At 41.7% G+C, this 144,179-nt stretch overlaps 2 protein-coding genes across 2 annotated transcripts in view; both read left to right on the forward strand.

Annotated features, from left to right (window-relative positions):
• Nucleotides 1-13,801: 13,801 nt before the first annotated feature.
• Nucleotides 13,802-94,468, forward strand: LOC309544428 (uncharacterized protein; the record flags this gene model as incomplete). The annotated part of the gene is made up of 6 exons (XM_082243341.1): nucleotides 13,802-13,865; nucleotides 36,043-36,195; nucleotides 62,696-63,013; nucleotides 76,949-77,066; nucleotides 93,666-93,773; nucleotides 94,354-94,468. 6 exons carry the CDS (start codon nucleotides 13,802-13,804, stop codon nucleotides 94,466-94,468), a joined length of 876 nt encoding a protein of 291 aa, XP_082099467.1.
• Nucleotides 94,469-142,357: 47,889 nt separating this feature from the next.
• Nucleotides 142,358-144,179, forward strand: part of TYRP1 (tyrosinase related protein 1) — a 14,555-nt gene continuing 12,733 nt past the window's right edge. Inside the window, exon 1 of the mRNA XM_082243340.1 lies at nucleotides 142,358-142,797. Coding sequence (XP_082099466.1) covers nucleotides 142,407-142,797 — 391 coding nt within the window. The 5' untranslated portion in view covers nucleotides 142,358-142,406. The remainder of the gene's footprint in view (nucleotides 142,798-144,179) is intronic.

The raw sequence follows: 144,179 nt of genomic DNA on the forward strand, positions 1-144,179 counted from the left end.
CTATGTAGTTTGCCTGCACTGTCTTTTTGCACATAGCACCTTTATTCACAGCAGATTTTATTCTAAGGATTATCTACTCCTTTGTACATATACTTTCTATTATTGCACATTTTGTGGTACTATTAGCACCTTGGACTTTTGCACCTTTACTTTTTATATCTTGTTTATGAAGCACAGAATCTATTTACCCACTTCTGATCACATTTTATTTATTGTTATTTTATGTCAGGATAAGCGCAGCTTTAACATTTTACTCACCATGCTTACAAACGTGTTGATGAATTATGCCACAGGTTGAATTAATTGTTTGGTAAAATATATTCCAAAAATAAGTCTCCAGTTTTTTAAAAATAATTCTCAGTTTTTCTTTTAAACCCTAACCCCAACGGTGCATGATCCTAATCAGTCTGAAAGCAGATATCCTCTGCATAAAACCGATGTGCACAAAATCATGTCGATCTATGTGATTATGCTCAGCCGAGCCGCCCTGCTGCAGTATATTTGCGTGGGGTGGTCGGCAACCGGTTAAAAAAATGACAGCATTCAAAACAGCCAAACTTGGTGTTTTGAATGCTTTTAAGTGCAAAGGAGGGATTTAGGGTCTTATAGACCCTATATCCCTCCACATAGAGTACCTGTCATTGCCTATTACTGCCACAAGGGATGTTTACACTCCTTCTGACAGCAATAAAAGTGATCACAAATGTTTTTTTCTCAAAGAGACAGTGTAAAAATTAAAAAAAGGAAATTTTAAAAAAATAAAATAAAACTTTAAAGCGCTCCATCCCTCCGTGCTCACATGCAGAAGTGAACGCATACATAAGTCACGATTGCAAATGTAAACAGTGCTCAAACCATAATGTGAGGTATTGCCTCGATTGATAGAGTGAGAGCAATAATTCTAGCTCAAGAACTCCTCTGTAACTCTGAACTGGTAACATGAAGACATTTTTAAAGCGTCGCCTATGGAGAATTTTAAGTACCGTAGTTTGTCGCCATTCCACGAGTGTGCGCAATTTTAAGGCATGACATGTTAGGTATCTATTTACTCGGAGTAACATCATCTTTCACATTATACAAAAAAATTGGACTAACTTACTGTTTTGTTTTTTTTTAATTCATGAAAGTGTACTTTCTCCAAAAAAATGCGTTTGAAAGAACGCTGCGCAAAAACTGTGTGACATAAAATATTGCAATGATCATCATTTTATTCTCTAGTGTTTCTGCTAATATATATATATATATATATATATATATATATATATATATATACATATACTATATATATATATTTATATATATATATATATATATATATATATATAGTAATATAATAAATATTTATATATATAATGTTTGGGGGAAAGTAATTTTCTAGCAAAAAATACAGATTTCAACTTGCAGGCAACAAATGTCAGAAAAAGGCTTAGGCATGAAGGGGGTTAAATCATCTCTGTGCTTTCTGTCAGCATGTTCATAGTGTAAGGATGACAACAATCAGTTTCTCTGTATTAGCTATGCAGTGCAGACAGCTTCAGGAGGCTAATATCAAGACAGATTTGGATACTTATAATTCTTTTATGTAAAAATACATTTTTAATATTATATAACAGGATTAAGTTCTGACTTTTATATCTGCTTGTAGTTCAGTTGTAAGTGTTGAAATGATAAATGTTATAAATCCAAAAATACTCTAAAATTCCTAAAGTGCAAAATGCAATACAGTAGTATACAATGCAGTTTTGTATTATTTGGTGTTCAGTAGTCTTAAATATTTAATCATACATCATTTTTCAAGAGGAATGGAGCACATAGGAATTTATCCTAAAATTTTAAACTTCGGTCATTTCCCTCTTCCCTATTTTTTTTTTTCTTCACATGAAAAGCTGTCACATGTTTTTTGCATGAATTACCATTCACACGGCAATGTCAAGGACTATTAATCTTTTCAAAATGGAGCTTATGTACTGAAGTTAGCTACAAATTATATGTTAATTATAGCATAAAATATGTTTACAGTGAAATTATAATGTCTAGCCTTTTAACATGGAAGATAATACACAGTAGTAAATAAGATTAACAAAGCATTTGATAATTATACCAGATTCAACACAGTAGTTTAGTATTGTATTTTGTAAAAAAAAAAATGATACACCTTTTGTTTTTACAATTTAAACCAAAAATTAGACCTTGATTTCTAAGTGTATTAAAACTTCAGTTAATCCAATTTTATAGTTGGACAAAATATAATTATAATTAGCTTTAGGTAAAGAATATTTACAGTAATGCATATTTTTATTTCATGTTTTATGGTTTTAATTGCTGTCTATGAACCCACTAGAGAGATTTACCCTCTTTTCTTGTCCTGTGAACCGAACCATTGTCCCATGAAGGAAAATATAAGATCTTGATTTGTCAAATGGAAATAGAGGGGACATTTTTTAATGGGAACATTTGTCCAGTATCAACTAAGTGGAAGTTTTTTCCTTATATAGCCCCCTCTGCTAAATTAGTGCAGGCAAATTTATATTTGACTCATGGTTAGCTTGTGAGTCTGAAATTGGGTCAGTGTTAACTTCAGGTCAGGCTAGATGATTTACAGAGGCAAGTCTCTGGTACCCCCCCCCCATGGGTCTGGAAGTTTAAAGAAACTTCTAGAAGTTAGTGGGCGGAAGCAAGGAGGGCAGATCAGCATACTTGAGGGAACTTAGCCAATCCCCAGGTAGAATTCCTGGCAGGGTGGCTGAGTCAGCCCTTAAATATGGTTGAGCCATGCCAGCAGGGAAGTGGGAGTAAGATGGAGTGCTGAGGAGACTGTCAGTGGCCTAGGAGGTATCCCCTGGGTCTAAGGGGAAAGCCTTTGTCTCCAGGCTGGGCTCGGGCTGGCTTGGGAAGATCCATTCAGCATCACGGTTTGAACAGGATTCTTATCTGAGAGAAGCTGGAGCAACGAGTAAGTACATCAACACGCCCAGGGATTCACAAGGGGAGAGACTGCCATATGTAGCAAGCCTTCAAAATATAGTGCTGTGCTTAACCCTTTATACCTTTTCCCGGGATATCTTTGGAGCAGCAAGGCTGGCTGGTAGTCATGTAGCCAGGAGGGCTGGTAGTTTATGCAGGCAGTGGAACTGGGAGCAGCTCAACAAGAGCAGAGGAGATACTCCTGCATGCAGCTTTTCAACATTTTGTGCTACTTTCCCAAGGGGCTGAGATTTTCTTTTGCACTGATCCAATAGACTGGGTGCTTTTAGCAAGGAGAGCAGTCAAAGATCTTTTCATAGGAAGGACGTTGTCCCCATCTGTTGTTCTTTAGGTCAAGTTGGGCACCCCATAATCCCTATTCCCTATCCAAGTTCTTTCTCCTAATAAAACAAGAAAAACTAGCCCATGAACTGATTTCTTGTGATTTGATGCAAGTTGGGAATGCGTGTTGCCTGGCTGTGCAGGAATAAGGCAACCAGCTGCCAACAGCCTCTACAGGAGTCGTTTTTAAATAGATTGTGCTTAACTTTAATATCTTTAATTATAACTGTAGAATCCTTTTTTAGCCAAATCATTAACAAGACAGTAGCAGCTGAGGTGGCTCTTAAAGTTATTTTTGTTTCAGTCCAGCACTAAGCACTAAGCTCAGGGGCTTAACTGATCAATTACTATGCTTCACAATGTGTTAATATGAAAAATCCTACAACATGATCTTTGAAGTTATTGAGATTATTTTCCATGAACTTAATAGGCATTCTTGCAGTAGGGAAAAGCTGATCTAGATATTGGCTGCCCTGTAGCAAGAGTTATCAATTGCTTGATGTCAGCTAATAACAAGGAGCAGTATCCTACTATTGTAGGCAGTGTGTTGCTGCAGAGGTGCATGGTGCAGTCAGATTACATTGTAGAATTTACATTTTTTAAAACTTAAAAAGTAGGAAGGTAGGAAGTAAGAAGAAAAAAATATTCCTTCCTTTTTAAATCATGGGTCATGGCAGAAAAATGAATGTGGCCTTCCCTATGGGAATGTGATCTATAATACTTTACCACTTAAGGACCACATCTTTTCCCCCTTACATGAGTGAAATATTTTGCTTCCAATAGGAATTTGTGGGGTTATTCGGGTGACTTTATAAAACAATACTTTGTTCAAATCTGTGCTTCTTTGTGCATATAAATAGTTTACACCGCCGAAAACAAAAACAAATTTGAGAAATCTGAGGAATAAAAAAGGCAATGCAGGTAAGAACTAAGTACCATTTCAGCTTAAATTAGCTTTTAGAATCGGTGTGTTTAAAGACATTTAAGATGCAATACTGGTCATTTTTCCAATTCTTCAGACATAAAATCTTCCCAGCATCCCATATGCACTTATGTGAACTATTTTATTTTGATGTTGAAGAGAAGATATTATATATGCAAGATATGTGAAAACTATATCTTTGCATATTATTACAAAGGTATTCAGAGGCTATCATGCAAGTTACATCCCTAAAGTTGTACTGTAAAAAATCTGTTATATTCCCCCTTTAAGTTTGGGGTACCTCTACACTCCACCTAAGCACTTTTTTGTGTCCCATCTTTCTGGATCCTTCCAATCCCTATACACTATTCAAGGGCCTATTTTTGGACTCATCAGAGGCTTAGGTTAAAGCATATATCCCCAACACAAATAGAATTCTAAAGTTTATTGAAGCTATCACATCACAGCATAAGATTGCAATGTATCGGGGCTACACAGGACCCCTTCTTCAGACATATGATGTGCCCCATGCCTAAAAAAAGGGGTACTGCATGGCTCCAAAATGTTGCAATCTTACAGCTATGCTGTTTTTTGATCACTTCAATAAAGTTTTGGATGTTATTTCAAATATCCTTTGTGTGCTGGTGATATATGCTTTAACCTTGTGTCGATACTGGTTCCCAGCCAGTGCCCCCTATTACAAAGCCTTTTCCAGGAATGTGTGTGATGGGAATTTTACAATGGCCTCAAAGCCCAACAGTATAGCTTCCAGTTACAGTATCTCACAAATTTGAGTACACCCCTCACATTTTTGTAACTATTTTATTATATCTTTTCATGTGACAACACTGCTTTGCTACAATGTAAAGTAATGAGTGTACAGCCCGTATAACAGTGTAAATTTGCTGTCCCCTCAAAATAACTCAACACACAGCCATTAATGTCTAAACCGCTGGCAACAAAAGTGAGTACACCCCTAAGTGAAAATGTCCAAATTGGGCCTAATTAGCCATTTTCCCTCTCCGGTGTCATGTGAACAAGGTGTGAAAATTGGTGTTATTGCTCTCACTCTCTCATACTAGTCACTAGACGTTCAACATGGCAGCTCATGGCAAAGAACTCTCGGAGGATCTGAAAAAAAGAATTGTTGCTCTACATAAAGATAGCCTAGGCTATAAGAAGATTCCAAAGACCCCGAAACTGAGCTGCAGCATGGTGGCCAAGACCATACAGCAGTTAACAGGACATGTTCCACTCAGAACAGGCCTAGCCATGGTCTGAGTACACATACTCAGCATCATATCTAGAGGTTCACACAATGTTAACAGGCGCTTGATCACATATCAAACCAAAAGTCCATAGAGTTAAAAGTCATTAATGGCACAGGGGGAGAAAAAGTCCACCGTGTAGGGCAGCCATCCAGAAACCAAAAGCCAGGGGTTCCACAGGGCTAAAACAAAGACAAACAGAGGCGCCTCTAAGTGTAGACTTTATGCAACAGGTTTAATGAATAAAATTATGCACTCACGTTAGTAAGCATATATTCATGCCCATAAAACAAGGTTCCAGTGTGGAGAAGTGTACATCATCCGGTCATGGACATCCGTCCTGCTGGAGCTGAAAAACCTTTCGCCGTGGCCGGCTTGTACGGCAAGGTTAGAACCAGGAAGTAGGCTCGGTGTATGTCGCATGCAGATGACATCATCCAGGTTCGACTATCCACCAAGCCTCGCTGTCAAGCAAATACACCAAGCCTACTTCCTGGTTCTAACCTTGCCGTACAAGCCGGCCACGGCAAAAGGTTTTTCGGCTCCAACAGGATGGGTGTCCATGACCGGATGATGTACACTTCTCCACACTGGAACCTTGTTTTTTTGGGCATGAATATATGCTTACTAACGTGAGTGCATAATTTTATTAATTAAACCTGTTGCATAAAGTCTACACTTAGAGGCGCCTCTGTTTGTCTTTGTCATATCTAGAGGTTGTCTTTTGGAAATAGACATATTAGTGCTGCCAGCATTGCTTCAGAGGTTGAATGGGTAGGGAGTCAGCCTGTCAGTGCTTAGACCATACGCCGCACACTGCATCAAATTGGCCTGCATGGCTGTCATCTCAGAAGGAAGTGTCTTTAAATATGATGCACAAGAAAGCCTGCAATCAGTTTGCTGAAGACAAGCAGACTAAGGACATCGATTACTGGAACCATGTCCTGTGGTCTGATGAGACCAAGATAAATTTATTTGGTTCAGATTGTGTCAAGCGTGTGTGGTGGCAACCAGGTGAGGAGTACAAAGACAAGTGTGTCTTGCCTACACAGTCAAGCATGGTGGTGGGAGTGTCATTGTCTGGGGTTGCATGAGAGCTGCCAGCGCTGGAGAACCATGAATGCCAACTTGTACTGTGATATACTGAAGCAGAGCATGATCCCCTGTTATTCCAAAATGATAACAACCCCAAACACACCTACAAGACAACCACTGCCTTGCTAAAGAAGCTGAGGGAAAAAGTGATGGACTGGCCAAGCATGTCTTCAGACCTAAACCCTATTGAGCATCTGTGGGGCATCCTCAAACAGAAGGTGGAGGAGCGCAAGGTCTCTAACATCCACCAGCACTGATGTCATCATGGAGGAGTGGAAGAGGACTCCAGGTGCAACCTGTGAAGCTCTGGTGAACTCCTTGCCCAAGAGGGTTAAGGCAGTGCTGGAAAATAATGGTGGCCACACAAAACATTGACACTTTGGGCCCAATTTGGTCATTTTCACTTAGGGGTGTAATCACTTTTATTGCCAGCGGTTTAGACATTAATGGCACTGTGTGTTGAGTTATTTTGAGGGGACAGCAACTTTAAATTGTTATACAAGCTGTACACTCACTACTTTACATTGTAGCAAAGTATCATTTCTTCAGTGTTGGCATATAAAAAGATATAATAAAAATGTGAGGGGTGTACTCACTTTTGAGAGATACTGTATATAACTACTACATTCTATATGATTTCTTGGGACCAAGATAATGGGACAACTTTATCTCCACAAGAATGGAAGTAGATGTTCTATAATATCAGAAAACATTCCTGCTACCTGACTCATAAGGATTCATAAAATAAATCTAGAGATAATAAAGGGCTTACTAGGGCCAATTTAAACAGGAGCCAGTTAATCCACTAGTTTGTTTTTGGAGAATTTTGTGGAGTACTAAGAAAACATGATTGTCTTATATTATATTATGCATCGTTAGGAAGGCCAATGAACAGAGGAAGCCTTGGCAAGAATTGTTAATTAGAACTTGGGGGTTCAAGAAAAGTTGTTGGCAGCTTGCAATCGAGCAGGCACCTTGGCTCCTAAAACATCACAGCGTCTCAGTAGAGTTCACTTCTGCTTTATTGAATAACACTCTTCAGGTATGGGGTTTCCTAAACAAGGGTGGGGGTCCGGCACCCCCTCACCTCTATTGCCATTAGAGGGTTCCCTCCAGGCAAACCTGTCTGTAATTTATCCACTGCTGTATGAGGTGGTTGACATTTTTTTGTATAGCTTGTTCGCTGATTTGGCGTGGAGACACATTGGATGCCTTCAGCTGCCATTGTGCTGTTGCTGGGCATCCAATGTGTCGCTGTGCATTTAAGGAGGACTGGGCTCCCTCCAGGCAAACCTGCCCTAAATCTATCAATTGCTATATATGTTTCAACTTGGAGACTGTCAAAAATATAGAATTAGGAGCGCAGTATACAGAGAAGCCTTGGCGTGAGTACTGCGGCTTTCACATATATTTGTAAATATGTGCAATGAAGTCCTCTGTTTTTAACGTCAATTGTTAGATGGGATAAATTTGGTTTGTTCTCAGACTAGTTGGTAAGTGTGCTGGGAAATTTTTGCTTGTTTGTTTGTGGTTCCCGTTGTTTGTCCCGGGTGAACAGTTAGAATTTTCTATTAAATATGGCCATACACCAGTATATACTTGGAAGCATGTCCAGCTCTCCGACTTTAATTCTGGGAGGCAAGCTTAGATGAGGTGGCTCTCTTACCCCATTTGAAACTCTGTGTACTCAAGACAAGGAAATTAAACCACTCTCCTATTGTCATAGATTGCTCTTAGCAAGAGCAAAGGCTATTCCTTATTATATTAGGGAATAAGAGAAGGAGCTGGGGCGGGTCTATTATTGTGTTTCTAATTTGCAAAATCCCTACATTGATGCACACCTCTTGGATAAAGTTAAAAATGCAAGAAACTTGGTAAAAATTTATATTGGGTTGGTTCAGAGTGCCAGCAAAGCTATCTATCATATACACAGGGGTATCTACTGACTGTTAGTGAGGATGTGGCTGAAATGGCACTTTTATACACTTTTTGGTGAGAATGACTCATCATCAAACCCTTCTAGGTAGATGTATGGAACCAGGTACAAAGGATAAGACAGCTAACAGTCACATACATTCCCCTAATAGTCCTGTTTCATGCTACCTTTATTTCTGTGGGTATATACAAAAGTCCCTCTTGCCCCACTTGTTGAAGGCCAGAAATGATCTGATTCCCTTGATGTGGAAGATGCCTAGGGTTCAGATGATTAAGGAGGCAGAAGAATAGAGATATAAGTGCATTGATAAATATGAAATACTTTATGAAACATGGGCAGTGTGGATACTCTTTACTACTACTGACACTTACAAACAATTATTTGAACAGAAATTACAGTGGACAAGTATGACACTTTAAGTTTGATTTACTAAAGGCAAATACATTGTGCACTGCAAACACACTTTAAGTGCACTTGCTCTAGATCAAAGGGGAATCTCTGCTGGTTTCTGTCATCCAATCATGTACAAGCAAAAATGCTGTTTTTTATTTTCCTTGCATGTGAATAAGTATTCTTAGCAAAGTGAAGCTTTACTGCATTTACAAAGCTCTGGAGCAAGTGCGCTTGCAGTGCACAGTATTTATTCCTTTAGTAAATCAACCGCTTTGCATTTTTATTAAGCTCAGTATAATATGAATGAGAGGCAGGTGGATCAGGGGTGATGGAGATTTGAAAGGTACGATTGTTCCTGTGACATCTCTCTAAATAGGATTTTCCTCTAATTTGAAGAGATTTACTAAAATGGACAGGAGTGTCTACAACTTTTGGGGGAAAAGTTCAATATATATGTAGCACTCTCCTAGGTAGGTGCTAGGAAAAGCATTATTGTGGCCCTGTCTGCTTATCAGGGGGGCCTGGTCTGTTAGCTAATCTGTCACATGCTTCCAGGTGTGACCTGTTGAGTCTGGGGAGTCTCCCCACTGTATCTAATGAGGGATATTGTTGGGCAGTGGAGGAAACCTAGCCAATAGCACACCAGGGTTTATGACTGTCCCAGTGGATGGGGTTTGCTGCAGTGCACCCTGGGATTGGAAATAAATATGTGGGGAACATGTGACAAAGCATATTTTGGCGGGAGCATCAGTCCCATGAGGAGGTGACGCCTGTCTCTCCTCCTGTAAAAGTGTGAAGGTGGTCCAGGCAGTTGGCCTAGGGACCGGAGGTTGACCTGAGCTGCAAGCAATCCAGAGATGCTGACCAAGTGGAGCTGCTGGGCAGAAATCGTCAGGAAAAACAGTATCATGAGTACTCAAGATCTGCCCAGGGGTCTGCCTAGGAGATGGGACCACTCCAGAGAGGTCAAAGGGGATCCATAAGCCAGCTAACCAGGAGTGCACAGTAAAGGGGTGCCAAGTAGTTAAACCCTGAAGTTGGGAAGTAAAAGGGGGCACCAGGAAGGGCCCTGAAGTTTTCAGCAATACAGTTTGCTTCAAAGTCAGCTACCTCAGGAAGGAGTATCTTGGGGAGCATAAAGGGACATTTTCTACGGTCAGAGGGGAAGTTCTAGTAACTGGCCTTGCTGAAGCCAGCATCAGCCAGCGTTAACCAGCATCAGTCAGCTTTAACCAGCATCAGTCAGCGTTAACCAGCATCAGTGAGTGTTAACCAGCGTCAGAGAAGCGCTGAGTAGCATCATTCAGTGTCCCTGCCTAATTGTGCATAGTTCAGTTGTTGGAGTATCCCACTTCTCTCTTCTCCCATCCAAGTTCTCAAATAAACCCTAAAAAACAAAGAAACTGGACTGGTTCTTGTCTGAGGTGCTAACACTTGAAAACATGTCTGAAAGTACTGTTGTTGCTAGCGGTAACCCAGGGGGGACCCACACTCACCGGTTCCCTCAGGAGTAGGGCTACATATACTTTTTAAGATTTTACCATTCCCCAAAAGAAAGCTAAAAAAAATGAATAGTGTTGCTCTTTATAAATATGCAACATAATGTTTGAAATTCTAATCAAAAAGATTATAAAGGTGGCTAAAAAAAAATCTGGATCATGTTACAGACAAAACTGAGTTTGTTCATTATATATAGTTATTGCACAAGATATAGTTTACCAAGTTAGGAGATATAAGACAAACATGTATGATTTACTGTCTAAGTGACAGTAAGAAAAAAACGGCAGATTTATTTGCCAAGTTTCACTGTATAGACTCATACAGCTTTATCTTTTTCAAAGACACAGAATGGATAAGTAAATAAATATAGCTGCCTACACACAGCATAGACTTTCTAGGGATTTATTCTTTGTAGATTGAGATGACCTAAGCTGCAAAAATGTTTTGTGATCCAAAGTTATATCCAAATAGGGAAAATAAGAGTGGTCCAGTCGGGTGTCTCCTGTGTATATTGTTTGGGTGGCATGAAGAATACTGGGATCCTACTGGAACCTCATGCATGCCCTCATTTAGCTTTTAAACTATGTTTTTCATCCAGACCATTATATATTCAGAATGAATAATATTTGTCTTTCCCTTACATACAGCATAGTGATCATTGCAAGAGAAAATCTATAATTATCTTTATATTTATATTATACTTATCCCAAATTCAAAGCCTCAAACACTACTCAATATTTAAATATTAATTCCCATTATCATTTTTAGCTCTAACATTTTGCCACCTTGCAATGTGTGCCTATTCATTGTGAAGTATACTGTATTCATTGAACTGAGCAAATGCAGGGTGACTGATTCACACATTTGGACCAGTTTGTATTGGATATTACTATTATTATTCATATTTTGATTATTTTACCTCTTAAACCTACCTAAAAAAAATAAAAAATAAAATAAATAAATGTCAACACATATATGTGCAGTTAGAACAGATTTTAAAAGTTTGCATAAAATAGCTTCAAAACATGTTCATTAGACATAATATTTGACCACAGTGAAAAAAATTTAATTTTTTTCCCAGACTTTACAGCTAGTCATTATCCACATTTCTGGGGTCTGCATTTGAAACCCTAACTTCCATAAGTGTTAGATATTCCCTCATAGGATCAGAAGTCAGACATTTTGTGGTGGGAGTGTGAGGTGCAAATGGATTCCCTCAATTTAAACCATAGTGCTGGGGACATTAAGGATAGAGTGCAGTCTATAGAAAATGCCTTTAAGGCCATTGCCCATGATTGCAGTATTTTCTTTTTTTTTTCTCGGAAAACACTGTATATACACTTTCTAAAAAAAAAATTAAAGGAACACTTTTTAATCAGAGTGTAGCATCAAGTCAATTAAACTCCTGGGATATTGATATGGTCAGTTAAGTAGCAGAGGGGGTTGTTAATCAGTTTGAGCTGCTTTGGTGTGAGATTAACAACAGGGGCACTAGATGGGCAACAATGAGAAGACCAAAAACAGAGTGGTTTTACAAGTGGAGGCCTGACATTTTTTCCCCATCTCATCTTTTCTGACTGTTTTTCACCTGGACCCTATACCTGGATACCTGGACCCTATAGAGGTTGCACAGGCAGTCCGAATCCTTCAGGTTGGCACATTTATACGTGCCATTGCCAGAAGGTTTGCTGTGTCTCCCACCACAGTCGCAGGAGCATGGAGGAGATTCCAGGAGACAGGCAGTTATTCTAGGAGAGCTGGACAGGGCCAAAGAAGGTCCTTAACCCATCAGCAGGACTAGGATCTGCTCCTTTGTGCAAGAAGGAACAGGATGAGCATTGCCAGAGCCCTACAAAATGACCTCTAGCAGGCCACTGGTGTGAATGTCTCTGACCAAACAATCAGAAACAGACTTCATAAAGGTGGCCTGAGGGCCCAGCATCCTCTAGTGGGCCCTGTGCTCACTGCCCGTCACCATGTCGCTCAATTGGCATTTGCCATTGAACACCAGAATTGGCAGGTCCACCAGTGGTGCCCTGTGCTTTTCACAGATGAGAGCAGGTTCACCCTGAGCACATGTGACAGACGTGAAAGGGTCTGAAGAAGCTGTGGAGAATGTTATGCTGCCTGTAACATGGTGGTGGTTTGGTGGTGGGTCAGTGAAGATCTGGGAAGGCATATCCACGGGGGGACACATAGACCTCTGCAGGCTAGACAAAGGCACCCTGACTGCCATTAGGTACTGTGATGAAATCTTTGGACCCATTGTCAGACCCTAAGCTGGAGCAGTGGGTTCTGGGTTCCTCCTGGTGCACGACAATGCCCGGCCTCATGTGGGGAGAGTATGCAGTCAGTTCCTGGAGGATTGAGGAATTGATACCATTGACTGGCCCCCATGCTCGCCTGACCTAAATCCAATAGACCACCTCTGGAACACTATATTTTGGTCCATGTGACGCCACCAAGTTGCACCTTAGTCTGTTCAGGAGCTCAGTGATGCCTTGGTCCAGATCTGGGAAGAAATACCCCAGGACACCATCTGTCGTCTCAAAAGGAGCATGCCCCGACAGTGTCAGGCATGCATACAAGCATGTGGGGTCCATACAAACTACTGAGTACCATTTTGAGTTGCTGCAATGAAATTTCAGCAAAATGGACTAGCCTGCTGCATCATTTTACTTTGATTATCAGGATGTCTTTTAATTCTGCCCTATGTAGGTTGATCATCTTCATTTCCATCAATCAATGTGGCATCCTTTCATTCCTAACACATTACCCAGTCCATATCAGTATAGATATCCATCATGAGATTTTTCCCCATTGAGATCTGATGCATTTTCAAAGTTTTCATTACATTTTTTTGAGCAGTGTATCTGAAGCATATTAGGTATTGCATGTTTTTGTATGAATAGCATAAATTTCATAAATATTTTTTACTTTCACTGATGATATAGTATACTTTTAAACCTACGATACAGCAATGTTCCTATAGGCAGCTAATCTAACTCATCGGCATCCATTTTTATTAAAGTAACATACATACTCAGTTTGCATTCTTTAAATGTTATCACACTAGGTTAAATTAAATAGCAATTACCATGAATAGAATTTAAGGGTGTTTGCTAGATGCCATCATTCTTTTTGGTGATGTAAAATACTGTGGATGTTGGTATTTGGAAGCAACCTGTGACTTTCTGTGGAGGACACTAATGGGTCTTCCTACAGGATCCTACATGAAGCAGAGTCAAATTTCATAGCACTCTTCCAGCTAAATACCAACCACAGAATTGTTTCCTTTAATTTCAACTGTATTATCTTTAACTTCTAAGTGCTATTGACTACCTTCTATACAAGACAAGGAAGCATACATCCAATCAAATAATGAAATCTCCGGGATTTGAATACATTATTACTTTGATCCTATGTATTGTCTGTAAAACAAAAGGTAGGTGCATTTTCCTTTCCAAATGCATGGAACATTATACCATTTTAGCTGTTGTTAATCCCAAATATGTTATTTTTTTGTGGAATATTATGTGTTCATTCTACACTTTTGGCAAGCTTCACTTGGCTTAGAACTATATTTCAAATTTATGGAATAACATTTAATTAAATAATCAATTTTTATTCTTGCAAGAGGAGTACTGAAATTTGAGTGCATGTAAAATGTCTGTGATTTAATAGTAAAAGTGTATTTTTGTTTAACAGGCCAATTTGATAGCACAGTTGGGAAGTTCTGTAGAGTATAAAAAAAAAAAATAATGTACCTATTCTATGTTCATGGCAGTCATAGCCAAGAATTTATTTTTTTCATTATCTGATATACAGTATATTAACTAACTAGTCACTTGTTAGTGTGTCATGTTACTGCATGACAGAAGATTGTGGTCTTAAGTTATTAAATGCTCCAACCACAAAGCAATCATCCTCCATACCTCTAAGATACGTATAATCTACAGTGTCTCATATCATTTACAGAGAGGCAATTATGGGCATAACTTACTTTCAGGGAGGTGATGAAAATATGTTCTAATTTGGGTGTGTTGGGTTTATGAGCGGCATCTGTTAAAAGCCAGAGATATCAGACAGTGCATCTAATAATATATTAAGGGCCCATTTACACTTTCTTTTCCTGTGGTTTGCGTAATGGCACACGTATTAATATGCAATGTGTCACACATTAATATGTACACTATATTGTCAAAAGTATTGGAACACCTGCCTTTACACTCACATGAACTTTAATGGCATCCCAGTCTTAGTCCATAGGGTTTAATATTGAGTTGGCCCACCCCTTGCACCTAAAACAGATTCAACTCTTCTGGGAAGGCTGTCCACAAGGTTTAGGAGTGTCTATGGGAAGGTTTGACCATTCTTCCAGAAACGCATTTGTGAGGTCAGGTACTGATGTTGGGCGAGAAGGCCTGGCTCGCAGTATCCGCTCAATTTCATCCCAAAGGCATTCTATCGGGTTGAGGTCAGGACTCTGTGCAAGCCAGTCAAGGTCCTCAGTCCCAAACTCGCTCATCCATGTCTTTATGTGCCTTGCTCTGTGTACAGGTGCGCAGTCATTTTGGTACAGGAAGGGGCCATCCCCAAACTGTTCCCACAAAGCTGGGAGCATGGAATTGTCCAAAATGTCTTGGTATGCTGACGCCTTAAGAGTTCCCTTCACTTCAACTTAGGAGTCAAGACCAACCCCTGTTAAACAACCCCACACCATAATCCCCCCTCCACCAAATTATTTAAACCAGTGCACAAATCCAGGTCCATTAAGACATCAATGAGCAAGTTTGGGGTGGAGGAACTTGACTGGCATGCACAGAGTCCTGACCTCAACCCGAAAGAACATCTTTGGGATGAATTACAGCGGAGACTGCGAGCCAGGCCTTCTTGTCCAACAACAGTGCCCACCTCACAAATGTGCTTCTGGAAGAATGGTCAAACATTCTCATAGAACCACTCCTAAACCTTGTGGACAGCCTTACCATACGAGTTAAAGCTGTGATAGCTTCAAAGGGTGGGCCAATTCAATATTAAACCCAACAGACTAAGATGGGGATGCCAAAAAATTTATTGTGCATGTAAAGGCAGGTGTCCCAATACTTTTGACAATATAGTGTATTTCCTTTCCCATTCTGAATGGGATGTCAAACACACAGTAATTGGATCAAAAAAACAGACATGCACAGTTTTTTAACGTAGTGCACCACAATGTACGGTAATGCACTACCATGCATTAAGGTGTGCAGCAGGTTATGTATGTCAGAACTGCATTGCAGGAAATAGGATGACATTCAAAATGAATAGCACCGCAACGGACTAATGCACAGAACGTGCCTTGACACACATATTACCACAGGCGCATGCGATTGGAAAAGTTTGTTTCATCCTTCCAGTAAACTTTGTACTAAGAGTATGTTGAGCAATAAGTTGCCTATTGAGGTATATAACACTGTTAAATGTAAGGACACTAGGCTCAATTCACTGAGCTATACTGACTATTTATTTTCATATGAACAATTGTTGTCTAATGTCTTACTAACATACAAGCATTGTGTACAAGTTGGTTACAGGCATACTGTTGCAATAAAATATAATCTAAAGCCAAAGCTTTAGCCAGCAGGGAGGAGGTACAAATGGGTGGCTGAGCTACATTTTCACTGTTCCAGCGGCCATCTATACAAATCGCCCTAATACACCCGGACAGGGCTTTACAGATGCATTTTTTTACTCAGGGTGCAGAGTTTGAAAGAAGGTACTACCTGTCAAACTAGCCCATTGAGTTTAATGTGGCTGGGCTACAACCTCATGCAGTGCATGCAATTGCGGCTTGTTAGAGTGGCCTTATAGAGGTAATTCAGGTGGTGAGGAGGCACCTTCTCACTACCTATAAAATGTCCTCTGAAAAGTAATCCTAACATGGATCACACTTCAGAGGTCACCACAAGTCTGAAATAGCCCTTAGCGAGATTCACCCTCTCTCTTTGTCCTGGTGACTGTTGTGCTCATGACTGAATAAAATAGAAATTCCCAAACTTGAAATTAGAGTAGCAATGGAGGGGACATTTTTAAATGGGTATACTTGTTTTGGTGGCAAATATTGAAGAGGGAAGTTTCATTATTTTGTAGATGTTTCTTCTCACTTCCTGCTAAATCTACAGGACAGGAAAAAAAAGAGAAATCTTCCAATTGGCACAGATAACAAAAACACACCTAAGGCCCCTTTCACACGGGCTGTCTGATCAGGTCTGTCTGTCAGTTTTTCAGGTGGACCTGATCGAACCTTGCAGTCTCCCCTAGGGAGTGGTGGATGTCAGTGGACACTTGTCTGCTGATATCTGCCACTATCTGATCCAATCCTGTCTGCAAAATTTAGATGAATGGTGGTCCTATTTTCCATCTATCTGGCGGATCGGATAAGATTGGATGAAAATGGACAGGTCGTCTGTTTCCATCCAATTTCCCCATAGAGGACAGCGGGACTGGGTCCGTCTCCACTCTACATAGCGAAGCGGAGTGGACAGGACTTGTCATCGGCCTGCTCAGCGGGAATAAGCGGAGTGATCACCCGCTGAGCAAGCAGAATCCGTTCCACGGAGGCGCCGTATGAAAGGGGTCTAACAGAGGTTTTAAATATTCCCCTTTTAATACAGAATGAAAAAGGTCTTGGTTTTTTTAAATACTTTAGGTTATCTGGCACAAGAATTACTCAAATGTAAAAAAAAGACATTTACTAAACATTCCACATTTATGAATTGATATCTATTGCAATATTTTATATAGTAAAACCAATTTTTTAAAACTGTTATGTTGGAATTCCCTGCTTCGTGCAAAGAAAGGTTACATAGTTAGTCAGGTTGAAAAAAGACAAAAGTCCATCGGGCTCAACCAATAACAAAAACAAAAAACAGTAAAGAAAATATAACCATACAATCCCATATGCACAATCCTATACCCGCTGTTGATCCAGAGGAAGGCAAAAAAAAACCCAGCAAAGCATGATCCAATTTGCTACAGCAGGGGAAAAAAAATTCCTTCCTGATCCCCCGAGAGGCAATCCGATATTCCCTGGATCAACTTTACCTATAAATATTAGCACCCAGTTATATTATGTACACCTAGGAAAGAATTCAGGCCTTCGCCTGCTCTCGGGAGTCTAGGGGGCGAGCGCGTGCCACCCGCTCATCAGCAGGGAAGCCCATGCAGCGGGCAGGCGGCTCCGATTGCCGCCTGACACCCGCGATCGTTCCCCACTGAGAGAGAAGTACAATCAGCTGTTGTAAACACAGCTGACCATTCTTCTACCTGGAATGATCATAGAATGATCATCATAATAATGTTAATCCCTTCCCTGCCAGTGTTATTATTACAGTAACAGTGCAAATTTTCAGCATTGATTACTGTATTAATGTCCCTGGTCCCCCCAAAAGTGTCAAAAATGTCAGTCAGGGGCCCGAACTGTCCGCCGCAATGTAGCAGTCCAACTAAAAATCACAGATTGCCACCATTACTAGTAAAAAAAAAACAATAAAAATTATATAAATCTTTCCCGTAGTTAGTAGATGCAATAACTTTTGCACAAACCAATCAAAAAAAGCTTATTGCGATTTTTTTTAACCAGAAATATGTAACAGAAAACAAATTGGCCTAAAATGTTAAAAAATGTTGAAATTGTTTAATTTTCTTTTTTTTGAGAATTGCGCAATTTTTTTGTTTATAGCACAAAAAATAAAAATCGCACAGGTGATCAAATACCACCAAAAGGAAGCTCTATTTGTGGGAAAAAAGGGACATACATTTTGTTTGGGTACAGCCTCACATGACCGCGCAATTGTCCGTTAAACTAACGCAGTAGGGCCTGGTCAGGAAGGGGTAGAACCTTCCGGGGCTGAAGTGGTTAAAGCAATCTAGTGAGCTAGCCAGAACCAGCTCTGGAGGGAGTCTATTCCACATTTTCACAGCTAAGATCAATGGGAACTTTTCATTCTTCTGAACATGTTTTTCAGATGTATACATTATAGCCATATAATTCATTCACAGTTCTCATGCATTTTTCAACCACTGACGTAAACTGCCCAGACGGTCATGCACATTAGATAATCAAATATTAAAAAAGCAGCGAGAGGAAGACAAAGAGATCAGACACACAGCTGGACATATTTTCCCATACATTTCCTTTTTTATAAATAAGCAAAATGCTAAAATCTGGCATGTTGGCACTTCGGGGACTCGCCTTAAACCGAGCACCTCATTTTAAAGTTGCGTTTTAACAGGCTAACGGCATTGGTAAGTTATATTAATAAATCCCCTGCTTGTAAAATCCATTGTCCCTAGCAAGTGTTCTCAAATGAGATCTACAACCCCCCTTAACTATAGCGCTAAAGAAAGTCAAATCTTTATAAACAAACTGTCATAGTTAAATAATAACAATAACACAGCACGCACAGACACTCTCCAAGCTATTAACATGATAAATATTATACATTGTTATTGCTTTTTCACATTAATTGAAAATCGGTTTAATTATATTTTGTTATTAAAAAAGATTAATGCTGGTTTAAGTCACCACTAAACTGCTTACTATCTGTAAAGTGCGTTGGGTGCATATTAATGATCGAGAGGCATATTAATCATTGTTAGGCAAACTCTGGCTAATCAATTTTACCAACATTTACCAGAGTCTGTTCAATATCTGATGTGCTTTTTATCCCATACTTATGAAGTTGCAAATAGTTCCGAACAATAGAAAAGAACTGTGTTCAGTTCAAATTAAAAATGTGAGCATGGAAAGCATGTATTTGCAAAACTCCTTTTGCTAATTCGACATCAAACTACCTAAGGGCTTGTTTACATTTGTGTTAGCAAATTTATTAGTAGATCACTTTTCAGAGGGTGATTGACAGGCAGTGTGGAGGCATTGGGGTTGATTTTCTAAAGGCCAATAGACTGTGCATTTTGCTTAATTGCATGCAGTTGCGGCATGGTGGTGTGGGTTTATAGGGGTTAAAACAAGTGGCGAGGAGGTGACATTATGGGATTGATTTACTAAAGGCAAATACACTGTGCACTTTGTAAAGCGCAGTTGCACTTTACAAGTGCAGTTGCTCCTGAGCTTAGTAAATGAGGTAAAGCTTCACTTTGCAAAAAGTACCCAATCACGTGCAAGGAAAATAAAAAAAACTGCATTTTTGCTTTCACATGATTGGATGATGGAAGTCAGCAGAGCTTCTGCTCATTTACTAAGCCCTGCTCTTCCAGAGTGCAACTGCACTTTACAAAGTGCACAGTGCATTTGCCTTTAGTAAATCAATCCCATTATGTCACCTCCTTGCCACTTGTTTTAACCCCTATAAACCTCACACCACCAAGGCACAGCTGCATTCTATTGAGCAATTGCTGCACGGCTCCATTCAGTTGAAAGGGTCATGTTTGGCTGTCGGTACTGCCTGCCAAACAGGACAGGGGGATCATTTTTGCCACACGGTTTGATTTACTAAAACTGGAGAGTGCAAAATCTGATGCAATTCTGCATAGAAACCCATCAGGTTTAACTTACATTAAAACTAAGTTCTTCCAGCGCTGAGATGTCAGAGCTGCAGGCGCTCCCATCTTCCCCCGTCTTGCATCCAGGTTCGCGGACTGTGACTGGCTGGAGCCGCAATCATGTCACTCCCACGCACGGGAGCCGCCATTTATGACACAAGGCTCTAAAGGAACAGCAAGGGTGGCCGTTCTTTCAGAGCTCATGCGCCAGTGATGTCATTGGCTGCATGTACAGTAAATTTCTCCTAAATGGTGCAAGTATAGGAGATATTTACACTACCTATAGGTAGTGTTGAGCGAACACGGACTGTATTATTCGTGTTCGTACCGAATAATTGGATTTTTTGTACCCGAACACGGACACGGACACTTTACTGTATGTTCGGGTAAAAATCCGTGTTCGGTCGTTTTATTTCCGGGTTTTGCATGCTTTGGCGCTCTTTTCATGGCGGGCTTTCAACAGCCAATCAACAATCGTTTAACTGGTGTGCCTTAAGCCATCCCAGCCATGCCTGCAAATGTCTCAGTAGCTGTGATTGGCCGTCTGAAGCATGTGACCAAGTCTTTATAAGTTCGAGGCAGCCGCAGCGGCGTCATTATGCTGCTTAGATTCAGGGACAGAGCACACATCAACGTGCTGGCTGCTGATTAGGGAAAGATAGGCAGGAAAAAACCATTTGTGTCCGGATAGAATTGAGGGACAGGTCGGAGTGTTTAGGCAGGGCGAGTTGTAGGCATTTTAGGGATAGAGTCTGCTGAATTATAGGGTCAGTGTCTTCTACAAACTACAATCGATATTGCTGTGTGGGGGGTGGGGTCTGCACTCAATCCTGATCTACGATCTCTTCTCAATCCTGTTAGGGACAGAGTCTGCTGAATTTTAGGGAAACTGTGTTCTACAAACTACAATCGATATTGCTGTGTGGTGTGGGATTGGAGATAGGCAGGTGTCAGTGATCCACATCCATTTTTCTGTGTGTGAGCTGCAGTGAACACAATCTTTTTGGGCTGCAGTGAACACAATCTTTTTGGGCTGCAGTGAACACAATCTTTTTGGGCTGCAGTGAACACAATCTTTTTGGGCTGCAGTGAACACAATCTTTTTGGGCTGCAGTGAACACAATCTTTTTGGGGTGCAGTGAACAAAATCTTTTTGGGGTGCAGTGAACACAATCCTTTTTGGTGTGCAGTGAACACAATCTTTGTGGGGTGCAGTGAACAAAATCCTTTGTGGGGTGCAGTGAACACAATCTTTTTGGGGTGCAGTGAACAAAATCCTTTTTGGGGTGCAGTGAACAACATCCTTTTTGGGGTGCAGTGAACACAATCTTTTTGGGGTGCAGTGAACAAAATCCTTTGTGGGGTGCAGTGAACACAATCTTTTTGGGGTGCAGTGAACACAATCTTTTTGGGGTGGAGTGAACAACATCCTTTTTGGGGTGCAGTGAACAAAATCCTTTTTGGGGTGCAGTGAACAAAATCATTTTTGGGGTGCAGTGAACACAATCTTTTTGGGGTGCAGTGAACACAATCTTTGTGGGGTGCAGTGAACACAATCTTTTTGGGGTGGAGTGAACAACATCCTTTTTGGGGTGCAGTGAACAACATCCTTTTTGGGGTGCAGTGAACACAATCTTTTTGGGGTGCAGTGAACACAATCTTTGTGGGGTACAGTGAACAGAATCTTTGTGGGGTGCAGTGAACACAATCTTTGGGGGGTACAGTGAACACAATCTTTGTGAGGTGCAGTGAACACAATCTTTGTGGGGTGCAGTGAACACAATCATTGTGGGGTGCAGTGAACTCAATCTTTGTGGGGTACAGTGAACACAATCTCATACTTCTGAAGGTTTGAGGGTGCTGCCTGTTCCATACTCCCCCTACTCCTCATCTAGCCTTTTAGGGGTACAAACAATAGTAATTGGGGCCTAGTGTGGTTGTGTACGTGTGATATACATACACTTTTTTGGGATCATATTTTCTATTCCGCTATTTAATCAAAAACCTTTGGGGATCAGTTAAATTGGGGGATAGTCTGTGTTGGTACGTGTGAGAGAGATCCACCTTTCCAAGTTGTTGGGGTTCATCTCATACTTCTGAAGGTTTGAGGGTGCTGCCTGTTCCATACTCCCCCTACTCCTAGCCTTTTAGGGGTACAAACAATAGTAATTGGGGCCTAGTGTGGTTGTGTACGTGTGATATACATACACTTTTTTGGGATCATATTTTCTATTCCGCTATTTAATCAAAAACCTTTGGGGATCAGTTAAATTGGGGGATAGTCTGTGTTGGTACGTGTGAGAGAGATCCACCTTTCCAAGTTGTTGGGGTTCATCTCATACTTCTGAAGGTTTGAGGGTGCTGCCTGTTCCATACTCCCCCTACTCCTAGCCTTTTAGGGGTACAAACAATAGTAATTGGGGCCTAGTGTGGTTGTGTACGTGTGATATACATACACTTTTTTGGGATCATATTTTCTATTCCGCTATTTAATCAAAAACCTTTGGGGATCAGTTAAATTGGGGGATAGTCTGTGTTGGTACGTGTGAGAGAGATCCACCTTTCCAAGTTGTTGGGGTTCATCTCATACTTCTGAAGGTTTGAGGGTGCTGCCTGTTCCATACTCCCCCTACTCCTAGCCTTTTAGGGGTACAAACAATAGTAATTGGGGCCTAGTGTGGTTGTGTACGTGTGATATACATACACTTTTTTGGGATCATATTTTCTATTCCGCTATTTAATCAAAAACCTTTGGGGATCAGTTAAATTGGGGGATAGTCTGTGTTGGTACGTGTGAGAGAGATCCACCTTTCCAAGTTGTTGGGGTTCATCTCATACTTCTGAAGGTTTGAGGGTGCTGCCTGTTCCATACTCCCCCTACTCCTAGCCTTTTAGGGGTACAAACAATAGTAATTGGGGCCTAGTGTGGTTGTGTACGTGTGATATACATACACTTTTTTGGGATCATATTTTCTATTCCGCTATTTAATCAAAAACCTTTGGGGATCAGTTAAATTGGGGGATAGTCTGTGTTGGTACGTGTGAGAGAGATCCACCTTTCCAAGTTGTTGGGGTTCATCTCATACTTCTGAAGGTTTGAGGGTGCTGCCTGTTCCATACTCCCCCTACTCCTAGCCTTTTAGGGGTACAAACAATAGTAATTGGGGCCTAGTGTGGTTGTGTACGTGTGATATACATACACTTTTTTGGGATCATATTTTCTATTCCGCTATTTAATCAAAAACCTTTGGGGATCAGTTAAATTGGGGGATAGTCTGTGTTGGTACGTGTGAGAGAGATCCACCTTTCCAAGTTGTTGGGGTTCATCTCATACTTCTGAAGGTTTGAGGGTGCTGCCTGTTCCATACTCCCCCTACTCCTAGCCTTTTAGGGGTACAAACAATAGTAATTGGGGCCTAGTGTGGTTGTGTACGTGTGATATACATACACTTTTTTGGGATCATATTTTCTATTCCGCTATTTAATCAAAAACCTTTGGGGATCAGTTAAATTGGGGGATAGTCTGTGTTGGTACGTGTGAGAGAGATCCACCTTTCCAAGTTGTTGGGGTTCATCTCATACTTCTGAAGGTTTGAGGGTGCTGCCTGTTCCATACTCCCCCTACTCCTAGCCTTTTAGGGGTACAAACAATAGTAATTGGGGCCTAGTGTGGTTGTGTACGTGTGATATACATACACTTTTTTGGGATCATATTTTCTATTCCGCTATTTAATCAAAAACCTTTGGGGATCAGTTAAATTGGGGGATAGTCTGTGTTGGTACGTGTGAGAGAGATCCACCTTTCCAAGTTGTTGGGGTTCATCTCATACTTCTGAAGGTTTGAGGGTGCTGCCTGTTCCATACTCCCCCTACTCCTAGCCTTTTAGGGGTACAAACAATAGTAATTGGGGCCTAGTGTGGTTGTGTACGTGTGATATACATACACTTTTTTTGGATCATATTTTCTATTCCGCTATTCAATAAAAACCTTTGAGGATCAATTGAATTGCGGGATAGTCTGTGTCGGTACGTGTGAGAGAGATCCACCTTTCCAAGTTGTTGGGGTTCATCTCATACTTCTGAAGGTTTGAGGGTGCTGCCTGTTCCATACTCCCCCTACTCCTCATCTAGCCTTTTAGGGGTACAAACAATAGTAATTGGGGCCTAGTGTGGTTGTGTACGTGTGATATACATACACTTTTTTTGGATCATATTTTCTATTCCGCTATTCAATAAAAACCTTTCTAGGGCAAGATCTTAAATTACAGAAATATGAGGAGACCGTCAAATAAGGGCCGTGGCCTGGGTCGTGGTGCTGCTGGTAGAGCTCCTGTTGCAAGGAGAGGACATGGTCGATCTGTGCCAGCTACACGCACAAGTGAAACACCTTCCTCAAGTGTGAGTAGGCGACAGAACCTGCATCAGTATTTGGTAGGGCATCAAACGCCCCTAGAAGTGATGAGGCCAGAACAAGTTGAGGCGATAGTAGATTGGTTTGCTGCTGACAGTGCCTCCAGTTCCTTCACATTGTCTCCCACCCAGTCTACTGCAGAAAGGTCAGAGTTGGCACCTGCAGCCAATGTCCAACCGTCTTTCACCTCACCCCCTTGCAAATCAGGCCAGCAGTCTGAGCCCCAAGCCATACAGCAGTCTCTTATTCTTTTTGAGGACTCTGTCAGCAGGGTTTCCCAGGGCCATCCACCTAGCCCTGCCCCAGAAGTGGAAGAGATTGAGTGCAGCGATGCCCAACCACTTATTTCTCAAGATGAGTACATGCAAGGATCATCGCAGCACGTCTCCGATGATGACGAAACGCAGGTGCCAACTGCTGCGGCGTTCAGCATTGTGGAGACCGACAAGGAGGGCAGGGGTGAAGACTGGGTGGAAGATGATGTGGAGGACGATGAGGTCCTCGACCCCACATGGAATGAACGTCATGCAGGTGACCTGAGTAGTTTGGAGGAAGAGGCGGTGGTCGCACAGAGCCACCAGCACAGCAGAAGAGGGAGCAGGGTGCAGAAGCGGAGCGGCCGTGCCCTAGACACTACGCCCGCTACTGCCCAACGCAGCAAGGGAACGAGCGCACCAAAGTCAGCTCAAAGGAGTTCTCTAGCGTGGAAGTTCTTTAGAAAATGTGCTGATGACAGGACACGAGTGGTTTGCACCCTGTGCAATCAGAGCTTGAAGCGAGGCATGAACCTTCTCAACCTGAGCACAACCTGCATGATCAGGCATCTAAGTGCAAAGCACGAGCTGCAGTGGAGTACACACCTTCAAAACCAAGAAACGTCTCTGGCTCATCCTGCTTCCTCTTCTGCTGCAGTCTCGGCCGCTCCAGCCACATCTGTAGTGATACCGGCACCTGCCACCCCGCAAACAGACGATCTGTCAGCAACACCACCACCTGGGTCACCAACAACCATCTCCACAATGTCCCGTGGAAGCGTTCAGCTTTCCATCTCCCAAACACTTGAGAGGAAGAGGAAGTACCCCCCTACCCACCCGCGATCCCTGGCCCTGAATGCCAGCATTTCAAAATTATTGGCCTTTGAAATGCTGTCATTCCGTCTGGTGGAGACGCACAGTTTTAAAAACCTTATGTCGGTGGCTGTCCCACAGTACGTCGTGCCCAGCCGCCACTACTTTTCCAGGCAAGCCATCCCTTCCCTGCACAACCAAGTGGGGGAAAATATCAGGTGTGCACTGCGCAACGCCATCTGTGCCAAGGTCCACCTAACTACGGATACGTGGACCAGTAAGCACGGTCAGGGGCGTTATATCTCCCTAACGGCACACTGGGTAAATGCAGTGGCGGATGGGCCTGAGGCGGATAGCAATTTGGCGCATGTCCTTCCACCACCGAGGATTGCAGGGCGCTTCAGTTTGCCTCCTGTTCGTAACTCCTCCTACTCCGCTTCCTCATCCTCTACCGCCTCCTCATCCGGACAGCGTAACACCTTCACCACCAACTTCAGCACGGCCAGGGGTAAACGACAGCAGGCAGTTTTACAACTTGCCTGTTTGGGGGACAAACCACACACCGCGCAGGAGTTGTGGAGGAGCATGGAACAGCAGACAAATGAGTGGTTGCTGCCAGCGAGCCTCAAGCCCGGCCTGGTGGTGTGTGATAACGGGCGAAATCTCATAGCAGCTCTGGGCCTAGCCGGTTTGACGCACATCCCTTGCCTGGCGCATGTGCTGAATTTGGTGGTGCAGAGGTTCCTTAAAAACTACCCCGATATGTCAGAGCTGCTGCAGAAAGTGCGGGCCGTTTGTGCGCACTTTCGGCGTTCTCACCCTGCTGCTGCTCGCCTGGCAGCGCTGCAGCGTAACTTCGGCCTTCCCGCTCACCGCCTCATATGTGACGTGCCCACAAGGTGGAACTCCACCTTGCACATGCTGGAAAGACTGTGCGAGCAGCAGCAGGCCATAGTGGAGTTTCAGCTGCAGCACGCACGCGTGAGTCGCTCTGCGGAACAGCACCACTTCACCACCAATAACTGGGCCTCCATGCGAGACCTGTGTGCCTTGTTGCGCTGTATTGAGTACTCCACCAACATGGCCAGTGGCAATGACGCCGTTCTCAGCTTAACTATCCCACTTCTATGCCTCCTTGAAAAAACAATTCGGGCGATGATGGAAGAGGATGTGGCACAGGATGAGGAGGAGGAGGAGGATGAAGAGGTAACATTTCCAAGGCTTTCAGGGCAGTCATTCGCAAGGGGCTCCGAGGGTGGGTTCCTGCACACGCAAACGCCAGGGACGCAATTGTCCAGCAGGGGCACAGTTCTGGAGGATGAGGAGGATGAGGAGGAGGAGGAGCTGGAGGAGGAGATGGAACCATGTTCACAGCAGGGTGGCACCCAGGCCAGCTCATGGCCATCACTGGTGCGTGGCTGGGGGGATACAGAGGACACGGACGATACACCTCCCACAGAGGACAGCCTTTCGTCGCCTCTGGGCAGCCTGGCACACATGAGCGATTACATGCTGCAGTGTCTCCACAACGACCGCCGAGTTGCCCACATTCTAACTTGTGCTGATTACTGGGTGGCCACGCTGCTGGATCCCCGTTACAAGGACAACGTACCGTCCTTAATTCACTCACTGGAGCGCGATCGCAAGATGCGCGAGTACAAGCGCACGCTGGTAGACGCCATGCTGCTGGCATTCCCATCTGACAGCGGGGCCACAGTGGAAGCACAAGGCAGAGGAGGAGGAGGAGGAGGTCGCCAACGCAACCAGGGCACCGCCAGCACCTCAGAAGGCAGGGTTAGCATGGCCGAAATGTGGAAAAGCTTTGTCAGCACGCCACAACAAACAGCAGCACCAGCAGCTCAGATGGAACGTCTTAGCAGGAGGCAGCATTTTACCAACATGGTGGAGCAGTATGTGTGCACACGCCTACATGTAGTGAATGACGGGTCTGCCCCCTTCAACTTCTGGGTCTCCAAATTGGGCACATGGCCTGAGCTTGCCCTTTACGCCTTGGAGGTGCTGGCGTGCCCTGCAGCCAGTGTATTATCTGAACGGGTATTTAGCACGGCTGGGGGCGTTATAACAGACAAGCGCAGCCGCCTGTCCAGAGACAATGTGGACAAGCTCACGTTCATTAAAATGAACCAGGCATGGATCCCACGGGACTTTTCCGTACCTTATGCAGAATAGCAATGGATACCGACCTTACCCACCCATTGTTCCATTTTTGCTCTTTCTCACTCTTTTGGGGTGTACCCTCATTTAAAATTTTTGAAAAGAAGCAGTGTTGGCTACCTCGTCCTCCTCCTCAGGGCCAGATTAATGTAGGGGCTATTGGAGCTGCAGCTCCAGGCCCCTACCTTTTATATAGGCCCCGGGTTGGCCATATTCACTGTTACCGCTCTTCTGTCACTTGTAAACACAGAAGTCTGGCTTCTATGCTCGCTTCCCCAGGCAGCACCCTCAGAACCTCCCCACACAGCGTGAAGGCCGGACAAGGAGGGACAGTTGGCGATGCATGGATGTGTTTATGGGCTTCAGAGACAGCATCCCATGTTGAATTAGGCATGCATGGCTGCACCCTTCCTCCTCTGGGTGCATGGCAAGGCACGGCCCTTAAGGCCCTTCAAAATCCTCAGCACCAAGCCCATGATGCTGTTAATCCGGCCCTGGTCCTCCTCCACCGCCGCTTCCACCTACACCGCCCATAGGTGTGCGCAGCCTATTGCATTAAGGTGTGCACCCCAAAGTTGAAATACACATGCATGTGTTTGCCAGCAGGGAGAGTAATGTATCGGGGCCATGTACCTGTAGGCAAGGAGAAATAGAGCAGAGCAGGTCCCAGGGAGATCTTTCCCATCTCCTCACTGGCAATGCTATGTGCCCTAGGTGATTAGGGTGTGCCCAGGCACACCCAGCACACCCTGTGCGCACGCCTATGTCACCGCCACATCCACCACCACCTCAACCTCCCTCCTACTCCATATGGGCCTCGTCCTTCAGAGATGAAGAAGAACATTGTTTTATTTTTCTGTTTTTTTTTTGTTGTTTTAAGTTATTTCCCTATCCACATTTGTTTGCAGAGCACTTGCCATGCTCTTAATTACGTTTTGCTGCCATTTGCAGCACTCTAGCCCTTTCCTTTGGTGTTTTAGAGCCATTTTAGTGCCTTAAAGTTCGGGTCCCCATTGACTTCAATGGGGTTCGGTGTCCGGGAAAAGTTCGGTAAAAGTCCGGGACACGGACCCGGACTTTTTTTTAAAGTTCGGCCGAACCCGTCGAACACGGACATCTAGGTGTTCGCTCAACCCTACCTATAGGCAAGCCTTATTATAGGCTTATCTATAGGTACAAGTTAGTGATGGAAGTTTACTTTCACTTAAATTGAACAAACTGATTTTAGAAGTTGATTGGCTACTCTGCACAGCTGCACAAGTTTTTACACTCTAGTTTTAGCACATCAACCCCACTGTGTGTACATCCAAAGCAGCCCTTGTCCTTTCAGCTTATAGGGGAGCAAAAGGGGGTGGTAAAAAATTTGCTCAACCACGTGTTTTTACATCTTTCTCAACCTCAAATTTAAACGAGGACTGAAAGATGTAGTTTCTGCCAGAAGCATAGGAAAAAACAGTTTCATCTTTAGTACTGACATTAATTACAGATGTAAAGCTATTAAAAAAAAAACAGAAAGCCCTGGCTGCAAGGAAAACATGAAAAAAATGAACACTTACCTGTTCCACTACCGAAGAAGAGCAAAGCTTCCTGAATTATTTATGTCATCCAAAACACATTTCCAGTTGTGCTGGATGCCTGATTCCCAGTTGCCTGCCATAGTCCTTAACACCAGCCCTTGTGTTACTGCTTTACCCTGTACTGATTAAGGAACTAGTTTTATATAAGTTTGATGGTGAAGGATATACAGTGTATCCAGAAAGTATTCACAGTGCTTCACTTTTTCCACACACCTGTCTATATAAAGGTCCCACAGTTAACAATGCATGTCAGAGCATAAATCAAGCCATGAATTCCAAGGAATTGTCTGTAGACCTCTGAGACAGGATTGTATTGAGGCACAGATCTGGAGAAGGGTAGAGAAACATTTTTGCAGCATTGAAGATCCCAATGAGCACAGTGGCCTCCATCATCCCTAAATGGAAGAAATTTGGAACCAGCAAGACTCGTCCTAGATCGGGATACCCGGCCAAGCTGGGCGATGGGAGGAGAAGGGCCTTAGTCAGGGAGGTGTCCAAGAACCCGATGGTCACTCTGACAGAGCTCAAGCATTTCTCTGTGGAGAGAGGAGGACCTTCCAGAAAAACAACCATCTCTCTAGCACTCCATCAGTCAGGCCTGTATGGTAGAGAGGCCAGGCAAAAGCTCCTCAGTAAAAGGCACATGACAGCCAACCTGGAGTTTGCCAAAAAACACCTGAATGACTCTCAGACCATGAGAAATGAAAAATTCTCTGGTCTGATGAAACAAAGATAGAACTCTTTGGCCTGAATGACAAGCGTCATGTCTGGAGAAAGCAAGGCACCATGGTATGGTTTTGGCAGCATCATGCTGTGGGGATGTTTTTCAGCAGTAGGAACTGGGAAACTAGTCAGGATTGAGGGAAAGATGAATGCAGCAATATATAGAGACATCCTTAATGAAAGCCTGCTCCAGAGCGCTCAATGACCCTAAGCGCACAGCCAAGATAGCAAAGGAGTGGCTACAAGACAACTCTGTAAATATCCTTGAGTGGCCCAGCCAGAGCCCAGACTTGAACCCAAATGAAGATCTGAAAATGGCTGTGCACTCGTAATAAATATATGAAAAGATAAAGTTGTATTAGGAAAAAATATGTAAAAAAGTATTTTTGTAATTTTTCACTATTTCTTTCTTTTTAAAGCCTAGGGTCTAAATATGTGTATCCAATTCTGCAAACAAATTAAAGCCCTATCTGTTCTGAAGGAAAAATTAGGTTTAATACCCTAGGGGGGTCAAACTCAATTTCATTGCGGGCCGCATGAGCATTATGGTTGCTCTCAAAGGGCCAGTTGAATCTGTAAGACTAGATGTCCAGAGCACCCCATTACCCCTTACATCAGATGTAAAGAGCCCCCCACCCCACCCTCTATCAGAAGTCAAAAGTCCCCCACCCTCCCTAACATCACAGCGCACATTTACCTTGTGCTGCTGCTTGGAAGAAGCTGGGGATGGAGCCGGGAAGCAGAAAGTACAGGGTCTAAAGGAGGACCAGCACAGGGCTGGAGTTTGCTGAATGCTGAGACCAGGGGAGCCAGAGACGAGGGGGTGCTGCTGGACAGAGAGTCACAGAATCTGTATGAGGAGCTCTGTCCTTCTCTCTGCTGCTGACTGCTGAGACAAGGTGGGGAACAGAGATGAGGGGATTGTCGCAGCTGCAGGAGAGGTGTGGGGGCCACATGAATAGGCCTGGAGGGCTGCCTTTGGCCCACGGGCCTTGTGTTTGACACTTGTGTCTTAGAGTAACCGACAAAGGCTCCATGCCCACTGGCTTAAAAATCGCTGCTTCTAGAGGTGTTTTGTGTTTTGCGTGTAGAAGCAGCTCAATGTTATACTATGTGTCCATGCACATTAGGATGATTACAGGTATATTTTAAGTTCAACAGGGAAAAAAAACCCTTCTGGTTTGGGTTTCTGATTTGAGTTTACTGGCAGAAAAAACACAAAACTCTCCTAAACTCGTCTAAACTGTGTACAAAAACTGCTCTATATGAGTATTTTTTTTTCAAGGAGGTTAAAGTTTAGGGACTCAAGGGGTAAAAAAAAAAAACTATCCTGATGCTGGTACAGGATAAAAGACATCACAGCTATCTGTACAGCTCAGTTTTACACCTTAAGCAACTAGGGGCATGGCCGGTTGCCGAGGAAGATGTCTACGTAAGAGGAGACCTCTGTGCCATTTAGCTTTCCCGACTCATCAGCAGCGACACAGGACAGCATAACCAACCCCGTTCGGGTCCTCAAGTCACCCGCTAACTCTCCAGCCATCATGGGTAAGCAAAAAACCAACAGTGGCCCCGCAAGCTGACAGATTTCTTCCTATCGGCTAGCACACCAAGCTTCCAAAATGGCGCCGGGGCCTCCACGCAGCAGCGCGGCTCTCAGGGAAGTACTCCGGACGAGGGACGAAGCAGACATAAACCCAGCTCCCTCTTTCCCAGCAATAGCAGCCGATCCTTCCTAGGCAATACTCAATGTACAGCCTGTAGAAGATGGCGCCGAGGCATTCCTCTATACAGGGATCCTCAAACTACGGCCCTCCAGCTGTTGCGGAACTACACATCCCACGAGGCATTGTAAAACTCTGACATTCACAGAAATGACTAGGCATGATGGGAATTGTGGTTCCTAAACAGCTGGAAGGCCATAGTTTGAAGACCCCTGATCTACACATACATATGCAGGTGAGAGGACAGACACAAGACAGTACTACAGAATTCTTTGAGCAGATCCATGATTTTCCCACTATTGGGCAACTCAACCAGCGATATTACAATGAAAGAGATGCTAGTGTCTTTGCAGCGCTCTTTGCATAAAGATCTTAAGCAACTAATGTATATCATTATTTAGGCTCTAATTGTATAAAATTCATACACATTTGTTTCCGGTAATTCCTATTACTTTCATGGATAAAAATGTGTCATATTGGTATGTATCATTTCCATGACCCATCTGCTGTACTGTACCATACTATTTATATTTGTTTTCAATAAAATTCTCCCTGAATAAAAAAAATAAAAATAAAGCTTTCCACATTTTCGAAAAATGTTTTAGCAAGTGCATCTCCAACAGAGGTTAATAGTACCACACGTAAAACACATAATAAAACGAACCTCAACAAATTAAAATAAGAGGTGTAAATGGGCCGATAGGCATCATCTTTTATTGCTGTTTTACAAATCCAGGCCTGGTGCACTCCCTCCTCATTGTCCTCCACCTACTCACTGCTTGCCTTTACATGTCAGATAGTGCATTTTCCTATTACAAAGAGTCTTATGATACCATGGGCCAGAGCATATAAAGAAGCAACAAAACCTGCACTAGGAATTCATACCACATGACGTGTTGATCATCAGATCACTGAACAGCAGGGATGGAGCTGAGTCAGATTATCACCTCTGACTCACCTCACATGCTTCTCATACATTTTCACTAGGAGTCATTTACTAAAAGTTAAAAATAATTTAACCTACACAGGGTTTGATTGCTAGATTTGTTTGCTTTTTTTAACCACTTCTGGACCAGAAGGATTTACCCCCTTAATGACCAGCCCATTTTTTGCGATTCAGCACTGCGCTAATTTAACAGACAATTGCGTGGTCGTGCGATGATGTACCTAAATAAAATTGATGTCCTTTATTTCCCACAAATAGAGCTTTCTTTTGGTGGTATTTGATCACTTCTGCGATTTTTTTTTTTTTTTTTTTTGCGCCATAAACAAAAAAAGAGCAACAATTTAAAAAAAATATATATATATATATATTTTTCACATTCTGCTATATAACATTGCCCAAAAAAAAAAAAAAATTAAAAATTTAAAATATTTAATCCTTGTAGGCCAATTTGTATTCTGCTACATATTTTTGGTAACAAATAAATCGCAATAAGCGTATTTTGATTGGTTTGTGCAAAAGTTATCTCATCTACAAACTAGGGAAAAGATTTGTGTCATTTTTATTTCTTTTTTTCTTTACTAGTAATGGTGGCAATCTGCGATTTTCAGTTGGACTACGACATTGCGGCGGACAGATTGGACCCCTAACTGACATTTTTTACACTTTTGGGGGGACCAGTGACATTACTACAGTAATCAGTGCTAAAAATATGCACTGTTACTGTAATAATGACACTGGCAGGGAAGGGGTTAACCTAGGGGTGATCAAAGGGTTAAATGTGAGCCTAGGGGAGTGTTTACTAACTGTATGGGGGATGGGCTTGTGAAATTACCACAGAGACCTGTCATCCTATATAGAAGGATCACAGGGGTTCTGGGATCATTTCAGAGAGAACAACGGTCAGCTGTGTTTACAACAGCTGACTGTCCTTCTCTCTCAGTGGGGAGGGATCGCGGGTGCCTGGCGGCAATTGGAGCCACCTGCCCCATGCATCTGCATTCCCGCTGTGCCCCAGCACCACGCGCACGACTGACGTAGAGCTATGTTGGTCCGCACAGCCGAGCCAGCCTGCCGCAGTAAAACTGTGGCAGGCGGTTGCCAAGTGGTTAATAGTATGATTTTTATCCACATTTGATTTTTGTAATAACAAACAAGTATTTCTGTAAATAAAATATAATTGTATACGCAACTGTTTTTTACAGTGCCATCTTAAGAGCATTAAAGGGCCCCGGGCAATGCAGTGCACTGGGGCCCCGCCTACACAATCACCCACGAAAATAAAAATGCAAATTATTGATAATGCAATATTTATTGGTACAGCAGTGCCAGGCTAATGACAGCTTCCAAGTTTGACGACTGGGTCCGGTGAACACACACACGAACAAGAGTCAGACTCGACTATCCTGCGTGTTCCTGTTCCCTTGGAGGCGGACAGGCATTCCTGCAGTTGTGGGCACCCCCTCCACGGCCCAAATGGCCTGACAGCAGCGCAGGGCCAACAGGCACTTGCCACCTGCTAAGTTCGGCGGGGGGATGCACACGGGAATTGGAACTAATGCTTGGCTGGGGCTGGGTCGCAAGGCAAGTGGGTCCCCCTGGGCAAGTGGGGCCCCCGGGCAACTGCCCAGCGTGCCCGTTCGGTAAAATGGCCCTGTTTTTTTAGGGGTATTATCCACTTGCTGACTGCCTGCCGCAGATATACTGGGGGAGAGCGTGCGCCGCCGGAGGCACTAGGCAGTGGGGATTGCCGCCGAGCACCCGCGATCGCTCCCCGCTGAGAGAGAACGATGGTCAGCTATTGTAAACACAGCTGACCGTTGTTTTCTCTGAAATGGTCATAGAGCGCCTGTAATCCTATTATTTAGGATCACAGGTTAAGTGACGCTTTTGACACTTTTATGGGGACCAGAGACACCAATACAGTGATCAGTGCTAAAAAATATGCGCTGTCACTGTACTGATGATACTGACAGGGAAGGGATTAACATCAGGGGTGATCAAAGGGGTAAATGTGTTCTTAGGGAGTGCTTGCTAACTGCGTGGAGGGTGATTTAACTGTGGGAAGACAGGGATCTTTGTTCCTGCTTAACAGAAACTCTGGATCTCTATCTTTCCTACTAACAGAACAGCGATCTGCCTCTTTCGGGAATGATTAGCGGGTCCCAACGGACCCGCTGATTGGCTCCTACTGTGATTGGACAGACCCAGAAGTGCATAATCACGTACCTGTAGGAACCACCGCCCCACAGTAAATGTACGTGGGGCGATCGGCAGGGGTTAATCTAGTGGCCAACATGCATACTACTTAGTTACATAGTTTGTGAGATTGAAAAAATACATCAGTCCATCCAGTTCAACCTATAATGTGTGTGTGTGTTTGCTGTTAACCGTACATTGAATACCCCTGTATGTTTTGGTCTTTAAGGTGCTCATCTAATAGTTTTTTGAAACTATCGATGCTCCCCGCTGATACGACTGCTTGTGGAAGAGAATTCCACATCCTGACTGCTCTGACAATGAAGAACCCCCTACGTATTTTAAGGTAGTTCAATGTCATCCGACTACAGTGCACACACTAAAAACCTTCAAAAACTTGTGAGGGGGCCCCAAGTTTTTCGACTGCCTTGGGACCTCCACAGAGTTTATTCCCAGCATGACCTACACACACTTCATATATTTATTGTAACTCCCATAACTTTTGTATGTTATGGATGATCTGTATCACTGATCTCTTCTGAGTCACCAGATTTAATTCAGAGAGGGCACACTTGTGCTTCTTAAAACAAATGAAATATAACTTGCTTGTCTAGTTTATCATTTACGTGAACAAAGGTACAGGTTTCAAACTATACCTTCAATTACACACTTTTATGGATTGGGCTGTTTCAGCCATGTTTTGTACCTTTTGCCATTTTTTTTACTAATGTGATTTCTTGATGTTAAAAAATGCTATTATCTCTGTACCATCCATTGAAATGTTCTAAAAAAAAGTTTGTACTTTTAGGCTGGGTTCACACTTGTGTGATGCTGGAACCAGCGCGATTCCAGGGTGGGTTCCCGTATCGCATGTCACTCGCAGACAGTTCTCACTGGCCTCTGTGAACCGCTGCGGATGTCAATGTAAAGGTAATGTCACCCTTAGATCGGTTCACAGATCACAGTGCGAACTGTGAAATGGTACAGGAATCGGATCGCATAGGTGTGAACACCCATGGGATCCGATTCCAGTGCGGACCAAAAATAGGGTCCTGTACCATTTTGGTCTGGATGCGATGCAAATTCAGCCATACAAACTGTATAGCTGAATTTGCATCGCATGTGATTTCCACAGCAATTCGGTGCGAATCACAAGCGATGTCTGATTCTCACCAGTGTGAACCCAAGCTTAAAAAACACTTTCTAAATACAATAGAGTACAGTGCACTGGTGAAAATGCATTTAATCTATTCACAGGAGATGTGTCCTTTCAGACTCTTGTCCTATCAACATCACCGTCTGCCTCTTTCCCTGTCCTGAAAACCACCTCTGCTTTGGCAGAAAGAGAAGAGACCACTGAAACAAATCCCCACACGGTGCAGTCCGAAGTGCAGACAACACAGCATTCAGGTACAGTGATTATGAAAACTTTTTATCTACAAAAGCTCCAAGAAAATATGTCAATGCTAATTCACAGTAGTATTTGTCTGGAGTGCAGTGATTCAGGTTTACGTTGCTGACATGGTACTCAAAGTTTTCACTGACCCTGCTCACTTTACAGAATAGAGCCTGCTTGCTTTAAAAATGAGGGTCGGTAACAATTTTACCCCATGAAAGGTACATGCCAATCAAAATTGAAAATGAAACCCCAAGATGCATACATGTACTGTACCAGTCAAGTATACTCCCTTTTGCTTGTAATCTGGTGGTCCTGGCTGAAATGCATCTACTAGTGCTGGCGGAACATTCTCCATGACAACTCATAAAGATATATCTTATAAAAACAGTACTAAAACTTTTACCATGGTCACCAATCAGATTCAACCTGCTTGAATGTAATTGGTGTTGCATTAGGCAGAGAGACAGAGAAATTTACAAAGAAAGTATAATTCCACTGCCCAACTACTGACCCTGCATAGATGTATGGGTGTTTTTTCTGCTGTATATTAGACAGAACAACATGTTAGAGAAATGGAATGATATTCCCACAACTGCAGCATTAGTAGGTATCACGTATCTAGTGAAGACTGGAATGTTGTGGAGGCCTCTTGCACCTCCTGCCCAACACTCCTGGAGATGGAGACAGAGAGTGTGAGGGCAAGGAGTGGCACAAGAGCTGGCAGATGATGTCTACTCTTCAAGTGAGTAGAGCTGGTAATTACAGTCCTCAGAACTGAATGCAGAAGCAGCTTGGCACCAGGAGACAGGAGGCAGGAGACAGAAGCATGTGCGCAATGAAATGGACCAGCACATCTAACCTTGCTCATTTGCTTAGAAATGGGAGCATGGGTGCAATGCGCATTAGCATGAGCATAGATTCGCACTGGTTTTCTGGTGCTGGAGATCAGATTTACCTAACAGTAGGTCACTGAATGCTTTTGTTTCATTTTTCAAATTGCTCTTTAATGCTCTGGAATTGCTCTGTAGGGTGTAGAGTTAGTCTAGCGCAGAGGTCTCCAAATTTTCTAAGCAAACGACTGGTTTACTGTCCTACAACTTTTAGGGGGGCTGGACTGTGGTCAGTGGGAGTAGAAAATGTCCTGGTGTCAGTGGGAGTAAACAGCATCCACTCTTTGGTATTAGGGGGAAGGAATAGTGTCCCATCAATAGCATCAGTGGGAGGAATAGTGCCCCGTCATGGATGTCAGTGGGAGGAATAGTGCCCCATCGCTGGTGTCAGTGGGAGAAATAGTGTCCCATCATTAGCATCAGTGGGAGGACCTATGCCCCACTATTGCTGACAATGACAAGAGAATAAGGTCCCAAGGGCTGGATAAAAGCAAGCAAAGGGCCACATTCAGCCCCCGGGCCACAGTTTGTGACAGCTGGTTTAGAGAAGAAGCTAGTATTATCGTACTCTACACAAGTATGGATGAGAATGCAAAGTACATGTACAGGACCAACAGTAAACATTTTCACCAGCAGCTGTGTGGCACCAACAAGGTTGCAAAGACCCACCCCTGTCCTTATCCTTCACCTTTGTATTTTAGCTTTTTTTGTATTTTATATTAAACAATGAAATGAACCCTGCTTACACCTGGGTAAAATAAATCTTACAGTGCAATTTGCATCCTTACCCTATCCTAATAGTTGAGGTACAAACAGGAGAAAAGGATGGGCAAAACTCATTCTGCTAATTAAATATCACTCTAAACTGGTAAATTAAAATGACAATAGCATTTACAGTTTTTTTGTTGTAGAAGAGAAATGTCACTGAGGCTCTCTACACTCGTATGGTACACTCGTATCTTCACTCGTATGGTACTTATAATGTGCAAAGAAATGGGTGATGGAATCATTGGTGCGTGGGGGTTGGGGAGGTTGCTATATTATTAGGACTACATATGGTGATGGTTAGGAAACAGAGCAGCTAGAGTGGAGGTAATGTTGCTGAATGATGGCCACAAATATCAGGAGTTACTGATGCAGTTTTTTAGTAGGAAATGACAATAATGACAATGGTGATGATGGTGGTATATTAAATCTGCATTACTAGAAAAGAGCAGAAGATAGACCCTTAGTACTTTTTTTTAATCCAAAAAGGTTTTTAGTACTTTCTGGTGCTTGTGGGCAGCAGTCTTGTAAGTTAAATTGCAACATTGACAACTCATCTAGTCTGCAGACCCAGTTACTCATGGGACCATCAGATATGTTTTCAGGGACCACATATGTGGTGACAATCCTGGCTAGCCAGCATAAAAAAAAACTGACATCTCCAAGGAAGTTCATAAAATGGAACATGCCAAATTATAAGTGGAAGATCAGGGCTCTAACTTGAAAAGAAAAGAAATAACACGTTTTCAATAGAATTCACAAAGTACCATTTTGAAAACTCTTCTAGAAAGGCGTCAGTTCTTTTTATTTAGGATTCCAATTTGCAAAGAAAAGAACTGGCAGAAAGTTAGTGTCTTAATAGTTTTCACATTCTAAGGTCGGTCCAGGAAGTAATGAAGAAGTTTTTTAATACAACAAGCACTGACACTGAGATTAAAGACAGCTGGCCTGAGGCTCCCAAAGAGATCTGGAGTGTTGGCTGAGACATCTTTGGTGGAACATAAGATCCTGCTCCCACACAGTGCCCTTATACAGCTGATCCTGGGTGATTGAAAGTAATCCTACATCCCATGCTGTTCATGATCACTTATACTGTAATTTAGAGATCATAGAGTTTTGGTCAGAGGTGAATTTTTCTATTTTTGAGCACTGGTAGAACATAGAAGCACTTTGTTTGATCCAAATATCAAGAAACACTGGGAACAGAGCACCTTGATTCACTTTGTTTGAAAAATAATTTGGACACTTTATACCATTTTTTAGTGAATCTTTGAATACAGTAACATTTTTTGCATAATTTATTTTGACACTCTAACACATTGTTTTACATATAATTAACAGAAGCCCCTTTTAACATTTATGCGGGTGCTGGATGTTCATTGCACTTAATTTCACATTTTTTATGTTAATTTGTATTTTATATATCTTTTGTCTATTTTCCAGTATTCAGGGAATTTTTAAGTGAAGCAGTTGGTTTTAAAAATCCGTCTTAGCACAAGCTTGATCCTTTATATACATTTATTTTTTTTTTTTTTGTAGAAAGTTAGAAAACCCACTATTACAGAAAATAATATACCACCAAAAAAATGATTACTGCATTTGATTATGTACCATAACAGGAAAAGGCACAACTGTCCAAAAAGAACAGAACCCAGTTTTAAATAGATTAACAATCAAAATGTATGAGCACCCATGATGTATACATTTACAGTATATTAGGAGTGGGCTTAGTTCCAGGTTGGGCAAATCAAGGCCTAAACTGTCTACCCAAGTCTGTGTACCCAAGTATTGGGACTGACCTTAGGATGGAGGATTCAAATGGTACTATTTAACCATAAAATGACTTAACCATAAAATCAGTTTTTCCACTAATAATAATTCTGACAAAATTACTCTATGATAGTTCTTGCATTCTGTCATTGCTAGTAGCCATCTCCAAATAATACAAGAACCTTTATAATTAAGGGACATTATGTGCCTTTTCATTTTACATTTTAAAATTGATTAATATTTTGCCAGACAAGTATATCTAAAAATAGTATTTTTACTTTAATTGTTTTGGAAAACAGTTACTAGCAACATTTTCACCAACAGAATTTAAAACAAGAAAGATGGGTTGCTGGGGTATTTTTTTCTTTAATTTCTCTATCATGTTAAATAAAGCCTTTTCATTATTAGCTCCAATTCATTTGTGCAATGTAATTAAAGTACTGCATCTTTCTACAAATTCAAGCCCTAAATGTGAAACTAAATAGTTTGATTTGTATTATTTTAATTTGTTACAAGGTTTTACGCATTTTAAGCGCTGCATGGGTTTGTCTGTTATAAAAAGGCATAGCGTTACACAGACTGCAGTGACTTAATTGCTCTATTTTCCTCTTGGAGTACTATTAATTACACAGTTTCTTTATGCTTGACTTACTGGGGAAATGTTAGCTGTGGAGTTTACATGCTTTAAATCTAGTGACTAATTGTGCATTAGGACATAAGTTAGCTTTTGTGGTTTATGTTCAATTCAAAACTATTAGTTCAAATATTCATAGTACATGTTACAAAGGGATTAGGTGGGTAATGATCATGGTAGTTGGTGCTTTTGAAACCACTCAGAAGGTGTAAAATGTTAAACCGTAATAGTTAAAATGAATGTATAGTATGTCTATGTAGGTTTTCCTTATTGAGTTCATGAATAAAATAGAACATTTAGAAATAACAGTATATGTATATATATATATATATATATATATATATATATATATATATATATATATATATATATATATATAATTTAAATATTAGGTAAATATGAAATGCTGTATGTGGATATTACTGTACATATCAACCCGTTTCAAGCCAATAGTCAGCTTGTGTGCCCTTTTTACTTTTATAAGTCTAATGCTAACTGATTTTGCTGGCAAAAAGCTTGTTGATTAGACACACACTGTTGTGTGCCCACCTCCTTTGCTCTTTGTGCCCAAATACAGATTTAAAATGTTTTACTTTGCCTATTTCTTTGGTGAATAAGTACTATGTACCCCATACTCATTCACTTGGGGGGATCTTGTTAAAGGGTGCTTCCAGATTCTGATAAATCACCCCCTGCACCCCCAATACCACCTAACCAGGGTTGTTGGGAAGAGCCCCTTGTCCTCATCATATGAGGACAAGTTGCTTTTTTATGCCAGCTCTTCTTTTGTTTACATTCTGCTGTTAGCAGAGAAACAGCAGATAAGAGATGAGTCATAGTTGTTGAGGATGTGGTGGGTGTCAGCTCCCTGCTATTCCCTGGTTGTTCCCCGGGGGCTACCAGAGTTAAAATACTGCAAGTTTTCACTACTAAAAAAACTGTATTTCACTAAATAGTGCATGCGGTATTTTAGTAGAGTTTAGTAAAGAAATGCAAAAAAAGTTGGAAAAACGCTAAAAGCTATTTTATCGCTGATCTTAAAGCGGTAGATATAGTTTTGTGAAAGGAGCCCAATGTATGCATCGGTATATATAGTATGTCTAATAGCTGTGAACTAATATAGATTTAATTTAGGAGACACACTTATCAGACATGCCGAAACGCGAATTCACACTTGCACTGTGCAAAATCCCAGAGCAGCTGGGGCAATTCGGTACTCCAGCTGTTCTGCTCCGCCAGCTGCTATAGGGCAGTGTGATGCATGATTCAGCACATCACACTGCTCATTTTTTTTTGTTTTAATTCACCACAAAGTTGGGTGGCACACTTCACTGCCTGACTTTGTCCTGTGATTCATCCCGTTGCGCTCCAATAAAATGCAGCATGTCTGCATTATATCGCAGCATGCTGCATCACAGCTCAAGGCTGTGTTGCACTGTGAATGGGACACATAAGAAACAATTGTTTCCTGTGCCCCTCTGGGGTGACAAATGTTTTACCATACGGTAAAACATATGTCACAGCACATAGTGTGAATTGGCCCTTAAAGTGGCAGCATAGTTTCACATGTAAAGTATTTGCAAATGTATGCAATCAGAACGTTAACCAAAAATTAACCTGAGATGTTAGAATAGTTGAGCTGACTAGGTGAAAAGTGTGGTGTGTGTGTTTGCAAAAATATCTAAAAGGGGGAGAATGCTTTCTCAAATAAAAAAAAAAATTGTATCAAGTTATAATATGTAGTAACAATAAACTGGATAGCCTTAGACTTAAAGTGGATCTTAACTGCATCTGAGCATCACAAACCAAAAACACTATTTAATTCATTTTTATTATTTAAATCAAATTCCTCCATCCATCCATATCTCCATGCATCATTTTGTTGCGAAATTACTTTGAAAAACACCCCCTAGCATTTCTGGCCGTGCCCATCTTGGGTAAGGGCAAATGATTCATGTAGAATTTACTTCCTGGAATCCATGCATGCAGTAGGTTGTATCCTTAAAATACGTAAATAGGGATGTAATACTGTTGGCGCCAACAGTATTACATCCCTATTTACATATTTAAAGGATACATCATTTTACATATGGAAAAACAAAAGTAGTGATTCAGCGCTAATGATCCAATATATCAGCGACTAGCAAAAAAAAAAAGCGTAAATATACATACACTGAAATAAACTAAAAAAATAAAAAATAAAGGGGGGTGGGGTTCTTGCTGCACTCTAAAAAATTATTAGACTTAATGTAATAAAACAAACATTATCCCTGTGAGGGGAATATAGTAAATAATATCATAAAAGTTCATTCATATGATGTGATGAAGTTTATGGATAAATCCCAGTACAGATGATCAGAAAAGAGTTCATAAACGTTGATGTATCCACCACCAATGAATGAAACACACACTCACCAGAGCCAGGTGCTGTCTAAATTATAGGACAGCATTAGGGTATGATTCAACAAATCTCATGGTTTTTGGACATCCAGATATTCCGCAACATCCGGTCTTAGGAACGAACTCCAAAAAGATTATCCACTCAACACGTCATATGAGATTTGAATATAAAAGGAAAAGGCTCATGGTGTTCAAGAGCCACCACTACAAGATGGAGTGATGGCTGGACCTTAGGCATTTGAGATAATAGCTCCACTAGCTATTATCCCTAATAGTAGGGATATCCCATTGTCAGATTCTATATTTAGGCCACGGAACCGCAACCAGAAGGTGGAGAAGAGAAGTCCTCCTCCTCTGCTATAAAGCAGTGGCGGAATGGCACTGATAGCGGTCCTCAGCGTCCTTTCTAGAAGGCGAATGCGCAACGTTCAACGTCATACGTCATGGCTAATGGAGATGATGATTTCTCATCACCCCCGCCCTCCACATTCCGGCACCGAAGGCGCCTGCATGATGATGACAAAACATCCAACAGAGATCGCAAACGCGATCCCTAGAAGGTACCTCACCTATGGAGGAGGGAGAGAGGACTAATGGCCGCCGACACATAAGGCACAAAGATCCCAGGTACGGAGGACTCCCCCCTGGGATCCCACTGTACAAAGGCCCAAAAAGGCCTACTTGTGCCGGACGAGAGCAAAAGGAAAATCAAGGAAGAATAGGGGATGGCAGTCCAAAACCCCGGACATAGTGAATGCATTGACATCCCCAAAGGATCAAAACATATACAATACAAAGTACAGGTGGTATCGCAAATACACAGTTACACAGAGTTATAATAACAACCAAACCCCACAGGTATATAGCAACATTCAATGCATCAAGAACAAGAAAAAAAAAAGGATAAAATACACTAAATTGGGGAAATACACCATGGAATAGTGGGAAAGAGGGAGGGATATACTCAAGAGACAGGAAAGATGTTAAATCTGATATTGTACAAACATATGTTCCAATACATATATCCGATGATCAAAGGGACAGAGATGCACCGAGGTAACACAAGTGCACATCAACAGGCATCTGCAACTAGGAAATTAGATGAATCATTTGAGAACTGCCCTTCCCATGTCTTCTGGCCCCGGCAGCTAAGGCCATCAAGAAGAAAAAAAAAAAAAGAATGACCTGCTGTCAAGCCAGGAGCAAGGGGAAAGACCAATTCCCCATATGCAATAATAATAAAAATAAATATAAAGACAAAATGAGGTAAAAACGGCCCCTCAATGTTTGACAAGGTATCCAAGTATATTAGTCCGTTTTCCCTGAGCTAAAGTCCTGCAAAAAGGCCTGAAACTCTCCATCTAATTGAGCCCTGGAAAAGATGTTGCATTGAGGCATCTGATCCAACGAGCCTCCAGTTGGAGCAAAACTTTGTTCCAGTCACCCCCTCTTAATGGAATGTGAATGCGGTCCAACACAGTGAAGTTGACCTTTGGCATAACATATCCATGGGTTCTGGCAACATGTCTGCCAAGAGGCAGGTAGAGGTTGCCAATCCTCATACTGGACAAATGCTTGCTAACTCGTGAGTGGAGTTCTTGTTTGGTCTTCCCCACGTAGAAGGAACCACATTCACATTACATCAAATAGACCACCCCCCTGGTCTTACAGTTGGCAAAATGCCTCAACCGAAAACCCTGGCCATTCGGGAGGGTAAATTTGGTTATTTTTTGTATGAAAGCAAAAGGAGCATGTTGCACAGGGAAAGGTTCCCCGGGTTATTATTCTTTTATTCTTTGAAGCATAGCGCCACTTCATATGTGTAAACAATGGTACCTTCTAAAACTAGCTTTGAATTTTCCTCAAGTTAGTTTGAGGTCCTGTCCTCGTGTTCTTGATTTTAGTTTCATATTGAAAAAACTTCCCTCCTGAACCTTGTTCACCCCATTGATATAATTTAAGGTTTTAATCATGTCTCCCCTTTCCCTTCTTTCCACAAGACTGTACATATTAAGTTCCTGAAGTCAATCTCGATATGTTTTATCCCCCACACCTTTCACCATTTTTGTTACCTGTTTGTGGACTCCTTCTATCTTATCAATATATTTTTGTAAGTGAGGTCTCCAGAACTGGAAACAGTATTCTAAATGAGGTCTCACTAAAGATCTATATAGGGGATTTAGAACCTCCAACCTCCTGCTGGTGATCCCTCTAGTGATGGTTTCTAGAACACTATTCACATTTGCCACTGCCTGGTCACACTGTTTGCTCATTTTGCAATCCTCTGAAATAAGTACCACCAAATATTTTTGTAGTGCTGGCTAACACTGTACCCCCAATGTTGTACTTTTTCAAGGAATTTTTTTCCCTAAATGCCTTATTTTACATTTAGGACCATTGAACTGCAGTTTCCACTGCTTTGAACAATCATTCGGCAATGCCAAATTATGTTCCAGGTTACAGACACACTACACACTTTTGTATTATCAGCAAAAAGACATAACTTGCTCAACAAACCTTTAGTTATATCAATTACATACACATTAAATAGAACAGGACCTAGTACAGAGCCTTGTGGTACACCACTAGTGACTGCTCTCTGTTCTGAGTGAACCCCATTTACAACTACACTCTGGTATCTATCCTTTAGCCAAATTGGGTCCAGAAAATTGTGTGTGTTTTAAGTGATCAATGATCCTTATTTTCAAGAGTGATTTCATTGACTTAACTACAACCAATGTTAAACTCATCCATGAATGGTCCACCAACTGTACCTTAAAGTCCTCTTAGAACTCTGGGATGAATACCATCAGGGCCCATTGCTTTATTAAGCTTTAACTGAGCCAGTTCCTCTGCTGCCTCTGGCTCCAGAAATCCTAAAAATGAAATGTCATTACTAGAACCAATAAGCTTCCCAACTTGGTATTGTTAGTGCAATTTATAACTTAGAAGACTGAATAGAAGGAATTGTTTAAATGGTTTGCTACATCCAGGTCTCCCTTAACATAAGTGTTGTGCCCAGTTTTCATTTTAGTGATCCCATTGTATTTTTTCCTTCTATTTTCTCTTTCTGTGCTTTGGCAGCACTGATAATGTGTTTAGCTCCATTTTGTTTATTTTTATACTCTTCTCTGTGAGCTACATCTCATGTTTCCTTGAATTTTCTATATGCTGATTGTTTTCCTTTACTATCCTACATACCTTTATAGAGAATCATATTTTTTTTTCCGTTTGTTTATTCTTACTAATTTGCCTGACATATAATCTATTTGCCTCCAAGATGGAAGACTTTAACCTTTTCAATACAGGGCACTTCCTGCCCAGGGAAACCCTTCCTGCCCAGAAAAATGTTCAGCTTTCATTGCTCTCACATTTGGAATGACAATTACTTAGTCATGCTACTGTCACCAAACAAAATTTTTATATTTGTTTTCACACAAATAGGGCTTTCTTTTGGTGGTATTTAATCAGCACTGGGTTTTTATTTTTTGCGATATACGTGAAACTAAGTTAAAATTTTGAAAACAAAACCCTTTTTTTATTTTCTATTATACCATTTTGCAAATGAGTAACTTTTCTTCATATATTTGGGCCAAAATTTATACTGCTACATATCCTTGGTAAAAATAACCCAAATTAGTGTATTTTTTTTAGTCTGTGTGAAAGTTATAGAGTCTTCAAGCTATGTTATGTATCATTGAAAATCGGTCAATCCTGATGTGCTGGTCTGTCTATCTCAATTCTTGAGGTCCTGAAGTGTCAGGACAGTACAAATACCCCTTTTTGGAAAGTAGCCAATCCAAGGTATTTAATAAGAGGCATGGTGTGTTTTTTGAAGTTGTAATCTTTTTCCACAATTCTTGGCAAAATGAAGAATTTTATATTTTTTATTAACAAGTTTTTTCCTGCACACGGCATATGCATACTTTCAATTACACCCCAAAACACATTTTGCTTCTCATCCTGAGTATGGCGATACCACATGTGTGAGACATTTTCATACCTTGGCCACATACAGAGGCCCAACATCCAAGTAGCACCTTCAGGCGTTCTAGGAGCATAAATCACACATCTAATTTCCTGACTACCTATCACACTTCAGAAGGCACTGGAGTACCAGGACAATGGGAATGCCCACAAAATGACTCTATTTAGGAAACAAACACCCCAATGTATATTCTATAAGGCATTATGCATCTTTTGAACATTTGGAAAATGTGGAAAGAAAATGAAAACACATTTTTTTTTTTTTTTACACAAAGTTGTTAATTTACAAGACAGTTCTAAAACACAGCATGGACATAGCATAAATTTAATATAAAGCTAAGTTGCGCTAAATTGTGATATAGTGACAGAGAATGTCAAAAAACACAATGACTGATGTTGTAACCACAAATGAATGTCCTCATAAATATCAAGGGTAGTGTCCAAATATCAGACGTAGTCCAAAATCTGGAATCCCAAAGTCAAAGATAGAATAAGCCACCAATCATGTAGTCTCCTTACCAGATAAAGAGAAAGAATCCGCGCAAAAAATCCCAGAAGTGTATTGAATCCAACAGCCTCAGATCAGCGAGCTCATGGTTGTCTCAATGTTGGGTGGCAATTACATGTAGAAAGAAATTAAGGCTTCCATAGCATAATACTGTTTGGCATTGATACAAATCACCCTAAGGAGTGCACACCATCACCAAAGCCAACCAGACACAAGATTGAAAGTGAAGGCACCGACACCCTTAAATCCCAAATGCTTACCAGATGTCAGGTATGAAGGGCAAAGGAGAGAATGACACACAGAAGCCAACAGAAATCAGAAGAATCACTCCCAACACCACTGCCTTTCCCAAATACTAATAGAGTGTGAGCCAAAAATCCCATGGATGATCCTCAAGACGGACAGCTGGCATAAACGGTCACTCCAAGTCCCAACAGAGTGGTATGGAAAGACAAAAGCGTTTGATAGTGTAAAACCAACAGACTTTATTCATAAAAAAGGGGAAAGCAACTTACAAGCATGAAAGGATTCAAAGAGTGGATTGAGATAAGCCGCCGGCCGGTCGGCTTCTCCGCCCGTCCTCAACACAAGCAGGTGACGTCAGCACGCCGCGTCCGACACACGTTTCGTCAGATATGACGTTTTCAAGACCTTGACCTTGAAAACGTCATATCTGACGAAACGTGCGTCGGTCACGGCGTGCTGACGTTACCTGCTTGTGTTGAGGACGGGCGGAGAAGCCGACCGGCCGGCGGCTTATCTCAATCCACTCTTTGAATCCTTTCATGCTTGTAAGTTGCTTTCCCCTTTTTTATGAATAAAGTCTGTTGGTTTTACACTATCAAGCACTTTTTTCTTTCCATACCACTCTGTTGGGACTTGGAGTGACCGTTTATGCCAGCTGTCCGTCTTGAGGATCATCCATGGGATTTTTGGCTCACACTCTATTAGTATTTGGTAAGAGGCAGTGGTGTTGGGAGTGATTCTTCTGATTTCTGTTGGCTTCCGTGTGTCATTCTCTCCTTTGCCCTTCATACCTGACATCTGGTAAGCATTTGGGATTTAAGGGTGTCAGTGCCTTCACTTTCAATCTTGTGTCTGGTTGGCTTTGGTGATGGTGTGCACTCCATAGGGTGATTTGTATCAATGCCAAACAGTATTATGCTATGGAAGCCTTAATTTCTTTCTACATGTAATTGCCACCAAACATTGAGACAACCATGAGCTCGCTGATCTGAGGCTGTTGGATTCAATACACTTCTGGGATTTTTTGGGCGGATTCTTTCTCTTTATCTGGTAAGGAGACTACATAATTGGTGGCTTATTCTATCTTTGACTTTGGGATTCCGGATTTTGGACTACGTCTGATATTTGGACACTACCCTTGATATTTATGAGGACATTTGTGGTTACAACATCAGTCATTGTGTTTTATGACATTCTCTGTCACTATATCACAATTTAGCGCAACTTAGCTTTATATTACGTTTTTTGTTGTTTGTCACAATTTAAGTTGCTGCTGGATCTCATTAGTTAGCGCAGTTATATTTTCCTGTATACATAGCATTAATTACACCCCAAACTACATTTTGCTACGTGTCCTGAGTATGGCGATACCACATGAGTGAGACTTTTTCACAGCCTAGTCACATAGAAAGACCCAACATCCAAGGAGCACCATCAGGTGTTCCAGGGATATAATTTACACATATATTTACCTGACAACCTATTGCATTTGTGAAAACCCTTTATATTTCTAACAATTAGCATGCACATACCAATTACACCCCAAGATACATTCTGCTGAGAAAAAAAGTGTACAAAAGATTACCTCTGGTTTTAGTAGTGCATCAGTCCAGGCAGCAGGCAGGGACATGGTCAGGAATAATCCAGGCAGCAGGCAGGAATACTGTCCATATTGGTCAAGGTAGCAGGTAGGTAGGTAGTCAGCAGCAGCAAAGGCAGAAGCAGTCCAGGTAGCAGGGAGGAACATGGTCCGTAAAGTCCTGGGTCATTACAGGCAGAGATAAGGTCAGCACAGCCAAAGTATTGGTCCAGGCAACAGGCAGGAACAGCAAGCTTAGGGTCACCTTGGTCTGGAAAAAATGGGGAAAGGGGTAGAGGCTTCTGCCACTCAAATCTCTTTGAAGCCTCCAGTCTCCAGACCCTGTTCTAAGTATTACAGAACCCAGAGAAAAAAATGGTTTTCTCTACTCAGAACACTATTCTGAAGCCCCTCCCATATGTGAGACCCCTGTGTACTACAGTAGCAGGGCAAATAATGAGCACAAACGGCAGGCAAAAAACATGGTTGATTAACAGGCTGAGGTCAGTGCACAAGAAACAATCCAGAAGACATGCAGGGGCATTGTTGGTAAACAGGCCAGGGTCAGTTAACATGGAAGGTAGAAACATGGTTTAGAAAAAATCAAAACGGTAGGCAGAGGCATCATCAGTAAACAGGCCAGGGTCAGTTAATGTGGAAGGTAGAAACATGGTAGCAAGCAAATAATCTGCACAGGTATTTGAAACTGAGAAATGGTAGTCTGTTAAAGTGGTTGTAAACAATCACCTTGTAAAACAACCCATTCAGTTTAAAATACAAATGAAAGGCAAAACATTTTTGTATAGTTTTAAAAAAAAAAACATTATAAATACCTTGTTTCCCTTTTTTATAAATGACCACATTGCCCCTGTTCTCAGCAGCATAAGAGCTGGGGGGGGGGGGGGGGAAGCAGAGAAGCAGCAGCACACTGAGCTTGTCAGTGAATGGCTGTGCAGCGGGGGGGGGGGGGTGTCAGGACAAGTCTGATAATTGGAGGAGAGCAGGCTGAGTTCCAACACAGCTAGAGAACTGACCACGGTGGGATCTCCTGCCTAGAAGGGACACCAGGGTTTTCACACAAAGAAAGCAATGCAAAGAGAACAGGATACTTTCTCGTGTAAGTACATGATACAGCAGGCATATGCAGTATCAGGGCTATGAAGTGTTGGGGTAACAAACACTTTAAAAATAAGGGGAATTAATATCTTGGGGATTTGTGATAATGTCTGAAGTATTCTCCAATGCATAGGCCAGGTTAGGAGGGACATTGGGGACAATGTTAACTGGTTTCTCTTCTAAATCCTCCTCTGCTGTATCCACGCATTTCTTTTGTTATCTTCTTCCTGATTCTGTGGGGGCAATGTTTTCTGGAAAATGTTGCTCATGAAGTCGACTGAATCAGAGTGAATGCTTATTGGGGGGATCCTTACTGGTGAATCAGTGACAATTTCTTCAATAAATTTGAGGAAGGTGCTGGGTATGTCTCTTGACTTTTGATAGGTGACGTGCGCATTATGCATGGCCATGTGAAAAAAGAGCGACTTTATATCACTATACTACTTTTTAATGGGACCATGTCTGCCGGGAATCTCCACCAAGGTGTCATTGTGGATATTGGACAGGACATAGACATCTCTCTTGTCCCTCCACTTCATGGCCAACACTTCCTCATTGCTCATACTTGCTGATTCCCCCTTTGTAGCCTTGTTGCCACTAAGTTTTGCGGGAAGCTCTTTATGTTTTTTCTGGTGGTACCGCAGGCTAAGGTTTTTTCACAATATAGATGATGGAGGAGGGGCAGACTAGTATAATAATTGTCCACATGTATATGATAGCCTTTTTTGAGCAGGGGGTATGCCAGGTCCCAGACAATTTTTCAGCTATTTCTGATGTACGTTGGGCACTAAGGGGGCTGGAGCTGGGAGTATTTGCCGTACATACAAAAGGCATGCAGATATCCTGTGGCTCTTTCACATAATTTAATGATTTTAATTTGTACCTGGCCCACTTACTGGGAATATGTAATCTGAATTGCAGCCAGCCAGTGAAGTGGACAAGGGATTTGTCTACACAAATGTTTTGGTCTGGAACATAAATTTCTGCAAATCACTTGAAAAAAGAATTTATTAGTGGGCATATTTTATATAATTTCTTATGGCTGGGATGATCTCAGGGATGGCACTGCGTGTTGTCATTGATATACAGAAAGCGCATGATCATGTCATAGCATGTACTGGACATGACAGCAGAATAAATTGGCATGTGGTGGGTTGGGTGGGACAGTAGGCATGCTCTTTGTTTTTCTTTATAAGCCGCAACTTAAATGTAAGGCCTAAAAACAATTTTAGCTCATTTACTGTGGGACATCACCAATGAAACATACAGGCATATGAAGAATTGGGGTTGGTGGCAATAAATTGCTCTGCAAAAAGATTTGTTTGGTCCATGATGTACTGCAGCAAATCCTGAGGGAAAACAAATAAAAAAATCAATTTCTGAAACATTTTCAGTGTTGGGCTGCACGCCTGATGTGCAGTAAAAGGGGGAATTGTAGTGGACCTGGAGCTGGGAGGCAGCCATAATGGGTTTGCCAGGGCATCATGAAGGTAGGTTTGGGCCTGGATTCCTTGGGTTTGGTGCGTCATTCCAGTACAGGTATTAGGCCTTTCTTCCTGGGATTTAGTGCCATTGGTGTTAGTGCTATGGGGGTGTATGGTGCTGCTGGTGATAGGCATGTCTTCTGATCTTGTTATTATTCTTATTCTTTTGGGAGGGACTGTTTCCTCCTCCGATTCGGTCCCCGATCCACTACTTTCTATTGGCTCGTATTCCGAATCAGAATCGGATGGTGAGAACTCCCCACTGCTTTAATCAACCAACATAGTAAGATTTGTATATGCCTCCTCAGGTGTAAAATATCTTTTGGACATGGCGGCTGTTGTGAAGCTGCCATGAGTACCCTGCTGATGGGTGGCAGTGATGTTGGCTCTGTGATGGGTGGCCCTGATTAGGCTGCACTTATGGGCTGTGCTGACAGTTCCACTGATGCCGGCAATAATGGACTGCGCTGACAAATCCACTGATGGGCTGTGTGACAAATCCACTGATGGGCTGTTCTGACAGATCCACTAATGGTGGCACTAAGGGGTTGTCCTGACAGATCCACTGATGGGCTGTGTGACAGATTCACTGATGGTAGCACTAAGAGGTTGTCCTGATAGATCCACTGATGGACTGTGTGACAGATCTGCTTATGGTGGCACTAAGGGGTTGTCCTGACAGATCCATTAATGGACTGTGTGACGGATCCACTAATGGATCCGATGCCACTGATGGACTGTGTGACAGGTCCACTGATGGGCTGTGGGACAGACACGCTGATGGCGGCACTGATGGGCTGTGTGACAGGTCTGCTTATAGCGGCACTGATGGGCTGTGTGACAGATCTGCTGATGGCGGAACTGATGGGCTGTGTGATAGATATGATGATGATGGCACTAATGGACTGTATGACACATCTGCTAATGGGTTGTGTAGCAAAACCACTGATGGGCTGTGTGACAGATCCGCTGATGGCAGAACTGATGGGCTGTGTGACAGATTTGCTGATGGTGGCACTGATGGGTTGTGTGGCAGATCCACTAATTGTGGCACTGATGGGCTTTGTGACAGATCCGCCGATGGTGGCACTGATTGGCTGTGTGACAGATCCACTAGTGGCGACACTGATGGGCTTTGTGACAGATCTGCTGATGGTGGCACTGATGGGCTGTGTGACAGATCCACTAATGGCGGCACTGATGGGCTTTGTGACAGATCCGCTGATGCCGGCACTGATGGGCTGTGTGGCAGATCAGCTGATGACAGCACTGATGGGCTGGGTAACAGATCCGCTGATGGTGGCACTGATGAGCTGAGTGACAGATCCATTGATGGGCTGTGTAACAGATCCACGGATGGGCTTTGTGACAGATCACTGATGGACTGTATGACAGATCACTGAAGGGCTGATCTGACCGGTTCTGCTTAGTGGGGGATTATGTGGTGCACAGTAATGTGTGTAGAAAGCTCACAAAAGCAATCACTCACAGATCCTCGGTCCTCCTCCTCACACGATTGGTGTGTGAGGAGAAGAAAGCCGGGGACAGCGAGTAACCGCTGTATGTATACACATGTGACAACCTGTGATTGGACAATCATGTGGTAAACTGCCTATTTTATTGTCTGTTTACTCTGATCAGGGATGGGATGTGTCCTGGGGATGCAGCTCATCACCGATCAGCACACATTAGCAGCGCATTCAGATGGACGTCATGTGACGCCCAGTCAGGATGGCAGAGACCCCACCCGGCCATCAATCTGCTATATGCCAGGCGGGATCTGGTTAACAGTTGAAATATAAAATTTTTGTTTTTGTATATGACTTTTCAGTTCTTGTTTTAATATCAAACCAAAGACATTGGTGATCACTATAATCAAAATTTTCTCCCAACTCAACAGACAGTTGTTCTCCATTTGTCAGTATTAGGTCTAGAATATGATCACCTTGGGTTGGGCTTTTTACTAACTGTTTTAGAAAAAGACTATTCAGTGCTTCCATTACATCCCTCTCCTGCTTGTAGCAGCAGTTTGAGAATTCCAGTTAATGCCAGGCATGTTGAAGTCACCTATGGTCAAAACCTCTTCCTTCATTGCTATTTGAGTTGTATCATCATTTACCAAGTTATCATAATCGTCTGTCTGTCCTGGGGGTCTGTATACTACACCAATTCTAAAGGAAGATCCTTCTCTGCTTGGAAGGCAGATCCAGAGGGTTTCGAGTATTTCATCCGTTTTTTTAATTAATGTTAGCGTTATGCTATTTTTGACATATATGGCAACTCCACATCCCCTCTTCCCTACTCTGTTGTTCCTGTATAGTGTATACCTTGATATCGTTATTTCACAGTCATTTGAATCCTTGAACCATGTCTCTGTAATTGCAACAAGGTCTAAGTTGTCCCTAGACATAAAAGCTGTCAGCTCACAGGCATCCATGCACATGACATGACAAACACTGCTATCTGCTGCTTTAATTTTACCACCAGAAACTTTAACTACTTGCCGACCGCTCACTGAGCTGGCTCGTTATCGTCCAGCGACGTAGACCTACATCGCTGGATCCCGCCCCTCTCGGCGGCACGCGTGCTCCGCCGGAGGCTCGCTCCCGCTGTATTCAGACACAGCGGGAGTCGGGCCAGGGGAGGAGAGGCGGTGATCACTGCCGCTCTTCCCCGATCGTCGGGGTTTGAGTGAGGAAATCCACCCACTTGTGTAAACAAAGCGGGCGGATCTCCTATGTGACAGACAGTGACAGATTACAGGATTCAGCATAGCTGAACCTGTGATCTGTGTCTGTGTCACACACCCACACACGTCAGTAAGCATGAGGCATACATTTAACCCCTTGATCACCAATAAAGTTAACCCCTTCCCTGCCAGTGTCATTATTACAGTAACAGTGCATATTTATAGCACTGATTACTGTAGTAATGACACTGGTACCCCCAAAAGTGTCAAACATGTCAGTTAGGGGTCCGATCTGTCTGCTGCAATGTCGCAGTCCCGAAAAAAAATCGCAGATCGCCGCCATTAATAGTAAACAAAATAAACAATAAAAATTACAAATCTTTCCGTAGTTAGTAAACGCGATAACTTTTGCGCAAACCAATCAAAATGGGCTTATTGTGATTTTTTTTTTACCAAAACTATGTAGCAGAAAACAAATTGGCCTAAAATGTTAAAAAATTTTGATTTTTACATTTTTTTTTTTTTTGGGAATGTTATATACAGTGCCTTGCGAAAGTATTCGGCCCCCTTGAACTTTGCGACCTTTTGCCACATTTCAGGCTTCGAACATAAAGATATAAAACTGTAATTTCTTGTGAAGAATCAACAAGTGGGACACAATCATGAAGTGGAACGAAATGTATTGGATATTTCAAACTTTGTTAACAAATAAAAAACTGAAAAATTGGGCGTGCAAAATTATTCAGCCCCTTTACTTTCAGTGCAGCAAACTCTCTCCAGAAGTTCAGTGAGGATCTCTGAATGATCCAATGTTGACCTAAATGACTAATGATGATAAATAGAATCCACCTGTGTGTAATTAAGTCTCCGTATAAATGCACCTGCACTGTGATAGTCTCAGAGGTCCGTTTAAAGCGCAGAGAGCATCATGAAGAACAAGGAACACACCAGGCAGGTCCGAGATACTGTTGTAGAGAAGTTTAAAGCCGGATTTGGATACAAAAAGATTTCCCAAGCTTTAAACATCCCAAGGAGCACTGTGCAAGCGATAATATTGAAATGGAAGGAGTATCAGACCACTGCAAATCTACGAAGACCTGGCCGTCCCTCTAAACTTTCAGCTCATACAAGAAGAAGACTGATCAGAGATGCAGCAAAGAGGCCCATGATCACTCTGGATGAACTGCAGAGATCTACAGCTGAGGTGGGAGACTCTGTCCATAGGATAACAATCAGTCGTATACTGTACAAATCTGGCCTTTATGGAAGAGTGGCAAGAAAAAAGCCATTTCTTAAAGATATCCATAAAAAGTGTTGTTTAAAGTTTGCCACAAGCCACCTGGGAGACACGCCAAACATGTGGAAGAAGGTGCTCTGGTCAGATGAAACCAAAATCGAACTTTTTGGCAACAATGCAAAACGTTATGTTTGGCGTATAATCAACACAGCTCATCATCCTGAACACACCATCCCCACTGTCAAACATGGTGGTGGCAGCATCATGGTTTGGGCCTGCTTTTCTTCAGCAGGGACAGGGAAGATGGTTAAAATTGATGGGAAGATGGATAGAGCCAAATACAGGACCATTCTGGAAGAAAACCTGATGGAGTCTGCAAAAGACCTGAGACTGGGATGGAGATTTGTCTTCCAACAAGACAATGATCCAAAACATAAAGCAAAATCTACAATGGAATGGTTCACAAATAAACATATCCAGGTGTTAGAAAGGCCAAGTCAAAGTCCAGACCTGAATCCAATCGAGAATCTGTGGAAAGAACTTAAAATTGCTGTTCACAAACGCTCTCCATCCAACCTCACTGAGCTCGAGCTGTTTTGCAAGGAGGAATGGGCAAAAATTTCAGTCTCTCAATGTGCAAAACTGATAGAAACATACCCCAAGCAACTTACAGCTGTAATCGCAGAAAAAGGTGGCGATACAAAGTATTTACTTAAGGGGGCTGAATAATTTTGCACGCCCAATTTTTCATTTTTTTTATTTTTTTATTTTTTTTAGTTTTTTATTTGTTAAAAAAGTTTGAAATATCCAATAAATTTCGTTCCACTTCATGATTGTGTCCCACTTGTTGTTGTTTCTTCACAAAAAAAATTACAGTTTTATATCTTTATGTTTGAAGCCTGAAATGTGGCAAAAGGTCGCAAAGTTCAAGGGGCCGAATACTTTCGCAAGGCACTGTATCGGAATGTAAAAAATATTGTCTTTTTCTTCAAAATTGTCACTCTTTTCTTCAAAAATTAAAAATTGCACAGGTGATCAAATACCACCAAAAGAAAGCTCTATTTATGGGGGGGAAAAAAAGGACATAAATTTGGGTACAGCGTGGCACGACCGCGCAATTGTCCGTTAACCTCCCTGGCGGTATGATTATGTCAGGAATTACATACCAAAAGCGGTACAATTCTTTTCATGGAAATTTGGCGTTATGTATTATAGGCCTACAATTCTTAGTAATTACTGACTTAAACCTGACCAAAATAAGACTCTAGTAGACATCCCAGATGTGATAAATTTGAAACACAAACGCATGAATTATAATCGAATCAATAATATTATTTTATTATTTAATATATAATATATATAATAAAATTATATTGATTAGATTATAATTCATGCATTATATATTATATATAGATATATGTGTGTGTGCATATATATATATATATATATATATACACATATATATATATATATATATATGCATATATACATACAGTGGGTACGGAAAGTATTCAGACCCCCTTAAATTTTTCACTCTTTGTTATATTGCAGCCATTTGCTAAAATCATTTAAGTTCATTCTTCTTCCTCATGAATGTACACATAGCACCCCATACTGACAGAAAAACACAGAATTGTTGACATTGTTGCAGATTTATTAAAAAAGAAAAACTGAAATATCACATGGTCCTAAGTATTCAGACCCTTTGCTCAGTATTTAGTAGAAGCCCCCTTTTGATCTAATACAGCCAGGAGTCTTTTTGGGAAAGATGCAACAAGTCTTTCACACCTGGATTTGGGGATCCTCTGCCATTCCTCCTTGCAGATCCTCTCCAGTGCTGTCAGGTTGGATGGTAAACGTTGGTGGACAGCCATTTTTAGGTCTCTCCAGAGATGCTCAATTGGGTTTAAGTCAGGGCTCTGGCTGGGCCATTCAAGAACAGTCATGGAGTTGTTGTGAAGCCACTCCTTCATTATTTTAGCTGTGTGCTTAGGGTCATTGTCTTGTTGGAAGGTAAACCTTTGGCCCAGTCTGAGGTCCAGAGCACTCTGGAGAAGGTTTTTGTCCAGGATATCCCTGTACTTGGCCGCATTCATCTTTCCCTCGATTGCAACCAGTCATCCTGTCCCTGCAGCTGAAAAACACCCCCACAGCATGATGCTGCCACCACCATGCTTCACTGTTGGGACTGTATTGGACAGGTGATGAGCAGTGCCTGGTTTTCTCCACACATACCACTTAGAATTAAGGCCAAAAAGTTCTATTTTGGTCTCATCAGACCAGAGAATCTTATTTCTCACCATCTTTGAATCCTTTAGGTGTTTTTTAGCAAACTCCATGCGGGCTTTCATGTGTCTTACACTGAGGAGAGGCTTCCGTCTGGCCACTCTGCCATAAAGCCCCGACTGGTGGAGGGCTGCAGTGATGGTTGACTTTCTACAACTTTCTCCCATCTCCTGACTGCATCTCTGGAGCTCAGCCACAGTGATCTTTGGGTTCTTCTTTACCTCTCTCACCAAGGCTCTTCTCCCCCGATAGCTCAGTTTGGCCGGACGGCCAGCTCTAGGAAGGGTTCTGGTCGTCCCAAACGTCTTCCATTTGAGGATTATGGAGGCCACTGTGCTCTTAGGAACCTTAAGTGCAGCAGAAATCTTTTTGTAACCTTGGCCAGATCTGTGCCTTGCCACAGTTCTGTCTCTGAGCTCTTCAGGCAGTTCCTTTTGACCTCATGATTCTCATTTGCTCTGACATGCATTGTGATCTGGAAGGTCTTATATAGACAGGTGTGTGGCTTTCCTAATCAAGTCCAATCAGTATAATCAAACACAGCTGGACTCAAATGAAGGTGTAGAACCATCTCAAGGATGATCAGAAGAAATGGAAAGCACCTGAGTTAAATATATGAGTGTCACAGCAAAGGGTCTGAATACTTAGGACCATGTGATATTTCAGTTTTTCTTTTTTAATAAATCTGCAACAATGTCAACAATTCTGTGTTTTTCTGTCAGTATGGGGTGCTATTTGTACATTCATGAGGAAGAAGAATGAACCTAAATGATTTTAGCAAATGGCTGCAATATAACAAAGAGTGAAAAATTTAAGGGGGTCTGAATACTTTCCGTACCCACTGTATATATGCATATATATATATATATATATACCGGTATATATATATATATATATCTATATATATATATATATATATCTATATATATATATATATATATATATATATATGCATATATATATATATATATATATATATATATATATATATACACAATATAAAATGTGTTTTGTGCAACGTTTTTTTTTTTTATTTCCCTCCCTAGTTCCGCTCCCATGCAGCATTGCTGCTGCAGGGAACGGAACTAGGAAGTGATCAGACCGACGGAGGGACGGAGGAGCGGCGGGACTCTCGGCTGGCGATCTCAGCAATGAGAGATCATCGCTGGATCGCCAGGATAAGGTAAGAGAACACCGCTGCGCTCTCTGCAATCCACCCCGAGCGTGACTCGGGGTTACCGATCCTGATATGAAAAATCAACCCCGAGTCACGCTCGGGATTACCGCCAAGGAGGTTAAAGTAACACAGTGCCGAATCACAAAATATAGCCTGGTCAGGAATGGGATAAAATCTTCTGGTCTTAAAGCGGTTAAAAATACGCTCATTGAGAATTTTTTTGTCAAAGACATGTAGCTAAATACATTTTGGCCTAAATATATGACAAAAATGTAATATATTGGATATTTTTTAACTGTCAAAGTAGAAAATTTCAATTTTTTCGCAAAATTTTCGCTCTTTTTTTTTATTAATATCGCAAAAAATGAAAAGCGCAGAGGTGATCTGTTTGTGGGGAAAAAAAGGATGTAAATTTCGTTTGGGTATGGTGTTGCATGACCGCACAATTGTCAGTTAAATTCACGCAGTGCCAAGTTGCAAAAAGTGACCTGGACGTAAAGCAGGAAAATCCTCCGGTGGTAAAGTGGTTAACTGAAGTGATTACCCCATCAGCCTAGTCCTTGGCAACACAAACCTTTACATTTGTTTCAACCTGCTGGGGGTGGAAGTGCTCCTCATCAGTTACATATCTGCCCTTATTTCTTAGTTTGAATGCGTGTCCAAAAACTCCTAAATTCCACACCTAAAAGCTCAGTGCCCAAGTGCTCAGTGCCCTTGTGTTAGGGTTGCAGACCATCTCTCTTGTACAGCTCAATGTCAGACCATGTGATAGCATCATCACTTATATAACCAAAACCTTCAGCAATGCATCCACTTCCTTATCCAAACATTGAACTCTGCTATACAAAGTACTTTCTCTTGTTGTCCATTATGCACAGGTGAGGCCCCTGAAAATGTAACAGTAAACCCTAACTGTTGAAGATCCTGGCCCAAATTCTAAAAATCCTTCTGTACATCATTCTAGAGGAAAACCTTTGTGCCAAGGTGCACAACAACATTAACATTGATTTATAATTTGGTTTAGGCCCCGTTCACACTGGGGCGATCCGACTTCCCGAGGCGACCTCACAGGTAGCGGGGCGCTGCTCGCACCGCGACCTCGGAGCGACCGGCACGGACTTCATAACATTGAAGTCAATGCAGGTCGCTCCAGGTCGCCCCAAAGAAGCTCCGGACCCTTTTTCTAAGTCGGAGTGACTTGTGTCGCTCCTATTAGAACGGGTCCACAGCTTCTCTATGCCAGGCGACCTGTCAGGCGACCAGTGTGAACGGGGGCTTACACGAAAGTGGACTCATTGTTTGTTTATAGTAGCTGAGGCCAAATATCTAACAGAGGCTTACATACTGCTGTTAGCAACTCTGGCTAATGGTATACAGTATGGTTTCAGTGCCGGTTCACATTTATGCGATGCGGGAACGCAGCGAATATACAGCGTGTTCCCGCATCGCATCCGCACCCCTGGCAGTTCACACTGCCATATGCGATACGCAGGGGGTGTCAATTAAAAGTTAACGACACCCCCAGATCAGATCGTATATCGCAGTGCGATCTGCAAGTTCGCACAGAATCAGATCGCACTAGTGTGAACCACCATGCGATCCAATTCTGCTGCGGGTAAAAAAGAGTCATATGCGTGTTTAGTGCGATTGCGGTGCAAATTCAGCCATACAAGCTGAAATTTGCACCGCACAGAGATCGCATGTAATTTAGGAGCAGTGTGCTCTGAATTACAAGCGATCTCTGTGATCGCACAAATGTGAACCGGCTCTTAAACAGCTTGAGAACACCTATCATAGTAATCTGAAAATAGCAGATTGAGAAAGGTGAGGGGGGGGGGAGTTCTTTTCAGATAACATGTGGGTAAGTATAGCAAACTAAGGGCAGGTTGGTTTCTACACACACACACACACACATTAGCTAGCCAGCTATTTGCTGTGTTTTAAACAGAGCGCTCTATTTTCTGGTGTCCCATCTTTTAGCACCTGGATATTTAGAGCATCTGGTCAACTCTTGACAAAATAGAGCTGGAATGCTCTTACCTGGAATTACCTGCTTGGTAAAGTCAGTGCCAGTTTCATGCATTTCAAATATGCAAATACAATTGTCATCAAGTATTTGCTAATTTTCAATTTATTCACCATTTTTCATTTTTTTTTTTATATTTGACCTGTGATTATCTGTTTTCCTCCTATTCATTGTTTATCTACTATTTTGAACTTTAAATATAAAATCTTCAACATTTATAATCTTAGTAAAGGTGAACTTTTTCATACAGATTTACCTAAGGCATTCTCATATACTGTATACGTACTGTACCTGTCTCCATGTGGATATCTAATGCACAACTTGGAGTCATTAGATATTTTAAGTTAATTTTAATTAAAATATTTTTTTCAAAAAATATTACATTAACAGAACATTTTGCTGTAAAAACTCTATTGTATAATTTTTGTTTATTTGTTTGTTTGTTTGTTTTGTTTCTCTCTCTCTTTTTTTTTTTTGCATGTCATTTTATAATTTACATTTTTTTAATATTTTAACTATTATTAAGGCTTCTTTCACACGGAGCGGACCGTATTGCGATCCGCTCCGGCACTTTTTTTTTTTTTTTCACGGACACGGATGACACAAGTGTCATCCGTGTCCGTGAAAAAAAAAGTGCCGGAGCGGATCGCAATACGGTCCGCTCCGTGTGAAAGAAGCCTTAATAACAGTTAAAATATTTAAAAAATTTCAATTATAAAATGACATTTTTATGCCGTATGTCCGCATATCATCCCATCCGTTTGCGGATGATATACGGACATAATGTATGTCTATGGGGATTGCGGATGTCAGCGGATAGCACCGCTGACATCCGATTTTGCATCCTTTCCATTTTTTAAACGGAAGAAAAATAGGGTTCTGTTCTGTTCCAAAAAATGGAACAGAACTGAAAGGATGCAAATCGGATGTCAGTGGATGGTCATCCGCTGACATCCGCAATCCCATTGACATGCATTATGTCCGTATATATCACCCGCAAACGGGTGGGGTTATATACGGACATACGGAGCGCCCGTGTGAAAGGGGCCTTACTGTGTACTAATTAACTATTGTGTCTTTTTATTTTTCCATTTTTTTTTTTTCACTAAACTGCCTCTACACATCCTATCATTGCATTTGTAGTTTTATATGGAAAGGACCAAGAATTTAGCTATTCACCACATTTTCATCAGAATTCTAATAATTTCCTTTGTATTCATTAGCTTTCTTTGTAAGAAGATAATCAGCCTTATTCAATAAAGAATTGCACCGATGGTAATTTTCACTTTACAGGAGTCAGACTAACAAAAGTCAAATTCTAACTGGTTGTTATGAATTACTGAATTTAAGAATTAGAATAAAGTATTAGCAGTTTATAATAAATAAGGTCAATTATACTGAAAATATTTCAAAATAATGATCATGTTTGATTATTTTTCCTTTGTTCACCAATAATTGCTTTAGTCGGCCTGGTAATGGCTAACAATGTACGATATACAGTACAATATACAAGATATAACTGTTAAAGCATTTATTGGTAGCACTAATCACTAATAGGTTGTTTAGTGGTCCTTTTTAACATTTTATAAAGCAACACAAAGCATGCCTCCACTTGTAGACTGACACTGATTTGAGAAAAAACATTTATCTTTAGAAAATGTTAAGCACTTAAGTGCTAAAATGTGTTAATTAACCAGGATGTGTGACTTTCTCTTAGGCCTCAGCCCAGAGCTACAAAGTAATTTGTCTCCTGTCTCACATCATCTTGAGACTTCAACAGTGCCTCAGCTGCCTGAAAGTTCTCATTCAGAAATTTCTGATGCCAGTAAAGAATCTAATAGCATTGATGACATTTTTACTGATGATGACCAACTTTCCAATCTAAGTGAAGGAACTATAGCACCAGAAGTGGAAACTAGCGTTCCGGATCTCTCAACAACCACGCCAGAACCATCTGTAACTGAGTCACAAGTCACACCTTATGAGGAGATTGAGGCTGATGTATTATTAGAGGAAACATCAGAAGAACTTGGAGGTAAGGCAGACATGTCCCTGTAAAATAATGTAAGCAAGGACCTTTATGTCATACCCATTACAAACAATAAGCATACAGGATTAATAAAAACGTAGCTATTCCATTTCATTAACGCTTTCTACTTGTATATTAAACAATTATAAAGCATCAAAGATCTTAGTGACTTAATCTAGTGCAACTGAAAGGATGAGCCTGTGAACTAAGAAATTAAGTTAATAATTAGGTGGAGAAAACATGAGTTGGTAGCATCACAGATTTAACTAGCTTAAATAATTCTACTGTGATGATGCTCTACAAACAAGAGATACCATCTGAGAAGTCCTTTATAATTGGCCTCAATTAGAGAGGTATTAATGTATGTTTTAAATGCGTACTGTGCCAACTTATTCCAGTCCTCCACCTTCAACAAGTCATCTAGGTCTTGTTCCCATTTTCTATATAGAATACTTTAGCTGAGCTCGAAGTCAGTATAGAATAGAGTTTAGATATGTGACCCCTGTGTTTGTCAAAGTTCCTACATAGATACTCCATAGAGGTGGATGAAGTCAAATCAGAAGTGTGCTTTAATGTGTTAAGAAAATGCATGATCTGGGAATCTTTAAGAATTTTGATTTCTTCATGGCTGTCTCCTAAAAGCCGACCTAATTGTCATTTAAACTACAATCTTTCTGTAGCCCTCTTTCGGGAGGGAGGGCTATGACAAATGGCCCACATCAAACAGGATATTGCACTAACCCTGTAACAGAACCAGAACCTTCGCTAAGTGGAAGAAAGGATTTAAAAATAAAGCTGGTCGTGCTGCCACCAAGAGCAGGGCCTCTGTAAAGAAAGGGGATTTCCTTCCTGGGAAATTAATCATTGTAGCACTACTCCCATAGGAGTCGATGGGTAGAATGGGTCCTCTGTTCTTTCCCTCGACCTTCTCAAGAACCTCAGCCCCCTGATACACCAGGGTGAGTGTACAAACATACAATATCACAGGAAATCACTGAAAGTAATACTTGGTGCCCAGTAGTAGTGCTATACATTGAAAACAGGAAACAAATCAGGTAGTAAAGGCAATATGGTTGGTAATTAGGCAAGCAAAAAAATGGATTAACAATGGTAATAACACAATTTAGCATACCACTTGAGTAACATTAGGGACAAGGCATAAGATTGCATTTGGAGTCCAGATTAGCATAAACAAGAGCAAAGCCACCTCAAGTACAGCTGTAAGCAGTAATAACGTTTAATCGATTGAGTGCTGGAACTATACTGGCAGAGAACTTTCCTAGGCAGTGTAAAAAAAAATAATCTCTCCTATTGCACAGCGCATATTGGGATTTGTATTGTAAAAATTATTGGAACTAAGAGGCCAAAACCCCCCGAAAAACAATATATATTAGATGTACATTCATCATTCCCCAGTTAGGACCAGTTAGGGCCATGTCACATGACCGATTTTGTCATTTCTACAGCTGCTGTGGTGATGTTGTAGCAGCTAATCGATGTTATCAATGAAATATCTGTGTTACATTATCATTAACAAGTTGGAGCCCATTCACAAAGTGACTAACAGTTTTCATTGTTTAAACTCGCTAATAACCCATCAGAGACAGTAGCTAATCAAATTATCCAATACAGCTGCTGATGATCATGATCCGCCAGAAGTTTGTATCTGCATCTCCAAACACTGGAGTAGATTTACTAAAGGTAAATAGACTGTGCACATTGCAAGTGCAGTTGCACTCTTCAAGTGCAGTTTCTCATTTAGTAAATGAGGGGGAGCTCTGGTGACCTCCATCATCCAATCATTTGCAAGAAACATTTTTTTTATCCCTGTATGCGAATGGATATTCATTGCAAAGTGAAGCTACATCTCATTTACTAAGCTCTGAAGTGAAAAGTGCACTGTCTATTTGCCTTTAGTATGTTGCTAGCTAAAGAACAATAGATAAATAAACCACAATTCTTTGCTAGAAAGTTACTAGTGTTACATTGCCCTTGGGTCTCAAATTTACACATGGAAGACATTGTTGCTATCATGTTAAAAGAAGCAAAATCAAGAACTGGAAAGAAACAGGTATTTGAAGTTGACAGTTTAGGCACAATTCTAGGAAACCATAGAATTATCCCATGAAGTGAAACTGTGCCTGGACTGCAGGGGTTCATTGCTCATAGGTCTTGGGAACACAGAAAAGCAGTTTTACTTCTCTGATCATCTGCTTCTCCCCAATGCTAGACCAGTCCCTACAGCATTTTCTACTCTACCTTCCACCTGGTCTAGAGTTCAGACGTTATCATGACCATTCCTGGGTCCATAGTCCTGATCTGGACGTGAGGACCACAAGGGACACTCCACTGCCAGAGCGTTAGGGAGCACCATCTGATGAAGGAGTGCATATCAACATAAATAAAACCACAAAGGAAATTACTTCAAGCATACCCTAACCCAATCAAACTGAATCAAAATAAAATCTTTCCATCTGCTTTAGATGTGATTCACATCCATCCATTGTTTTATATGTTTATTTATATTAACAGCACCATTGAAATTCAAAATATGACATCTTTAATAAATATTCATTACAATTATTTACAATGCAGATTTCAAGGGCTCCCACTTATGGGTGTTAATCACTCTTACTTGAATTCATATATAGCAAGTGGTAAGCAAAATCAGCAAATCCAGGGTAATTAGGCAGATTGTGTTGCTTTTATTTATACCTTGGATAAGAAGCAACAGAGTCTACAAAGGCAAAATGGGGATAGTAAAGGTGTCTGCTTTTAAGCAATCATTGTTAAAGCTTAGATGGAGCATACATATCCACATACTTACTTCTTCAGTTACAGGATATAAAGGCATAAACATAATTCATACAGGCAAGGTAAGAGCTGACAGCAGACAGATCATAAGGCAGAAAATTATCTGGGCTAGAACTGGGGGCAACCAGGATAAAGGAACTTTGAACTTCATTACAGCATAACTAAACCCATTAAATAAACTGTTGTCTAAAACAAACATCCAGCAAGAGAGAATGGAGCTGCACACATGTCAGCCTAGGAATGCTGGATATCAAAGATCAGTTTCAGTTAGTCTCCTATAAGCCATGGCTCTCTGATACCTTTCACCGTCCCATGAGCCTAAATGTAGGCTCACAACTTGGAGTTACCAGGTAGTGTGTTCGCACTAGCTTGGATAGGTGCTTTCCTTATTGTGTTTCCAAAAACAGTTGCATTCAAAGTGTCAAGCCAGCAAATGGATATTGTCATAACTGGTCACATTTGCAGCACCATGGCAACTTCAGGTCAAGCAGAGGCTTATATGGCAGCTTCCTTAGCTGACTGTAAAGGAGAGGTGTAGACAAATGCAGGAACCAGGCAGCCTAAATACATATTCATTTTTTGCTTTGCAGTTTTATTTAGGCTTATGAGTGCATTTAGGCTTCAGTAAAACAGGACAGAATAGAGCAATTTTGAACTTCAAAACACATCTATTAAACTGCTTCCCAAAACAGTTACAATCAAGGTATACCATAAATGATAGCTTTCACTTAGGGACAAAAAGTCTATGCTTGGAACATTGGAACAGGTTGTACTTCAAACAGTGTGGCATTTCTCCATTGTGACCTTTTACATGGACAAGTGTGCAATAAGGTAGCGAGATGCCAGATACAAAGCAGAACCCCTCAGTTTCATAGAAGAGCATAAACAAAAGAACAAAATATGTCACTACATAAATGGTACATTTTGTCATTAGATACAGTAGCTTCCTATCAGTCACATTAGTGATGATCTTATTGTGTCACTTACAGTTGACGTCAAAAAATATGAAAAATTAAGCATAAATACATTAGTCAGTTTCAGTTAAACAAAGATTAAAAAAAAAATAAAATCCAAGTGTCCTTACGTGAGTGCCACTCAGTCTTGGATGAATGCTTGCCCCCCGCTGCTGCAAGAGGACTACAGGAAGAAGGTATGTCAATTTTTTTTATTTTTTTGTTTTGTTTATAATAAAAAATATCCAGGGGGCTTCATTGGTTGAGGGGGAGTTGGTTTGAGGTTTTCAATGGATGAGGATTTAAATGCTAAAATTCAGCTTTTAAGATTTTCTAGTTTCACTTACATATGTGAGTATTTGTACCAAACTATATTACACTGCTCAAAAAAATTAAAGGAACACGTTGTAAACACATCAGATCTCAATGGGGAAAAATATGGTTGATAATTTTAATTTTCATCAAACGATGTGGCATTCTTTCATTCCTAACACATTACCCAGTCCATATCAGTATAAATATCCAGCATTATATTTTTCACCATTGAGATCTGATGTGTTTTCAAAGTGTTCCCTTAATCTTATTGAGCAGTGTACTTATTAAATCATTGAGCAAGTATGCTTTATGGCACTAGAGACATTTTTCAGAAAACAGTGCTTATTCCTAAGTGCTATTTTTAAATTGCAGTAACACTTGCTATCTTGTACTGTTCTAACATTAGAAAAGCAGGATTATTATTGATTGTATATGTAGCCGGGAGCGGACTACCATTATCTGACACTGCAGATTTATTCACTGCTCCCTCAGACTATCTCTATGCTCCCCTAGTTTTGGTCTTGTGTTTCATGCATCATACTCCTGAGACTGGAAGAAAAGCATTGTGGGAACTGTAGACTTCTAAAAAGATATTACTGCACTGCTGAACTGTTTATGAACTACACCTCCCAGCAGGCCATTCACTCCAGGGGAGAATAGTGTGAGAGACTATAAAAGGATCTGCTGAACAGGCCCACTTTCTCTTGCTTCCCGGGATCCTTTGTGTGTGCATCGGTCTGCCGCAGAGAGAGAGGAATGCGGCCTACTGCACCCTGCCCAGATGTCTGCAGACTCTGCCCAGGCGGGACGGATTACAATCACTACATCGTGGACATCCCTGTAGCACTGCTAATCAAGTTGGAGTTGGCGGGACTCACTGAAGCAGCAGAGCACAGCCATCTTAGTGTCTCACAGCGTGGAGAATTGCCGTTGCCTGTTCTTCCGGAACTCATAAGAGGAACATCAGGATTGGTGAGAGAGCACCTGCTTAGAGTGCAGTTACCAGTTGCTACAGTTTCTGTTAAACACTGAACACAGGCATTCTACCCTTGGATCATTTAGTGGATCATCCTTAATTAGAACCAGCTATCTTGCATTGGCTGTTTCACACTGTTCTATACTGGGGAATCATTTGTTCTTTGAGCTCCAACTGCCGGTGAGGATAATAGCAAGGCCTTGCATACTGAACATTGCTATATCATTGCTCTTAAAGAAGACACATTACTGATATCTAGATTACCTCTGCTCTCATTAGGATACAAGTACTATAGGCCCCCTGGGGTTTCCCTTTAGTAAGAGTGTTCTTCATAGCAATTTATAGCTTTCTGAGAGATTCATTCACTTACTGTAAAATACTGTGTATATTTGATGTGCTTACTTGTTACTATAACCAGTTATTCATTGTTCTTTGGTGTTATTTCAACTGAGCCCTGGTTTTTTATCCAGGGCCTAGTTGATTAATACTCTTTTCAAGCCTTCTTCTTGGGTAAAGCAAAGCTAAAGAGTTAAAGCCTATCTGTATTGAGTCAGTGTGTCATTTAAAGGTATACAAAACATGTCTGAATTTAGAGTGTCAGGAGGGCTGGACGGTTCACAGGGTCAAAGCGGCACAGAAGAACATACAATTACAAGCAACCCCCAAGGGGGCAGTGCTACATTTGTGGGCTCATCCGGGATGTTCTTCACTGCTGCAGGCCCTAGTGATCCCAGTCATGAGCCAATGAGTGAGAAAGAGATGGACTCAGTTGCCGCAGCCACCTGGGGAAGGGATCAAGGAGCTTGGATGGAGTGAAGCACTGTCCTGGAGATCTCAGGAAGTGAGTGTACAGAGAAGGAGATCATACAGTGGGTGAGGGCCTTAGTGCCAGAGCAGAGGGCCTACATCTTGGATGTGAAGACGGAGTTTACTCTGGACTATGTGTGGGTGTTGATGGAGTGGCAGGAAGAGATGCATGCCTGTTTCCCGGAAGATGAGGTAACTTTGACAGAAGGAGTAATTGGTCTAACTGCAAAAGAGGGAAGAGACCACAGAGGGGCTAACAGCACCGTAAGTCAGTGTGGGGATAAAGGGGGTCAGTTGGTGCAGACTCCTGTGGGACCTGTGCCCCCCATTTAATTCTTTACGAACATGAACCGGCTAGTCGAGAGCTTGGTGAAGAATGGTTCCAGTAATGCGGGTCAAGGATATAGGAAGCTCCGGTTCTTCTCAGGGCAATTGCTGATTTTGGCTGGAGAAGAGGAATTTGAGACCTGGATGAGTCAGGCCACTCAGGCTGGAGAAGAGTGGTGTGTGCCAGAGGCTGTGAAGAGACAATGGCTTAGTGAGAGCCTCAGGGGCCCAGTGACCCAGATGATCCATAATCATGAATAATGGGAAAGAAGGACTGTGTAGCTATGGTATGCTGTTTTTGGAATGGTAGAGAAGACCCCGGATCTGTTGTACAAGTTTAATCACAAGTTTAATCACACTCACCAACAAAGAGGGGAGAGACTTTTTGAATACATCTCTCGAGTGAATAGGATGTTTCACCAGACAAGAGGGGCATATACTCTGACCAAGCTCAACTGGATCGGGTCCTACAAGGGGCCCATCCAAATCATCCCATTGTGTTGAAATTACTGCTGAAAGGAGAATTGACAGTCCCTACTTACCTGGAACTAATGAGAGAAGTAAGGGAGGAGGAAGCTTTGTTGGAAGAAAAAAAAAAAGTCAAGGGGCGAGAGAGCTAATGGCAGGAGGTGGGAAGAAGGAGAAAGCTTCTGCCCATGTTATTCATGCAGCACTTAGTTTCTCAGATGAGGACAGTGAAACCAAAGCAGATCCAGAAGGGCATGAGAGCCCAGACAGAAAAAAATCGATTGACACTCCGAAATCTGCAGAGTTGATGACTCAAGTTGATCAAGTTCAAGCTCAGATATATAAGGCGCTGATGTGAGTGATGGAGATTTAAGGGAAAATTAAGGAACAAAGATTTAACCCTGGAGGATCAGGGCTATTCCCCACCAGAGAAAGGAGATGTTTTGAATGTGGAGAAGTTGGACATTTCAGGGCTAAGTGCCCCACGAAGGGAGTTAGTCCCAAGTTTCTGGCGGAAGTGTTGAAAGCCTTACAGAAGATACTCTTCCCAAAGAAGGAGGGAAACTTCTGGGGATCTAAGTGAAGGAACCAATTGAGCATCCCAAGACCAGAGCTCCAGGGTTAGAAAGGTATCAAAGAAAAAGCAAAGGGCAATGTTCTCTGTCCTCTGTCCTCCTACCTCTTCACCTGTATCTAAAAACTAGTTGCCTGGGTTGGGGAGAAAGACGCAAGAGATCTATGCACAAAGAAAAAAAGGACATTATCACCAGGGATGAAGTTAGTTAGGGCTCAGACTATGGAGACACAAGTGAGAAATGTGCCAAGACAAGTGGTGGAAAAAACTCCACTGCCACAAAGGGAATTAGTCAGGACCCAGTCTATGGGTGCACAAGCCAGAAAGGTGCCAAAGAACTTGGTAGGACCCTCTCCTATAGTCTCGCTACAAGTGGAAGGAATCTACACTAAAGCTTCCCCTGATACTGGAGCCAAAGTGACACTATTGTACAGGGATTTTTATGAAGCATATGCCTCTATGCAAGCTGGAAAAGTTGGAGATCTGGGGCATTGGCACCCAAAAGTTTTTGTACGATGGATTCATACCTATCAAGATAACCTTTGACCCTTCATTGGTGGGGAAGCCAGAGACCTTCAATACACTAGCAGTTGTTTGTCCTTGGCCTCCAGGAGCAGGACCGTATTCCTTGTTGATAGGAACCAACACTGACTTCGTGCGAAGACTACTGATCCCGTTAGCCACAAAGGGCAGAGGAGATACACCCACAGTTGAGACAACCTTTTCAGCGTGTGGTTCAGAAACAAGGGGAACAGCTGAAGGAGTGGGAAATCTGTGGCGATTGGACACTCAAGAGAAGGTGTTGCAGCCCGGAGAAGGGGTATGCATGAAAGCCACTGTCAAGTTGTCTTGGGATCAGCCAGGTCCATTCGTGGCATTGGAAGCTGATCCATTGGGAAAAGAGACAGGGATAGAATTGGTACCATAATTGTGCCCATGAAGATGTTGTTGAGCCCCGGACAGTATCCACAATGTTACAGGTCAGCCTGAAGCCACAGATGGTGCTAGGACATTGGATGACTTGGTTCAGAGGGCCACCATAAAGGGCGGGGAAGGAGAATTTCAGGTTCAGTGTCCTGATATGCCTCTCAAGTGGTGGGAGCTAGCAAGATGGGAGGAGATGTTGTCCAAGGATGACTTTGATGTGGGTTGTGCCAAGAATGCCGAACACCAAATTCGGCTGAGTGAAGACAAACCTTTCTGGGAGAGAGCTCAGCAGATCCCTCTGAGTTACCTTGAAGATCTTTGGGAGCAATTAGCTGAGCTGAAGAAGTCTGGGGTCATTAGGGAATCCAGAAGCCCTTACACGTTCCCCAGTCTGCTACATGCCTCAGGAAGGATACCTTGTGTATACCGTACTGCTGCTAATCTGTTGATTCCTGCATCTTTAAACATCCACTGTGGGGTCTTCCCCTAGTACAGTGGGTCCAGCATTGCAGGACCTTGTCTGCCAGGCCTCAGTGGTTCTGATTGTCCAGGCTTGGTACAGTATCCTCACCATTATTTTCAATAATGATCTGCAGTTTCAACAACACATATCATCTGTATGGTTGGACAGAATAGGCAGATTTATTTGAGACCATGTTTTTATTGATACACGGAATGCCCATTTCTTGCACCATTTGTCCGGTAGAGGACATCAGTTTCAAGTATCTTTATATATTGGTGTAATTCCAGTTGTGTATTTCATGTATATTTTGTTAAAAAATGCTTTTATTGATGAAATATAAATAAAACTGATTTTAAAAAATAAATGAAAGACTAAAGTGCCTAAAAGTCCCATGGTAGGGGAATTTTCGATTCTTTGTCCCATTGTGGTGGTCCACAAGAAAAATTTAACCATTCGGATGTGTATTGATTATCGAACCGTAAACCAAGAACCATACCTGATCAGTACACCACCCCTGGCATAGAAGATGCTTTGCAATATCTATCTGGAGCAAAGTGGTTTAGTGTGTTAGCTCTGAAGAGTGGGTATTACCAAATACCAATGCACCCTGATGACCAAGAAAAAACGGCTTTCATCAGCTCATTGGGATTCTTCAAGTTTGATCGTATGCCACAGGGATTGGCAGAAGCCCCAGCCACTTTTTAGAGGTTGATGGAGAACACAGTGGGAGATATTAATCTGATAGAGGTACTTGTGTATCTGGATGATATCATTATGTTCGGCAAGACCCTAGAGTAACACGAAGCAGGACTCGAAAAGTTTTTCCAGAGGCTTCATGCAGAGGGGCTGAAGTTTTTGTTGGAAAAATGCCAATTCTACTAGACGTCAGTTTCTTGGGGCATGTGGTCTCGGCAAATGGAGTAGCCACTGTCCCACGGAAGCTGGAAGCTGTTACCACTTGGTCCCGACCAAGGGCAGTTACAGAACTGAGGTCCTTTCTGGGATTTTGCTCTTATTTTAGAAGGTTTGTGAAGAACTTTGCACAGATTGCGAGACCCCTGAACGAGTTGTTACAGACAGAAGCGAATGAAGAGTTGTGGAAGTTGAGTCCAGGGGAGCAACGGCCGTTGGGGCCTAGAAGACCGTGTGAGTCTGTTCTGGATCAATGGACTCCAAAGTGTGAACAGGCTTTTATAGGTTTGAAGGAGAGCCTTAAAGAAGCTCCAGTCCTGGCCTACGCTGACCTTTCCAAGCCTTATAAGTTGCATGTGGACGCTAGCCGAGATGGGCTTGGAGGAGTGTTGTTTAAAGAGACTGCAGGGAAGCTTCGTAAAGTAGCTTATGTGAGTCGAAGTCTTACTCCCTCTGAGAAGAACTACCCCGTACACAAAATAGTGTTTCTGGCCTTTAAGTGGGCAGTAGTAGACAAGCTGCGAGACTACTTGTATGGAGCTTTGTTTGTGGTAAAAATGGATAACAATTCCTTGACCTATCTGTTGTCTACTGCTAAGTTGGATGCCACTGGACATTGGTGGTTGGCTGCACTGTCCGAATTTCAATTCAGCTTTAAGTATCAGCCAGGGAAAGGAAATTGGGATGCAGATGCTTTATCCTGAAGACCATATGTTTCAGATGATGGTGCTCAGAATTGGATACATCTGACCCCCCAAAGGAGTTCATGCAGTGTGTCAAGGGGTAGAGCATCATCATAAGGAAGCCACGGGAGCTGAGGCCGTGGGGGTCACCCCTGCTGGAGTACCTTGCTACTACTGTGATCTGACTCAAGTGTGCAGTCAAGAGTTGCCTCACCTGACAAAAGAAGGATCTGAGAAGGCACCAGCGGGAGGATCCACTATGTGACGTGGTCAGGAAAGCATTGGTGGTGGTTCGAGACTCTCAGATGCTGTTGAAAAGTTCAGTTGATGGCGCTAAAGTAGTTTACAAAGAATGGGAAAGAATGCAATTGGAAAATGAGATTGTATATCAGAAGTGCCCATCTGAAGAACCAGAAGGTGTTCAACAATTGTTTCTTCCTGAAAGGCACTGATTAACAGTGTTGACAGCTCTTCCATGGACCATGGACATCTGGGATCAGATAGAACCCTTAAGCTAGTTAGGGATAGTTTCTATTGGCCATTGATGAGGACAGAAGTTGAAATTTATTGTCGTTCTAGCATTCTGTGCATTCAGAGAAAGAATTTGCTCAGCAGAGCTGCCCCAATGGGCAATCTATGAAGTCAAGGGCCAATGGAACTGGTGTGCACTGATTTCTTGTGTCTAGAACCTGACCTGAGTAGGGGAAGTAATGTCCTGGTTGTGACAGATCATTTCACCCCTTATGCTCAAGCTTTCCCGACCAAGGATCAACAAGCCAGTACAGTTGCCAAGACGGAGAAGTTATTCGTTCTTTACGGCCTAACCCAATGTCTTCACTTGGATCAAGGCCAGAAATTTGAGAGTAAGTTAATAAAATGGCTCTGTGAACTGTTAAATATTCAAAAGTCTAGAACCAGCCTTATCATCTTCCAGGGGATCCACAACCTGAATGTTTCAAATCGCACTTTGTTGAAAATGCTGGGAACTTTGCCATTAGAGAAGAAGCAACACTGGGGTGATCATATTGCCGCTGCTTACAATAGCACTGGGTACTCCCCCTACCTGCTGATGTTCGGGAGGGAGGCCCGTCTGCCAGTGGATATAGCTTTCAGAACATCTCCAGATCACACCTCTCAGACTTCTTATCAAGGCTATGTCTATAGACTTAGAAGGAATTCGAACCTTGCCTATGAGAAAGCCTTGGAGGTATCCACTGCAAGGGTGCAACAGAACCAAATACATTTTTATCTTAGATTGAGATAACAGGACTTGCAACCAGAAGATCAAGTGTTATTATGAAATCTGGGAGTGCCTGGCAAACAAAAACTAGCCAATCGCTGGCGTTACCAACCTTACATCGTCTGCTGACGGTTATCTGGACTTCCTGTGTACCAGACCAGCCCAGAGGGAAACACCGGCCTGCTTAAAACCTGGCATCAAAACCATATTTTGCCCATATCATAGGCCATTCGTGTGTCTTCAGCCCCTTGTTCTAATACACCTTGCTCCTCTAATTTGAGGTCTAGAACCCGTCGGACACCCAAACCTATACTCCAAGAGGATGAGGGAGAGGAGGGTGATGAAGAAGAACTGACTCTTGACTGATTGTGGGTTCTTCCATTCGAAGACACCACCAGATTTTCTCTGCCTTCAATGGAAGATGTACGTGTAGTGTCTCCACCTGCAAGAGTAGAACATCAGCCTGTTGAGACAGAGAGACCTGCACCATCTCCTGAAAGAGGGACTGGAGGGGTTAAGCTAGAACCAGCTGGCATCCCTGAAATGCCAAATGTTGGAGAAAATCCCATTCCCTCCACTCAACATGAAGCAGAAGAAACTGCTCTTATTAGTTTAGAAGAACTCAAGCCTGGTTGTAGCTTTTGGGGCCTGGGATGTGAGCCTGAAACCATGGAAAACATGTATTCCAGGCTTAGGCAGGAAATCCACCCATACAAGAGACTAACATATGACACCCTTGGAGAAAGTTCTGGTTAAATTATTTCTACAGCTCAGTGTTCTAGTCAAGTGCCAGCTTCTTCTACCAAACCTTTGGTGGAGGATGACCCTGTTCCACCCTCTGACACTCCTCGGTGGGTTACTAACCTATTATTGGCCTGTTATCAAAATGATTTACCTTTGTCTGATGACTTGTATAGTTTACTGTTAGAAAACCCCGCTATTAGTCAGCTATATGCTACTGTAGTTTCTGGTAAGCAGAATTGTCATTTGCAATTCTTTTTGAGATATTACTCAGTTGTTCCTTTGATGAAGTTATATTCTGTCTTCGGGGACAAAAGACTTTCAAGTGAGGGGAGGATGTAGTTGGGAGCGGACTACCATTATCTGACACGGCAGACTTATTCTCTGCTCCCTCAGACTTTCTCTATGCTCCCCTAGTGTTGGTCTCGGGTTTCATGCATCATACTCCTGAGACTGGAAGAAAAGCATTGTGGGAACTGTAGTCTTCTAAAAGGATATTACTGCACTGCTGAACTGTATGAACTACACCTCCCAGCAGGCCATTCACTCAGGAGAGAATTGTGGGCGAGACTATAAAAGGTTTTGCTGAACAAGCCCACGCTCTCTTGCTTCCCAAGATCCATTGTGTATGCATCAGTCTGCCGCAGAGAAAGAGGAATGCGGCCTACTGCACACTACCCAGATGTCTGCAGACATAGCCCAGGAGGGATGGATGACAATCACTACATTGCGGACAATTACTGGTATCTAGATTACCTCATCTCTCATTAGGATACAGGTACTACAGGCCGGCCCGGGGTTTCCCTTTAGTAAGAGTGTTCCTCATAGCAATTTATAGCTTTCTGAGAGATTCATTCACTTACTGTAAGATAGTGTGTCTATTTGATGTATTTACTTGTTACTTTAAGTATTTAATAACGCTTTGGTAAAGTTGGTGATGATGTGCAGGGTATCAGATTTCATACTTGAACTCATAACATGAGCTGCATCACTAGTTCATACAGTACTTTGGTGTGTATAAGCAAGTATAAACACTTAGTAGTATGTGCATTCATAACACAGACTGGATGCAGTTCCATTATACTACCCGGTGGTCAGATTATTCAAATGTTATCTCTGATTAGATTTAACAAGTAGATTACCATCATTATTGTTCTTTGAATTATTGTTCTTTGAATTATTTTTCTTTGAATTATTGTTCTTTGAATTTTAAGGCCTCATGCACACTGGACATTACAAAAACATCAGTAGAAAGATGTAGCTGTAGAAGAGTTTTTCAGCTTTTTTGCAGTAGCGCTTTTTAGTGTTGTTTCGCTTTTTTCAGTTGTAGCTCTTTTGAACTTTTTAAGCAAAACTATTCTCTCACAAAAGCTTATGGCTCAAAAACTTGAATAAACGCAGAATAGCCGCGTTTTTCAGCATTTTTAAGCTTTTATCAGAGTTAGAGCGCTTTTACAGCTGAAAAACGCTTTTTAAAACCCACTAGTGGGTTTTTCTTTCCAGCCAGAAAACGCCCCTGCCAAAAACTGCTGATAACAGCCTATGTGTGCATGGACACATAGGATAACATGCTGGGGAGTTTACTGGCTGCAGAAAAAAAAAACGTCTGATGCCAAAAACAGCAGCTTTAAAAACGTCCAGTGTGCATGAGGCCTTACAGATGTACTTGCTTGTACATGTTACGACAGATTATTTTGATAAAATCTCAATTTTAACTGGATTTTCCTATGTTTATATTTAGGAAAACAAGGAAGATTGGGACTAGAACCATGGAAAATTGGTGTTATCTCTGTTGGTGTTTTCCTGGCCATAGAGGCTATAGTGCTTGCTGTCTATTGCTTGCTATGCAAACAACGAAGGTATTATTCATATACTGTAACAGATAGTATACATTAGCACATCCCTTATGCAGCATACCTATAGTTCTTCAACATAAATAAGGCACTTTAATAAATATATATTTAAGTATAATATATTTAAGTCCCGGTTCACACTAGGGCGACCTGTGAGGCGACCTGGTCGCCTCACAGGTCGCCGCAGGTCGCCTCCCATAGGAAAGCTGCGGACCCGTTCTAATAGGAGCGACACAAGTCGCTCCGACCTAGAAAAAGGGTCCGGAGCTTCTTTGGGGCGACCAGGAGGCGACCGCCATAGACTTCAATGTTATGAAGTCCTTGGCGGCCGCTCCGAGGTCGCGGCGCGCTGCTCGCACCGCGACCTCGGCGGTCGCGGTGCGAAGTAGCGTCGCCCCTATGTGAACGGGGCCTTAATGTAATTTTCTTAAGCTACGTTCACATGTTAGCGTAACAGACCGCGGGCAGAATCCCCGCGGTTCTGCCCGTGATCCGGAAATCATTGCAAATCGCGGGACGCCTGTGCGTTGCCGTTAATTTTCAATGGCACCCCAAACGCTGTGCAATTTTGCCACGATTTCCGCCTGCTGAATCGCGGTAACATTGCGCAAACAAAATTGCGGGTTGCATGAACCGCGGTGATTCTACCTGCGGTCCGCTACGCTAACATGTGAACGTAGCCTTGTGTTTATATTGTTCAGCCCCCCCATGGAACAAAGTACATATAGTACTTTGTCCCAGGTTGGTAGATGCTTCCTAAATCTAGTTATGATGTTGATTTGTCCCCCCCCCCCCCTCCCTGCATGGCAAATCTGACAATAGCTTGGAAGGAGATGGATCCATCATAACTGCAACTTGTCTTGGTTCAGAGCACTTTCCCCAGGCAAGCTGTGGCAGGAGTAATGCAGAGAAACTAGAGAGGCTGACAACCACCCACCCCCACCCCTGCATTCCTTTTGTGTAAGGGAAACTGTTCTGAAACTTAGACAAGCTGCAGTTATGATGGATCTGTCTCCTTTCAAGCTGTTGTCAGATTTGCTGTGCAGGAAGGGGAGGCGGACAGGTCAGACTTCCTACCCATAGGAAGCACCTAGCTGCATGGAACAAAGTACTACCTATACATTATGTTGGGTAGATTTGAAAAAAATAAAAGATAGATAGATAGATAGATAGATAGATAGATAGATAGATAGATAGATAGATAGATAGATAGATAGATAGATAGATAGATAGATAGATAGATAGATAGATAGATAGATAGATAGATAGATAGATAGATAGATAGATAGATAGATAGATAGATAGATAGATAGATAGATAGATAGATAGTAATTATAGTTCTTTGAGTATTGCTTCACAAATATAACAGCAAGGGAAAGGAATGGAAATAATAATATAAATACATAATAAATAAAAAATATACATTAACACTTCGACAAACACAAACTGACACACAGCAGATGTAGATAATAAGTTCCAAACATATTTGCTAACGGTGCAAAGAGAACTGAGGCAGAGGTCCTGACACATTAACCACTTCTAGACCGGAAGATTATCCCCCTTAATGACCGGGCTATTTTTTGTGATTCGGCACTGCGTTACTTTAACGACAATTGCGCGGTCGTGTGACGCTGTACCCAAATAAGATTGGTGTCCTTTTTTTTCCCACAACCCAGTAAGAATTGAAGTAAGAATAAGGATGACAATCTTCAGAAATCATATCAAGGCAACTCCCATTTTTCTCTTCTAACACATTCTTTATTAGCCTAAAGTTTTTGTAAACCCTAACTGAATAACAATTAGTTTGCTAAAGCATTGTGTATCATAAATAATGGCGTTGTTTTTTTTTTATTATTAATAAAATGCTGTTTCCACATTTTTTTACATCCTGTGTTGCATATCATCATTGCTAATATCCTGTAGCCTTTTGAAGCCATTTTGGGGTTGAGTTACTAAAATCTGGTGCAGCTCTGCACAGAAGCCAATCAGCTTCCAGGTTTTTTTTTTGTGTGTCAAAGCCTAATTGAACAAGTTGAAGTTAGAAGCTGGTTGGCTACCATGCAAAGCTGCATCAGATTTTACACTGTCCAGTTTTAGTAAATCAACCCCTTTCTGTCTGCCTACATGCACTCCAGCATCTACTCTACATTAATTCTCAGGGCTGATTTTCTGGTAGTTACAACAGTGGGCCCACCCTGTGTTCTTACAGCTGCTTGCAGTCTCCATTGGTAGAGACAGACTGACAACACAGGAGCACAATCCCAATACCTAGTTCTGTCACTGTATAAAAGGAAGTGTCTGCACAAGGACCTTCATGGAAGAATAACGTAATGTTATTTCACTGAACTGCAGATTTAAAAATATAAAAGTGTGCTTTTGAAATTAATTTAACATGGTAAAGCTTATATGTGATTGTAGTGTGTGAGCTTATATTAACTTTATTTTTTTTTTTTTAAATATACCTCTAATGAAAAACACAAAACTATTTTGAAATAAAATATAGCAGTTTTGTATTGTTATTAGTCTCTAAAACAATGGAATTGTATACATTGTGTATTTGCTAACAGTGCATAGAGAACTGAGGCAGGGGTAACCACTCTTGGACCGGAAGATTTTCCCTCTTAATGACTAGGCCATTTTTTGCGATTCGGCACTGCGTTACTTTAACGGACAATTGCACTGTCCTTTTTTTCCCACAAATAGAGCTTTCTTTTGGTGGTATTTGAAAACCTGTGCGATTTTTATTTTTTGCGCTATAAACAAAAAAAGAGCGACAATTCTGAAAAAAATATATATATATTTTTGACTTTCTGCTATATAACATTCCTCCAAAAAAATAAAAAAATCAAATTTTTTCATCATTTTAGGCCAATTTGTATTCTGCTACATACTATTGGTAAAAAAAAATCCCAATAAGCGTATTTTGATTGGTTTGCGCAAAAGTTATCGCGTCTACAAACTAGGGGAAAGATTTATGTCATTTTTATTTTTTATTTTTTTTGTTTACTAGTAATGGCGGTGATCTACGGTTTTTAGTGGGACTGTGTGATTGCGGCAGACAGATCAGACCCCTAACTGACATTTTTGACACTTTTAGGATGACCAGTGACATTACTACAGTAATCTGTGCTAAAAATATGCACCGTTGCTGTACTAATGACACTGGCAGGGAGGGGGTTAACCCAGGGGCGATCAAAGGGTTAAATGTGAGCCTAGGGGGTGTTTTCTAACTGTGAGGGGGGTGGGCTTGTGAAATCATCACAGAGACCCGTGATCCTAAATAGGAGGAACACAGGAGCTCTGTGTTGATAGCTGAGAGAACAACGGTCTCTCTTCACGGGGAGCGATCGCAGGTGGCGGACGGCAATCGCGGCCACTGGCCCCGTGGATCGGCTTCCCCACTGGCGTGCCCCCAGGATCGCTCCCGCAAACCGCTGTATAGATAGTCCATCTTGGTGTATAAAGTAGAACATACATGAAACAATGTCCTTAGGGTGGTCCTTGATGCTTATGCAATCAGTGCAATAGCAAATGACCCATAAAAACGGGTGCATAATAATATTCATGAAGAGAAGAGACAGAAGATAATTAGACATAGAAAAATGTAGGAACAGAAGAGAAAAGGCAGGAGAAAGAGATAGTATAAGAAATAGTAGTGAGTTCTCTTGATATTAAAAAAAAAAAAAACACATGAAAAATTAAACTTATAGTTTAAGCCTGTTACTCAGCTTCTCCAAAGAGGAATAGGGGCACCCAGATGTACCAAAGGGTGGTACATTTTTACCATTTTTCAAGCAAAATTAAATAGAATTTAAATAGAATTTTCAGTTTGTGGTGCCCAGATACAGTTAAGTTCTGCTTTAAACATTTTTAAAAATATGTCAAGAGTTAAACATTTAGGCCTCATCCACAAAGACATCAGGTATTTGCTTAACCTTGAAACTTATCCAATGCCAGTCCCCACTCTCTAAGGCTTAATGCACACAGACAATAAGATGCTGAAAACATGCTGTGCTTAAAATAGTGGACATTTTCCCACACCTAGGAAGCCACAGGTGGTGCTAAGAGCCTGTCATACAAGTGAATGGCTGTACCATATTCTGTCCATCAGCATTTACCCTCGCATGCACACATTTTGGAAACACATCAAATGTATGTGTGTGGGTAAAAGCTGTTGCACAGAGGTATTCATGTGTATGGCAGACTGTATGCGCACCTGTGACTGTCTGGTCATGGGAAAACAAATCAAATCTTATGGGCAGAATATTTTCAGCCTCTTGTTCTTGGAAATCCTTAGTATACAAATAAAACATAACGTTCAGAATGTGTTTGTGTTGCTTTGATGCACTTCATGTTGGTTTTTATTTTGCCAATAGCATCTGGCAGGTGTAAGCAACTTGCACAGCTAAGAAACTCGTAATTTGTTCAAAAATGTTTTTGTTTGCAATTAATTTTTTTTCAAAAAAGCTTTTTAACAAAGCTATAATTGACACTTTACAATTGCTCCTAAGCACATTGTTTTTTTTTTTTTTTTTTTGCCATCTGTGTCTCATTGGGGAGATTTCCCTTCATTTTCTGTCCCATGGCCAAAAAGGAAATTAAAGGAAATCACTGCAAATGAAGGGAATCCCTTGGGGACCCCCAGGTCACCAGAACTACTGCTCCAATTGGGAGACTTCCCCTCTATTACTGTTTTAGGCTCGGGTCACACTATTGCGATGCGGGAAGGCTGCGAATTCGCAGCCTTTTCCCGCATCGCACACGCACCCCCGGCAGTTCACACTGCCATATGCGATACGCTGGGGGTGTCAATGTAATCTTAACGACACCCCCAGTTTGATCGCATATCGCAGTGCGATCGTGCAGTTCGCACAGGATGGGATCGCACAAGTGTGAACCGCTGTGCGATCCGATCCTGATGCGGCTGCAAAAATGCCTCCTGTGCGTGTTTGCACCGGGTGCGATGCGAATTTAGCCATACAAACTGTATGGCTAAACTCGCACCGCACAGCTGATCGCATGTAATGTCGGAGCAGTGCGCTCCGACATTACATGCGAACCCGGCACTCGCATGAGTGTGAACCGGGTCTTAGGGACAACCCAAAATATGGGATTTTCTTCTACTTTCACTTTTGATGATAAAGGTAAACAGGACAGATAGAGAGGGTGAATGTCCCTATACGAGTGGCAGAGATAACAATAAAAACCTAACAGTTGTTTAAATCCCTCTCCACTCTGTCCAAATCTAGAAAAAAAAAAGTGTTGCCTTTAGTTACAGTATACTTTAACCTTGGTTGTATACATTAGTCCGTGGGCATGTTCCCAATTCAAGGAAAAGTGATTTTAGCAGAAAGCAGAGCAGCTTTTGTTAATGGCCTCTTTGAGGAATGAGGAGGAGCATGGCTAGGAACAGTTGTAAGAAAACAGAGAATTCTGGGAAAGGTCTGACATTAGTGAGATCTAATACAATTTGGGGGATTATCTTTGATATGTTGAAGGATGTCTTAAAGGAAACGTGATGAGAAAAATGCAGTCGATGATTTTCTTTTTTTTCAAATGCTGTTTGCCCGATTGCCTGCTGCCTCAGGCTGCTTTTCTGACCAGGTATTGGAGCTAAAGCCAGTAAAACCAGGCATGTAGAATTTTCAGAAATGGCAACTGGCATTTGTTCCTCACCACAAGTTTCCTTTAGCCAAGAGGGCAACAGTGGAGTAGGTATAGCATAGGAGAGGGGGTTGCAGGCATGTTGGTTAGAGTAAGTACCGGGTCACACTTGTGCGATGCGGGAAGGCTGCGAATTCGCAGCCTGTTCCCGCATCGCAAACACACATCTGGCAGTTCACACTGCCATATGCGATATGGCAGTGTGAATGGGGTGTCAATGAAATGTTAACGACACCCCCAGTTTGATCGCATATCGCAGTGTCAATGAAATGTTAACGACACCCCCAGTTTGATGGCATATCGCAGTGCGATCTTTACAGTTCGCACAGGATCGGATCGCACAAGTGTGAACCACTGTGCGATCCGATCCTGATGCGGCTGAAAAAATGCCTCATGTGCAACTTTTGTGCGGGTGCAGTGCGAATTTAGCCATACAAAGTGTATGGCTGAATTCGCACTGCACATCCGATCGCATGTAATGAAGGAGCAGTGCGCTCCGATATTACATGCGATCGCCGCACACGCGGAAGTGGGAACCGGCACTCAGGGAGGATGAGCTTTAGCGGTACTGGGTCTGGGTGGCACTTCCTACCTATGGCCATGAGGTATGGAATGATGGAATGACAGCAAGAGGGGTGGCATGCAGGCATGAAGTGGGGGGGGGGGGGGATGTGCCCAGGCTTAGAGAGAGAGGTTGTTCAGGTATGATTGGTAAAGAGGGAGGAAGCAGCCATGAATGTAAGGAGAGGGATGGGGGTGTGCAGGTGCAGTGTTAAGAGGAGCGTGTTTTTTGCAAGTATTATGTGAGAGATTGACATTGCTGAGAGGAGGGGTAAAGATGCAGTGGTTATAGATGGGTGGTGAGGGGAAGGATGATTGATGGGGGGCATGAAGGTGTAGGTGGCGGAGCTGTTACTTCTGCAGGCATGGAGTGATAAGCAATATGCTTTCCTCTACTTCCCTATCTCTCAGTGCTACGGCCTTCTTCTCAATCTTCTATCCCTTCCTCTTTCTCTCTACTCCCACTCCCATCTCTTCCCACTACTTCTTTCACTCTACTCCTTTCTCCTCTTTCTCTTCTGCTGCCTTCCTCTAGCTGCCGTCTTCTATCTGTACTCTCTTCTCTCTCTATACTCCTCTTTTCTCCACTTTCTTGTAACTGCCTCTATTACTGGACTTTTTACTGTCTCCTTAGCTCCACTCCTACTTCCATCTCTCACTCGTTCTGTTTCCACATATGCGGCAAATAGTAAGCATTGGGAGCGTGAGATGGAGTTTTACTTCCATGCTCTTGAAAGGCTGCCAGCAATATGGCAGTGAAAATCTTACCCAAGTGTGGTAGTGGCTACCCAACACTCTCATGCTGTGCATGCACAGGAATTTCTCACCATATTGCTGGCGACCCCATGTGTGGGCACAAAGGGATTTCTGCTACACAGGCACAAACATTTGATATCTCTTACCAACAACCTTTCTGCTTAATCTTTATTTTTATTATGTACATGCATTCTAAATTTTCAACCCGAAACTAAATGGGGAGTTCCTGTATCCTTCTCATAATATAACTATAGGATAATATTTTTTCCCCCAAAAATTCCAGGTGTTAAATGTGCAATAAACTTTTTTTCCATTGATGAATGAACTGATAACTTTAAATTGAAACCTACTGCATAAGGTAAGTGATAATGCAGCTCTATGTACTAGGGTCATAGTAACATATTGATATGGTAAAGGTAAAGAGAGCTTCAAAACCCTGGGACTCAAATCTCTAACTCAAAACTTAACTGAGGAAGCTGAAGATAGAAGCTAATTGTTTACCATACACAGCTGTTTCAGATTCACTTTGCTCCAGTTTAATAAATGTACCCAATAGATTTACCAGTTTCTTAAAATGTATCTAAATCCAAGAATAAAATATAGATGGCTGTGTTAGTTTTCTATTTCAGGCTTTTTTTTTTTTCACCTCGTGATCCTGCCAGGAACACACATCTTGTCAGAAGGTCACAACGCTCACTCACTGTAATCTATCTATTAAGTAATGTTGTTACCCTAGGGCAGGAAGTATGTCAGGATTATCTTTCACTCTGCGTCTCTATAACATAGGGAAACATTAAAAAAGAAAAAAAAAAACTAGTTGCATAGTTACCTGACTAAGAGAGAGCAAAAAAGAGAGCTTATTGTAGGGTTTACATACATTTTATACCATATACCTATATCATTATTAAAGAATTCTATGTATTATTAACAAGTATTTAGCTATTTAGGTTTTCTTTATTCAGTGCATGTAACCTTACTCTAAAGCTTTTAACCTTATTAGATATGATGGATTACATTTGTTCTTTAATGAGCAGTGGTGTCTGTGGGTACTCCCACTAAGGATTATTTGACAGATGTGCTTACATCTGTTATGGTTTATAAGGTAATTAAGAAGCTGAAAGTGTTCATTTACATTGCGTAACTCATTGGGGAACATTGCTGTATTACACTTCAGGTTGTGTATGGGTATATACTTCTATGACAAAGCCAGAAGGGCAATTTGTTTACAAAGCGTGGTGGAATTTTTAAATTAAAATCATTAGAAAACATTGGTTTATATATTTTGTATAATGTACAATGCTCAAAGCGTGGTCAACTGAGATAAAAAATGTACAAGTCTATAAAGATGTTACTAATAACCTTTGCATTATTAAAGAAAGAATATACTACTAATTCATATACACTTAGATTTTTGTGTCATGTGACTTATATTAATATATACTGTATAGAGTACCAATGTGTTCCATTGCTCTTTACAGAGTAAACTGTGCTTAATTAACTATTCTTAATCTTACTCCTTTTAAGTTTATTTTCTAAGATCTGTACAAAAAAAACATATAATAACTCATATTCTGCAGTCAGTCTAAGCATGAGCCAATTATTCTACTAGCAATGCTTACCACACACAGTAGATATGAGTATGTAAAAATCGACAAAGTTAGGCTACTCTGTAGTGTAAAGGTCTATATAAACATTCCCCTCAGCTTATTCCCAACCAGGTAGCCCTTCAAACTACATAGTTGTTAACTACTCAGTTGTTGTTAAATATTTGTGCAAATGACAAATTGAAAACTGTGTGTGTTCAGTCTAAAGAGGACCTGGACCATGGAAGCTGAGCCTAATGAATGAAGGTAAAGAAGTGTTTAGGACATAGGAGTTGAGGTGCTACTGGCACTGGTGGCTAAGAAACATTAAGCAGCTTAGATAAAAGTAGGATACTAGCTGGACCAAAGCTTGCCAGATGTGTCCACTATAGGAATGAGCTCCCTGTTTGGACCAAACTTTGCTTGTTCAGGCATTTGTCCGGACTTATGACTTTCAGCCTATTTGGCAGGATTTGAACATCATACTGTGTATAAAAAGTGGGTTTTCTCCTGCTACTATGCAGTATTTGGTAGCTTCTTTCTTTTTCTGTCATTGACTGTTAAGGAAGCAACACCCCGCACCATGTTAAGGGCATGTGGCCTGGTAAAGTTAAGCAAAAGCAAAGCATACTTGCCTTTGCACAATTTTATTCCCTTGATTTTTGCATGTGGTTCCCCTTTAAACACTGTCTAAATCTAGACTAGAGCTGAAGGACCGGGTATGAATTATGGCGGAATCCCTATGCCATTTTCTGTGTGGGGGTCGCCCATTAACATCTATATCAGATCTTCATCTAGGATAAGGGTCTGGTATATATAAATGGAATCCCAGATCGTTCAATTTACAAACATAATGAAGCAACTAGGAGCTGTCATTTTTGCAGGTAATTTAAACACATTTTTTTCTTTGTAAATGTCAGTTTTACCATGGTAGGTTGTACACACAGATGTGCCACTTCCCAGGCCTCACCCAGGTGTGTTCTTTAACCACTTGTGGACCAGCTGCCGTAGTTTTATGACGGCAGGTCGGCCCTGTCCCCCAAAACAACGTACCAGTACGTCACTTTGCAGGACCGCTTATTCACCACAGGGAAGCCATACAGCGGGTCCAGTGGCCGCGATTGCTGCTGGGCACCCGTGATTGCTCCCCATGGAGACAGAACGGTGGCCTGTGGTTGTAAACACAGCAGACCTCTGTTCTGTCAGTTATGAACATAGGGGTCCTGTGTTCCCCTTATTTAGAAACACAGGTCTCTGTGTTCATTCAGCAAGCCCATCCCCCCCCACAGTTAGAAAGCACCTCCTAGGGATACATTTAACCCTTTGATCACCTCTAGTGGGAACCCCTTCCCTGCCAGTGTCATTAGTACAGTAACAGTGCATATTTTTAGCACTGGTAGTCACTGGTCCCCCCAAAAGTGTCAAAAATGTAAGTTAGATGTCCGATCTGTCCACCGCAATGTTGCAGTCCAGCTAAAAATCAATGATTGCCACCGTTATTAGTAAAAAATAATAATAATAATAATAAATAAAAATTACATAAATCTTTCCCCTAGTTTGTAGACGCAATAACTTTTGCGCAAACCAGTCATGATACACTTATTGGGATTTTGTTTTACTAAAAATATGTAGCAGAATAAAAATTGATCAAAATGATGAAAAAATGTGTTTTTAAATTTTTTTTATATTGGGAATGTTTTATAGTAGAAAGTAACTAGTTTTTTATTTATAGGGTAAAAAATAAAAATCGCACAGAATACCACCAAAAGAAAGCTCTATTTGTGGGAAAAAAGGACATCTATTCTATTAGGGAACAGCATCGCACAACCGCGCAATTGTCAGTTAAAGTAACGCAGTGCCGCATCGCAGAAAAATGGCCTAGTCATTACGGGAGTAAATCCTTCCGGTCCAGAGGTGGCTACCCACCAAACAAATATTTTAACATTTTTTTGCCTTCTCCAGGGCAGTGCCCACACCCCAACCAATGTATTTGTATTTGTTAAAAATAAGTATATATGTATATTACTTATGTTTAACATTTGGATCTATTTAACTTTAAACGGGTTCGTTGGCATCCAAACTTTAATAATATTCACTGAACCTGCCTTCAACTGAACCCAGGTACATTCAGCTAATCACTAGTCCCCATATTTGAATAGATGATGGTCCACTCACAGAGTTGCCAGGTCACTTCATTATTCAGAATCAAGCCAGCAGCTCACTAATTTATTGGCAATCAGTAAAATCAAGCAAATAACTCACTAAATGACTGTCAGCCAAAGCTTTGACACATTTTACACCTTTAAGTGTTTAATCATAAATATCAGTGACCTGACAACTCTTTGGGTGGTCCATCTATAGAAATAGAACACAAAAATAAGTTTAACTCTGAATCTGTGCGACTAATACTGTAGATCCAGTTGCACATTTAGCCATTATGGTATTAGAAATTATTTCTGTAGCTCTGTATTTTGTTAAATGAATAGCAGTGGTAGAATGTGTATTTATATGGCACTCAGGACACCCTTCTTCTCTATACAACCTAATTTTCAGTAAAAATAATGAAATTTAATTATTAATAATTACATTTAACAATAATAACATTTGCCTTTATCTAGATGAGAAATGCTCCTTACATTGATGCTAACTGTAGTGTCTTACTACACCTTTGCTCAGGATATTGTCCGCCTTACTTTGGAGATTAGTGAAAGAAGTATCACCTTACACTTGTGGTAGTGACTGATATAATGGTGCCTAGCAAGAATAAAAAATGTTCTCTTACATTGGTGGTTAGCAGAAGGAAATACAGTGCCTTGCGAAAGCATTCACCCCCTTGAACTTTGCGACCTTTTGCCACATTTCAGGCTTCAAACATAAAGATATAAAACTGAATTTTTTTGTGAAGAATCAACAAGTGGGACATAATCATGAAGTGGAAGGAAATTTATTGGATATTTCAAACTTTTTTAACAAATAAAAAAATGAAAAATTGGGAGTGCAAAATTATTCAGCCCCCTTAAGTTAATACTTTGTAGCGCCACCTTTTGCTGTGATTACAGCTGTATGTCGCTTGGGGTATGTCTCTATCAGTTTTGCACATCGAGAGACTGACATTTTTGCCCATTCCTCCTTGCAAAACAGCTCGAGCTCAGTGAGGTTAAATGGAGAGCGTTTGTGAACAGCAGTTTTCAATTCTTTCCACAGATTCTCAATTGGATTCAGGTCTGGACTTTGACTTGGCCATTCTAACACCTGGATATGTTTATTTGTGAACCATTCCATTGTAGATTTTGCTTTATGTTTTGGATCATTGTCTTGTTGGAAGACAAATCTCCGTCCCAGTCTCAGGTCTTTTGCAGACTTCATCATGTTTTCTTCCAGAATGGTCCTGTATTTGGCTCCATCCATCTCCCCCATCAATTTAAAGCATCTTCCCTGCCCCTGCTGAAGAAAAGCAGGCCCAAACCATGATGCTGCCACCACCATGTTTCACAGTGGGGATGGTGTGTTCAGGGTGATGAGCTGTGTTGCTTTTACGCCAAACATAACGTTTTGCATTTTTGCCAAAAATTTCGATTTTGGTTTCATCTGACCAGAGCACCTTCTTCCACATGTTTGGTGTGTCTCCCAGGTGGCTTGTGGCAAACTTTAAAAGACACTTTTTATGGATATCTTTAAGAAATGGCTTTCTTCTTGCCACTCTTCCATAAAGGCCAGATTTGTGCAGTATACGAGTGATTGTTGTCCTATGGAAAGAGTCTCCCACCTCAGCTGTAGATCTCTGCAGTTCATCCAGAGTGATCATGGGCCTCTTGGCTGCATCTCTGATCAGTCTTCTCCTTGTATGAGCTGAAAGTTTAGAGGGACGGCCAGGTCTTCATAGATTTGCAGTGGTCTGATTCTTCTTCAATTTCAATATTATCGCTTGCACGGTGCTCCTTGGGATGTTTAAAGCTTGGGAAATCTTTTTGTATCCAAATCCGGCTTTAAACTTCTCCACAACAGTATCTTGGACCTGCCTGTTGTGTTCCTTGTTCTTCATGATGCTCTCTGCACTTTAAACAGACCTCTGAGACTATCACAGTGCAGGTGCATTTATACAGAGACTTGATTACACACTGTGGATTCTATTTATCATCATTAGTCATTGGATCATTCAGAGATCCTCACTGAACTTCTGAAGAGAGTTTGCTGCACTGAAAGTAAAGGGGCTGAATCATTTTGCACGCCCAATTTTTCAGTTTTTTATTTGTTAACAAAGTTTGAAATATCCAATAAATTTCGTTCGACTTCATGATTGTGTCCCACTTGTTGTTGATTCTTCACAAAAAATTTCAGTTTTATATCTTTATGTTTGAAGCCTGAAATGTGGCAAAAGGTCGCAAAGTTCAAGGGGGCCGAATACTTTCGCAAGGCACTGTATGTCTTATTGTATTGGTGGTTAGCGGGAGTAGAAATTCCCTCCTACATTGATGGTCATAGCAAGAAAGAATAATCGTCTTACATTGGTGGTCAGTGGAGGAATGCCTTCTTACATCAGTAGTCACTAGAAAGAATACCTAATTTCTTTGATGGTCAGTGGGATTAGTGTATATTACATTGGGAATAGGAAGAAGAATGGCCTCGTGCATTGGTGGATATTGGAAAGACCATTAAAGATCTGGAGAATGGGAGGAAATTTTTCCACTAGCCCCATTCTGTTGGCTCCTTCTATCAACACCAGTGCCAGACCTAGTCAGACACCATTAGTCAGGAGATCAATCACCATCTCATTGCCTGAGTAGCAGAAATAGGAAACTCATTGGTAATGAAAGAGGTATGATAAAAAACAAACATAAAAAATTGATATTCATGTTCAAAATTAACATTGCATATTTTGTAAACAGTAGCTAATGTGTAACATTTAACCAGTTGCGGACCGACCACTGTAGATATACTGCACCTAGTACGTGATCTGACACTTCTGGGTCTGGGGCACACATGGGTGCTGCTGCCGGCCAATTTCCACTGTGATTATAAACAGCAGAAGCTGATGGGCTGATGAAGAGGACCCAATCTCCACCGGCACCTGCCGATGCTTCAGTACAGAGTGAGAATGGAGATCAGAATGCTACAGAAGGCATGGATCCTGTGTTTCTGCAAAGCAGGGGCATCGATACAGGCCTTCCCCTAGTACAAGCACCTCCCCCATAGCAAGAAAACACCAGCTAGGCACACAGTTAACTCTGATGTTAATCCCTTCCCTGCCAGTGTCATTAGTACAGTGACAGTGCATTTTTTTAGTACTGATCATTGTATTAGTGTTACTGGTCCAAAAAAGTGTCAAAAGTGTCAGTTAGTGGGGGGGGGGGGAGGGGGCATGTCCGGATGTGAGCTGAGGCAGACGTATTTGCAAGGAGCTCTGATCATCCTGACTCAATCCTCTGCCATTCTTCCTAGAATCAGCCTGGTGAGCCTGCATATCCACCCTACAAGTTCCCTACTTCAGCCCCCATCAATATTTCTGCGCCTGGACAGCTTAAGGCTGCTGGTCCCAATCCTCTGTCATCCTTGGTGGAATCAGCCTGCTGAGTCTGCATACCTACCCTACCTGCAAGGCCAGACTGGGGAAAAAAAACAGCTCTGGAAATAATTTCATACCAACCCCATAGCATTATTATACCAGCCCAACAGCATAACTTCATTATTTTCTTGTTCATAAAAGGGAAAACCATGCATTTTAAAGCACATTTGAAGTATGTATTATACATATATAGATACAACAGATATAAAAGCATATACAGTAGGGCTTTATAAGCGCAAATTCTGGTTAAAAGTGGTAAAAGTGCGAACATGGTACAGGGGATGGTCAGAGGCTGTGCAGACATGGTACAGGAGGAAATGTCAGAGGCTGCAGACATGGTACAGGAGGACATGTCAGAGGCTACAGACATGGTACAGGAGAACATGTCAGAGGCTGCGGACATGGTACAGGAGGACATGTCAGAGGCTGTGCGGACATGGTACAGGAGATGTCAGAGGCTGCGGACATGGTACAGGAGGACATGTCAGAGGCTGTGGACATGGTACAGGAGGACATGTCAGAGGCTTCTGACATGGTACAAGAGGACATGTCAGAGGCTGCTGACATGGAACAAGAGGACATGTCAAATACTGCAGACACAGTACAGGAGGAGATGGTCAAAGACTGCGGACACGGTAAAGGAGAAAATGGTCAGAGGCTGCGGACACGGTACAGAAGGAGATGGAGAAGGTCAGAGGCTGTGGACATGGTACATGAGGACATGTCCGAGGCTGTGGACATGGTAAGGAAGAGATGTCAAATGCTGCAGACATGGTACAGGTGATGCAGAGGCTACGAACATGGTACAGGAGATGCAGAGACTGCAGACAAGGTACAGGAGGAGGCAGCGGGCATGCTACAGGAGATGCATGGGCTGTGGGCATGGTACAGGAGTTGCAGGGGATGTGGACATGGTACAGGAGGAGGCAGCGACCTTTGGTACAGGAGATGCAGATGCTGCAGACAAGGTACAGGAGGAGGCAGCAGGCATGTTACAGGAGATGCAGGGGCTGCGGGCATGGTATAGGAGATGCAGGGGATGTGGACATGGTACAGGAGATGCAGAGGCTGTGGGCATGGATCAAGGAAGAGCAGGGGCTGCAGACATGGTACAGGAGGAGGCAGCAGACATGGTACAGGAGATGCAAGGGCTGCAGGCATGGTACAGGAGATGCAGAGGCTGCGGGCATGTTACAGGAGATGCAACGGCTGCTGGTATGGTACAGGAGATGCAGAGGCTGCGGGCATGGTACAGGAGATGCAAAGGCAGTGGGCACGGTACAGGAGGAAGCAGAGGCTGTGGACAAGGTATAGGAGGAGGCGGCGGGCATGGTACAGAAGATGCAGGGGCTGCGGACATGGTAGAGGAGATGCAGGGGCTGCAGGCATGGTGCAGGAGATGCAGGGGCTGTGGGCATGGTACAGGAGATGCAGGGGCTGTGGACATGGTACAGGAGATGGCAGGGGCTGTGGACATGGTACAGGAGGAGGCAGCGGGCTTGGTACAGGAGGAGGCAGCGGGCATTGTATAGGAGATGCAGGGGCAGTGGGCATGGTACAGGAGATGCAGGGGCTGCAGACATGGCACGGGAGGAGGCAGCGGGCATTGTACAGGAGATGCAGGGGCTGCGGAATGGTACAGGAGATGCAGAGGGGTCTTACCGGGCTGTGATGAGGCCCGGCACCATTATGTCACTGCACATGCGCCCACCTGCCTGAGAATGGCTGAGCTTGTACGGGCTTTCCCCAGCTGCAGTGGCGCATGTGCAGTTGATATGTCAGCCTGGGCCCGGCTGCAGCCATATTTTTTATAGGCACTGCTGCCCTCAAAGCAGCCCCTGGGCAATCAACTGTGCGGGCCTACCAGGAGATTTCCAGGTATCCCGGTAAGCCAGTCTGGCCCTACCTACCTGTTCCCTCACATCCCCTGCTTCAACCCACTGTCAAAATTTCTGCCCTCGGCCGGCCGGTTCAGCTGCAGTAATCCAGCTGCCATTTTGAGGCCTACTCTATTCTCTGCACCACATCAACTCTGCTTTGGTTCTATCCCATGCTACCAGAATTTCATTCCTTACCAGACCCTGGTCTTTGTGCTACTAAAGAAATCAGATAGAAACCACAAACACTTATCGTTTTTTTACTAAATATATGTAGCGGAATACATATTGCCCTAAATTGATAAAGAAATTAATTTTTTTTTATTGGATGTGTTTTTATACAGTAGCAGAAAGTAAAAAAGTTTTTTTAATTGTAAGTCTTTTTTATGTTTATCACACAAAAAAATAAAAACTGCAGAGGTGATCAAATACCAACAAAACAAATCTCTATTTTTGGGAAAATAAGGACATAACTTTTATTTGGGTACAACGTCGCAGTTAAAGTAACGCAGTGCCGGAACGCAAAAAATGGCCTGGTCATGAAGGCGGTAAATCTTCCGGAGGGCAAGTGGTTAACTGATAAACCTTAATTTCATTATAGGAGAGTTGTAATAGTCAAGAGTTGTGAGCAAGACAGTGAAGCTGGTGAAACAATTAATGTGGAATCCAATGACAATACAGTAACAGGAGTAGAAGGAACAATTAGTGGGTAAGTAGTTAAAAACACACCACATTATTGTTGTTTACATTTAATACTCATAAACTAAATGCAATTTCACCCAAAAGCACTTCACACATTCTCTACCTCTGTTTCCTTCTCTCTTTTCACTCTCCTATTTTAACTCTTGCTTTTTTGTTTCTTAAAAACTCTAGATAACAATGAAAAGGTAGAAAAATGTTTAGCACAATATAGCTATCCATTTTCTCTACTGGTGAATGTCAAGTATGTGCTTCTTACTGCTACAATGCTTGTGATTTAGCCCCTTTGACCCCTGTAATTTGTGGTCGATTTAGTTCTAATGTTTTTCTCCACTTTTTCCATGGAAAAAACGTAATAACCTAAAAAAGCCAGCTTCAATCTGCTGTGGGCTAAAATTATACCTCTCCATGTGGCCTTACTAAAAATATGTCCACCAGAATCATGGTTTAAAGGATACATATACATCAAATTCATTTTATTTTATGAAAATATTACTTTTGCCTTAATCTGTGTAAAACCTAAAATGATATTGTGCATTTTATTATTTACAGTAAATAAATTAACAGTAAATAAATGTTTTTTGTTGTAGATCGCCTAGTCAAATTGCAGGGGACTGCAGCAGACCCAGCGAGCATCAGGAAGCTCATCAACAAAGAGGGGACATGCCAGGCAGGATGTCAGACAATAAATCTACAACCGTTTAACAAAAAATATAGCAGTATATGATTAACCATACAAAACACAATACATTCTGTTGCACTTCTTTTTTTTTTTTTTTTATTTGATTGTTAATTTATGTTCACTTGCAGTCATTTAGAATTGTTATTTTCCCTGTGTCTATATGATAGAGTTAACCACTTAAGCCCCGGAAGATTTTACCCCCTTCCTGACCAGGCCCTATTTTGCGATTCGGCACTGTGTGACTTTAACGGACAATTGCGCGGTCCTGCGACGCTGTATGTAAACAAATTTGACGTCCTTTTTTTCCCACAAACAGAGCTTTCTTTTGGTAGTATTTGATCACCTGTGCGATTTTTTGATCATGCGCTATAAACAAAAAAATTTTGCAAAAATAACAATATTTTTCACATTTTTTTATATGAAATTCCCCCAATTAGGCCAATTTGTTTTCTGCTACATATGTTTGGTAAAAAAAATTGCAATAAGCGTATTTTGATTGGTTTGCGCAAAAGTTATTGCGTTTACTAACTAAGGGAAAGATTTATGTCATTTTTATTGTTTTTTTTAACGAGTAATGGCGGCGATCTGCGATTTTTTTTGTGGGACTGCGACATTGCGGCAGACAGATCGGACCCTTGACTGACATTTTTGACACTTTTGGGGGTACCAGTGACATTACTACAGTAATCAGTGCTATACATATGCACTGTTACTGTAAAAATGACACTGGCAGGGAAGGGTTTAACTTTATTGGAGAAGGAGGAGTTAAATGTGTCCCTAGGGGCGTGTTTCTAACTGTAAAGGGATGTGGCTGTTTGTGTAACTACAGAGATATACGATCCTACATAGCAGGATCGTATGATCTCTGCACTTACACAAGGGAGAATGACAGGCGGCTTTGTTTACATTAGCCGCCTGCCTTTCTCCCTCTGTACTGGACGATCGCGAGTGGCCGGCGGACATCGAGTCCGCCGGTCACACGCGCGGGGATCACAGTGAACGAGCGGGAGCGCGCCTCCGGCGGTGCGCGCTCACCCCCTATTGACTCGCAGGCGAGTGACGTACCCATACGTCACTTTGCCTGCACGGGGCTGACCGCCGCAGTATATGTACTTGCGGCAGTCGGCAAGTGGTTAAACTGAATGTATAACAATTTTTTTTTTTGTTTTGGATAGAGTAGGAAAGGGTTAAAACACCTGTCAGTCTATTTTCCTTTTGGGGAGTTTTTTCTTCACTTTCTGTTTCTTTCTAGAAACATAACAGGTTGTGAGAAGAGGATTCCCCCCAAGACAGCTGTGACCTATTGGATGATTTTAAATTAGCTGAAACCTGTAATATTTTGGATTTGTTATCATAATTTGTCCCAGTGACAATAGATAAATAGAGAGAGTAAATCTACCTAATGGGGACACAGACAGCAATCAAAACTTACAAGAGGGAAAGTATTGTGGTCCATCATAAATTGCCCCCTTTAATGCATCTAAAAAAAAAAAAAAAAAGAAATATTCAATCAGGAAAACAGGGAAGGGAAAGGTGAGACACACTGACTTCAAAATAGAAATATAATAAGGTTTTTGAATGAATGCAAATAATGTTGGATGGTGTTCCCAAACAATTCACTAAAGGAATAAACCCACCTATGTCATAGTCCACAGGGAAAACTTGCATCTCAATTAACCTGGATTATGTGTTCTTCAGATATGTTCACACTTATTCATGCGGACTATTGAGCTGGATTATTTAGCCAGCATAGAGATATACACTACTGTGCAAACATTTTAGGCAGGTGTGAAAAAATGCTGTAAATGAAGAATGCTTTCAGAAATACAAGTGTTAGTAGTTTATTTTTAATCAATTGAAAAAATGGAAAGTAAATGAACAGAAGAGAAATCCAAATCAAATCAATATTTGGTGTGATCACCCTTTGCCTTCAAAACAGCATCAATCAATCATCGGAGAACTAATCATAGATCATCTGTGGATGTCGGTTGCCTCAAATCCTTCTGTCGCTTCATGTAATTCCAGACAGACTCAATGTTGAGATCAGGGCTCTTCTTTATGCTGAAGATAGTTCCTAATGAGATTAGCTGTTATGTTATTGGTTGTTGTCCTGCTGCAGATTACATTTGGGGCCAATCACACGCCTCCCTGATTGTACAGCATGATGGATAAGTATCTGTCTGTATTTCTCAGCATTGAGGACACTATTGATCCTGACCAAATCTCCAACTCTTTTTGCAGAAATGCAGCTCCACACTTGCAAAGAACCTCTACAATGCTTCACTGTTGTCTGCAGACATTCCTTATTGTACCACTCTCCAGCCCTTTGTGGACAAACTGCCTCCTGCTATAGCCAAATATTTCAAATTTTAACTCATTAGTCCAGAGCACCTGCTGCCATTTTTCTACACTTCAGTCCCTCTGTTTTTTTTCATAATTGAGTCACCAAGATTTGCTTCCACGTCAGACATATGGCTTTTTGGCCGCAATTGTTCCATGAAGACAACTTCTGGCCAGGCTTCTCCAAACAGCAGATGGGTTTACCTGGGTCCTACTGGTTTCTTCCAGTTCTGTGCTGATGACACTGTTGGACATCTTCTGACATCAATGGGAAGTCAGCATGATGTGTCTTTCATCTGCTGCATTAGGTTTCCTTGGCCAACTACTGTGTCTATGGTCCTCAACATTGCCCATTTCTTTGTAATTCTTCAAAAGAGCTTGAACAACACATCTTGAAACCCTGGTCTGCTTTGAAATCTTTACCTGAGTGAGACCTTGCTGATGCAGTATAATTACCTTGTGTCCTGTCTTGCTGTACTCAGTCTTGTCATGGTATATCACCTATGTCATTAAACTGTCATCCACAACTCCACCTTAGTAGCAGAGTTTGGCTATTTCTAACCCAGTTTTAAGCCTCCTACTCAGCTGTTTCTGATACAGTTAAAGACTGTGTTTAACCTACATATGAAATTGATGATCATTAGCACCTGCTTGGTATAATTGGTTGATCATACACCTGACTCTAATAATATAATAATAATAATAATAATAATACATTTTATTTATGGGTGCCTTTCCGAACACCCAAGGCCAAAAAACAAAGCAACAGAAAAGTAAATAAATAAAATAAAATACATTACATAACCATGAAATTACAAAAAAACAATCAATGAAGTTAGACAGAGTATGCTAGTTTAAAAAGATGAGTTTTAAGATGTGATTTGAAGATGGGTAGGAAATCGTTGTTGCGAATGTCAGGTGACAGGGTGTTCCAAAATCAACTCTAATCCTACAAAATCTCTAACTATGTGCAAGTGCACAAAGTTTGAAAGTGTAAGAATTGATGCTGGTTTAAAGCCAAAGGGTAGTCCCACCAAATATTTATTTGATTTGGATTTTTCTTCTGTGTTGTTTACTTTGCATTTTGTAAATTGATATAAAAACAAATAAAATATATATTTTTGAAAGCATTCTTAGCCACTTGCTGCCAAATCACGTGCCGTATATGCCGGCTTATAAGATGACTTGGCGTATAAGACGACCCCCTAATTTTCCAGTTAAAACATAGGTTTTGGGCTATACTCGCCATATAAGACTACCCTCCTACCCCATGATGGGGTCTTGTCTAGCAGCTGTTTACACCCACTAATCAGGCAGGAGTATAAAATGTGAACCTTAAGAGGACTCCAGATTTAGGACTACAAAGCTTCATATTTCATATCTGAGGTTATGTCTTATGTCTTTAAGGTTATTTAATACACTTTAACTGCTCAGATTGCAATTGGAACATTTAATATGTTTGACTGATAACATTTAGTATCTTGTAAATTTATATCTAAGAGCAAGAGAAAAGGCCAGACATCTCAGCAAACAGTCCAAGTAAAGGATATCAGTTGGTTTCTTACTCATGTTTTATGCTTTTCCATTAAGGATATACCCAATTCACCTTGGTTAAGCTACTTCAAGTAGGAAGGCTATACTGTAGCTTCGGCTACATACAGTATACCGCCTTGAGCCAAACACGGCGAGCAATGTATTCTAATAATAAATACAAAGCCAGCTCGGATTGGCTGAGTCAGAGGTTGTAACATTATCAGCCTGCCTCTCTGACTCCGCCAATGTGAGCTGGCTTTGTATTCATTAATAGAATACATCACTCGCCGTGATTGGCTCAGTGCAGTATACTGTATGTAGCTGAAGCTACAGTATATACAGTATTACCGCACAGTAAGCGGGCTGACAGATTAGGAACGTTCATTTCGGGCCAGCTTGGTAGTCCTAAACCCGGAGTTCTCTAAGGTTCACATTTTATACTCAGCGTATAAGACGACCCCCAACTTTTGGGGGATATTTTTAAGGTTAAAAAGTAGTCTTATACGCCAGCATATACGATACATGTACATGATTGACTTCAAGTGGTCATACCGGGATGATGCATGCAGCTACAGGCATCACCCAGTATTATTTTATTCAGGAGGCGATTGGCTTTTATGTAAAAGCCATCCTAGTGGCTAATTAGCTGCTGGATGCCTTTTACAGGCAGTGGGGGGGATCTTCCCCCCTCCTTCCACTGCCTGCAGATGCCTCTCATAATTTAAAGTGCCCCCATCCCCCGCAAAGGCGAATGTAAGTGTTGGTCCCGCAGACATATGTAAACTGCGATTGCACCACACATATGAGGTATTGCTGTAAATGTCAGAGTAAGAGCAATAAATCCAGCACCAGACCTCCTCTGTAACTCTAAACTGGTAACCTGTATAGGCTTTTAAAGCGTCGCCTATGGAGATTTTTAAATACTGTAGTTTGTCTTCATTACATGAGCTTGCACAATTTTAAAGCATGTCATGTTAGGTATCTGTTTACTCGGCATAACAAGATCTTTATATTTTACCAAAAATTGGGTACTATATTGTGTCTGTGTGCATTAAAATTAATTGAGGTGCACAAATACTGTGTGACATAAAAAATTGCAAAACCCACCATTTTATTCTCTAGGTCCTCTGCTAAAAAATATATAATGTTTGGGGGTTCTAAGTAATTTTCTAGCAAGAAAAAAAATATTTTTATTTGTAAACAAAAAGTGTCAGAAAAGGACTGGTCTTAACGTAGTTCATTTACAGTTTTTCTTCATACCTGCCTAAAACGTTTGCACAGTACTGTAGCTAAATATAATATTACCCTACAGAGTAGTGATAGAGTGTACACTATATAATATAAATATAAATTTTTGGTAGTAATTGGTAGGGAGTCTTATTCAGAGGTATTTAATCGATAAGAGGCACTAAAAGCTTCAAAGATATAAGCATTAGTAAGTTGGAAACATACTAAAAACTTAGAGAAACCTGGTCCAAAGTCCATACAGTACAAGACAGAGAAATAAACTAATATTTCTTTGACTGGAGACCATCTTCTGTAATGTACCATAAGAATTGTTTCCAATTGTTGCTTTTGTTTGAAGTGGCACCCCTCCACAGCAATGGAAAGTTCAAACTTTTTAGATGAAGATGTTATATCATTACTTGCAAAAAGCAATATAGATGTAGGTCTCCACATAAATTCAAACAAGTTGATGCAAAAATATATTTCACCCATCTGCCAAAAATAAATCCATCAGGGACTCCAAATCTAAGTTGTATGCAGGAGTCCATAAAGCAAAAGGCATACCAAGCACAGGGCAAGGAGAGAAGAGGACTTATTCCAGCCATGGAATCCAGTTGTGACTGTGATGCATTTCCTTGCAGCAAAAGGAGACTTCCTCAAGCAGAAGACAGGGGTTCTAGTCCTTCCCTACTATATCCAAAATTTAAAATGAGGGTTTGGATATAGATCTACATTACCGGATTCATTTGCAAGTAAACTTACAAAACAGTGTCATCGATGTCATAAACACAGATTTTTGAAAATTGTGTTGTTCTGAAGATAAACAAAGAGGATTTCTGGTCAGCAGCTGTAGATTTTAAGAAAGCTAAATCGAACACTAATGTATTCAATTGCAGAATGATAAAGCTAAAATAGAGTGTCACGATAAGTAAAACTTGCCAGTAAACTTACATATCTTCAGCCTATATCCATAAAGCCTAACTCCAGCTAACTAAAAATGGTTTTAAATAGAAGCCAACCATTGTAAGCATCCCTCTGAATGTTAAATAATTTGTCTTAAAGCAGAACTATACTGCACCTGAGAACCACAAACCAAAAATGCTATTTATTTAAATTTTTAATATTCATAGCAAACTCACACATCCATCCTTGTTTCAATGCTTTTATATTTAGTATGCCATCATTTGCCAAAAAACTAGAAATTACCGAATTTTCTGGCATATAAGACGACTGAGCGTATAAGACGACCCTACTACTTTTCAAGTTAAAAAATAGGTTTTGGGCTATACTCGCCATATAAGACTACCCCCCTTCCGAAGCAAAGCAAAGCAACACCATATACCATAGACGCCGAGTATAAAAATCCCAAAGGTAAAAAAGTAAGTGTAATCTATGAAAGCGCTGGCTGTCTCTGCCCTATTCATCTGCAAAGTACCGTAAATGTATTCTCTTATAAATCTCCAAGGTATTGTAAGTATAAAAATACCAAAGGTAATTAAGTAAGTGTACCATAATCTATGAAAGCCCTGGCTGTCTGTGTCCTATTCATCTGTAAGGTACCGTAAATGTATTCTCTTATAAATTTCCAAGGTATAGTAAGTAAGTATTACTGGTAGATGTATCATCTCTCAAGGCGCTGGCTGTGTGGGAATCCTGTACCGGTATACCGTATGTGCCGTAGCTTCGGCTACATTATTATTATTATTATTATATAGTATATATATAGTCCCGGAGTGGGACTCATTTTCAGCCCTGGAGTTTCATGCCTTAGACCGGCCCACTTTAGTTCACGACCCCAGAATTAAAACCCCAGAATATAACTTTGCAATGGCTGTGGACATGGAGAATGCAGGGCTACGGGCATGGTACAGTAGAATGCAGGGCTACGGGCATGGTACAGGAGAATGCAGAGCTGCGGGCATGGTACAGGAGAATGCAGGGCTGCGGGCATGGTACAGGAGTATGCAGGGCTGCGGGCATGGTACAGGAGAATGCAGGGCTGTGGGCATGGTACAGGAGAATGCAGGGCTACGGGCATTGTACAGGAGAATGCAGGGCTGTGGGCATGGTACAGGAGAATGCAGGGCTGTGGGCATGGTACAGGAGAATGCGGGGCTGTGGGCATGGTACAGGAGTATGCAGGGCTGCGGGCATGGTACAGGAGAATGCAGGGCTACGGGCATGGTACAGTAGAATGCAGGGCTACGGGCATGGTACAGGAGAATGCAGAGCTGCGGGCATGGTACAGGAGAATGCAGGGCTGCGGGCATGGTACAGGAGTATGCAGGGCTGCGGGCATGGTACAGGAGAATGCAGGGCTGTGGGCATGGTACAGGAGAATGCAGGGCTACGGGCATTGTACAGGAGAATGCAGGGCTGTGGGCATGGTACAGGAGAATGCAGGGCTGTGGGCATGGTACAGGAGAATGCAGGGCTACGGGCATGGTACAGGAGAATGCAGGGCTACGGGCATGGTACAGGAGAATGCAGGGCTACGGACATGGTACAGGAGAATGCAGGGCTACGGACATGGTACAGGAGAATGCAGGGCTGTGGGCATGGTACAGGAGAATGCAGGGCTGTGGGCATGGTACAGGAGAATGCAGGGCTACAGGCATGGTACAGGAGAATGCAGGGCTACGGACATGGTACAGGAGAATGCAGGGCTACGGGCATTGTACAGGAGAATGCAGGGATGCGGGCATTGTACAGGAGAATGAAGGGCTGTGGGCATTGTACAGGAGAATGTGGGGTTGTGGGCATTGTACAGGAGATGCATGGCTGCGGGCATGGTACAGGAGAATTCGGGGCTGCGGGCATGGTACAGGAGAACGCGGGGCTGCGGGCATGGTACAGGAGAATGTGGGGCTGCGGGCATGGTAAAGGAGAATGCAGGACTGCGGGCATGGTACAGGAGAATGCAGGGCTGCGTACATGGTACAGGAGAATGCAGGGATGGTACAGGAGAATGCGGGGCTGCGTACATGGTAAAGGAGAATGCGGGACTGCGGGCATGGTACAGGAGAATGCAGGGCTGCGTACATGGTACAGGAGAATGCAGGGCTGCGTACAGGAGAATGCAGGGCTGCGGGCATGGTACAGGAGTATGCAGGGCTGCGGGCATGGTACAGGAGAATGCAGGGCTGTGGGCATGGTACAGGAGAATGCAGGGCTACGGGCATTGTACAGGAGAATGCAGGGCTGTGGGCATGGTACAGGAGAATGCAGGGCTGTGGGCATGGTACAGGAGAATGCAGGGCTACGGGCATGGTACAGGAGAATGCAGGGCTACGGGCATGGTACAGGAGAATGCAGGGCTACGGACATGGTACAGGAGAATGCAGGGCTACGGACATGGTACAGGAGAATGCAGGGCTGTGGGCATGGTACAGGAGAATGCAGGGCTGTGGGCATGGTACAGGAGAATGCAGGGCTACAGGCATGGTACAGGAGAATGCAGGGCTACGGACATGGTACAGGAGAATGCAGGGCTACGGGCATTGTACAGGAGAATGCAGGGATGCGGGCATTGTACAGGAGAATGAAGGGCTGTGGGCATTGTACAGGAGAATGTGGGGTTGTGGGCATTGTACAGGAGATGCATGGCTGCGGGCATGGTACAGGAGAATTCGGGGCTGCGGGCATGGTACAGGAGAACGCGGGGCTGCGGGCATGGTACAGGAGAATGTGGGGCTGCGGGCATGGTAAAGGAGAATGCAGGACTGCGGGCATGGTACAGGAGAATGCAGGGCTGCGTACATGGTACAGGAGAATGCAGGGATGGTACAGGAGAATGCGGGGCTGCGTACATGGTAAAGGAGAATGCGGGACTGCGGGCATGGTACAGGAGAATGCAGGGCTGCGTACATGGTACAGGAGAATGCAGGGCTGCGTACAGGAGAATGCAGGGCTGTGGGCATGGTACAGGAGAATGCAGGGCTGCGGGCATTGGAAAGGAGAATGCAGGGCTGCGGGCATTGTACAGGAGATGCATGGCTGCGTACATGGTACAGGAGAATGCAGGGATGGTACAGGAGAATGCGGGGCTGCGTACATGGTAAAGGAGAATGCGGGACTGCGGGCATGGTACAGGAGAATGCAGGGCTGCGTACATGGTACAGGAGAATGCAGGGCTGCGGGCATTGGAAAGGAGAATGCAGGGCTGCGGGCATTGGAAAGGAGAATGCAGGGCTGCGGGCATTGGAAAGGAGAATGCAGGGCTGCGGGCATTGTACAGGAGATGCATGGCTGCGGGCATGGTACAGGAGAATGCAGGGCTGCGTACATGGTACAGGAGAATGCAGGGATGGTACAGGAGAATGCGGGGCTGCGTACATGGTAAAGGAGAATGCGGGACTGCGGGCATGGTACAGGAGAATGCAGGGCTATGTACATGGTACAGGAGAATGCAGGGCTGCGTACAGGAGAATGCAGGGCTGCGTACATGGTACAGGAGAATGCAGGGCTGCGGGCATTGGAAAGGAGAATGCAGGGCTGCGGGCATTGGAAAGGAGAATGCAGGGCTGCGGGCATTGGAAAGGAGAATGCAGGGCTGCGGGCATTGTACAGGAGATGCATGGCTGCGGGCATGGTACAGGAGAATGCAGGGCTGCATACATGGTACAGGAGAATGCAGGGATGGTACAGGAGAATGCGGGGCTGCGTACATGGTAAAGGAGAATGCGGGACTGCGGGCATGGTACAGGAGAATGCAGGGCTGTGTACATGGTACAGGAGAATGCAGGGCTGCGTACAGGAGAATGCAGGGCTGCGTACATGGTACAGGAGAATGCAGGGCTGCGGGCATTGGAAAGGAGAATGCAGGGCTGCGGGCATTGGAAAGGAGAATGCAGGGCTGCGGGCATTGGAAAGGAGAATGCAGGGCTGCGGGCATTGTACAGGAGATGCATGGCAGCGGGCATGGTACAGGAGAATGACAATGTGGGCTGACATGCTGACAGAATTTTACAGCATTGTTCAGCTGTAAAATTCTGTCAGCTTGGCAAGTCAAGCACTGTCCCCCCACATTGACAATTGTTGGATGTGCTTGAGGATGGTATGATGCATTACAAATGGCTGGGCTGGGCATTGACTCACCTCCCAGGCAGAGTGCCACCTCTAAGCCGATGCCAGCCTGCGGCTGCTCCTGGTGTCCTGCTGCTGCAGTGCTGATGGCTGCTGGCCTGGCTGGCTCCTCAGTCACTTCTCCTGTGTGCTCCACTGCTCCTCAGTCTGAAAGAATCCTCCACTCCTTCTCTGCAGTGCTTGGCCTTGGCTTGCTGAGACTCACTGCTGCTTTGCTGGTCTTAGGCCTATACTTGTTGGCTGCCAGTCCACTCCACTCAGACTCCAGAGAGAGGCCTGGCGCCAGTGTCTCTTGCCTTCGGCCGCCTCACGGCCTCACCGTCTGGTCAGTGGTCCCGAGCCGACTCCCGACCGTCCCCATCCCGGACAGTGACTCCCGGTCCCCGACAGGACAGACACACTGTGGACTGTGGTCACACGCACTGGACAGCCCTTGCCTGCCGCCAGTCACGCCACTCCCGCGCGCGCTTTCGGCCAGGCTGGGGCGGGCTGGTGCGCATCTCTCCCTGACGTCATGCCACTCCGCTGTGCACCGCCCCCTCCGCTCGCTCGTCGGGGCGCCGCCGGTCCGCCCAGCCCGCTCGCCGTCCTGCTGTGTGTTAGAGGCGCTGAGCGGTGGCGGCGGGACAATTTTGTGACAGTGAAGCTTACACACAATTAGTAAGAGGAATCAGAATGGCCCTCGCACCGACCGGCCCACCGGGAGAAGTCCCGGTGCTCCCGATTAGCCAATCCGGGCCTGGCCGACAGTTTACGCAGCACTTTACAACTTGAGGGTAGACAGTACAAATACAATACACTTTAATACAGTAGGAATCAGATACAGTATACCGCACTGAACCAATTACTGTGAGCGATGTATTCTATTATTGAATGCAAAGCCTGCTCGGATTAGCAGAGTCAGAGAGAGTAACATAATCCCGCCTCTCTGACCCCACCAATCCGAGCAGGCTTTGCATTCAATAATAGAATACATCGCTCACCGTGATTGGCTCAGCGCAGTATACTACGTAGCCGAAGCTATGATACAGTATACCAGTACAGGACTCCCGCACAGCCAGCGCCTTGAGAAGATTATACATCTACTGGTAATACTTTTACTTACAATACCTTGGAGAGTTATAAGAGAATACATTTATGGTACTTACGGTACCTAGATTACACTTACTTACCTACTACTTTCTTACTCGGTGTATAAGAGGATTCCCCCCATTTTTGGGGGATTTTTTTGAGGTTCAAAAGTCATCTTATACGCCGGAAAATATGGTAACTGAATATTTGTAAAAAAAAAAAACATTTTAAAATAAGTAAATATGAAAACTTTCCTATCTATTTACTACTGCTAGCAGCATAATGATTAAAATGATCAATGATGGGTGAGAGGTGAAGTTTGGCTTCTAACTGTCATCTTTTCTAAGCAGCTGTTAAAGGAAGTTGAAATGTAATAGACTTACTAGCAGGATCACCAGGTAAAAAGTAAAGAAAAAAAAATCCAAAAAAGTATTGCAGCCACTACATTTAAAGATTGATAAGCTGCAATATACAACATTTTTACTTTTGTGTTAGGAAATGCTTTAACAAGTATTTCCCATCAGATAATGTTAGATTGGCTACTGCTGAATTAATCTGTTAAATGGATGGTTTCCTGTACACACTAAGGCAAACAGAAAAGCCCTTGATAAAGGCTTTATCTTCAGTCCCAAAGCATTATAAAACAATACGCATTCTTCCAAGCAGTATATTAAAATCCAGGTACATGGTCATTCACATTGCCAAAGTTTATGGTTCACCTGATGTTCTCTTTTTAAGAACTCATGAAGCTTTGCATTCATTTTTTATTAGTAATGTGACTGTTACCTAAACTTCAACAAAAAATATACTTAGCAAGTATGAAAGAGTTAGTGTTGAGACTAAGCAGCTTTTCCACTGCAGCATGCAAGACAGACATACAATTGTTTATGATGTTGTATTATGCAGCTTGAAGGCAAAATGTACTGCTACTTTAAAGAATATTTACTGACAATAGGCTTTCTAGTTTGTAGAACTGTTGGAAAGCCATTGTAGAAAAAGATGAAAATGAAAGACAAGTATACTGCATATTTAGCAACTTTGATAACAAAAAGCTAAATTTCTGTAGGATGTGTATATTTTAAGATACCAAGTAGAATATAATAGTGACAATTTAATAAAACAGACATAAATCATATATTGTATAATAGTTATCACTAAAGAGCAAATGCCAACATTTCAGGGCCACTATGGACCTTTTCCTTTTACCAAATTGTCACCATTGGCCCAGAGTCATCATAATTTACTCTAAATGGTGACCAATAAATAAATTGTGTGCTGATGACTCTTTTCAATTTCTGGACTCAATGGCGATGCCACCTATCACATTTACTATATCACCCAGATTTATTCTGATTCAGCGCCGTAACGAGTGCACTGGATTTTGGGGACTTTGGATATTTACAAATGGCACAAAGGCAACAAAAAAATATCATAGACATTTTAATGAAGGGAAATATCTACAATGATAGAGATTGCAAAAAATACCTAAACTGAGATTTAAAGCTTTTTACAATCTATCCAAAACATTTTTGGACCGTAAACAAGCAGTGCATTAAACGAGCAGTACAAGTTTGGGAGCACTAAAAGGGATGTCTTTTTTTTTTTTTTAATTCAGGATTGTTGGCTATTACGGCTAATATGAAACGGTCCTATGTGAAATGTATAACCTTTTTAGTCTACCTTACCTCTAATAAGTGCTTTTTACCCTATGTTTTAGAACTGGTAACTTTATATTGCATTCTCCCTTCCAATTTCTGTTACAACATCATAATGACACGGTTCACACGTCTAGTCTCCTAAAACAGTCTACAAAGCTTAAAAAACTGTTAATAATAACAGCAATTTTGTTTTAAAAGCAACAATAAGTATTACCTTTTCAGCATCAAAGCATTATATTGTTTTAAGACACTGAAATTATGAAATCAAAGCAATCAATATGCTTTCATACCAGATAAATAGAAGATGCTTTAAAGACAATTTTTTAAAAATTAATAATTTAAGATGTATTCAGACATGCATATTATTAATTTTAAGCAAATATACATACAACACTTCAAAATTAGTTGTAAAAAAAAAAAAAAAAACCCACAACAACGACTTACAAGCTACCACACAGTATCAATCATTTCATGCTGGTTACTTGCTAAAGCTGTAGTTTATTCTGCTTCTATTTTATTTGTTTTTTCTGGTTCCTCTCTACACGTCATGAAAATGTTAAGAAAGTTTACCTAAAACCTTCCCACTTTATTTACATATTTTTTTTAAATCTGGTGACATCATCACTAGGTCTATGTGCACAGATCTGCAATGAAGGCAGATTGAGGCTGGTGGTAGGGCTTGACAGAGTGATATACATGGCTTCCTGAAAACTTCACAGCACCCTGCCCCAATACACCTCTTAAGAGCCCTCAGTCCTTATGCAAGCAGTGGTATGGGTCTTAGGAGGGAGTTTCTGGGCTTGCTGCATTTTATTGCAGACCATGATTAAAAGAATTAAAATCAAATGAATAAAAGGGGTGGGCCATGTGCAGTATTGGTGAGAAGGAAAGCATTAGATGATGCTGGACATCCTCCAGCCAGGAAATAAGGAGGCTGTATGTGACTTGCTGCAGCTTCCAATGCATACTGTCAGAAGCTCAAAGTCTGCAACTATGCAAGACTGAAGGTAAGCCTGGAGGTCAGCTTTTTAATTATATTATATTATGGTTTTATTCAGTACAGCTGGGAAAGAGTAATATATGAATGATGAGAAACAAAAGTAAAGTACTTAGTAGTAGTATGTTTTTCATATTTTAAAAAATATGAGCATTTTCCGAAAAGTTTGATGTGGAATTCTAGGAAAAAGCTAACCAATCTTTAAAATGCTCCCACCTCCTAAAACCTGTTCTTTTTAAAGCGGAAGTCCGGCCTAATACCCCAAATTCTCCCATGCAATCATTAATGTGAGCGGAATTCACAAGTGTCAAAATGAAAAAATCCCAGTTTTTCTACCTTTATTTTGCAGTTTTTAGTGCTGTCACATGACTTCAATTCCTCTTCCTGCTGAGTCCAAGAGCAGCAAGTAAAAAGATGGGAAAGCGCCTCTTGAGTGTGGTAAAAGTGATTTTTATTACAGCAATAATGTAGTAACTTACATATGAGTAAGGACTTTTGCGAGTCTGACATAGCGTCCCAAGAGCGGCTGGTGGTGTTCAGCAGATTCCAAGCATTCAGGCAATCCCTGGGTTCCGGAGGGCTGGGGAGACCTGCTCTTGTCCTCCGGATCTCCACGAGCAGCGATGAAGAGGCTGGGGCTGTGGCCGGCGGCTTGCGGCGGCGTCTGACTCACAGGAGTCGGTGAAGAACAGAAAGAAGCTGTTTGTCTATTTTAGATAAGACTTTCTAAGCTGCACAAGCAGCTTGCCAGAAAATGAATAATGTCAAAGATATTAACGTACTTTTAATAGGAAAAATTTTATTTTTGACTGGAGTTAACATTTAACCTGTATAAGAAAGATCTGTTTTTTTCAGGCCACTCTGGTCCAGTCATGTGATCTGGCTCCCGCGTGCCAGGCAGCAGTTGCTAAGGGAGGGGGTGAGCCAACAGATGGGTCATAGTAAGCCTTTAGGTTACATCCCCACTCCCAGGCATTGCCAGCTGTTGTTGAGCGCACTCTCCTCTTCTTTGCAGCCAGTGCTGGCTGACACTTGACTTGACTGATGTGCACAGAGTCCTGACCCAATAGAATAATTCTGGAAAAATGGTCAAACATTCCCATAGACACACTCCTAAACTTTGTGGATAGCCTTCCCAGAAGAGTTAAAATTGTTATAATAGAACAGGAATCGGTTAAACCTAATGGGAAAGTAAATCATCCCCAGAAAACCAAGCAGTTACTTAGGCAGACACAGGACTTGCTGGTAATTATTCCATATATTTATTCATTATCAAAAGTAGCACAATTGTAATCAATAAAGTGTTTCACATGCACTCGAACAAGTATCCCCTTCCCACCCATAAAATACACGTCCCCGTTGATCATCCAGACCCAACGTATAGTTATGTATACTGCAAGACTGTACAGTTGCTGTAATAAGCCTAAGCGACAGGCCTAAGTTGATTCAGCGGGTGACATCACAGCCACGTCATTGGACCCGCTGCATCAACTAATTCTTTGGAGAGCCGCCTGAATAGGAACCAGAAGGAGAACACGCATAGCGGGACTTCGGGTGCCAACCCGGAATACCCGCAGTACGCAAGGGAACTCTCTGGAGAGAGAAACCAAGGTACAGTACTTGCAGCCCTCCGACAGGCACAGGACTATTGATCTACTGCGACAGTGGTCACCTACAAGTTTTGGATGGAAGCTAGAGCAGGAAGAGACCCCGAAGATCACATTAGGCTGGCTCAACAGTAAGTTAACAGCGTGAATATAGGTGGATCTACAGGATGGGGTGTAGGCTGGCTCGCTTCCAATATCCTATACCTATATGGAGTGACTTTCTTGCTACCATCTGCGAGTTCTTGTCTACTCTTTTACCAAGGCTTTCAAGGGACATATTCCCTCCAAACAATCTCATCAGAAGTATACTTCTGAGTATTCAAGTCTACAGTGTTAGATAATAGATCAATTGTTTATTGAGCCCCGGGGCCTATGTATTCCGCGACACACTGTAGCCTCATCAGCGCTTGTCGCTTAGGCTTATTACAGCAATTGTACAGTCTCGCAGTATACATAGCTATACATTGAGTCCGGACGATCAACAGTGACATGTATTTTATGGGTGGGAAGGGGATACTTGTTTGAGTGTGGCACACTTTATTGATTACAATTTTACTACTTTTGATAATAAATAAATATATGGAATTAGTAACAGCAAGTCCTGTGCCTGCCTAAATAACTGCTTGGTTTTCTGGTGATTTCTTTTCCCTCAGATTTAACCGATTTGTGTTCTATTGTTGCTTTTGGTTAAAGAGCAGGACATGGACACTGGTAATCTTACGTTATTATACATAATCCCCAATTTTGTTTTTGAAGCTGTTATAGCTGCAAAGGGTGGGACAACTCAACATTGAACACCACAGACTAAGACTGGGATGCTATTAAAGTTCATGTGCGTGTGAAGGCAAGCATCCCAATACTTTTGGTAATATAGTGTTATAGTGTACATCTTTTGTACATGGGCTAGTCAACATAGATGTTGGGAGGCGGAAGGGAACATTTTTAAGCTTAGTTAGCTTTATCCTGAAATTCCAGTTTAACTCTACTCACGTCACTACCTATATATCCATTTTGTGTGTATGCAATGGGTTTAATAATCTCAGTAATGTTTTACATTTATGGTGTGGCTGTATTTCCCAGCATAGCTTTTGGTTTCTACTCCCTTACACAAGGTCAGATGGTAGTATTTTGCAGCTGGATTACACAATGTGTTGCTAATGCTGCAATAGGAGCATGCTGAGGTGATGTGCAGCCATTACTGTGCTTGGTAATAGCTGCAGCAGTTGGATGAGGTTGTAAATTGCTTTTGGGGATATTTCACCACTGGAATGCCCAGTCAATAAAAGCATATTTGGCAAGAACCACACGGACTAAGTGAAATTCTTTAAATTTACATAATGCTAAGTATACTGTAAAGCAAGCTAAGTCCCTGAGGCCGCATGTCCTCAGAGGTGATTGAAACCAGATCTATCCTCGAATTTTCAATAAATGACATCTGCTCATTTCCAAACTTCTTAGTGTTTACATTTCACAATTATAGTTTTAACAAATCTTAAAAAAGAACGAGTTTACCATTTTACTAATAGAGGATAAAAGAATAATATTTTAAATATATAAGTGCCTCAAATCGTATGCTGCATAACAATTTCATTCTGATTTTGAATTTATGCAAATATTTTAGCATAAGCAATCCCTGTCAAGTAGCACATCTTTTCCTTTTCTGTCAGCTGTTGTCATGGGCACCTAGAACTGTAACATTCTCATTTCTTTATACTAAGTCCATTGCAGACATCTAACTATACATATATTATAGTAGGCCAAGATATTATATAGGGATGTCAGTGATTTCTGACTGAATTATTCTCCATGAACAACGGTGATAGGAAAATTATCTAGATAATCTGAATGTTTACCTTCACAATTGAATGAGATTGCCACCAATACTGCAAAGATAGTGAGACATGTAATAAAAACGATTGAGATATACCTTCACTTACATATGTAATGTAAATAACGAATATGGAGACACCAAACAATGCATTATTGTAAGAAAACTAACAAGAAACAAATTAATGAGTGTTAGTAAGCTGAAGGCGCATAACATATTTAAGCTAAATTCCAGGAATTCGGCTCCTTTGTAAAATATGAAGGTAAACTATGAGTTAAGTCCAAGGAGCTTCATGATATCTCCTGGGCTTACCTCTGTTTTTTATCTGGCAGTTTTATTGCATCTCGGAAGATGGCTATCACGCTGAGGCTTCAGGTCTAAGCATCTTCAACATTAGAGATGGTGCAGCTGCTATGTCTGCCCCTCCCCTCTTCCTTGGATGTATAGGGAGAGGTATAAGCAGTAGAAAGAGAGAAGTGCTTATGCCGCTGTACAGAACACTGGTGAGACCTCACTTGGAGTATTGTGCGCAGTACTGGAGGCCATATCTCCAGAAGGATATAGATACTCTAGAGAGAGTTCAGAGAAGAGCTACTAAACTAGTACATGGATTGCAGGAAAAAACTTACCAGGAAAGGTTAAAGGACCTTAACATGTATAGCTTGGAAGAAAGAAGAGACAGAGGGGATATGATAGAAACTTTTAAATACATAAAGGGAATCAACTCGGTAAAGGAGGAGAGCATATTTAAAAGAAGAAAAACTACCACAAGAGGACACAGTTTTAAATTAGAGGGGCAAAGGTTTAAAAGTAATATGAGGAAGTATTACTTTACTGAGAGAGTAGTGGATGCATGGAATAACCTTCCTGCAGAAGTGGTAGCTGCAAATACAGTGAAGGAGTTTAAGCATGCATGGGATAGGCATAAGGCTATCCTTCATATAAGATAGGGCCAGGGACTATTCATAGGATTCAGATATATTGGGCAGACTAGATGGGCAAAATGGTTCTTATCTGCCGACACATTCTATGTTTCTATGTTTCCTGCCCTATCACAAAAGCCTTTGTATAATGTGAACTCATTCACAAAATGCAAAGGCTTCTCTGAATGGACAGCAGAGGGGAGGGGAGGGGTGGGCATGGCTGCCCGGTTTGCCTCTCTTTCTCCTCTCTCTCTCTCTCTGCCCCACACCTCCTAGGACTTTTTACAAAGTGGCTGGATTCCTGGAATATAGCTTTAACATTTCGAAATTGCTAAGGAATTTCTAATAACATGTGAAACTGAATTTACTATATAAGTGCATGCAATGTTAAAGTGTATGTACAGAAAACCTTTTTTTTACACTTTTGGATAGGGTAGGGAATGGCTGAAACTCCTGTCAGTTTATTTTTTGCTGTCTGTATCACGTTGGGGAGATTTCCCTTTATTGCTTGAGATGCAAATAACTGGAAAGCTTTACAAAGTCAATTTAATTTCTCTAAAAGACAGTTGTCACTGAAACAAGTGTCCCTATTGGAAGATTTACCCTCACTCACTCTAGTGACAAAGCTAACATTTTGGATTTCTCATTTCTTCCTGTCTCAGTGGCAATAATAACCAGCAGAAACATACAGGGTAACTCTTCACAGCAGTGAAACAGCTAGCAACAAAACGTATCCTTATCTGCTCTATCCAAAACTATATATTAAAGCGTATGCCAATACATACAGTTTAATATATAATATACAAATGACAATGCATTTCCAAAAAAAAAAAGTAATTTAACATGCAATTGATGAGCAGTGAAGATTTAGGAATTGCTATTTCAATGAGGACATTTCCTTTAAAAGTGCATCAACTGTATAGATGTTTAATATTTATATATAGGTTTGCTACATTTTGAAAAGCTAAACCAAAAGCTACTTGTAATTTCAGCTGTGTGCTTTTTCTCCAGTAGATGCTGTGAAATATCTACTTTTATTTAACTAGGTAACATTAATGTAATGCTTTATTGTTTTGTGATTAATTAAAAATAAAACTGGAAACCATCATATAATGTAATGCACTTTTTTTTTCCAATTTGTTTTTTTATCTTACATTGTATTCTGTTAACATTATTGTATACATGGTATGCCCTTAAATAATACATCAACACAGTAGTGTGACTTTTAACCATCTCAACACCTGACACTTTCACCCCCTTCCTGCCCAGACCATTTTTAAGTTTTTAGCACTGTCACACTTACAATTACTTAGTCATTCAATATATTGTACCTAAATGACATTTTTATCATTTTTGAGACAGATAGCGCTTTTTTGGTGGTATGTAAACACCACTGGGTTGTTTTTTTTTTTTTTTTTTTTTTTTTGCTATATTAACGAATTAAACCCAACATTAAAAAACAAAACCAAAAAAACACATTTTTCTTTTGTAAATAAATAATCTTTCTTGATAAATTTAGGCCAAAATGTATTCTGCTACATTTCTTTGGTAAAAAACAAAAAACAAAATCAGTGTATATTATTTAGTCTGTGAGAAAGTTATAGAGTCTACAACCTATGGTATATATACTTGGCAATTGATCAATCCTGATGTACTGACTGCCCATCTAATTTCTTGAGGCCCTAAAATGCCAGGACAGTATAAATACTCATACCCCCCCCCCCTTAGTAGCCCCTATTCAGAAAGTAGACAGCCCAAGGTGTTTAGTAAGTGGCATGGTGAACTTTTTGAAGTTGTTATTTTGTTTTATCACAATTTTTGGGAAAATTAAGACATTTATTTTTTTCCACAAAGTTGTCATTTTAACAAGTTATGTCTCACACACAGCATGGGCATATTTATAATTACACCCCAAAACACATTCTGCTATGCCTCCCCAAATATGGGGATATGTGTGAGAGTTTTTCCACAGCCTAGATGGAAAGCTGCCTTTTGGGTTTCAAGGACTAATGATTATACACCAGACATTGTGCTCCATTCACAAAACCAGAGTGCATGTGGTATCTAGATTTCCAGGCACAATTTCCCTAAATACCGCATGCAACCCTGAAACTGTCAATTCACTATACCATTCTGCTGTACTTAATGCAAAACAGAAAATGCTGGGTAAATACCAAATGAATAGACGTTAAACTCAATTCACATAAGGTATTAATTAATAAATGCATACAGTAATGAAATTAGTAATCGAGTCATGCAATATTTCTGGAATGTGTACTGGTGTTAAGGATCAGGCATCTTCCAGCATCCTTAAAACCAGTAGACAACATGGTTGTTAAGGAGTTGGCAGCTGCTGTGTCCTTAACAACCGATGAGTCATCGGCTGTCAGGAGGGAATGTAAAAAAAAAAGAATTGCCAGCAATGAAAATGGAAAACATGGCATGGCCCCCCCCCCCCCCCAAAACCACACCAGCAAGGAGATGGATCCATGCTAAAAATCTCACTTAGGGAATGTGGTTGAAATCGGTTAATGTAGATATCCTGCTCTACCGAAAGACATATGAGTCAAGGGGAGCTCCAAAAAAGTTTAGGAAGGTTTTGGTTCCACTGTGTTGACTCCACTGACATTAGAAGGGCAAGTCGATATCTGAAAGGAGATGGAATGGGATGTGGAGGAATAGTGATTCCTGGGTAGGTAAGTTGGAAGGGTAGTGTCACAAACATTTACTGGGACTTGGGTGGATGATTATTGCTTTTGTTTTGTTAATTTTTTTTTTTGCTGATGCTAACTGTTCATGTTCTGTTTATGTGATTATGAGGTTTAGGGTTAACCCCATGGGGGTGGGTGGGGGGATAAGGTACTTCTCAGCCTTTGAGGTGCTGCTCTAAAATACGTTGCCTGTGGCAAGTGTGAATATGGTAAAAGTGTTTTGGACAGGTTATTCTTATTGCCTTTGTATGTCTCTTTATGACTTTGTCTTTTCTTGTGATGGAGACCATACTGTTTGTAAACTCTGCCGATTAGTAATAAAAATGTTTTCCAACAAAAAAAAAAACAAGTTGTGGACTATAGCAAAACAAATATAGTTGCACTTTTTACATGCACTTTTGAACCCACACATATTGCATCAATTGCACTTTTTCTTGATTGCACTGGGATTTGCACTATTGCACATTGAAATGTATTATAACATTCATGATGGAGAAATTATTTTGATGTATATTTATGCGTTGTTGCACATTTTGCATTGGTTTGCATATTTGATTGATTGCACTTAATATTACATAATTGGATTTCATATAATTTGAATATTTAGGGCCAAACATAAACCAAACTTGTGCCTACAAAGGATAGTAGTGGTACACTGCATCCTATATAGCAAAAATCTTAATTGCACTTGCAAAAAATCTTGATTGCACTTCAAAAAATTCTTGATTGCACTAGGAAAAGGCATTTTAAAACTGGAAATTTATTTTTTTCTGGGTCTGTGCTAAAAGAGTTAAAAAATCATCACTCAGCAAGGGTAGTAGTGCCTCACTACACTACATTTCCTAATTTAGGCACACACTTGGGTAGGCGCGGCATTTCATATATACAAAAAAAAAAAAAAATTGATGACTCATTGCATAGAGCTACAATGATGTGCAAAATGTGTAGTAATCCATAAAGGACATTGTAATAAATTATCCTTGAAATGATCTGACCACAGGAAATTAAACTATGATCAGTTGCTATGGGTTATCCCAATTTTACATCAACGGATCTCTTTAGGCTTCAAGGCAAGCATAGACATAATAGTTAGGTGGGCTAAAAGAAACCACAGTACAACCTTTTTAAAACAGGCCAGGACTATTTGCATAATTTTTTGGATCAGCGATGGAAGCAAGACACACAAACACCTATTGTTTTAAAGTGGTAGTAAATGTTTAAAACAAGAAAAAAAAAAAAAAGCTTTCTCCCTGCAAGGTAATACCTTAATATGCTAATATGTATGTATATATATATATATATATATATATATATATATATATATATATATACTAGCAAATTTTTGGAAGACTTACCTTGAAAGGAAGCCCTGCAGTGGCGTGCTGTCACTACGGCAGAGGCTTCCATCTTCACCTAGTCTTCTGTCCGGGTTAAATGGCCAAGCTACAATGAGTCTTGGCCATGGCACAGAGCTCTGAAGGAACGGCAGATATGCCATTGCTTCAGAGCACATGCACGAGTGAAATCACTGGTTGCCAACCAAGTGAAAAGCTTACCTTTAGGTAAGTAACAAAATCCAGAGTTTATTACCACTTTCAGAAGGCTGTACTTTACTTCTCACGCTACATAACTGGTTAAGCAAGAATGTGCATAATATTTACGTAGAAGAAATCTTAAGATTATTAGCAGAAAACATTATTTATGAGCCTTTGAAAAACACATGACTTGTATTGAGATTGTATTTTTTTCTAGTACAACTAACAAAATCGCATAATACTTGGTATGTTTGAAATTCCCTAAAGACAGCGAACTCGAACAACTACATGTATTATATAGAACTATTTCTGAATGGTTTCAGTGGGACTCAAAAGTAGCCTGGGGAATAAAAACTACTAGGCATCTATGGATTCTGAGATGCCACAAGCTACTGTATGTCAAAATATTAACCACAATATTTTCCTATTTGTAAATAAACTTTGACAATTATGGCTGTGGTTTAGGTCAAGCATAGGTTAGTATGCTGTGAATGCATTTCTAAAGCTCATTCACAGTTCAGAGGAACAGCACACAAATGTGACTGCTTGCTGCCATAGCAGCCAACTACCAATAATGGGCTTCATAGCTTTTGAACTGTGGTCAGATAGGCTGTCATGGCCAAAAAACAGGGATTTCTTATGTGCCAGCTTCTGCACTATAAAAAGCAGGTTTGTCAGTCAGCAACAACTTCAGTGGCTGTTTAGCTTATACCCCCTCACTTGCAGCCTTTTTTTGGATGTTTTATTGGGGTGTTTATTTATTTATTTATTTTTAAGTCCCCTTCCCATAGGTACAATAGGATTAACAACTATAATGAGGCCAATCTTGCTGCCAGGACACCCATGGTGATTATATTCCTTTTCTCCATACATGTCAGAATCCTATTTCATATAAACTAGGTAAAAAACTTTTCTAATATTTTTAGGTGGATTGATTTTGATTTAGGGCAGAAGTAATCCTCTCCTTATATACATATATAGTATATATTTCTTTAAAGGAATTTTGGGTATAGGTATATTGACATGAGATGCTGGTCCCCTGTGTCTGCCCCCAGACATATGTGACATGAGTGCGCTCTATGAACTATGAATAATACTTTTGAGATTAATGTAAATTTTTGCTTTTAATGTATTGTTCATAATATGAAACTGACAGTAATATCTGTTTAAGATGAGCAGAATCTACCTACCAACAGCAGGTATGCTGTTGGTCCCGAGGAAGCAGTTTGTGAAATGCGTCGACCAGCAATGGGCACACACATCTCGATCATTGGCTTAATCTCATATAGATGCCTGTACTAGAGTCCCCAAAAGGATACTGTCTTCACATTTTTAATCCCTGTTTGTCTTTCTTTTATGTTCTGATGTCTTGCCATATTTTTTTTTTAATAATGTATAATAAAATTTGATACTTTTATATAAAAAATCTGTCTCATGTAAGTGCCATTAAAATCCACCACAAGCAGGACTGCGTCCTGCAAACCGCTTTATGTGTCTCATAATTTCATTCTCGTATTTCTCTGTATCCATTACTACAATAGAACCTTCTTTGTCAGCCGGCTTGATGGTAATATCCTGCCTGGCCGAAAAAGAAGCTAGTGCTGCGATCTCATTCTGATTCAGATTGTTGGGTATGTGGACTATCAGGGTTTGATCTTCAAAAAATGTTTGATTTTCTGATCAACCTTTTTTTAAGTACAATTCTACCGCATGAGAAGAGGTGGGAGGTGTTATTTGATTTTTGTTACGTAAATTCAGATTTCTTATAGATAAAAATAGCGGATTAGAATTGTTCGTAAATAGTCGTAAGGAAAAAAATGCTTTTAAACTAATTTGTCTAGGTACACCTAGACACCATACACCTAAAAATCGGGATGAGATTGCAGCACCAGCTTCGGCCAGGCAGGATATTACGATCAAACCGGCCAACAAAGGAGGTTCTATTGTAGTTATGGATACAGAGAAATATGAGAGAGAAATTATGGGACAGTTGTCAGACAATAAAACCTATGATAGATGGGGAGTTAACCAAGAAATGAAAACATAGAAACGTGAGGTCCAGTGGATAAATCGTCTGGACACTTTACAGCCCAGGGGGTTAAATTCTGATTTTGACTTACATCATTTTTTATAGAAAATTCATATTTTTTATAAAAAATCCATTGTTTTGATAACTTTTTTCTTTCTGCAGACTGGTAATTTAACAGTTTGGGTGCAATATCTTTATTGGGATTTTTTATAGGGATTGCTTATTAGAGATGTAATTTTGTACCTATTCCTATTTAATGGTTACTCGTTTTTTAACCAAATGTATGTATTTTGATGATAGGTTTGAACCATGATTTCCTCTCTAATATCGTGGAGAGTGAACACAGCCTTTTCAGCCATCGATTTGAGATGAGGGATATTAGATAGTAGAAGGCTCTTGTTTGTTTAAGTTATGAGTTAATGCCTAATTTGTTCCCAGTGTAAGATAAATAAATATTAGAAATGAGAACTGTTGATCATTTACGTGTGTTCCTACCTGAGGAAGAGAGTGAACGATTTAAAGCCTGAAACTGTTGATATGGAACAACTTTATATTTGTAGATTTGCATATATTTTTTCTTCTATTTTTCAAAAAAAAAATTGAGTGCAGCAATCTGGACTATTTTCTTATATGTGACCTGTGGTAGGGCCTGAATGCATGCACCGTGAAGACAGCTGGGTGCTGTTCATCTCAGCTTGTATAATAGTGTAAATTTGCTGTCCCCTCAAAATAACTCAACATTAATTAATGTCTAAACCACTGGCAAGAAAAGTGAGTACACCCCTAAGTAGAAATGTCAGAATTGGGCCCAATTAGCCATTTTCCCTCCCCGGTGCATTGTGACTCATTAGTGTTACAAGGTCCCAGAAGCGAATGGGGAACAGGTTTGTTTAATATGGTGTTATCACTCTCACTCTCTCATATGGGGTCTAAAAGGTGTACCTGTGAAGTTTCAGCTCTGTAGCATGTCCAGAACCAGAAAAAAAGATAATTTTTCTTAGAATTTTTATTAGCGCAGGGATGGGGTTCCGCTCCTGTCACACCTGGGCGTTTTTGTTTCAGGCGTTTATTGGGCATTTGTTGGGCGTCTTTGGAGGCAGGCATGACATCTGAACTTATGTATAGGGGTATATATACACACACACACGCTCACACACATATATATATATATATATATATATATATATACACACACATACACACATATAGGTGTGAAAGGAGCGGAACCCTATCCCTGCGCTACTGAAATTATTTGCAGGGATGGTGTTACCCTCCTTTCACAACTATATGTGTATATGTATATATATATATATATATATATATATATATATATATATATATATATATATGTGTGTATATATATATATACCCCTATATAGAAGTTCACATATAGGTGTGAAAGGAGGGTAACACCATCCCTGCAAATAATTTCAGTAGCGCAGGGATAGGGTTCCGCTCCTTTCACACCTATATGTGTGTATGTGTATATATACATATATGTGTGTGTGTGTGTATATATACCCCTACACAGAAGTTCAGATGTCATGCCTGCCTCCAAAGACGTCTACAAAAAAGCCCAATAAACGCCTGAAACAAAAACGCCCAGGTGTAAAAGGAGCGGAGCCCCATCCCTGCTCTACTAATAATTCTAAGAAAAATGATCTTTTTCTTATGGCGGTCACCCTGACATGGATGAGTTCTGTCACCCTGGCATAGCAGTCAGAGTCAATTCACCCTAAACTACACTACGGTCACCCTGACACTTAACACTTTCCCTACAGAAACTAGATTATTGAATCTAACTATAGTGGTATATTTGACCCTAACTACACTAGATATTCCTTTCCTCACACTAATAATTGCTAAATGACACTTTTGCAGCAGGAGTAACAGAACTGCTTCCACTCTCTTCCACAGCCCCTGTATTACAGTGCTAGAGATTTGGCGGGGCTATGTTTTATACTGGGGGGCGTATTCACTACTGATTGGCCTCTGAACCCCCTAGTCACTCCAATCACATTCCTAGCAGACTGCTGCCACCTCACTTGGCTTTTACTCAAGTTTCTGCTCCAATCACAGGCTTTTAAAGCCCAGTTCCTGTCCCATTGCATTTTGGTCGGTTCTGGTTGCCGAATTCTGAACTTTTACAGCAAAAAGTTCGGAATTCGGCCGAATTTCGAACAGTCAATGTTCGGGTCGAACCGATGGTCGACCCAAACCGTTCGATCATCCCTACTGATGAGACCAAGATAAATGTATTTGGTTCAGATGGTGTCAAGCAAGTGTGGTGGCAACCAGGTGAGGAGTACAAAGACAAGTGTGTCTTGCCTATAGTCAAGTATGGTGGTGGGAGTGTCATGGTCTGGGGCTGCATGAGTGCTGCCAACACTGGGGAGCTACAATTCATTGAGGGAACCATGGATGCCAACATGCACTGTGACATACTAAAGCAGACCATGGTCCCCTCCCTTCAGAGACTGGGCCGCAGGGCAGTATTCCAACATGATAATGACCCCAACCACACCTCCAAAATGAACACTGTCTTGCTAAAGAAGCTGAGGCTAAAGGAGATGGACTTGCCAAGCATTACTCCAGACCTAAACCCTATTGAGCATCTGTGGGGCATATGGAACTCAAATGGAAGTTGGAGGAGCGCAAGGTCTCTAACATCCACCAGCACTGTGATGTCGTCATGGAGGAGTGGAAGAGGATTACAGTGGCAACCTGAGAAGCTCTGGTGAACTCCATGCCCAAGAGGGTTAAGGCAGTGCTGGAAAATAATAGTGGCCACACAAAATATTGACACTTTAGGCTCAATTTGGAAATTTTCATTTAGGGGTGTACTCACTTTTCTTTTGCCAGTGGTTTAGAAATGAATGGCTGTGTGTTGAGTTATTTTGAGGGGACAGCAAATTTACACTGATATACAAGGTGTATACTCACTACTTTACATTGTAGCAAAGTGTCATTTCTTTAGTGCTGTGACATGATAAGGTATAATAAAATATTTACAATTATATATTGTGGGAGATTAGCTCGGTGGCGGGTATGGATGACCCCTTGGGGGGGGTGCGTTTACACAGGGAGATAGCCGAGAAGTGGTTGAAAACAACAGTGTAAGGTTTTATTCTTGCAATTTTCTTCACACAAGTGCAAGCTTCAAAAACAGCATAATTCAAAATAAACATAAATAAAATAAATCCTTGCCACTGTGGGCGGCTACCTTCTCACATACAGGAACCTACCTACGGAGTCTGTCTCCAACCTACTGTTGGGCAAACTTTGCTGATCCTACAGCAGACACTCAATAGTCCATGTTTCTTTCTCTTCTCACAGCACATGTTCATTGGACTTTCCTTTCACATAGAAAACATCCCTTTGTTTGTCTCTTCACACTCTTCACATAGCAACCATTCCTTTGCTTGTCTCTTCACATAGCAAACAGTGCATTTATTTCTTTCCACATAGAAATAGTCCAAGACCTCACCTTGAGTAGTCTTCTTCAGTCTTAATTAATTTCCCCTTCACACAGGAAATGTCCATTGGTTTCTTTTCACATAGAAACGATCCAAGACCTCACCTCGAGTAGTCTTCACACTTGTTACCCTCCTCGGCGCACATCGCTTCAGGAGGTCTTCCCCATGCTCACACAGCTTTCAGGGGGCACACATGTGACTGTCCTCCTCTCCCCATGCCCACACAGCGTCAGGAGGCAGCAATCCTTAGACTTCCTTTGGACAAATTATAGAGGCCTTAACTTCCTCATTCCTGACAGCTGAAGGCCTTTCAACTTCCTTAGACAGTTCTGGCTACCTTTGCAGCCGACGCCCTATAGTAATTGGTGAATTTTCTAAACCAGGTGGAAATGTATCTCCTGTCTGTGACTACATCCACAGATTTACCTGACTTCCTGTCACAATATATTGTAAGGGGTTAGCTCGGTAGCGGATGTGGGTGACCCCTTGGGTGGGTTCGCTACACAGATAGACAGCCGAGGAGTGGTTGAAAACAATGGTCTATGGTTTATTCTTCCAATTTACTGGAAACAAGTGCAAGCATCCAAACAGCGTAAATCAAACAAAAATAAAATAAATCCTGGCCACTTGGGGCGTCCACCTTCACAACACAGGAACCTACCTATGGAGTCTGTCCCAACCTACTGCTGGTCAGACACTGCTGGTCATACAGCAGAAAACCAATAGTCCATTTTTTTCCTTTCACACAGAAAAAGTCAACACCACCTCACCTTCAGAAGTCTCTCTCAGCTCACTGCTCTCCTTAACGCAAAAAGCCTCAGAAGGCAGCAATCAGTAGTCATCCTCTGGATAAATTATAGAGGCCTTTATTGCCTCATTCTGAATAGCTGAAGCTTTCCAACGTCCTTAAACCTTTCTGATTACTTCCGCAGCCGACACCTGATAGTAATTGGTGAATTGTCTAAACAAGGCAGAAATGTATCTCCCGTCTGTGACAGCACCCACAGATTTACCTGACTTCCTGTCACAATATATATATATATATATATATATATATATATATATTATACTGTGTATATCCCATAATAATAACGTGAAAGAAGTTGGTTTGAAATCTTTGCAAAAAATTTAGCTCAGGTGCATTCTGTTTCCATTGATCATCCTAGAGATGTTTCCACAATGTGTTTGGAGTCCACCTGTGGTAAATTCAGTTGATTGGGCATGTGTCATGGGGTAATGTGGCAGAGCCTGACGTAAGAGGAGTGGCTTACCGGGTAACTGGCGTGGCACAGGTTCACCAGAGGCGCGGAGTCTAAGTGTTAGCCGGTTTTCACCAGGGGCCCCAGATGGTGGGGATGGATTTGGCTGCTTGCTAACACCAGGTCGCGGTCCCCCGGATTCCCTGGTGGAGCCAGGATCAGGTCCAGGACCAATAGCCGGTAGCGGATAAACAGATCAGGATCAGGCAGGAGAATGGTCAGGACAAGCCAAGGTCAAAGGCGGGCAGCAGATAATCAGAATCCAAAGACAAGCCTGGTCAGGTAAACAGGAACAGCAGACTACAAACAGGCACAGGAAACAGGAGAGCTGAAGACAACACAGCAACTTCCTGTAGTGACAGCTGTGTTTAAATAGGCCAATTTGGTAGCCTCAGGCTATACTGAGGTAGCCTCTAATTATTCCAAGGTAGCCTCTGACTATTCCAAGGTAGCCTCTGACTTTTCCAAAGTAGCATCGAACTACTGCAAGGTAGCCTCAAACTACTGCAAGGTAGCCTTGAGCTATTCAAGGTGCCTCTTCGTACACGCAAGCGCATAGGCATTCGCCGGTTGGCAGCGCCAGTGCGCCTGCGCAGGGTATTGATTCCCTGACAGCATGATTTGGAAAGGCAAACACCTGTCTATATAAGGTCCCACAGTTAACAGTGCATGTCAGAGCACAAGCCACCTAGGAATTGTCGGTAGAGACAGGATTGTATCGAGGCACAGATCTGGGGAAGGGTACAGAAAAATTTATGCAGCATTGAAGGTCCCAGATGAGCACAGTGGCCTCCATTATCCATAAGTGGAAAATGTTTAGAACCACCAGGACTCTTCCTAGAGTGCGCCACCCAGCCAAACTGAGCGATCAGAGGAGAAGGATCTTAGTCAGGGAGGTGACCAAGAACTTGATGGTCACTCTCACAGAGCTCCAGCATTTCCCTGTGGAGAGAGGAGAACCTTCCAGAAGAACAACCATCTCTGCAGCACTGCATTAATCAGACCTGTATGGTAGAGTGGCCAGATGGAAGCCACTCTTCAGTAAAGGCAAAAGCACCTCAAGGACTCTCAGACCATGAAAAACAAAATCCTCTTGTCTGATGAAACAAAGATTGAACTCTTTGGCACCTCTAATCACCAGGCACCCTCATCACCTGGCCAGTACCATCCCTACAGTGAAGCATGGTGATGGCAGCATCATGCTGTGGGGATGTTTTTTCAGCTGCAGAAACTGGGGGACTAGTCAGGATTGAAGGAAAGATGCATGCAGCAATGTACGGAAACACCCTTAATGAAAACCTGCTCCAGAGCACTCAGGACCTCAGACTGGGGTGAAGGTTCATCTTCCAACAGGACAATGACCCTAAGCACACAGCCAAGATAACAAAGGAGTGGCTACAGAACAACTCTGCTAATGTCCTAGAGTGGCCCAGCCAGAGCCCAGATTGAACCCAATTGAACATCTCTAGAGAGATCTGAAAATGGCTGTGCACTAACGCTCCCCCCATCCAACCTGATGAAGCTTGAGTGACCCAGCAAGGAAGATTGTGAGAAACTGCACAAAAATAGGTGTACCAGGCTAGTAGCATCATACTCAAAAATATTTGAGGCTGTAATTGGTGCCAAAGGTGCTTTAACAAAGTATTGAGCAAAGGCTGTGAATACTTATGTACATGGTATTTTTTTCGTTTTTTTTTTTCGGATTTTTTATATATTTGCAAAGATTTCAAACAATCTTCTTTCTTATCGTCATCATGGGGTATTGCTTGTAGAATTCTGAGGAAAAAAATGAATTTAATCTATTTTGGAATAAGGCTGTAACATAACATAAAATGTGGAAAAAGGAAAGCGCTGTGAATACGTTCTGGATGTGCCCTGTATATTTTATCTTTTTTGTTTTCTAATTTATTTATTTTATTTATTACAGGTACTTACTGTAAATAGCGTTGGCAATTTACACAGTGCTTTACAGGTATATATTGCACACTCACATCAATCCCTGCCCTCAAAGAGCTTACAATCTAAGGTACCTAACTCACATTCATACATTCACATACTAGGTTCAATTTGGACAAGAGCCACTTAGCCTAACCAGCATGTCTATGGAGTATGGGAAGAAACCAGAGTACCTGGTGGAAGCCATCGTAGGTGCAGTGAAAATATGCAAACTGTGCTGTCCTTTATCTCATTTTACTAAGGATTTTTTTTACTTCAGAGACCACAGCTTGAACATTTTAATAAAATAGGCCTTGAGTTTGCAGCATGCCATCTTATTGAGCACCAAATCACTACATCTTTATTGCACCAAAGGATCACATCTTTTGGGTCCACAGGAGACATGCTAAATGTAAAAAACGTGCATAGAATATAATAAAGATTTAGGGTCCTTTCACACGGACTCGGTTTTGCTCAGCGAGGATTGATCAGCTGATCCCCGCTGAGCACGTGGGTGACAGCCGCTCTCCTCTATGGGAGATCCAATAAAAACAGACCGCGTGTCCGTTTTCATCCAATCCTATCCGATCCGGCTCTTCCAGACGGATGGAAAATAGGATTTCACGAACAGCATCGGATAGCAGCGGGTGTCAGCGGAGATGTCACCACTAACATCTGCTGTTCCATAGGGCTGCATGGAGCACTTGATCAGGACCACCTATAAAACTGACGGAGGCGGACCTGATCGGAAAGCCCATGTGAAAGGGGCCTTATTATTATTATTATTATACAGGATTTATATAGCGCCGACAGTTTACACAGCGCTTTACAAATTGATGGTAGACAGTACAACTACGATACACTTTAGTACAGTAGGAATCAGAGGGCCCTGCTTGTTAGAGTTTACAATCTAAGAATACATCAACACAGTAATTGGCTCAAAATAGGTCACGGCCTGGTTTATTGGTTTAAACATACAACATCTATATGAAACTTTATTCACTCCAAACAACTTTTAATCAACAAACATTCAGAATTCAAACAACACTTCAGCCCAGCCACTAAAACTTGAGCTGACCAAGAAATTGGCCTAAACATAATTTTTCTTGTCCCCTTTGGCTTAACTTTACCAAAAGGACCCACCATATAAATCGGCCGCGACGGGGGGGCTTGGGAAGGGAGCTCCTTTGCAGGGACTTCTCTCTGGCAACTGGAAAAAAACCTCAGACGGTCTCCTTAAATAGGCCCCTAACAGTTTCCAGCCTATCCTCGGCTGACCTCTTAACCTTCCAGAACCTTCTGTGTCATGTGATACTAACCAACCTATCACTAACGAGCCCACTGAAAAAAGTACAATGGGGGTAATTATCACCACCACCACGGGCCCATGAGACAAATGGGGGGCCTAATTAGACTACCCCTTCTTCCCCACATTCTCTCTGTCAATAACAAAGCAATCCTTTTTATTCAACAAGTTAGGTAAGCCTAAAGGGAAAGGCAGAGGGTCTGCCTGTGGAAGAAGAAGAACAGAGAGGTGATTGTGAGAGCCATCTACCTTTTCTATGTGAGAGTGGCCATGCTATAAAGCAAGAGCATGCACAGGAGGTGGCTGAGTGGTTTCTTCCTCCACCTAGGCATAGAGTAGCCAGTTGTCTGCAACTGCCGTAAAATCACTCTCTTCTACTTCTCTTGCAGATGGCATCCGCTTACTCCGAGATGGGCAAATCTTGGAACCGGACACCCCTACTGCGATCCGGCCTTCATCACCACATCTGGACCCTCCAGAGTGAAGGGCTTCCTCCTCTAGCTGAAAGCCTGTGTGTGTGTGTAATTTCTAAAACTAGCCAACGCAGCTTCAGCAATCTCGTGCTGTGCCTACAATATTTATACCTGTTTATATCTGTTGTTGCTTCCCCAAAGTTTGGAATCATACCTTTTATATTTAACTGTATGGACTCAACAACATTGAGAGACCTCTCTTTTCTAAGTTTGTTTTTTTTTTTTATTTAACTTTGTTTTTTTTTTTATTTAACTTTTCTTTTGTTTCCAGTACCTCTACCCATCAAATTATTCAGCCTCTACACCTCACGATCAGCAGTGTCTCCAACACTTTCCAGGTCTTCACCATATAGTGGGACAATAAGACCCTGCACATAATCTTCACGGAATACTGGATTTATCAATCTGAAACTTCTGGGCTCAGAAGATTTACTTACTATTTTCTTCATTTAACCTACTCACCAAACCTTTCACTAGAACCTGCAAGAACATTTCCCACCAAGATGCGGTTTAAACTTTCCTCACTAAATGTAAAGGGCTTGAATAGCCCTGCCAAACAACAAATGACATGGAAAGAAGCCCAAAGGTTGAATTGTGACATCTTCTGCTTACAGGAGACCCATTTTACCTCCCAAAATCCTCCCGCTTTCCAACACAAAAACTTTCCTTACATCTTTCAAGCTAATGCACCTTCAAAGAAGAAAGGAGTTCTCATAGCAGTTAAGGACTCTGTGGCCTTTACCTACTGTATAACTCGCACAACTCAGACACACAGTACATAATCCTGGTATGAAGGATAAATAATATCCCTTACTCCATTACTAACATATACTTACTGAATGTTAGACTGTTCTCCTCACTGAAGAAAATTTGGAAGAGGGCCTATCCCCTCTGCCAGGGACATGTTATTGTTTGTGGTGACTTTAATGCAGTGGTGAACCATCAGATGGACATTTCTTCCTCTGCATTGAATTGCTCCCACAGAGCCACCCTGTCAACTTTTCTGGACTCATCCTCCCTTTTGGATGACTGGCGCTGGATCACGCAACAGAGAAGGACTTCATCTTTTTCTCCCATGCTCATAAGTCTTACAACAGCATAGACCTTTTCTTGGCATATACTGTACGTTTCTTCTGCAAAATATATCTAAGTCAGAAATAGGAAATTTTACATGGTCGGACCATGCACCTGTGTCAATCACGGTGGGAAGGGGTGGACTTGGGATGAGAGCAAACAGATGGCGTAACAATGTTTTGTTGATGTTTCAGTTAACTTGTTACTCTGCGAATTTGAGGTAGTAAACATCAAGAAGAGGCAATACTGTACACATAGTTTGCTACTCCACTACTGAGCATATGTATGATGTTTGACTACTATTGAAATGTTTAAATAACTACCTTTGCACGGGTACATTGCTCATTGTTTATTCATCTTTAAATATTCAATATTCAATATAATGTTATGCATTTTAGGACCAAAATTGAAAAAGGAAAATGTTGCCTTAAGAAATTTCCAGGCCACCCTTTTGAAACCTTTTCCTGTATCCATAGATAATAACTGTGTTGGTTGGGGGCTCCTGTTCACAAAATATAAGATTGACAAGGTCCTCAAAGCATTAGCTCTAGTCTCTTCCCGGAATAAAACCAGGTTGATCAGCAATAATCAAATGGAAAAACACTGATGCAAAACTTAGGGTATACAATTTTTGATTGGACTATAACTTGCCAGGTCAGTAGGATATTTACCTTGTTTATGAATCAGTGAACTATACACTCCAAATGTTTCCGGTCAAGGGCTGTTTCGATTCCACCAGAAGATAATTTGTTTCTATTATTTTTGGTAGGTTTGCTATACAAAGAAAAGCATTCATTTTATTTTTTAGATATAAGGTTTTTACAAATTCACCTAGATGTCTTATTAACTTTAAAAACAATCATTTAAACAGGAGTATGACCAGGGCTCTTTTAGCCATACCTCTCTCCTGGGTCACAGGAGTCCATTTAGCTCTTCACTCCTTTGACCCAAATTCATCCAACATTGGGCTAAAGTCTACTGTCTGCTGATGTCACAGAATCAGTCCAGGCTCTGCAGGAATCTTGACAATAATGTTGGGATCCACCTAGATGCCAGATGCCTGACCAGCAGCTGACACTACTGAGAACCTGAGCGGGCTGCTCCCACCCTATCAAAAGCTGGTTCTTCAGCAAATGATTGCTTTTATTTCAGTGCAAATGCTAATATTTTACCTAGTTTATTTCCCCATTCATAATGATTTCTAGAAACTAAGCACAACATCTTTAGCTTTCTGTTCAGGATGAATTTAAGTTCATCTTTTTCCAATACTACAGTATGCAAATAATGCACTTGCAAGGTTGTCTGTGTAGTCTCTTCAGTTTTGAAATGTAAAATATAAATTCCAAATTTCCTTTATCCTCACTTTGCCTCCTAGCCCCATGTGCTAAAATTGTTTCATGAATAAGGACTTTGTGTGCCTCCAGATAGTAGCAGCTGATATGTCTTGTGTACTATTATTCGGAAAAAAATGGATATTGGCAGCAATAAAATAACATATTAATGGGTCTTTTTATACAGACACATTTAATTTCCAATTCAGAGATTTAGGGGCAAATGAAAAAGGGTCATAACAGGGTAGTTGAGTCCAACAAAGTTGTTATGAGAATTTCTGCTTTGCTGAATTAAGTTCAAATTTCCTGGCCAACCTGTTCTGATTAAGGGTATGGTATAGATTTTTAGAGGGACATCACACTTTTTTTTGTTTTTTGTGGAGTCTCCCTTAAAATCCACACTAGACACAATTATTTTTATCCTTGCCATAGGATGTGCTACAGCAAAAGTGACATTTACAAGTAAAAAAAAGATATAGTTTAAATTACCACCAAATTACATTCATTGCCAGCTTTAAAAAAAAAAACAGCCCATAGACCTCTCCAAAGATTCCCCAGATTATATAGCAGACCACTATGTGTCTTTTAAGAACCTCATTACTGGGTACTTTCACCCCCTTCCTGCCCAGGCCAATATTTAGCTTTCAGTGCTATCGCACTTTGAATGATAATTACTCAGTCATGAAACACTGTACCCATACCCATGTACCCAAGACAATTTTATCCTTTTGTTTTCACACAAATCAAGCTTTCTTTTGGTGGCATTCATTCTGGGAATTTTATTTTTTGCACTACAAATGAGAAAAAAAATTGAAATAAATGCATTTTTCTTAGTTTTTATTATAAGATTTGCAAATAGGTAACTTCTCATCAAAATGTATACTGCTACATTTCTTAGGTAAAAATAACCAAAATCAGTGTATTATATATTTGGTCTGTGTGAAGGTTATAGAGTCTACAAGCTATGGTGCCAATCATTCCAGCTTAATCACACCTAATCACACCTGATGTACTGGTGGTCTATCTCATTTCTTGAGGCCCTGACATGCCAACACGGTAAAAAAAACAAAAAAAAACAAATGACCCCTTTTTGGAAAGTAGCCCATCCAAGGTATGTAGTTAGAGGAATAACGAGTTTTTTTGAAATTGCAATTTTTGTTCCACAATTCTTTGAAAAATGAAGAAATGAAATACTTTTTTTGTTTTCACAAAAATGTCATATTAACATGTTATTTTTCACACACAGCATTGGCATACTTGCATCTACAACCCAAAACACATTCTGTACTCTTCCTGAGCATGGGAATACCACATGTGTGAGATTTTTTTTCACAGCCTGGCCACATAGAGCAGTGTTTCTCAACTCCGGTCCTTAGGGCATACTAACAGGCCAGATTTTAAGTATTACCTTGGGGAGATGCAGACTAGAATACAGCAATCACTGAGGAGCAAATGATATCACCTGGGATGTATTTCAGTTTTCTTGCAAACCTGGCCTGTTAGTGTGCGCTGAGGATCGGAGTTGAGAAACGCTAACATAGACCACTTAAGGACCAAGCCTATTTCTGACACTTGATGTTTACAAGTTAAATTTTAGTTAGTATTTTTTGCTAGAAAATTACTTAGAACCCCAAACATTATAAATATTTTTTAAGCAAAGACTCTGGAGAATAAAATGGTGGTTGTTGCAATATTTTTTGTCACGCGGTATTTGCGCAGTGGTCTTTCAAATGCAATTTTTGGGGAAGAAATACATTTCACTTAACTTAATATAAACTAAACAGTAAAGTTATCCCAATTTTTTTGTATATTGTGAAAGATGATGTCAGGCTGAGTAAATAGATACCTAACATGTTACATTTTAAAATTGGGCACACTCGCGGAATGGCGACAAACTACAGTACTTAAAAATCTCCATAGGCGATGATTTAAAAAATTTTAATGGTTACCAGTTAAGAGTTACAGAGGAGGTCTTTTTCTAAAATTATTGCTCCCACTCTGACGATCAGGGTGATACCTCATATGTGTGATTTGAACACCGTTTTCATTTGCCGAGACGGGGCGCTTAAATTTGTTTTTTTTTTTTTCGCCATTTATTTTATCGTATTTTTTATTTTTAACACTGTTTTAAAAAATAAAATAAAAATCTGATCACTTTTATTGCTGTCACAAGAAATGTAAACATCCCTTGTGACAGTATTATGCAGTGACAGGTACTCTTTATGGAGGGATCTTGGGTCTAAAAGACCCAGACCCCTCCACTGCACTTCAAAGTATTTAAAACCTCAAAATCTGCATTCTTGAATACTAAAAGTTTTTTTAAATCTGTGCCATTGGCAGCAGAGTAAACCGGAAGTGACGTTGTGACGTCGCTTCTGGGTTACATGATCAGAGACCCAATCAAAGCCAAATCTGGCTTAGTTCGGGACTCCAATTAGCCGACGGACATGCTGGCTGGTTGTTCGGGTCTCCTGGTGGGACGGGAGACCCTGGCAGAGCAGCGGTAGGCAGTAAGTAAAAATCTGTATTTTTGTTAAAAAAAAAATTACTTGGAACCCCCAAACATTATACTTTTTGTAGCAGAAGCCCTAAAGAATAAAATGATGGGTTTGCAAATTTTTATGTCACACAGCATTTGCACAGCAGTTTTGCTAACGCAATTTTACACACTAACACATTTTTTGTGAATTTCAATGCACACAAAGACAAATTAATACCCACATTTTTGGCAAAATATAAAATATCGTGTTGTGCCAAGTAAATAGATACCAAACATGTCACACAATAAAATTGCACATGCTTGTGAAATGGCACTAAACTTCTGCATTTAACCATTTAAAGCGGAGTTCCGGCCACAAAATCGACATAATCGATTTTGGGCCATCCACTTGCTTTTGGTCACCTGCAAAAGAAATGGATAGTTACGATTTTTTTTTTGTTTACTTACCTTGTTATTGAAGAAAAATATACTCACCCTTCTTCCACTTCCTCCCTCTGTGGCCGCGGCCCGCGCCGTCACTTCCTCCTTGCATTGATTTCTGGGAGCTGAACTTCATCGCTCCCAGGAATCAATGCGCCTGCTTTGATTCCGCTCGTCGCTTCCGGTGTGGGCGCGTCATTCCCTGCTAAACAGCTTCTGGGCATGCCCAGAAGCTGTGGAGGGATGACGAGCCTGCACCGGAAGTGACGAGCGTGGCCGGTGCAGGTGCATTCTGGGAGAAGAGGACACGGAAGAGGATGCAGAAGAGGACGCGCTGGCTTCAGCTGCCCACATCCGAGATGGCAGCGCTGGAGAAGAAATTTTCAAGGTAAGTATTTCTTCTAAAAGGTAAGTGCGATCTGGGACAGTACAGAGGCTATCCATTGTGGAATGTATTAGCCCTGACTGTCCCGGGGGTATTTTTATTGAAAAAAAAATGTTGTGGCAGGAACTCCGCTTTAAGGACCGAGCCCATTTTTGACACATGTTGTTCACAAGTTATAATCAGTACTTTTTTCTAGAAAAGTACTTAGAACCCCCAAACATTATATTTATTTTATAGCAAAGACTCTGGAGAATAAAATGGCGGTCATTGCAATATTTTTTGCCACGTGGTATTTGCGCAGCGGTCTTTCAAACTCAATTTTTAAAATTTACATTTCACTGCATTAAAAAAAAAAAACATTAAAGTTAGCCCATTTCTTTTGTATATTGTGAAAGATGATGTCACGCCAAGTAAATAGATACCCAACATGTTACAGTTTAAAATTGCGCAAACACGCGGAATGGTGGCAAACTATAGTCAATAAAAATCTCCATAGGCGTCGATTTTAAAATGTTTTAATGGTTACCAGTTTAGAGTTAGAGAGTATCTCTTTTTTTTTTAATTATTGCTCTCGCTCTGGGGATCGTGGTGATACCTCACATGTGTAGTTTGAACAGCGATTTAATTTGCCGGCATGACTTGCCTATATGTTTTCTTTCGTGCTTGAGCTCACGGCGACAGGGGGCGGTTAAAATTTTATTTAATTTTCCTATTTATTTAATTTATTTTTTACATTTTAGCACATGTTTAAAAAATAAAATAAAAATCTGATCCCTTTTATTGCTGTCGCAAGCAATGTATACATCCCTTGTGACAGCAATAGGCAGTGACAGGTACTCTTTATGGAGGGATCAGGGGTCTAAAAGACCCTAGACCCCTCCACTACACTTCAATGTATTCAAAATGCCAAAAACTGCATTTTTAAATACTGTTACTTTTTAAATTCGGCGCCTTTAGCAGTCGAGTAACCCGGACGTGACATTATGGACGCCACCTCTGGGTTACGTCATCGGAGACCCGATCGACCTGACTGTTTGCTCGGGTCCCCAGTGGGACAGATGGCGGCGGGATGGGGAGGGGCGTCCCTTCCCGCTCGCTGGGGTCACAATCGAGCAGCTCCCGAGCCACATCGGTAATTTCCGCCTGAAAGCTGACCGCCGGGTCTAAAAAATGGTACCAGGATGATGCCTCTAGCTGCAGGCATCACCCCCGGTACAACCACTCATTGCAGCCAACGTAGATCTACCTCAATTTGCTGTGTTTAAAAATATCCATAGACTTCACTTTATAAGCCTTTATTGAATACCAGTTTAAAGTTAAAGATGTGTTGTGCACTGGTACACTGTGGCAGATAGTTTGTGCACAGGTACAGATGTTCATGGGACACTGGTACAGATATTCATGGGACAGGGACTGTGGTGTTTGGTGTACTGTGTGGGGATGGTTCAGTCTGTGTGATCTGTGACAGCTCTCTGTGTAAAATCATCAGTTACACAGAGAGCTGCCACAGAGGCTTCAGCACCCCCCCTCCCCCCCAACACACACACACACTGAGCTTTCACTGAGCTCAGTGGGGATTGCTGACATAGAGACACATGTCTCTGTTTGCATTGTGTGAATGCTGTGATTGGACACAGCCATCACATGATCGGGAGAGCCAATCGCAGTGCACATGTCCCGTTCTGTGATGCGCTGTGTCCAAAAAACACAGCCATCACAGGATCACACAGCTGCGTGGCCCCGCGGCTGCGTGTGGGCACCCGTTTAGAGGGACGAACTGGTAGGTCCACTCAAAACGTGGAAGCATTTATGTATATTGGCCAGGTGGGAAGCAGTTAAACATTTTTTTAAATAAATAAGAAATTGTGAATGAAATATAATTGGCAGCACTTTCTGTAAATCACAGATAAGCACTATTTCGCAGGTAGGATTAAGGCATTGCAGGCATGTTAGTTGAAGGAATTGGGCATTTTTGATGTTACACTTCAAACATTTTTAAAAAAATCACTACTTTTAGCTCCAATTGATTTTAGTGGAGTTCAGGTTCAGCATCTAAACTTTTTTTAAGTTTGCTGGATCCTGCTCAAACCAAACCCAGGGCAGTTTGGCTCATCCCAAGTAATAATATATGTGCACACTGGCGTAGCTCAGGGGTCGCAAGGATCGCAATTGCGACCCGACTCCATGCTTTTTGGGGCCTGTGGGGCTCCCTTGTCACATTTGGCACACAAACCTGAATAGGAGGGTTGGCGGTGGGGGGGGGGGGGTTGGCATATAGAGGAGTCAATATCTTCCCTTTTCCTCCTGCAGTCGCTTAAACCCAGCTTCCTCTTCTCTCCCACTGGCATTCACTGATGCTGCTTCTCTCTCCCCCAGTCTAAGCTCAGCAGAACTGCAAGAGGTTGATACCAAGTCAAATTCAGGTACCTTACATGGCTTGAATAAAAAAATTAAAAAAAACATACTCAAATTGCGCATTCCGGACCTCCCGCTTCATAAATGGCCCAAACACGACTCATTACACATATCAGATATAGCCCACAATAAACAAATGAAACCCTTCCAACATCTAAAATTGGACCTCAAACTTGGCCCAGAAAACTTCTACTGTAAAGCCCCGTACACACGCACCGATTGTCGGCCGAACGATCGGCCGTCTTTTGTCTGGTGCTGTCCTGTCAGTTGAAAAGTGCTAAAGACTGCACACGAATTTTGTCGGCCAACAACAGCCGACTGCAGAAGTGATGTCATGTGATGGTTAACTTTCCTTGTGTTTTTTCTTCTCTGAGCATGCCCAGTCTTGCTCATCTGCTGTTTGTCGGCCGAATTCTGTACTGACTGAGGAACAATCGGCCGTTCTGGTGTTGGCCAACCAAAATTTTAAAGCCGGCACACCAGATTCTGTTCGGCCGAAAAGTCGCAGTCGGTTGTCGGAAGCATCATACTAACAAGCCGACAATCGGCCGATCGGACGTTGGCCAAATATTTACGGCCGACAATCGCTACGTGTGTACGGGCCTTTACTTGCAAGTTGCACACTGTATCAGATACAATCCACAACTATGGGATACTATCCCTACTATAGCACTAACATACTACTCACCGCACACCTCTGGGAAGAAAGGTATATCCCTATTTTACAATGCTCTCTAAGAAAAAACATATTTTCAATATTCCCTGGAATTGAAACTCTGCGAAAGAGACCTAGGCTAAAGCCCCGTACACACGTACCGATGGTCGGCTTACAAATGTTCCTCTTTTCTCCCCGGGATGTCAGTGTCTGCTGAAAAGTGCAAAGACAGCACAAGGACAGCACAAGAATTTTGTCCGCCGACTGCAGAAGTGATGTCATGTAATGGTTAACTTTCCCTGTGTTTTCTATTTTCTGAGCATGCCCAGTCTTGCAAATCTGCGGTCTGTCGGCCGAATTGTGTACTGACAGGCGAACAATCGTCCGTTCTGGTGTCGGCATACAAATATTTTCATGTTTGCACGAAAGACTTTTGTCCGCGGATTGTGCGCAGACATCTGTCGGAGGCACCATACTAACACACGTACAATCGGCAGATCCTTCGTCCACCGACGTTTGTATGCCGACGATCGGTACGTGTGTACGGGCCTTTACACTACACTGAGACACAATGGAGAAAAGCTCTCCAATCTATCTATGATGCTACAAAATGTACCGCGATGTGGGAACTCACACAAAACATCACTCAAAGGAGATACTTAACTCCAGACAAAATAGCCAAGTTTGATAAGTGTACACCTCCACACTGCTTAAGAAATTGTGGAGCACATGACTCCCTTTTCCACATTCTTTGGGACTGCCCTAGTCTAATACAATACTGGCAAGGAATATTTACACTAATCTCCCAAATACTGAGAACAATAATTAAGCCATCACCTGCAATGGCAATCTTAAACTTAGAAATGGAGCACATACCCATACACAATCGAAAAATATGCACTCAAATCTTATTGGCAGCCTGACAGAACATAAACAAACTATGGAAAAACTCCAAACCACTGGAAGTTGCTAATGTTATAATGATGGTCCAAACTCACCAAGATTATGAACTACTTCTGGCCAAAAACATCCAATCATACACTAAACTGAGACGACTGTGGAACCCTTGGTCATCCTGGTATGAGTCATTTACTAAGCAATAATAACTGAACAGCTACGGCACAGATTTCCTCTTCCCCTCTTTCCTTCCCCTCCTTCCTCTCCCTTACCCCTATTTCTCCCAGTTTTTCTAGTCACCCATCCACCCAATCCTAATATAGTATTGCATAACTCGGTATTATCTTAGTACATAAACGCATATAATGTTACTGAAATCTGTTTTTTCTTTTGGTCTGTTCCTCCTTTTTGATTATTATGTGTATCACTGGAATTACTGTTTTTTATACTGGAACATAGACATATCACAATGTAACATTATTTGTATTCTGAATATGCTCAATAATAATATTGAAAAAAAAAAACATACATTTAATGATGTATTAAGAAATTCAAAGCTGTGTGAATTTGTGTCTTTTATAGTGATAGTTTAACACTTGCAGGGAAACTGGACTCATAATGTGCACAGCATACGTTCACATTATGGCACAATTGCCCTACTGTGTCCTTTTCCAGCAATGTGACATTTGTGCTCACCCTTATCCTCTTGTATCTGTTAGCGGTCCTTTGGTATCTTTTGGCGGTCTTCTATGTCTGTCATGGGGCAGCCCTTAATGATGTAACTCCTGCTCTTGCACACTGAAGTCACATTACCCCATCAAATGGCTTCATTATCGGCATCTTGCTGATTCCAAGAATAAGTTGTGAGTGTATGCTGCACTGCACATGCACAACAAGCAGAATACACAAAATATGAAATGAAGAAAGAAGCCAGAGGAAGAAGAAATCTGCCAGAAAGGACTTTGCATGCCCTAGCAATGCTTATATTTCATTATATCAGTTCTGCTTTAGGCCCCTTTCACACTGGCAGAGTCCGCAAGCAGATCTGCCCGCTCAGCCAGGGATCTATTTGCTGATCTCTGCAGAGCAGGTGGATGACATGTAGTAAGAGCAGACACATCCTGCTGTCTTCTATGGGCTGTTGGATGGAAATGGACTGCCTGTCCAGTGTTCCCTTTCATCCATCTGTCATCCAATTCGATCCGCTGGATGGATGGGTAATAGATCCCTAGCCATCTGGTTTTAGTGGACAAGATCACATTGGATGTTGGAGGGTGTCAGCGGACACATGTCCATTGACATCTACTAATCTGTAGAGCGTAATGAACGGTCCAGTCGGGTCCATCTGAAAAACTGAAGGTAAAGGTTCGATAATACTTTTTGAAATAATAAAGATGTAATAATTACCTGCCCTGGGCAATGGTTTTGTACAGAGCAGCCTCAAACCTCCTCTTCTGGTGTCCCCCGCTGGTGCTCCTTGCTCCTCCTCCCTTTGAAGTGCCCCCATAGAAAGGCACTTGCTATGGGGACACTGGTGTGAGCTTGATCCTGAGTCGGGCTGTCTGCGCCTATTGACACACACAGCACATAGTTCGGCCCCGCCCCCGATCCCTCCTCACAAGATTTGATTAACAGCAGTAGGAGCCAATGTTTCCCACTACTGCTTCCTTGTCCTGTAAGAAGGGATATCAAGGATAAAGATCAGGCTCAGGTAAGTATTTGGGGGAGCTGAGGGGGGCACCCGATCGCAGAATGCTTCTTACTTTAGGCTACCTTAACACTGAAGGCGGGTGAACTTGCACAATTTCAAACCAGCATTTTAGTACAGGTTCATGGGAAATTTCAGAGATATCTGTGCGGGTTCGTGCACAGATGTCAATTGAAATCGCCCCCGAAGCCGCCAAAAGTAGTTCAGGAACCGATTTGGGCAATGCCATTGCCGGCAATAGGCAGCGATTTGGCATGCGATTTGACATGTTGGTTCACCCCAATGTGAACAGGGGCTTAATCTAGAGAATGCATTAGGCCCCTTTCACACAGGCGGACCGTTCAGATCCGCCTGTCAATTTTTTCCATCCGTCCAGCGGATAGGATGGGATCGGATGAGAACGGACCGACGGTCCGTTCCCATTCGATTTCCCCCATAGAGATGCATTGAGAACTGACAGCTGTGTCTCCGCACAAAGCGCAGAGACACAGCTGTCATCCTCCTGCTCAGCAGGGGATCGGAAGATCGATCCCCCGCTGAGAAATACAGACTCCGTCCGATGGACAGAGTGTGTGAAAGGGGCCTTAAGCCTCGTACACACGCACCGATTGTTGGCCGACCGATCGGCCGTCTTTTGTCCAGTGTTGTTGTGTTGGTTGAAATGTGCTCTAGACTGCACACAAATTTTGTCGGCCAACAACAACCAACTGCAGAAGTGATGTCATGTTCTGGTCTACTTTTCGTGTGTTTTTTCTTCTCTGAGCATGCCCAGTCTTGCTCATCTGACTTTTGTCGGCCGAAATCTGTACTGACTGACGAACAATCGGCCCTTCTGGTGACGTGTGTACGGGGCTTTATGCCCCATACACACGTGCAGATTATCTGCAGACTTTTGTCTGCAGACTTACCAAAACCATATAATATGAGGTCAAACCTAAACACTTTCAATTTGTATGCAATCCGGCAGGCCCTTGCACTACATAGAAAAGGTAAGTCTGCAGACAAAAGTCTGCAGATAATCTGCACGTGTGTATGGGGCATTAGAGTAAAAATCCTTCTACCTTTACAACCACTTTAACTTTCCCACAGCTTGGTGTACTGATTCTTTAAATGCATTAGTAATTAGTAAGAACAACCTGTTGATCAGACATTTGGACAGAAGTTACGATTGCTGCTCTAGACTGATAAATGTTAAAGCAATACATGTAACCAACATTGAGGTTAATTTACAAAAATGATTATTCCTTAAAATTACACTATTTTCTGTCTAGTAAATATAAAGAAGTTTTATTATGTCTATGAGAGAGAGCAGAAAATTGAGCCAATTGCAGTGGAGATAAAATAGCAATTTAAAAAAAGTATTTGTTTTCTATGCTAGCTCTTTAAATTTGGTACTTTCTGAGTAAAGGGCCATACACACTATAAGATTTTCTGAAGAATTTTTCCTTTAGATTTACCAAAACCATATAATATGAGGTCAAACCTAAACACTTTCAATTTGTATGCAAAGTGGCAGGCCCTTGCACTACATAGAAAAGGTAAATCTGAAGGAAAAAGTCTTCAGAAAATCTTATAGTGTGTATGGCCCTTTACTTAACCTGAAACAAGCAGCAAAAAAATTCTGAGTTGTATGCTTTATCCTGGTCAGCGACTCAGAAACACTGAGGCTGCCAAAGAATGTCAAATAGCATTTTCCAAAAGTCATCAGTGGAAAAGTTCATATTTCATTTATGACAGGTATACTTTCAATCACTAAACAAAGAGTTAACATGAGAATAGTTTTTGAACAAGTGGTCTGCTTGATCACTCATCGCTGGATATGATAAATAGTTCCTTCAGCAAATAGTGTTGCATGCAAGCTGGAAACATATCTAGGTGAGTACTTCCAGTGACATTAGTGTGCTATAGTAGTGGAAACTTTAAAGAAGCTTTTTTTTTTTTTTTTTAATTGGTAGTTTTATATAATCAGCTTTTCCCTGTAATGTGCATGTGATGTTGCACTGACTTGATAGACAATTGCTCTCTTCATTAGATCTGTTTGTGGGGGGTTTGGTCTAATAGCTGCTTAAGGCGAAAAATTTGGTTTGAGAAATGTTATGTCCAGGTTTGTCAAAATTCTTTTCTTTGACCCATGCTCAAGCCTTCTGGTCACAAGGCGATCAGAATGAAAGAGATCATGTGCTGGCTACACTACACTGATATAAAAGGATTAGCCTGGGCAGGAAAACTCTCCTGACTCTATCAAAAGGATTATTAGGAAATGGACCTGAAAACAAACTAAAGGCTATCTTTTTAACGTCCAGCTTTTAAGTGAAGACGCAATCCTTTGATTTACAGGTATGTGATTTTTAAAATGGTGGGCAAATAAGAAAAAAAAATACAATCTGGTAGTTGTCAAGAGATCTTTATTTTTTATATATATATATATATATATATATATATATATATATATATATATATATATATATATATGTGTGTGTGTCCTTCTTTTTTTTTTTTTTTTTTTTTTTTTTAGAGCTGAAATATTTTCATGTAAACTTGTAATTTCTATTTGTACCTGTGATCCTTCCTTCACAATGTGAAATGCTAAACCTGTATACTTTATATCCTTAAACTGTAGGTGCACTCATTTATTATATAAATTTTTTTGAAAATAAAAATTTGAGGATGACTTACAAAAGCTAAAGCGCTTGCGAAGCTGCTGTTTTTACCAACTAACTCAGAATTGACATTTTAATATTGCAAGATAAAACCTGACTGCTCTCTGCTAAGACTCCACATTATTATTATTATTATTATTATTCCTTCTTTAGACATTGCATTCCATGGATAACCTGTAAGACTTCAAAAAGGGGTAATTTTAATTACATTGGCATTATAGTCTAAATGGGTCATTTTAAATTCATATGTCTATATAAATGTATCCCCAAATAGGGTTTTTTTTTTTTTTTTGCTTTTGGACTATATTACCCCCACATATGTGTGTTTGGTAGACAAGTAGAGGCTAAGCATGGATGCTAAATGGACTAAAAGTTGTCAGCGTGTCACTAGCAGGGATTTTAAGACACATGCTTTGTTATACAAGCCTCAGAAGTAATTGTGTGGGGAAACTGGCTGGGTGTGTAATGGCTTTCATCCATAAAACTTAAGTTGAAAGCTAAATGTTGGAGCCCCGCTGAATCCTTAATTTGTCCCTTTTTTTTACTCCTGTGAAGGTAAGATTACACACTTTTTTAATGTCCAAAATATTTTGCTGCCTTGCAGCTTCATTACATGCATATCATTAGTTATGTTTAACTGTGACTCGAGTGTACAATCGCAGCAATCAGATTAGTTAAACCTGGTGTGAAAATTGCTTGTTATGTCTGAGCAAGTGCTTTTTATAATGGTTAATATGCCTATTAGATATGCTGAGTTAAAAAGGAGGGGCCCTTCATCAAAGCTGGTAAAACTGAACTGCTAAGCTTTATTAGGCTTCATTTCAGAGGTTTTATGTAATCTTGTTAAATGTTATAACGCTGACAACACCAGTTCTCTCATCTGTATCTGTTCTTCCACAGCTGTGACTGTCCACCAAACGATCATGATGTGCTACAAGTCTTGGCGTACCTTTGCTGTGGTATTTGTGGTTACCCTTTTTCATGACCTGATTTCTGCACAATTTCCTCGTCAGTGTGCGACTCCAGAAGCCTTAGCTAGTGGAGAGTGCTGTCCGGGTCTCTTTCCCCAACAGTCTCCAAATCCTGCTGACCAGTGTGGCTTTACTGTTGGCCGGGGGCTATGTGTGCCAGTTACAGCAGATTCCAGACCTCATGGACCCCAGTATACACTTGATGGTCTGGATGATCGTGAACGTTGGCCTCTCCGCTTCTTTAACAGAACGTGTTTGTGTAATGGACGTTTCTATGGGTATAACTGTGGAAGCTGCAGACCAGGATGGACTGGTGATAACTGTGATCAACCGCTTGTAGTTGGTAAGTGAACAAAAACTGTTTTGACCGTTCAATACTAAGGGAAACCATATAAATCATACCTGTTCACACAGAGCTCCTAATATTAAACTGTCAGACAAATCCCCATTTTCTTTATTGAAGGAAATGGCATTTGCTAATTGTTTCCTGTGTTTGTTTGAAAAATAGTTTATGCAATAATTTACTAGTATTTTACCCATGCATTACCTCAGTTAAAGCTTCTTGGCGCACATTTGTAGTCATAAAATGGGTTTTATACTGACAATGCTTTATTTAAATGTTTTTCAAATGGCTATAAATCTGACAATGGGTATCCTTTGCATGTGCAAGGTGTATGCTAAAGAAGTTGACTGTACATGCAGTGGATTAATAAACACCTGATCTGTTCTTCCTGTTGCATAAAAGAGGGGGTATATGGTGGACAATAAACCAGGCACGAGACTTGAGTCCAGTAACTTAATATCTGGGTGCACTTTTTTTTTTTTTCTCACCCCCCTTGTTTCTCTGCCCCTCCAGCATCAGACTGTGCACAGGGCAGGAGTGCCTGGCTCAGGCTCTCAGCAGCACACTGCCAGTGAAGCATTTGGGTAGATGCCAACATTGTCAGGATACCTGCCAAGCCTGGTCCAGCTCTGTGATGTCGGCCAACTGGCTTGAGCCAATACATTAATAACAGCAGCTGTGCATGTGAAGGATTTGTGCCTTTTTGAATGCCCTTTTCACCATTATTATGCAATGCGTTCGGTGAATGGGCAGGGAAGAGCTGTCTTTCATCCACGCCTCCTGGAACTTTCTGTGAAATGTGTTCCTATTATTGCTACTATTCTACTGTTTAAACCCACTGTGTAATTTACTAGAGAAAAGTCTGTTTTATGAGGGGGGTGGCTGCAGCTGCTGGAACATGTTACACCCTAAACATGGTTGTAACCTGTTACAAAAGGTGAACTACTGTTACAAACCACCAGATGGGACTGCTTGGGGGGGGGGGTGGTGTACCTGGCATGGGCTCTCAGGGTTGGACTAATGGTTAGATGCTGGGGGGGGACATCCGGAGGACAAGATCTTCTTGTGCCACTCAAATTCACATGTATTTGGAACCCTTGATACATTCTCATTTGTAGCAGACTAAAACTTCCTATCAAGGGGAAATATTCAACTACATTCCCTTGAGCTGTCCCTTTTTTGTAATACCAATTAGACTGGTTTGTGGAGCATGAACTCCAGCTGGTTGGATGACCCCCTCCCCCCCCCGAAATGTCTTTGTATTGTTCTCAGGCTAATAATCACTACTGGGAAAGGCATGCCCAAATCTTGGTATATCCCTTGTGACTGGGGGGGCCTCTTATGGTGCTATCAAATACCTGCTGTAAAAACGCTATAACTAT

This window comes from Pelophylax lessonae, assembly GCF_965119305.1.
Source record: "Pelophylax lessonae genome assembly, chromosome: 1".
NCBI classification, from domain to species: Eukaryota; Metazoa; Chordata; class Amphibia; order Anura; family Ranidae; genus Pelophylax; species Pelophylax lessonae.